Source organism: Theropithecus gelada, chromosome 19 (assembly GCF_003255815.1).
Source record: "Theropithecus gelada isolate Dixy chromosome 19, Tgel_1.0, whole genome shotgun sequence".
Lineage (NCBI taxonomy): Eukaryota > Metazoa > Chordata > Mammalia > Primates > Cercopithecidae > Theropithecus > Theropithecus gelada.
This window is the reverse complement of record NC_037687.1, coordinates 28,730,058-28,855,122: the sequence shown is the minus strand read 5'-3', so window position 1 is coordinate 28,855,122 and position 125,065 is coordinate 28,730,058. Positions and strand designations below refer to the sequence as shown.

Genomic DNA, 125,065 nt, shown 5'->3' with positions numbered 1-125,065 from the left:
GGCCCCTTTAAAAAAAAAAAAAAAAAAAAAAAAAAAGAGCACTATTGCCACCAGCATTTCTCACCTCCAGCCCTAAGGCAGTTTTCTCCTATCTCAGTAAATAGAACACACAATTGGGTTTTATACCAAGACATTCCATTGCCCAGCAACGAGCAGGAGACAGATGCCTTCCTCTTATCTCAATTGCAAACAGGGCTTCCTCTTTCACTCATCCTCCTCAGCCCAGACCCTTTATGGATGTTGGGCTGGGGGACGGTCAGGTCTTTCCCTTCCCACTAGGCCATATCTCAGGCTATCACATGGGGAGAAACCTTGGACAATACCTGGCTTTCCTGGACAGAGGTCCTTGTGGTCTTCCACAGTGTATTGTGTCCCTGGGTACTTGAGATGAGAGAATGGCATGAATTTTACCAAGCATACTGCCTTCAAGCACTTTTTTAACAAAGCACATCCTGCACAACCCTAAATCCATTAAACCCTGAGTCAACACAGCACATGTCTCTGCGAGCACAGGGTTGGGGCTAGGGTTACAGATTAACAGCATCTCAAGGCAGAAGAATTTCTCTTAGTACAGAACAAAATGGAGTTCCTTATGTCTACTTCTTTCTACATAGACACAGTAACAGTCTGATCTCTCTTTCTTTTCCCCACATGGGTGAATGGAGGATAATTGAATATACAATGACATAATATTATATTAGGACTTTACTTCTTCCACAATGTATTTTTTTTTAAAAAAACAACAACTATTTGGTATAAACACACAGCCTGTAGAGTGGAAATGAGCAGAAAAACTTTAGCATTTCTTCCATATCATCAAAAAGACATCACTTTATTAAACAGGACTGTTATTACAGGAATCCGTAACACTGGAGGATGTGGCTGTGGACTTCACCTGGGAGGAGTGGCAGCTCCTGGGCCCTGCTCAGAAGGACCTGTACCGGGACGTGATGTTGGAGAACTACAGCAACCTGGTGGCAGTCGGTGAGGACAGCTGCACTGTGTCACTCAGAGGGTGCCCAGTCAGTGGCCTTCCTTTCTCAGATGCTTACCTCTTTGGAATGCCTGCAGTACTATGAAGTGTTAGATTCTCAGATCCTTCTCTTGCTCCCACACAAGATGGTGTAATCTACCTTCTTGTGAGAGGAAAAACCTTGATGTTACAGATGAAACTAAACTTTCATAGTTTCAGATATGAAACTAAACTTTCCATATTTTAAGAAACTCAAGTTTCCTGAAGTGTAGCGTTCTTCCTCTTGACATTGCCAGCCCAATTTGATATGTCTAAGTCCTCTATCATTTCCCATGAACAGGGTATCAAGCCAGCAAACCGGATGTATTCTTCAAGTTGGAACAAGGAGAACCACCGTGGACAATAGAAGATGGAATCCACAGTGGAGCTTGTTCAGGTGAGAGAACCCACAAGGCAGAAGGCTGTGGAAGTCACATTCTAAGTCGGTCAGAGAAGGCAACACAGCTGTGAAGGCGGTTTGAGGATATGTAAACAGTTCCTCTGCTCATCTCTCTCCCAGTGTGAGACCTGTTTTTCTTTGTAGGAATTTAGAGTTTAAAAAAAAAAAATCCCTTTATCTCTTCAGAGATCTGATTCTTTATTTTATCTACATATTTTTTGTTTGCCTGCATAATTTTCTTCGTCCTCGGGTTTCAAGTATTTCCTTTCTTCATGTCCTTCCACCTGTCTTGTTATGAAATTCCACCTTCCAGGCCTCTCTCCAAAGAGGAAACTTCTCGAACTCCCGCCTCTTCATGCCCCTTGACTAATGCTGACCTCCCCTCCTAACACCTCCACTGTGTTGGATGTGACAGTGGCTTCCTCAGGGTAAACTGGGCTTTCACTGTGCGTTGGCTTCCTTGGCTTCTCTTTTTCCTTATTCTTAGGTTCTCCAAAGGCCCTGTTTTCCATTTTCTCATCTGTGCCCTTCACTCTTCAAAGTTTCCTTCATTCTAGTAAGTTAAGCGCCTTCCATTCCCTGGAGGAGAGTCCCAAACTGACATCTCCCGGTTGTTACCTAACACAGATTTTAGTTCTGTGTTTATTTGATGGCAATTCTCCCCTGAGTTCCTAGTAACTGCAAAGAACTAGAATCATCTTTCCTCCAAGAAAACCCCTGTTAAGTTTGTATTCTCGTTTGTTCCTGTACATCCTGAATCTTGGCCATCCAGGCATTACCTGTCCGAAGAGCTCTCTTCTTTAAAGGTATCTGCTAGTCATGATGAATCTCTAAGTAAAAAAGTCATTTTTAAAAACATCCTACATTCCCAAGGCCAGCTTAAACCAGGTCATAACTCCTGCCCTACTTCCATTTGATTCCTTTCTGTGTTTAATAATTTGCTTTTGTTTTTTTCCCCGTCATATTCTGATGCCACTAAGTCCCAGTAAACCATGTTACCCGTCAAAGTTCTCGTTTCAGTGATCTCTGTGATACAATACCATCCTGCTCACAAAGAGATTTCCATCTTCTTTCCTAAACCCTCCCTGGTGTGTTCCACACATATGATTACTTCCCTGACTCATTCCCTTAAAAATTACTTATTATTATTTATTTTTATTTATTTATTTTTTGAGACAGAGTCTCACTGTGTGCCCAGGCTGGAGTGCAATGGTGTGATCTTGGCTCATAGCAACCTCCGCCTCCTGGGTTCAAACGATTTTCATGCCTATCCCCAACACTAGCACCATACCTGGTACATGGTGATCATTCAGTAAGAGGTTGTGGAATGGATGGATCTGTTCTTTGGATGAAATGGCCCTCCAACCTCTGGTCTGTTGGTCACAGTGAATTGCTTGTATTTTTAAGGTCTTTGTTTTGCAGGGCACATTTAGAATGCAGCCAAATCTGTCTTTATTCATTATTAGTGATCTAACTTTGTTTTTATGCTAACTGCTTTCACCTTTTAGTTTGTCTATACTATTATTTTTTGCCCATGTGCAAGGAACATTAAACATGTAGTTTTATTTACACTCAGGTCATACTGTTATTACTAAAGAGACACCTCACATCAAGGCATTAAAAAAAAAATACTTTGGGGCCGGGTGCAGCAGCTCATACCTGTAATCCCAGCACTTTGGGAGACCAAAGCGGGCAGATCACCTGAGGTCGGGAGTTTGAGATCAACTTGGCTAACATGGTGAAACCCCGTCTCTACTGAATATACAAAATTAGCTGGGCGTGGTGGCACATGCCTATAATCCCAGCCACATGGAAGGCTGAGGCAGGAGAATCGCTTCCAAGGTTACGGTGAGCTGGGATTGTGCCACTACACTCCAGCCTGGGCAACAGAGTGAGACTCCATCTCCACCCTGCCCCCCGCAAAAAAAAAAAAAAAAGTACTTAGGCTGTGAGCCGGGATTGTGCCACTGCACTCCAGCCTGGGCGACAGAGTGAGACTCCATCTCCCCCGCAAAAAAAACAAAACAAAACAAGTTTGGTCATGAGCCGAAATCGTGCCACTGCACTCCAGCATGGGCAACAGAGTGAGACTCCATCTCCCCGACTCAAAAAAAAAAAAAAAAAAAATACTTTGTCCGGGCACAATGGCTCACGTGAGGTCAGGAGTTTGAGACCAGCCTGGCCGACATGGTGAAACCCCGTCTGTACTAAAACTACAAAAATTAGCCGGGCGTGGTAGCAGGCACCTGTAATCCCAGCTACTTGGGAGGCTAAGGCAGAACAGTCGCTTGAACCCGGGAAGTGGAAGTTGCAGTGAGCTGAGATTGCAGCATTGCACTCCATTCTGGGCAACAGAGTAAACTCCATCTAAAACAAAAAAACAAAAGAAAACCAAAAAAAAAAAAAACAGAACAGACTTTTACCTCAAATCAAAATGATGGAAATCTTTGTTCTTTTCTTTCTAGAAATCTGGAAAGTTGATGATCATGTGCTGAAGCGCTTGCATAGTGAAAGCCTAGTGAACAGAAGGAAACAATGTCATGAACATGATGCATTTGAAAATATCGTTCATTGCAGCAAAAGTCAGTTTCTGTTAGGGCAAAATCATGATATATTTGACTTACATGGAAAAAGTTTGAAATCAAATTTAACTTTAGTTAATAAGAGCAAAGGCTATGAAATAAAGAACTCTTGTGAGTTTACTGGAAATGGGGACTCCTTTCTTCATGCTAACCATGAACGACTTCATACTGCAATTAAATTCCCTGCAAGTCAAAAACTCATCAGCACTAAGTCCCAATTCATCAATCCCAAGCATCAGAAAACACGAAAATTGGAGAAGCATCATGTATGCAGTGAATGTGGGAAAGCCTTCATCAAGAAGTCTTGGCTAACTGATCACCAGGTAATGCATACAGGAGAGAAACCCCACAGGTGTAGTTTGTGTGAGAAAGCCTTCTCCAGAAAGTTCATGCTCACTGAACATCAGCGAACTCATACGGGAGAAAAACCTTATGAATGCCCTGAATGTGGCAAAGCCTTTCTCAAGAAATCACGGCTCAACATACATCAGAAAACACATACCGGAGAGAAACCCTATATATGCAGTGAATGTGGAAAAGGCTTCATCCAGAAAGGAAATCTCATTGTACACCAGCGAATTCATACAGGTGAGAAACCTTATATATGCAGTGAATGTGGAAAAGGCTTCATTCAGAAGACTTGCCTCATAGCACATCAGAGATTTCACACGGGAAAGACGCCCTTTGTGTGCAGTGAATGTGGAAAATCCTGTTCTCAGAAGTCAGGTCTCATTAAACATCAAAGAATTCACACAGGAGAGAAACCCTTTGAATGTAGTGAATGTGGGAAAGCCTTTAGCACAAAGCAAAAGCTCATTGTCCATCAAAGGACTCATACAGGAGAGAGACCCTATGGCTGCAACGAGTGTGGGAAAGCATTTGCGTATATGTCGTGCCTGGTTAAGCATAAGAGAATACACACGAGGGAGAAACAAGATGCAGTCAAGGTGGAAAATCCTCCTGCAGAGAGGCACAGCTTATTACACACCAGTGATGTCATGCAGGAGAAAAACTCCGCTAACGGGGTGACTACACAAGTGCCTTCCGTGGCCCCTCAGACATCACTAAACATCAGCGGCCTCCTCGCAAACAGGAACATAGTCCTTGTGGGACAGCCAGTGGTCAGATGTGCAGCCTCAGGAGATGATAGAGGATTTGCACAGGACAGAAACCTTGTGAATGCGGTGAATGTGGTTGTGCCTTCCGTGATCAATTATGTCTTATTTTATGTTACAGAAAACCCATAGGAAGAGAACTCAGATCTATGTGGAAAAAGGGTGGAGCAAAAATTTGTAGTTCATTATGTGGCTGAAAAGCATACACTGAGAGAAAATGTATAAGGCAGAGAAAGCCTGATAAACTCATCCTATTTAAATGTATGCTATGATGCACAGGCAAAATCTGATGTTAGCCTAAACACATACACAGCAATTGCTCTATTGTGTCAAATAAATGAGTAAAGGAAGCCCAAGTACTTTGAAGTGGAAGAAATGAAGTACTGTGAATTTTTAAAAGAGATGAAAGAATTGGTATCGGGGGTGTTGCAGTGACTGAAAAACCCCATAAGGGGCGGTTGGTGGGAAAGGGCTAGTACTGGAATGGTGGGATGTGGGACGCATTTGTGTCAATTCAGTTTCCTTAGACCAGTGTGAAGGATTAATTGAAAACCAGGACCATACTTTCAGAACTTTATATTTTGCAGAGGGATCTGTGAAACTAGTCATTTTGTTTCATTAAACAAATATTTTAAAATTATATCCTTTGTACCCTGTCCTGTTCCAGGAGCTGAGGTCAAAGAAGAAAAAGTTTGTGGTCTCCCGGAGAGTTTGTGGGGTTAATTTTAAGTAGTATCATTACACTCAGCTAATCTAGTCAGGGGATGCAAATATCTGCATTAGGTGAAATGGACATGGAGTAACTGTGTCCAGGGGACATGATAATTTGTTGTTCAAGGAGCAGCAGAAGGACTGCTGTTAATGGTACTTAAGCACCTGAGTACAAAAATGAGGTTTGGTTTGGTTTTGTTTTTTATGCCCAGGTCTCATCTCTCCAAAAGATTACAAATTCCCTGCTAATTTTTGTGGCTACTTAAATTTTAGAATTAAAGAAACTGAACACAAAATTTAAAAATTCAGTTCCCTCACTGCTCAAGAGCTGTACGTGAATAGCTGCTACCAAACTGGACAGCAGAGTGAACAGAACTTTGAGACAATGGGGACTCTCTGTCATCATTTCCAGCATCCCAGAAAGTTGTGCTGAAGAGGCTGCTTTGCATGATTTAATATTTCCCAACACATAGAAAATCAAAAACTATATTGATTTGGAGAGAGAATGATTTGGAAAGAGAAGAGTATTTTGTCATTGAAGGGAATGACAGTTGTAAAGAATGGAATTGTCACCCACAACTTTTGTGTGATTAGAGAGACTTAGTCAAATATAAAAGGGGCAGAGCAGAAAAGGAAAAGGACCCTTAGAATAAGTAGAACACAAAGGAGGAGGAAAATCTTAGTCTCTGAGAATGGATGAGACTGTAACAGATGGGGGGAGGTGGGTTTCTTTTGGGATGTCTTAGAGATGACCCTTTTATTTGTCCGTAAGACCTATCCCTTGCTAAAGTTACCATTTCAAAGATCCTGGCTTCTCTGTGACGTGCTGAACTGAGATGTGAATTTTTTTTTTTTTTTTTTTTTTTTGAGATCATGATTTATCTTCATCGTTCTCACTTTTCTGGGAGTAGATCTCTTGGCCTTCTTTATCCGGTTTTTTAACCTTCATCCCATATGGATACACTGTCCAAGTTACAGTAAGTGCTGCGCATAGGAAAAGAAATGAAAATTTGCCTTGTTGTGGCTAGCTCAGAATTCAACAGAAATCCTGGGTTACTAGGTAACTTTTGTTTTGTTTTTGTTTTTTTTTTGAGATGGAGCCTTGCTCTGTCGCCCAGGATGGAATGCAGTGGCACGATCTCAGCTCACTACAACCGTCGCTTGTAGTGGGGTGTGTTGTCCCTGAAAACCCTGAGGAACAAAGGGCTGAATTGGGAATGCCCCAGTTTGTTGTGGGGCCTGAAGTTGGCCCCTCTTCTTTCCCAACAACAGTAGCCCATTTTTATCAAATTTATTACAACATTGATTAGCCAGTGTTTTCCTTTTTTATATCTTGGGCATAGGCCAGGTGGCTCTTTCTTTTTTGTAGTAGCTTGAGTTGTTATATTTTGTTCATTTGAGACTGGGCAGTTCTGTTTTAGATGACCAATTGGACCACAATTATAACATTTCCCCCCAAATGTTCTAACTTGTCCTCCTAAAACAACTCCCATTATTGCTTGAGCTATAAGTTTAGCTTTATGCATAGCTCCTCCAATTGCATCACAGGCTTTTATGTACTCTGAGATTACATCTGATCCTGCTGGGACCTTTTCTTTTAATGGCTTAATGGCTGAGTGACACTCAGGATTGGCGTTTTCTTATGCCATCAACTCCACTATGACCTTACAGGCATTCTCATCCATAATTGACTTTTGAGCAGCATCTTGGAGCCTTGCCACAAAATCAGGGTAGGGCTCTTTAGAGCCTTGTCTCATTTTATTGAATGAGGGGCAGGTAGTTCCTGGGTCTTGGATTTTCTCCCAGGCCGTAAGGCAGATAGCTCTAACTTGCTCAATGACCTCATCTTGCATTATTGCTTGTTGATTAATAGTGCTCCAATTTTGACCTGTTCCTAATAGTTGATCTGCATCTATGTTAACTGGAGGATTGGCAGCCCTGTTTCTTCAGACTTGTTCTTGTGCCCCATCAATACACCAAGTCTTACATTGTAAAAATTGAGAGGGTGAGAGTGATGATTTCGCCAGAATCTCCCAATCATAAGGAATGAGTCTATGTCCATGAGCAATGGAATCTAATAATGTCCTCATATAAGGGGAGTTGAGTCCATATGCTTTACTCCCTCTTTCATATCTTTGAGCATTTTCATAGAAAATGACTCATGTGGCCTCAGCTAAGGGAGGCTCTCCCTTTTGGGCCCCTTCTCCAGGTTGTACCTAATATTACTCTAATATTACTGGGAACCTCAATATCTCCTTGTTTTCTCGCCTTGTCAATAATCTTACATAATGCATTACCCTGTCCACTAGGTGGTGATACAGGATTAAGTGTCATAGTGGGCAGCTGAGGCTGTAGAGCCCTGCCCTGTGGTGCTGGAAACATTCCTGGCTGTCCATACTGATTTTCTGGGGGCAGCCGATACTGAAGTTCAGCTGGCGGCCAGTATTGATAGGCTACTGGCAGTTGGGTCTTATTTTCTACCGACTGTTATTGTGGATACTGTATTTGGATTGGCATTGCCGTGACAGAGACTCTGTCTTTCTCTATTTGATATTCTCTTGGGGTTTGGACTTGTCTAACCTGCATTTGAGGTTGTAATGTTACAGGCATCTGAACTGCTGGAAGAGGAGTTGGTCTTCGTGGTTTAGACTCTGATGGACCCACTAATTCTGGACCTTTTTCTTCTAATTTTAATGTTTCAGGGTATATTACCTCCTGTAATTGATTGTAGTCAACATTTTGCGTTGACCGAGCCATTACAGACTCTGCTGCATATTTACAACGTAAACTTTCTGTTCCTTTCCAGGATTCTGTCCCTGCCTCTTCCTCACAATCTATTACACAGCTTTCAGGGGCATCAGAAACTGAAATGCTGTCTTCTCCTGTTTGAAACTATTCTTTTTTTTTTTTTTTTTTTTTTTTTTGAGACGGAGTCTCGCTCTGTCTCCCGGGCTGGAGTTGCAGTGGCCGGATCTCAGCTCACTGCAAGCTCCGCCTCCCGGGTTCACGCCATTCTCCTGCCTCAGCCTCCCGAGTAGCTGGGACTACAGGCGCCGCCACCTCGCCCGGCTAGTTTTTTGTATTTTTTAGTAGAGACGGGGTTTCACCATGTTCACCAGGATGGTCTCGATCTCCTGACCTCGTGATCCACCCGTCTCGGCCTCCCAAAGTGCTGGGATTACAGGCTTGAGCCACCGCGCCCGGCCTGTTTGAAACTATTCTAAAGGTACTTTAATAATGGCCCAATCATTCCATACTGTAAGTGCAACGATTTTACCCTCCCAACTTGCTTGTTTTAATTCTTTGCCAATTTTGTCCCAATCTTTTAGATCTAAAAACCATGGGCAGAATTGTTCTGTCATTTGAGATAGTGTGATTATATTTTCTGTAGAGACTCTACCTCCCCCTCTTCTTTTTAATTAAGCTGAGATAAGAGGCATATTTACTATCAGTTTGCTCTATTTTTACCCTGGGTTCTTCCGAGCGCACAAGCTTACCGCAAGGCTGACCATGGATGTACTTGGGAATCTCTTGTCGACTTGTCGTCAATGACCACGCTCTAGCGTATTTCACCCACGTTGGGCACCAGATGAAGGGGGCCAGCCCTTCCACACCTGTGGGTGTTTCTCATCAGGTGGGACGAGAGACTGAGAAAAGAAATAAGTCACAGAGACAAAGTATAGAGAAAGAAAAGTGGGTCCAGGGGACCGGCGCTCAGCATATAGAGGACCTGCGCCAGCACTGGTCTCTGAGTTCCCTCAGTATTAACTGATTACTCTCTACCATCTCAGAGAGGGGGTAGACTTTTACCAACCATACTGCCTTCAAACACATTTTTATCAAAGCACATCCTGCACAGCCCTAAATCCATTAAACCTTAAGTCAACAGAGCACATGTCTCTGCAAGCACAAGGCTGGGGTTAGGGTTACAGATTAACAGCATCTAAAGGCAGAAAATTTTCTGTAGTACAGAACAAAATGGAGTTTCTTATGTCTACTTCTTTCTACATAGACACAGTAACAGTCTGATCTCTCTTTCTTTTCCCCACAAGTGAGAGCAAATGGAAAAAAAAAAGCGTAATTCAACATTTTCAGAATACAGTGATTTTGCTAGTAATATGTAAGAAAAGAAACAGCCTCATTCACTACCCATGCCATTCAACAAACCAATACTAATGGATTGCTGATTGAAATTTACAACCAGATAATGCAATTTTGAGAATTACAAAATGAAATATTGGCTATGGTCTTAGAATCTGAGGATGTTTTATAAACAGTATGAAACACATTGATGATATGGGTGAAATGACAAATTAGAACATTAAATAAGAGTTGGCCGCCGGCCGGGCGCGGTGGCTCAAGCCTGTAATCCCAGCACTTTGGGAGGCCAAGACGGGCGGATCACGAGGTCAGGAGATCGAGACCATCCTGGCTAATACGGTGAAACCCCGTCTCTACTAAAAAAATACAAAAAACTAGCCGGGCGAGGTGGCGGGCGCCTGTAGTCCCAGCTACTCGGGAGGCTGAGGCAGGAGAATGACGGGAACCCGGGAGGCGGAGCTTGCAGTGAGCTGAGATCCGGCCACTGCACTCCAGCCTGGGCGACAGAGCGAGACTCCGTCTCAAAAAAAAAAAAAAAAGTTGGCCGCCATCACACACACACACACACACACACACGCATACACACAGCGGGGAGCATAGGTATGAAGAGTTGTATGTAGCATAAAGAACACATAACCCATAATATAATGAAGTATAGGGAAAACATTACATCAGAAACAAAAAAATGGAAATTGTCCAGTGAGTAGTAACTATGAGGAAAGTTTTGATGTCCTCAGTAATCATGAAACTTCAAATAACACCACCACCTGGTGCCATCATACGCCAACTAGAAGTCTAAAATTAAAATGGCAGGAAATACCAAGTTTTGGCAAACATGTGCCAGGAATTCCATGTGCTGCTGATGGGTGTTAAAATTGGCACAGGCATTTTGGAGAACTGTTTGGCAGTACCTACTTAAGTGGAACAGGTATCAACCTCTGTCTCGACAATTCCCCTCTTATAAGTATGCCCCAAATGAATTTCTAAATATATCATCAAAAGACAAATTCCAGAATTTGTATATCAGCACTAGTCATAACAGTCCCAAACCAGAAGACCAACCACTTGCTCCCTCAGAATAGAATGATTCAAATATTTGATATTAACAGAAGGAATGTTATGTATCAATGCTAATGGAAATCAATAGTACATTTGAAAAATCATAAAAATTTAAGAGCTAAATATAGACAGGTTCTTGCTGTATGATTTCATTTATATAAAAAACAAAACATACAAAAGCGATGTGACCTCTTAAATGTTGGAATAGATATAAACCTATGTCTCAACAATTCTGCTACTCAAATATACCCAACAGAACTATGCTCTTGGGGGTAGGAATTTAAGAATATGAAATCTTCTGCAATGTAAAAATTCAAGTAACAGAAAAACGTGTCATGAGCCTGAGACTGATGTTCATATGTTATTAAACCAGAAGAAATAACACAAGACATAATTGGTCCTGGCAATGTCATCTGATATCCATAATTAAAATATTACCTTTTCCTTTAATGAGTCCTTAACTTTAAGAGAAAATGCACTCTCCCATAATCATCAGAACATGGATACTTCATTATAGACACAGTTGTGACCTCCATTAACATAATAATAAACCTAGATTTATATAAAATATTTTTTATTCCAGAGATGAATTGACATCATGGTTTTTGTACAGGATTATGTAGTTCTTATAGTTCCATCCTAATCTTTCTTATAAACACATAGGCATTATAAATGTGACCGTAACAATAATTTTGAAAACGTAGTCTATAATTCAAGCAAGGCAATGTGAACAACCTGAATTATTTCATATTACAATTCTTAAGCATCTTCAAAATGAGATATGAGATTTTATCACTTGAATTATTCACTAACATCCTCAGTGAGAGTTTTATTAAATTATAATAGGAGCCATTGAGGACTGGCATATGGTCTAGGACGCCGGTCTTTTTACTAACCCGACTCAGAGCTAAGGTATTATTCCTCGTCCTTGACTGGCCTTGCCACTGAATCTGCTTCTACCCCAGAATACTCCCTTTGTAGACATGAGCATGTAGTAAGACTTCCTTTCCTTGCAGACTCTGCATCTCAGAGTGCAACAGAAAATACTCACTGGACTTCTTCCCTCTGCCAGGACAGTGAGCTCAGTGTGAAGGTTGTGACAGCCATTACATGAGGGAGGGAGGCAGCCACACCTCAAATAAAGGTTTGTGATTCTGTGACCTCACGTCCCCTCAGAACTGCAATTGTCACTTTACCTATAGGATAAATGACAGTGAAGGCCTGGGGAGCTGAGAACACTTCTGAAATTTTGTTTCCCAGTTGCTAATTACCAACACCAATGACAAGTCTCTTATGTGTGTCTTCAAACAGGCTGCTGCAGTGTTTGGGAAAAGCTCTTACTTTTTCGTGATCTCTAGAGGCACACAGGGTCTAATATGGAAGGAACAGGAAATACTGAGGTCTGACCCATGAGGGACCCGCAGAGAGATTTATGTGTCTCACTGGGTTCCAGGCTTCCCTGAGTTCTTCTACCCATTAGTTAGCTAGATTAGTTAACCCTTAATTTTCAGATGTCTGAGCTATACCACTTTTAAGTATTCAACAGATACACAGAATCGGAAAACGTTCCTGAGAAGGATGTCTCGTGAGGTAAGAGTAAAAGCAAGAACACAATGTCAGTAATTCACATTGGAGGTCACTGGACTTGTTTGTATAATTAAAGGCAAAATAACTTGAAAATGATTATATAGAAATATTCTAGAAAAATGTGCTCCACCAATATTGACCCCTGCAGAGATAAGAAATCGAGACAGAAATTTATCCCTAGAAGAAAGAGAGATGTATAGCATTCTCTCAAAGATGAAAGCACCAGTATCAGACAGTTTAACCAGAAGACTACATCATTCTTTTAATTGTTACATAAGCCAACTCTACGTCTCAATTCAACAGCATGGAATGGTTATGAAAATTGTCACACTTATTTTTGCCAAAAAGTAAGGAGCATTCATTGGTTATGTAATTAATGAAGACGTGTAAAATTTAATCATCAAAATCAATCCTTTGGATTTTGCAACAGACAAATCTACATTTGACAAGGTCCACTATCTATTCCCTTCATGAGGATTTGTAGGCAAGCAAACTGTAGAAGAAACTCAGTTTTCACACGGCCACCATTTCTTCTGACACCGTTTGTAAGATTTCAGGTCCCCCAATTCACCCTCAGTATTGGTAATTCTCTGAAGGACACACAGAACTCACTGAGAGCTATTTTACTCACTATTCTGGGGAAAGGATACAGATTAAAATCAGCAATGGGAAGAAACATAGAAGACAGACTCCAGGACTAGTACCCAAAACGCTGAGTTTTCAGTTGTCCTCTCTCCATGTGGTCATGATATGTTACTTTCTCAGCAGCAATATGAGATAATACTCATGAATGTTTTCATTCAGTAAATCTCTCCCAAGCCTTGGAGACCAGAGTTTTTTCTGAAGCTTCAGTGTATACTGCCTGCTTGGCTGCCCTTAAGTCTACCTCCTCCAGAGGCTAAGCTGTTACTGTGAGACCCAAAGCCCCCACCATAAGGCAAATTCTTAGACTGTCTGATGGTCAAGCCCATGGGAAAACAAAAATACTTTCGTCAGGCACGACATATGAAAAAAATGGGCATCACCTCCAGGTAGGTAAGGGTAAAGGCCACACTTCCTGTTGGGAATGGTAAATGTTTTGCTACACAGGCCACCTCCAGGTCTCTGCCCACGACTTGTCTTACAGCCAAATGAGCATATTTGTCTGGGTATCTATGTTTAGTATAGCATTTACAGGACAGACATAGCAACTGTGTCATGTGAGTATTTCCAGTATGTGGATCAGCCTGCATGGGATAGAGAGTGATTTAAAGAAACAACTAATCAAGTAGGAAGTGGAGAAAGATATTTGAATAAGAGCCTCCATCAGTCGTCCTCCCTGCAGGAATTGAGCAGCTATCCACACAAAAGAAGCAGCTTCATAAGAGCCAAAAATCAGGTGAGCAATTACAGTACCTGGTTTTTACTTCATATCACTGAAAGAGGCACTGAGTAGGGTAGAAAAAACAGTCTCGAATTGCCAACACCACCCCACCCCTTCCCCCAGCGGTGGCCGCCTGGTGCAAAGAGAGAACCTGTGCTCTTGGGTTGGGCAGAGAGAGTACAGTGATTGCGGGACTATGCATGTGAACTCAGTGCTGCTCTGTCACAGCAGCCAGCAACACTGAGCAGAACTTAGCTAGCACTCATGGATGAAGCATTTAGATCAGCCCTGGCTAGAATCTCCAGTTTTGTTCTTTTTACTTAGGATCATTTTGACTATTCTGGGTCTTTTGTGTTTCCATATGAAAAACATAGGAAAACATTAAAAAACACAAATCCCATTTATAACAGCTGCAAATGAAACAAAATACTAGGACATAACAAAACAAGTGAAAGATCTCTACAATCAAAAAGTATAAAACATTGATGCAAGATATTGAAAACACAAACAAATGTAAGATATTCCATGTTTAGGAATGAAAGAATTGACAGATTAAAATGTTCATACTACTTAAAGCAATCTACAGATTTAATGCAATTCCTCTCAAAATACCAATGACTTTCTCCACAGAAATAGGGAAGAAAAAACTAAAATTCATATGGGAACACAAAAGATCCAGAATAGCCAAAACCAACCTAAGCAAAAAGAACAAAACTGGAGGAATCACAACCTGACTTTAAATTAAACCAGAGAGCTATAGTAACCAAAACACCATGCTACTGGCATAAAATCAGACACACAGATCAGTGGAACAGAATAGAGAATCCAGAGATAAATACATACATCTACAGTGAGCACATTTTTGACAAAGGTGCCAAGAACATACCTTGAGGAAAAGACAGTTATCGTCAATAAGTGATGCTGGGAAAACTGGATATTTATATTCAAAAGAATAAAACTGGGTACCTATCTCTCACTGTATACAAAATGTCAAGTAATAGGATTAAATACTTAAATCTAAGACCTCAACCTATGAAACTGCTATAAGAAAGCATTGTGGAAACTCACCAGAACATTGGTCGGTGGAAGATTTCTTAAGTAATACCCTACAAGCACAGCAACCAAAGCAAAAATGGACAAATGAGATCATGTCGAGTTAAAAACTTTGGCACAGCAAAGGAAACAATTAACAAAATGAAGAGAAAACCCACAGAATGGGAAAAATATTTGCAAACTACCCATGTGATAAGGGATTAATAACTAGAATATATAAAGAGCCCAAACAACTCTAGAGGGGGAATATCTAATAATCTGATTAAAAATGGGCAAAAGATCTGAATAGACATTTCCCAAAAGAAGACATACAAATGGCAAAGGGGTATATGGGAAGGTGATCAACATCAGTGATCATCAGAGAAACGTAAATCCAAAGTACAATGAGGTATCATTTCTCGCCAGTTAAAATGACTTTTATCCAAATGTCAGGCAATAACAAAATCTGGAGAGGATATGGAGAAAAGCGACCCTCATACACTGTTGGTAATAATGTAAATTAGTACATCCACTATGGAGAACAGTTTGGACGTTCCTCAAAAATCTAAAAATAGAGGTACCATATGATCCAGCAATCCCACTGCTAGCTGTGTATCCAAAAGAAAGGAAGTCAGTATACTGAAGACTTATCTGTACTTTCATATTTATTGTAACAGTATTCACAATAGTCAAAATTTGGAAGGAACCTAAGTGTCCACCAACAGATGAATGGATAAAGGAAATGTGGTACTTATACACAATGCAGTACTATTCAGCTATAAAAAAAGAATGAGATTCTGTCATTTGCAACAACATGGATGGAACCGGAGGCCATTATGCTAAGTGAAATAAGCCAGGCACAGAAAGACAAACTTCACATCTTCACTTATTTGTGGGATCTAAAAATTTAAATAATTGAACTCATGGAGATAGAGAGTAGAATAATGGTTATCAGAGGCTGAAAAGGGTCGTAGTTTTGGGTGGGGGATGTAGAGATGGTTAATGGATATAAAAATAGTTGGAAATAATTAGGCCTAGTATATGCTAGCACAGCAGGGTGACTCATCAAAAATAATTTATTGTACATTCTAAAATAATTACAAGAGTATCATCAGATTGCTTGTAACATGAAGGATAAATACTTGAGGGGATAGATACCTCATTTACCCTCATGTGATTATTACACATCATAAGCCTGTATCAAAATATCTCATATAACCCATAAATATATATATATATATATATATATATATCTTCTATGTACCCACAAAAGTTAAAAATAAAATTTTTTTAAAAGAGGGTTGACTATTGCCTGTACAAGCCTATGTTAACTACAGTTCTTCCTGTGAGACAGCCAAACTATAAAGGGTGGAAATCTGTACAGGATCTCAGATCAATAACATATTAATAACATATGGGGATGGACAGTACTATATGTAGTTCCTCTACATTCAACACTGAATAACACTATATGTAGGTAGCTGCCATCTTAGCTAATGGTTACTTTTTTACTCTGATAGATTTATGTAGTGCTCTTCTTAGCATTTCTGTTGACAGAGATTTAGTTACTACTTGGCTTCACATGGAAAGACGAACAATGGACATAGATGGTTGTGCCTCAGGGATATACTCAGAGTCCAATTTATTTCTCAGAAATATTGAAACCAAATGTCTTGTATGCTGCATTTTTTGAAAACTACACTTTAATACAATATGTGGATGATTTCCTTCTTTTTTCAGAAGATGAGAAAGCTGCTATAAAAAGATGGGATTCACTTGTTACAAAAATTGCTTTCAAAGAGACATGGGGTCTCCAATAAAAAATCTTGAGTTCTGTCAACAATGAGTAAAATATTTAGAGTTATCTGTTATCCAAGAAAGGCCTTTTTATTGATCCAAATAGAATAAAACAAATATTTTCCTTGCTTACTCTAAAAACGAAGAAAACAACTAAGAGGATTTCTGGAACTGGAAAATTATTGCAGAAATTAGAGTCTGAATTTTTCATTAAAAGCTCATCTTTCTATACTCTTTTAAAATGAGACAAGCAGACTCTCTGGATTGGACAGAAAAAAATCAATTAATGTTAGAAACAATATAAAGGATCTCATAGATGCCCCAGCACTGGAAAATCCAAATTATAAATTTTGTTTACATTGTTTGTACATGAAAATCAAGAAAACACCCTAGGCATTCTGACTCAAAAACATGGGGCTCAAAATAGACCTACATAATACAATAGTCAGCAATTGGATTCAGTGGCTAGAGGACTACCAGCCTGCATGGGGTTAATACAGCAATCACCCTACTAGTAACCCTCCTGGGCTCAAGCAATCTTCCCACCTCAGCCTCCCACCTAGCTGGGACTTCAGGTGCATGCCACCATGCCTGGCTAATTTTTCAAATTTTTTTGTAGAGGCAGGGTAGTCTCCTTATATTGCCCAGGCAGGTCTCAAACTCCTGAGCTCAAGAGAGCCTCCTGCCTCAGCCTCCCAGTGTGCTGGGATTACAGGCATTAGCCACTACACCCAGCCTGGAAGCACTTTTAAATTCACTCCATGCTCAGAATTATTTAGTTAGCAGGCTGGTACCTTCAGAAGTCCTACTTCTTTCTGCACCTCATATGACACTGCCCCTAAATTTGAATGAAATGCCTCATGATTGCATATAAAATTTTTTTTTTTTTTTTTGAGACAGAGTCTTGCTCTTGTCGCCCAGGCTGGAGTGCAATGGCATGATCTCGGCTCACTGCAACTTCTGCCTCCTGGGTTCAAGTGATTCTCCTGCCTCAGCCTCCCGAGTATCTGGGATTAAGGTGCCTGACACCATGCCCGGCTAATTTTTGTATTTTTAGTAGAGACGGGGTTTCACCATGTTGGCCAGGCTAGCCTCAGACTCCTGACCTCGTGATCCACCCACCTCAGTCTTACACGTGTGAGCCACCGTGCCCAGCCTGAATTTTTGAGACATAAAATGTGACGTCATTGATCACTGAAGCCACTACCACACTCACTGCATTTATAAGTTTTTTCCTTTGGGCAAATTTTCTGCTCTCTCCTGAAGGCACATATGGAGCAAGAGACGGTTCCAAAAGAACCATGTTCCTATTTTCTAGGAGTCCATTGATATTTAATGATATCTGAGGAGTTAGAGGCATTTTAAAACAATCACTGCATTAACAGGGTTTTGCTTATGTGTTCACAGTTTCACTTGTAAGAAGCTGCAATTCTTTGTGCAGGGATTTTCCACCTTCACCGAATTGACATTTCTCCCTTGTATTTTCTCATGTTTAATAACGCAAGGCTTGTAGACAAAAGCTGTCCCATTTGTGATACATTCAAAAGTTCTCTCTCCTGTATGAATTTTTTGATGTACAATGAGCTGTGGCTTCCTATGAAAGCTTTCCCACATTCACTACATTCAGGAGTCATCTCTCCTTTATGAATTTTCTGGCGTGTAATGACACATGACTTCTGAGAACAGGATTTTCCACATTCACTACATACAAAGGGAGTCTTGTCAATATGAAATCTCTGATGTGAAATGAGACCCAACTTCTGGATAAAGCTTTATCCACATTTACTGCATATACAGGGATTCTCTAGAGTAAAAGTTTCCTGCTGTACAATGAAACTGTCCTTCTGGGTGAAGCCTTTTCTGCAATCATTGCATATGCAGGGTTTCTCTCCAGTATGGGTTTTCTGATGTAAAAGAAGATGTGATTTAATGAGGACGGCTTTCCACATTCAATGCATTGATGGGTTTTTCTTCTCTTTTGTTTCTTTTGTGCATAATACATTCTTTCTATAACATTCTTTGCCATATTCAGCACATTCATGGGATTTATCTCCTGTATGCATTCTGTCATGTTCAGTGAACCTGGACTTTGGTGGTATACAGTTTCCCACATTCACAGCATACATGAGGTTTCTCAATTTGGGGAGCTCTCCAATGCTTAATAAATTGAGACTTCATGCTAATGGATTTTCTACGTCCAGGGAAAGTGGTTTTGTATAAAATTTCTCATGCTTTGCATGGAGAAAGGATTTCCCATCTCCATTTCATTCATAAGAACTCTATTTCATGGCTTCCTGTTTTGTTTAAAATTTGAGTTTTTCCATGATTTTACCTTAAAGGAAAATGATTCTGGCCCAGATGAACCATATTTTCAAAGACATTATGTTCATAGCATTGTTCCTTCTCTTCAGACATTGTTGATTATCCAAATGTCCCTGAAAAAGATGACCAACATTTTTTATTTCTAGAAAAGGAAAAAACAATAAATGCAAAGGTTTGGATTGGCTCTTTACTGTCTACTACATGATCTCAGTATAATAATAATAATATTGTATAATATTTAATGATATTAGATTCCTTAACATAATAAAATACTTATATAACAATATATTAAGGAATCTAATATCATTAAATATTAGTATTGTAATTACTATTTTTTTTAGATGGAGTCTTGCCCCATTGCCCCGGCTGGAGTACAGTGGTGCGATCTTGGCTCACTGCAACCTCTGCGTCCCAAGTTCAAGCGATTCTCCTGCCTCAACCTCCCGAGTAGCTGGGATTACAGATGCATGCTACCACGCCCAGCTAATTTTTGTATTTTTAGTAGAGACAGAGTTTCACTATGTTGGCCAGGCTGGTCTTGAACTCCTGACCTCATGATCTGCCCGCCTTGGCCTCCCAAAGGCCATGAGCCACTGTACCCGGCCTATAAATACTATTTAATAATATTCCTTATCTATGGGCAACTTGTTAAAAAAAATTACACAAACCATGTGGCAAAAGCAGTAAGTATACAAGCAAGCTTAAATAACTCACAATGAATAAATATAGATTTGGCTACTTTCTAAATGTCATCTTGAAAAACATGCAGAGAGAGTATTAAAACAAACAAGAAAATCACCTTTAGATGAGAGAAATAGAGGTTGAAGGGAAACCTGATCCAAAATTACAAGGGCTACATTCAGTTATTCTACAAATCCTTATTAAATGCCCATCAAGTACTGGCCATGGTGCTGATGCTGGTGACACACAAACATATTCTTTATTCTCAGTGAGCTTACGTTCTGGTTGGGGAAAACAAAATAAAAACACAAGCAAACTAAAAAATGAGGTATCTGCAAATTATGAGAAGTGGTCTGAAGGAGCAAAGGAGACAGACAGAGGGGGAAGAAAGGAGGATATATAATGGAGGAAGATAAGGCTCACTGATGAGTTCAAAATGAGGGGATGAAGAAAGTGAGGAATTAAGGTTTGCTCCTAAGTGTTCTGCTTGAGTCAAGAGATAAGTGGAAACTGCCTTTGCGAGAGTGAATATTACTGAGGTTTGGAATGTAGGAGAAATAAGTATACTTTTAAAAACATTTACATATTTAGATTTTGATTAGATATTAAAGTACAAAGTACCCAACTGGATACCTAAATGTTGACAAAGGGCTTGAGAAGGGCAATGTGGAAAATATCAGGACATAAATATTTAAGGATAAAAGACTAGATGAGATCATGTTCAGAGAATGCCAAAACAATAAAAATTAGGGCAAAGAACCAAGATGTTAGTCATTTAAACATTTGGTTTGGAAAAGACCACTAAAGGGAACCACACACTCATCAGGGAAATAAGCAGACACACTTATTTTAAACAAATATCTTGGGAGAGTCAAGTCAGAATGTCAGATTTTGACTTCAATGTATCTGCGACACTCTTAGATGATCATCCTGTTTTTAACATGTATCCCTTTTCTTCATTCTGTATCATCAAACTAATTTTCCCAAAGCACCAATCTCACATTTAGAGTGAAACTTATTCTCAGTGTTCAACCTTTAGCTTCACTGTGGGCACATTCTCCTGTGCTTCTAAAGAAAGAGGGAAATATGAGAAACAATGATCATTTGGAAATTTTGCAACAGGCCAATGAACCATGTTGATCTCTCCAGAAGCAGATGTGCTTCTGAATAGGATAAAATGTGTTACTGAATGGGTGCTGCTGCTGATGCCCAGATGTGTTGTCTGTCACCTTCTTCAGTCACATTTGGCATGTGGTACCTACACAGATGTCACATCTGAATTTTTCCCATTTTATTGTCCCTAATACACTGATCCCTTGTCATATAACTAATAGCATCTTCTATAATTCTACAATTATGTCTTGGATGGTATCACACAAGGGGCCTAAGGGACCACCTTCTTCCTTTTAAACCAAGACTTATGCCACCTTTAAATATTTCTTAGAGGTCGGGCACGGTGGTTCATACCTGTAATCCCAGCACTTCGGGAGGCCAAGGCGGGTGGATCACCTGAGGTCTGGAGTTTGAGACCAACCTGGCCAACATGGTGAAACCCCATCTCTACTAAAAATACAAAAAATTAGCTGGGTGTGGTTATGGGCGCCTGTAATCCCAGCTACTAGGGAGGCTGAGGTGGAGAATCGCTTGAACCCAGGAGGCGGAGGTTGCAGTGAGCCAAGGTCACACCATTGCACCAGCCTGGGGACAAGAGCAAGACTCCATCTCAAAAGATATATGTAATATATTTTATACTTATATATGAAACTGGCTGTTCCTTATTATTGCATCATTACTGTCACTGCGTGAAAGATAAGACTACCCATAGGCTAGAAAAATACAAAAGAAACTTACCCCCTACCATGCTACCTCAATTACTAACACAAAATCCAGTCAGCCTGGCAATAAAAGTTAATGTTGCTATGATTACCCCACTTATCCACATTTCCATTCTACTACTTTCCCTATAGACACCTTCTAACATTGGCTTCCATATGGCTGGCTTCGGACCAAATCTGTTGGCAGTCTCCCCCATGGCCTGACAAATTTTCCATTTAATCTCTTCATTCTCTGCCCTTCATTATCTTTATTCAAAATTTAGATATGCCTTTTACATATCATGCCATTATTCCCTATGCTCTATATATCACTTTAACCTTTATTTCCTTTACATTTCTACCATATTCCCTATCTTTGCTAATCATTTTTTAAACTGGCCTGATTTCCCCACAGAACTGATGTTAACAGTCTTTTTGAATAAATATAGACATTGACCCTCCTAGTCTTAAAGCTTGAAACTTACATTTGTCTTATCTGAGTTCGTTTCTCCTGAAACCAACCATCAGGCCTCCCAGATAGTATCAAGGAACTGAAACTTACCAGATCACTGCATCTAGACAATGAGATGGCGGACCCGTCATCCATCATGATTGCCTAACCGACCACCTGATTCCTGTTAGCCAACTCCCCTTCCTTACCCTTCGCTAATTCCTGTTTTATATTCCTTACCTGTTATATAAGCCACCAATTTCAGTTAGTTGTGGGGAGACAGATTTGATATTTATCTTCCTCTCCCACCTGATGTTACCCAAAAAAGGCTTTCTTCTCTCACAATACTCATTATCTCAGTGATTGTCTTTCTGTGTGTGTGGCAAGGAACAGGACCTAGACCGAACCCTTGGCATTTCAGTAACATCTTGACATGTAACTTCACACAACCTAGAATTCTAACAATACCTTGTGTTCAAATCCTGTATTAAATATAGATGTTTCATATTTTTTCTACAAAAAATCATCACTATTAGAAGAAATTTTCTTGTTTCTCACAAAATTCCATCCATTTTAGCGTATATTAGGCTGTGGCTGTTACCAAGTATGTCACAATAGCATCCCCTAGAGAATTTTATCAACACTATCAGGGATTGTACTCCAAATCGAATCAACCCAGACTCTCAGAGGAATAGGCCTTAATACATGCATTAGGTAGGCATACTCCAGCAAATATTTGGATTTAAGAAATGCTTGACTAGGAGCAGTGGCTCATGCCTGTAATCCTAGCACTTTGGAGTCTGAGGCAGGTAATGCCTCAGGTGGATCGCTTGGGCTCAGGAGTTCAAGACCGGCCTCGGCAACATGGTGAAACTTAATTTCTACAAAAAATAAAAAAATTAGCTGACCATGGTGGCGAGTGCCTGTAGTCCCAGCTACTGAAGTGGGAGAATCCCTTGAGCTTGGGACGTGGAGGTTGCAGTGAGCCAAGATCATACCACTGCACTCTAGCCTGGGCAACAGTGTGAGACTCTGTCTCAATTTTTTAAAAAATGACTTCCTCTTCTAGAGGAATTATGAAAAAACAGTATAAGCTACTTAAGAATAAATGTAACCATAAGGTATAGGACATAAAAAAGTGAACCACAAATCTTGGGGTGGGAATGGAAGAACTTGGGTAATTAGAGAATGAGAAAGTTATATATAGAGAGAAAATATAGAAATAGAATTGAATATTTTATACTTGTCAATTCCATCCTAATTAAGGCAAACATTTAATGTGACTCCATTTACTAAGCCACTGGTACAACCTTCTGATATGATACAGCCATTGAAAAATTTTATATGTAGTCCCAGCTACTTGGGAGGCTGAGCCAGGAGGATCCCTTAAGCTTAGGAGCTGAAGGTTACAGTGAGCTGATGGCACCACTGTAGTCCAGCCTGGGAGACAGGGCAAGACTGATTCCCTCTGGATGGATGGATGGATGGATGGATAGATAGATAGATAGATAGATAGATAGATAGATAGACAGACAGATAGACAGATAGACAGATAGATAGATAGATACATAGATACATAGATATATAGAGAGATATATACTATATATACATACATACATGTATGTATGTGATGAGAATTTAAGTGATGAAATCAAATATTTACCCAAAGTATTGCAATTGTGAAAACTGTAGTAAGAAACAACAAAAAAAATGTTCCTCAATAAGAATCAGAAGTGTGGGTAATAGAGATTTTTTTCTTGTGTTGGAATAAATCTGAAAGAAAATATTTATGAAACGACACGGTAAAGTTGGGAACTAGAAAGAAAAAAAAGTCGACTTTAGTAGCAAACTCATAATCACCTCGTCCAGAAATTTGTAGACAGTGATATGAATATAGGAAGGGAAATGTTTTTCACTGTTATTTTTAAGACAGACTTAGACTTGAAGAACTGAACTGCATGTAGCTCCACTACGTAAATGTAGCTTTAATCACGACTGTAACCAGCAGTCAATTATTAAGCCTCAACCCACCCACTCTCCAGGGCCCTTGGGCCTGCAAAGCTCCAGCCTCCTCAGGCCCCTAAACCACAGACATGTACAGGCCTCCTGAAACATTGACTCCAAATTAAATCTGAAACCTCTTTCACTAAAACCTTCTCCAGCCCCAAGCTTCTCTATCACATTAAATTGCAAACCCAGACTGGACACCAAGGTCATTCATTGACACACACTTTCCTACTCCGCTTCTCAACCACTGATTCCCACGGCATTCCCTCAACGACCATAAACCTTGACAGTTGGGCTATCGATCGTTAATATCTTCCAGTCTCTTAATTACTGACCACCAGGAGCCCTATCACCAAAGCCAGTCTTCTCCAATGAGTAAACCCAGGGAGAACCCCAGGACGCAGGGTCCCACATGGTCTCAGAACAGGGGGCTCCCCTTCATTGACCCCCACAGGCCTTTCACTTAGAGCCACATCCAGACCCCAACCCATCTGATCCTGAGTCTCTCCGGACCCATCTGATCCCGAGTCTCTCCGGACTCCACCTAACGCTGGGACCAAACACTGAGCCTGCGTCCAAAACGACTTCCATCTCCCTCCGCAGCCGTTGCTAGGGACTTTGAGGGCCCTCGGCATCTGGTCGGGAAACCAGGCCTTCCCAGACGTCAGAGTTCCTCCCTCGGCCTCGCATTGTGACGTATCATGGCCACGCCCATCTCGGCGCCTCCCACCAGAGAACCCGGAAGGGCTGTTACCACGGCGTTGGAAGACCGTGAATAATTTCAGGGCACCTCAGTCACTGCGCAAACTGGAAAAATTATCAGAAAATTATAAAAACTTTTAACAGACGGAGCAAAAAAAATAAGATGGCCGCGCGCTCTACTCCATACTGAGCCGTAAGGAAGAAGCATCATGGCTGCAGTTCATTTTAGGAGGTGTCAGTTTCCATTCAACAGAAAATACAATCTGTTGGGAGTTTAGGCCGGAATCGTATTTCTGAGAGCCTCTTCAGGACCAACAAGGTGTGCCAAAGGCGAATTGGCTGAAGGGGAATAGGGGGACGGCGGTCACAGAGTGGACCAAATTTGTGGACATTGTGAATCTCCTTCAAGGGATGCAGAAAAGAATGGGCAAGGCTAGTCTAGCCGAGAATTGTCTTGAGGCCAAATACGGGGGCGATCTCTATGAGGATCAATGCCCAGGTGCAACTGCATACAGTGTGTGGTTACCTGTAATAAGGAAAAAGGAATGAGGCCTCAAATTTAATCAAATATTTCCCTAAAACACATGAAGATGGAAATGGAGCATATAAGAGCGTTAAATTACTAAAGAGGCCGGGTGCCATGGCTCAAACCTGTAATCCCAGCAATTTGGGAGGCTAAGTTGGGAGGATCACTTATGCCCAGGAGTTGAGACCAGCCTGGGGAATATAGCAAGACCCTGCCTTTACAAAAAAAAAATAATAATAATAATACAAAAATTAGCAGAATGTGGTGGCATGCACCTGTAGTCCCAGCCACTTTGGAGGCTGAGGTGGGAGGATGGCTTTAGGCCAGCAGGTCAAGGCTTCAGTAAGCCATGATCAGGCCACTGCACTCCAGCCTGGGCGACAGAGCACGACCCTGTCTCAAACAAAACAAAACAAAAACAAACAACTGTTTAAATTTTTTAAATTATTAAAATAATGCAGTCACCATTTGGCAAACAGCACGGTTAATAAATGTCGGCTACAATTTTTATGAAGGCGAGGGACGATATGCCTTTTGAAAGAGGCAACCTGGAATTGAGGATCCAGTTAAATTTATTTAGCTGGGATGCTAACTTCTGAAGTGAGTTCAACACCTGGTCCCAAGGACAGGCCTGGGCAGCCCAGTAGTGCACCCTGATTTATGTGTTCAGGGAGTAAGAAGATGCTACGACTGCTATGATAGGATGTGCTGATTCACAAGGCAAGAAGTAGAGAGAATCTGAAGTCCAGGTTGAAGAAGAGTTCATTTCTTATACTCTTAACTGCAGAGCATCTGTACTGAACCCCTCCTGTTACAGGCCACTACTTTATATTTTGTTCATCAGTGTATCCTGTGTGTACAAGTGTTTGCCACAGTGCAGATGCTCAAAAACTATTTGTTGTGATCACCCAATAACCCAGAGTCTGAGTTTCAATTGTGAGACAGCCACGTTAAGCGAATTTCCACTTTATTTTTCCTTGTGAGCAGGACTGTTTCTAACATGGATGGATCTTTATTAGATCAAAGGAAGGAACTCTGAGTACAGGAGAGGACAAGGGTCTTAACCCCAGGTGAGAAGGAATGATGAAGATAAATCATATGTTCCAATTCAGCATACCACAGAGGAGTCAGGATCTTTCAAACAGTAGCAACTCTCCAAGGTGAAAGATCTGTAGACAAATTTCAGGGTTCTTATCCAAGATATCCAAAAGGATCTCACCTTTACCCATCTTACATGCTGTCCTTTATTTTTAGAGAATGAAGTTATTTTGTTCTTTTAACTGGGGTTATTCTGTGAATCCTATTCCTTCTGTGTTCTGCTCCTCTTATGACAGAAATGAGTCTCTATTCAGGATTTTTTTTAGTTTTTTTAAAGAATAATACTAATCCTTAGAATTTTTTTGGGGTTGCTCCTTTCCTTCAATGGCAAAAGTAATTTTATCAATTGTCCACTGGGTTATTCATGCACCTTCATTCATCTTCCAAATCTACATATAATTAATTTATATTTTGGTATCTGCTGTGGTATACACAATTGCCTACAAACTATCAAAGAATTTATAATTTAGGCAGAGATAAGACAGGAACACTTTTTAGAAAAGTATTCGTATCCTGTTTTATGTAAGGAAAATTGAGTCCTTTCCCCTTCCCACTCCAAATATGTCCCCTGAACAAGAAATTATCAGGACAGTTTGATCTTTATATTGTATGTCTCTTTCAACTGATACAGGCATATGCATTTTTTAACTACAGCTGCTGGAGGGTAGAATAGCTATGTGCATATAATCCAGCTTTTAAAAAATGCTGGCTTGAAATTTTGCTTTGTTTCCCACTGCCATCATCCATGGTTCCTACATAAAGGAACAGTTTCAGGTAAAGAAAATAGATCATTCAAACTATTCTGAATGGTGTTTATGCCAACAATAAGACAAACCACAGGGTTAGGATGAGGACTACCTTCTAAATTAAGAGCATGGCCAATTGGTTATTCACAAGTTTTGAACTTCATTCCTCTGGGGTGATATTTATAAACAGATCCAAACTTGTGTTACATTATTAAATTAAATACATTTTTCCTTTTGAAGAGCTTCAGTAGTCTGAAATAACAAGTGAAGAAATTTGGAATCAAAGAAACACAAGAGCTAATCATATAATGATCTTGGTTGGGAATAGAAGACTCATATCAAAAAAGAGGGAAGAGGTACATTGCGTTATAAATTTAACCAATGATGTGTAACACTGACAACCCCTTTTAATTAGTCATTGACATATCAACTAGTGATTCAAGGTATATTGTCCTAAAATACACATCCTGTATATTATCTGCTGTATAATGATGTTAGATTTGTGATCGAAATCTCTAAAATATTCCTTTTCACAGGACTTATTTGCTCATGTGTTCTTTCATATTTTGCTGAAGATGTTCTAGTTACTATTTTCATAGTTTTATTTCTATGATCTACTCTGAATATAAGGCAGAATGTACCACTAGCAACCCTGCCACATTCACAGCCTTCAAAGATCTTCCAACAGTTTCTCTCCTGTGAAAACCCCCTGATACCTACTAGGGTATTATTTCTGAACAAGGACTTTTCCATGATCATTATATTTCTGCCAACTATAAGCTCACTGATGATGTGATCTATGGTCACTGATGAGAGGATCTATCTTCCCATAAAAGACTTTCCCAGTCTCTACTTCATACTATTTTTCTCTGAGTATATGCTTATCAGCCATAAGGTTTTACTCAAGGGTTTTCCACCTTGAATGTAGTCACACTTTGCTCCTGTGTGTTTTTTGTGACATAGATGTAATTGATCACTGAAAGCACTACCACATTCACTCCATTCATAAGGTTTTTATTCTGTGCAAATTCTACTATCTGCTGAGACTGAACTTCTAGCAACAGGCTGGCTCACAATGGCTACTTTGCTATCTGCGTGGAACTCACTGTTAGTTAACGAAGTCTGAGCTGCCACAGAAGGCATCTGCACAGTCACCATGTTAACAGAGTCTTTATCCTGTATGAGATCACTTGTATGTGATAAGCTCTGACTCTCTGAGAAAGGATTTTCCAATTTGACTGAACCTACACGTTTCTCTCTTGCATGCAGCATTCCCTTATGATAAACAAGGCATGACAAGTGGGAGAAAGCTTTCCCACAATCAGAGCATCCATAGGGTCTCTCCCCTGTATGAGTTCTCCGATGTCTGTTGAGACATGATTTATCTCTGAAAGCTTTCCCACAGTCACTGCATGTATAGGGTTTTTCTCCTGTGTGAATTCTCTGGTGGTTAATGAGACCCGACTTGTGTGAACAGGATTTTCCACACTCAGTACATACAAAGGGTGTCTTTCCTGTGTGAAATCTCTGATGCGATATTAAGCATGTCTTCTGGCTGAAGCCTTTCCCACATTCATTGCAAACATAGGGTTTCTCTCCAGTGTGAGTACGTCGATGAATAAGGAGATTACCCTTTTGGATGAAGCCTTTCCCACATTCATTGCATATATAGGGTTTTTCTCCAGTATGAATTCGCTGATGTACAATGAGATTTCCCTTCTGAATGAAGCCTTTTCCACAATCACTGCATATATATGACTTCTCTCCTGTGTGAGCTTTCTGATGCGCATTGAGCTGTGATTTCCAGCGGAATGCTTTGTCACATTCAGTGCATTCATAGGGTTTCTCTCCTGTATGAGTTCTCTGGTGTTCAGTGAGTCTGGACTTTTTGGAGAAGGCTTTCTCACACAGGCTGCATCCATGTGGTTTCTCTCCTGTATGAACTCTCTGATGATTAATGAGCCGAGACTTCTTGATGAAGCCTTTTCCACAATCACTGCATATATATGATTTCTCTCCTGTATGAATTTTCTGGTGCGCATTGAGCTGTGATTTCCAGCGGAATGCTTTGTCACATTCAGTGCATTCATAGGGTTTCTCTCCTGTGTGATTTCTCTGGTGTTCAGTGAGCCCAGACTTTCTGGAGAAGGCTTTCCCACATATACTGCATCCATGAGGTTTCTCTCCAGTGTGAACTCTCTGATGATAGATGAGGCGAGACTTCTTGAGGAAAGCCTTCCCGCACTCAGTGCATACATGGGGTTTATCTATTTTTTGAGTTTGCTGATGCTTAATGAATTGTGAATTTGTATTCGTAGAATTTCCACCTTTGGGGAAGTTCATTTCATTGTGAAACTGTTCATGCTTGGCATGAAGGAAGGATTTCCCATCTCCATTAACCCCCACAGACTTCTTGATTTCATACCTTTTGTTCTGGTTGATTAAATGTAAATTTGATTTCAGTATTTTCCCATGTAAGTCAAATGTATCATGATTTTGCCTTAAAGGAAAATCACTTTTCCTCTGATGAATGATGTTTCCAAATGCATTATGTTTATGGCATTGTTCCACTCTCTTCAGACATCTTTGGTTTTGTGAGTGCATCTGTAGATGATTGTCAACTTTCTTGATTTCTAGGAAAGAAGAGAACAATAAATCTTTGCATGAGCATGGAATAGAACTGTTTCACAAATAGCTTTGTACAGGCTAGCTCTACTGACCACACTATTTCCATGGTTTAAAAAACTCCAAGTAGATATGCCTATTGTCACTTGGATAAGAATAAACCATTATAATTTAAACAAAGAAAACAAAAAATAAAAGCAGTCAGTGTATAAACAAGGTAAATTTCTCAGGAAATGGCAAGTTAATTCCTGCTCACACTCATGCCAGAAACCTTACTATTATCTTTCATTTGTATGTTTGTCTCACACCCTTTGTCTACTTCAACAGAAAATTCCATATGTCCTCTTTTATAAATATATAGTAATCCCTCATCTATGGGCGATATGTTCCAAGACCCCGCCGACCACGGATGTCTGAAACTTTGAATCACACTAAACCCTATATCTGTTATGTTTTTTCCTATACAGTGCATATACACCTATAATAAAGTTTATAAACTAGGCACAGCAAGAGATTAACAATAACAAATCATGAAATAGAAGAATTATAACAATAGGCCAGCATCACACTCTTGAGCACTGGAGACATTATTAAGTAAAACAAGGGTTACTTAAACACAAGCACTGTGATACCTTGACAGTTGATCTGATAACCAAGATGGCTACTAAGCGACACAGGTGGGTAGGGTACACAGCATGGATATGCTGGACAAAAAAATGATTCCTGTTCTAGGATGGAGCAAGATGGTGCAAGATTTCATGCTCCTTGGAATGGTGAGCAATGTAATTAAGAATTGTTTATTTCTGGAATTTCCCATTTAACATTTCCAGGCCATAGTTGACTGCAGGTAACTGAAACTGTAGAAAGAGAAACTGCGGATAACAGGGGATTCCTGTATTCTGCAACTAACTAACACTCACCCCCTCTACCTAGGTGGAAGAGAATCACTCTGTCTGGTACTATAGCAATAGCCTCCCTAGTGGACTTCAGGTTTCAACCTCTGCCTTCTCCTGTATACTTTCTACAAAGTAGTCAAAGTGATCCTTTTAAATATAAATGACATCATGTCACTCTTCTACTCAAAACTCCCTCATGTTTCCTCATCTCATAATTTTTTTTTAAAAAGTCATGGCCGGATGTCGTGGCTCACGCCTGTAATCCCAGCACTTTGGGAGGCCAAGGCATGCAGATCAGAAGGTCAGGAGATCAAGACCATCCTGGCCAACATGGTGAAACCCCGTCTCTACTAAAAATACAAAAATTAGCTGGGCATGGTGGCATGCAACTGTAGTCCCAGCTACTCGGGAGGCTGAGGCAGGAGAATTGCTTGAATCAGGTTGAATCACGGAGGCAGAGGTTACAATGAGCCGAGATCGTGCCACTGCACTCCAGCCTGGCGACAGAGAGAGACTCTGTCTCAAAAAAAAAAAAAAAAGAAAAAAAAAAAAATCAAGTCATTAAAATGTCCTTGAAAGGTCATAGACCTGTCTACGTCAAACTCCAGATCCCATCACACTGTCCTTACCTCATATTATCTCCAACCACTGCCCCTCTTGTTCACTCCTTTGTATTCACACAGGCTTCCTTAAAAGTTCCTCAAACGCACACCTGCCTTGGGCCTTTGGACCTGCTATTTTGTCTACTTGGAAGGTAATTCACCTGAGGGATGTACTCACATCTCTCATACAGCTGCTCAAAGGCATCTCACCAAAGACCCATTCCCACTCCCAGCATCCCTCATTATGCTTTGTTATTGATCTTCCCAGCATTTTTCACCACAAGACATTTATCCATTTTGATTAATTTCGTGCCTCTTCCTTTTAGCATGTAATCTCCAAGAAGAATTCTGTTGTTGTTTTAGATGTTCACAGCTGTCAGGGCCTGTATGTAATAGGCTATCAAAAATATTTAAGGCAATGAAACAAGGAAAGTATGGGACACACTGGGGAGACTACTTCAAATGTAGTGCTTTAAATATAGTTGGCTTTGAATTTATGAAAAGGAAAAGGAGAGCAAACTCTGTGTAAGCAAGATGATAACATATCATGGAGATTCAACTAGAATATCACTTGACAGATGAGAAATTTCCATTTTATATGACTGCTATGATTCACTGGGACTCAATGCCATCAGACTATGGTAAGAACAGAAAAGCTTTAAGGGAATAAGCCCAGCAATATAATTTAAGAGAAACTAAATAATGGGCAGAATTAATGATTCCAAAAGGAAATTGAAGCAAAGCAGGCGTGAGGTTTAGTAATCTGGTTTGGGTTGGAAAGAGAATGAGAATTCTTCAAAAATCAATTGAAAGAACAAGGACTTTAAATACGGGAGCTGAGGAGGCAGGGAAGTTTCAAGGTAGCCCTATGGTGGCCAGGTCGACTCAAGGAGTTGACATGCAAGTGGGTAAAAAATATGGTACAAACATGTAAGTTAGGAAATATTAAGGGAGATGTCAATCTGAGAGTCTCCATAGAGAACGAGAACTTAAGTAATCAGAATGAAGGAAACTTTTAAAGGATATGAGAACAGAGCAAAATAAATGGAAAACAGCACCTCTGGAGGACCTCAGAGTGGGAGAAAAAAGAGAAGCTAAGGAAGCAAATACATGCAAAGCAACAGACCAGGTTACTAAGGGGGTCCAAGATAGTGTGGGAAGACCTTAGGAAAAAAAATCAACATTATCTAAAGGGGCAGAAAGGTATAGTGGCCAGGAGAGAGTGCTGATATTCAAGATCACTCTTTGGAGACAGACATGGAAGGAGGAATTTCACAGCAAGAGAAGTAGAATGAACAGGTAGAGATGCTCTGATGGGGGAACAAGAAATGATGAGATTTGAGAATCCTAAAAAGGAAGAAACCTTGAGAAAAACAAATCAAACCTAGATTAAATGAAGACTGATGAGGCCGGGCGTGGTGGCTCACACCTATAATCCCGGCACTTCGGGAGGCCGAAGCAGGTGGATCACCAGAGGTCAGGAGTTCGAGATCATCCTGGTCAACTTGGTGAAACCCCATCTCCACTGAAAATACAAAAAAACTTAGCTGGGTATAGTGGTGGGTGCCTGTGATCCCAGCTACTGGGGAGACTGAGACAGGAGAATTGCTTCAACTGGGAGGCAGAGGATGCAGTAAGCCAAGATTGCACCACTGGCCTCCAGCCTGGTGACAGAGTGAGACTCCATCTCAAAAAAATAAAATAAAATAAATAAAAAATAAACAGTGATGAAATCCAAGAGGAGATAAAGAGGTACATGTTCCTCTAAACACCTGAAGGAGAAAGAGCTTTTGTGTGGGGAGAGGGATACATGGAGGCCCTGTCCACACAGCCTCAGATGCCCTGACAGCTCAGACACTGCTGAACAACTATCATGTGACTTGCTAGCTACCCTCCTTGCTGGCTCTCACCCTGAACTCACCTGGACAGATTTGGCTGTGGATTTCATTTTCTACTGTCCATGGTTCTCCTTGTTCCAACTTGGAGAGTGCATCTGGCTTGCTGGCTTGATACCCTGTTCATAGGAAATGATAAGACAACTTAGGCTCACTGAATTAAGCTGTGGTCTATCAACATGGGACCATGTTCTGTTTTAGGAACTATGTAATTTATGTGTCTGCAAAGCAAAGGGATTTCCCCTCTGAAGGGCGCACATTATACTCTTTTATCTGGGGCTACGGAGAGGACAGATCTACCACTTGAGAGCAACACAGGCCCTCCACAGCTTTTGAAAGCTGAGAGAGCAAAGGCCTTTGACTGGGTACTCTCTGAGTGACACAGGGCAGCTGTCCTCACCCACTGACAGCAGGTTGCTATAGTTCTCCAACATCACGTCCCGGTACAGGTCCTTCTGAGCAGGGCCGAGGAGCTGCCACTCCTCCCAGGTGAACTCCACAGCCACATCCTCCAGGGTCAGTGATTCCTGTAATAAGAGAGTCCTGCTTAATATGAAGTATTTCTCTTATTTATATGGAAGCAATGTGAAGGACATTGTTCTGCTCATTTTCACCAAATAGTCTGCATCTATATATCTAGGTGCTGTGATTTTTTAAAAAATACATTGTCAGCCGGGCGCAGTGGCTTACGCCTGGAATCCCAGCACTTTGGGAGGCCGAGACGGGCAGATCACGAGGTCAGGAGATCGAGACCATCCTAGCTAACACGGTGAAACCCCGTCTCTACTAAAAAAATACAAAAATTAGCCGGGCGTGGTGGCGGGCGCCTGTAGTCCCAGCTACACGGGAGGCTGAGGCAGGAGAATGGCTTGAACCTGAGAGGCGGAGCTTGCAGTGAGTGGAGATCGCACCACTGCACTCCAACATGGGCGACAGAGCAAGACTCTGTCTCAAAAAAAAAAAAAACAAAACATTGTCATAGAGGCAAAAATCCATCTCCAAAGTCTATCTATATTCAAAATCTATCTCTAGCAAAATATTCTGTAATTGTATAATTATCTATCATTTAACAAATCAGAAGTTTCTATAAGAACCAATCATTTAATCTTCTTGCTAATCCTTTTTTTTTTTTAACACATATTTGCCAGACACTAAATATATTTTGGCAATATCAGGATGAATAAAGCATACTCCTTTATTCACCATGAATCTTCAATGAATCTTCATGTGCACTATCAGAATCAACCAGGAAGAAACCCCAAACACTACAAGATATTACATAATAAATAAGTGTATTTTTTATGTTAGGAGGAATAAAAGAATCTTTCCAAAACATGTCCAAAGAACAAGAGACAATTAAGTATTATTACCCCCTACTGCTAAATGTGACTGGCTTAAAAAATAAATAAATAGGCCAGGCATGGTGGCTCACGCCTGTAATCCCAGCACCTTGGGAGGCCTAGGTGGACGGATCACCTGAGGTCAGCAGTTCAAGACCAGCTCGCCCAAAATGGCAAAACCCCATCTTTTTTTTTTGAGACGGAGTCTCGCTCTGTCGCCCAGGCTGGAGTGCAGTGGCGCAATCTCGGCTAACTGCAAGCTCCACCTCCCGGGTTCATGCCATTCTCCTGCCTCAGCCTCCCGAGTAGCTGGGACTACAGGCGCCCACCACCACGCCCGGCTAATTTTTTGTATTTTTAGTAGAGACGGGGTTTCACCGTGTTAGCCAGGATGGTCTCGATCTCCTGACCTTGTGATCCGCCCGCCTCGGCCTCCCAAAGTGCTGGGATTACAGGCTTGAGCCACCGTGCCCGGCCCAAAACCCCATCTTTACTAAAAATACAAAAATTAGCCAGGCATGGTGGCACATGCCTGTAATCCCAGCTACTTGGGAGACTGAGGCAGGAGAATCACTTGAACCCAGGAGGCAAAGGTTGCAGTGAGCCGAGATCATGCCACTGTACTCCAGCCCGGGTGACAGAGTGAGACTCCATCTCAAAATAAATAAATAAATAAATAATAAAAAAATAAAAAATATTATTCAAAAACCATACACACACATATGGTTTGAAGTATTTATATTTACATTATCAGGCATGTAAGCAGCCTAACTGAAGAGATAGTCAATGAACTGGTAAGTAGATCTGAAAAAACTACCAAAAATGCAACAAAAGGGTAGAATGATGCAATACATAAAAGACAGATTAATAAATACAGAGGATAGGTAAGGTCTAGCATGTACCAATTTAGTGAAAGAGCAAATACAAGATTCAATTCTGACACCAACTCCTGGAAGACCCATAGGTTAAGGTTTCAGTCCCACAAGACCAACCTTACTTCAGACACCAGTCACAAGTGTGAGGTCCCCAGGTTACAAAGACTTTTGTCCCTTGGCTACAAATGTGGGGATTTCTGCAACCCACCTTGAGGTTCAATAATCTACTAGAACAACTCACAGAACTCAGGAAAGCACTTTACTGTTACTGGTTTATTTACAACCCAGGAACAACCCAATGGAAAAGCTGCACAGGGCACGGTATGGTGGTGTATGGGCATAAATTTCCACGCTCTCTCTGCATGCACAAACCTCCCAGCACCTCAATGTGTTCACCAACCCAGCTCTCCAAACCCCGCTGTTGAGGGGTTTTTATGTTACACAGGCATGGTTGAATAAATCATTGGCCACTGGTGACTGAACTCAATCTCCAGCCTCTCTCTACTCCCTGGAGATTAGGGGTAGGACTGAAAGTTCCAAGCTTCTAATCAAGGCTTGGTCTTTCTGGCAACCAGTCTCCACACTGAAGCTACCTAGGGGTCCACTGAGAGTAGTCTCACTAGAAGAAAAAGAGCACCAGGCATAGTGGCTCACAGCTGTAGTCCCAGAACTTTGGGAGGCCAAGGGAGACAGATTGCTTCAGCTCGGGAGTTAGAGACCAGTCTGTGCAACATGGTGAAACCCCATCTCTACAAAAAAAATACAAAAAATTAGCTGGGCCTGGTGGCACACAGTCCCAGCTAGTTGGGAGGCTGAGATGGGATGATTGCTTGAGCCCAGGAGGCAGAGGCTGCAGTGAGCCGAGAGTGCACCACTGCACTCCAGCTGGGTGACAAAGTGAGACCCTGTCTCAAAAAAAAAAAAAAAAAGACCCTTATCATTCAGGAAATTCCAAGGGTTTTAGGAGCTCTATGCCAGGAACTGCAGACAAAGACCAAATATCTTTCTATGATACCACATGTGAACAATATAGTCCCGATCCTACTTTGCCTAGATGTTGAAATTAAAATCTAAATTTACTGATGCACAAATCCTAGTTTACCAATTTATACTTTTTCACTTAATTCAATTGACTTTTAAAGCCTTCCAGAAATCAATCATGTGATGAAGGAAAGAATAAAACAAACCAAAAGTCACCTGGGACTTGATCATTTTCTTCTGTTACTGGGAAATAGCCAGTAAGTAGGATGCTGTGTCTGGAGTCTCTCCTTGAGCTGCCCTCAATTTCTGGCTAGAAATCTTGGTCTCTGGTGAATTATATCCCTGCAAAAGATGGGATCCAGGTCCTGGAACCTCCTCCTCACCTCACTTGAAGTGTCTCGCCCCTGGAGTCAGGAACTGCGGGCTGAAGAGTAAATTTATTTGAGTGTACATTCCCTGCAGGCCCAGGTGCTGTCACTGCTGCTGTGTACTCACCTTAATGCAAGGCCATCTCTAACTGTCCCTTTATTTGGGGCCCCAGAAGTTTTTACCCACCCTGGGGCAACAACAAATCCTGGGGCAACAAAATATAACATTCTATATGTATGACCAATACATTTACAAACTGTCTTTCTTCTGTGAAATGGAAGTGGGGTGACTGTGAGAGGAGAGTTGGGAAAGGAGAACCAGCACCAACATGATGCTGCAACACGAAGAGACTTCTTAGATCAAGTTTTAGAAAAAGGACAGAGAAGGTGAGGATTTGGATATTTATTTCTTTAAAACCACATGTCCACATGCCTGGTCAAAAGTCATCATACACCTCACATGTAGGCATGCCTCAGTTTGAAGACAAATGTACTAAGCCAAGCAGAGGCACTGTCTTATTTCTCATTACTACCTACTGCGTTATATCCTTATAAGGTATCAATCATTATTTTCCATTCCAACATTGACCTAAGGCTTACAGATTTAACTATATTGTCCAAATGCAGAAGTAAAATCTGAACCGACATGGCCTGTCTCCAAGAACATGACCTTAGCCACTCTGAATTCCTTTGGACCGCATACCGTCATCATACATCTTAGCTCTCTTTGCTACTACCTTGAGGGAGTTTCATTCATCATGGAAGATGGCCAGTGTCACAGACATATAATGTGACCTTCTGAAATCAGCACTGCCAACAGTGACACAGGCACAAAGACAAATGGAAAAGCTGCACGCTACACCCCTGGCCTGAAAGCAGCAGGTCAGAGAGTGGCAGCCCCAGAAGCTTTCTTTAGGCCCAATTCTAAAACTCAAGTAAGAGACTCACATGGGCCGGGCGCGGTGGCTCAAGCCTGTAATCCCAGCACTTTGGGAGGCCGAGACGGGCGGATCACGAGGTCAGCAGATCGAGACCATCCTGGCTAACACGGTGAAACCCCGTCTCTACTAAAAAAATACAAAAAAACTAGCCGGGCGAGGTGGCGGGCGCCTGTAGTCCCAGCTACTCCGGAGGCTGAGGCAGGAGAATGGCGTGAACCCGGGAGGCGGAGCTTGCAGTGAGCTGAGATCCGGCCACAGCACTCCAGCCTGGGTGACAGAGCAAGACTCCGTCTCAAAAAAAAAAAAAAAAAAAAAAAAAAAAAGAGACTCACATGGTGAGAGCATCAACTGGATGGAGTCACCCTGAGCTTTCCTTCTACCTGGATGGAATCACTGTAACAAGCTCCCGGTGGCCCTCCTGCATGCTCCAAACCCACAGGGCCTGCACTGACTCATCCTCTAACCCACAGCTACAAATGCTCCCCTTCCGTCCGCAGTCTCAGAAGCACATAATTGTGGCAAGAGATGTTTCACACTTTTCTTCTCAGAATGCCACCAGTGGAAAGGTGCGGAACCCAAATGATCTAATATTCCTGGGCAGGAGGCGGTGGATGCAACATTTCAGTGACATCCAGGGTATGCATTTCAAATGGCAAGGCTTCCTTTCCCATGAGCTTCCACAGCCCCTTTCCCAGGAATAGCTGAAGAGCTTCTACTTCATTTTTGACCGGTACGAGCTTTCTGGAGAATGTAATCACACTTGTTTGCTCCAGTGGCTAGGTCCTTTCCCTGGAGGAGTACATTTCCTGAAAACTCATGTATGTATAGGAAGCCATAAAGAAAATTTCCATAAATTCTAAAGCATCATTACCAAACAGGACATGTTCACAAATCATCATCATATGAAAGAAACAACAAAGAAAAGTATATTTAAAAAAATAAAAAACATAAAACAAGACTATGTATTAATTTTGGATATGTACACATTTAATAAAACATGTATTATATGAAATTAGTTCAAGAGAATAGTTATCCCTAGGGATGGAGAAGAGGAAAGGGGGTGGATTAGAGGATATCACTGAAGGTGCACTTGCATCAGCTTATTTCTTTTTTAAAAGTACCAACAACAGAAAAAACAAAATCAAGTATACTGTGGAGGAAAATCTCATTGAGTAAAAATGGCAGAGTAGGTAGGTCCAAGGGTCCGTCCCTCTACATAAAAATCAAAAACTCAAGTAAAAAAACTATCCAAAAATCAAGTAAAAACAATAAAAAATGAAACAAAAACTTGGTCAGGACTCTGAAAAATAGTCAAAGGTTCACAACAACAGAGCAAATGTTGACTCAAAACAAAAAGCAACTGGCCAGGCACGGTGGCTCATGCCTGCGTATAATCCCAGCACTTTGGGAGGCGGAGGCAGGAGGATCACTTGAGGCCAAGAGTTCAAGACCAGCCTGGCCAAAATAGTGAAACCCCATCTCTACTAAAAATATAAAAAGTGGCCAGGTGTGGTGGCACATGTCTGTAGTCCCAGCTACTCAAGAGGCTGAGGCAGGAGAATCATTTGAACCTGGCAGGTGGAGGTTGCAGTGAGCTGAGATCACGCCACTGCACTCCAGTTTGGGCAACAGAGCTAGATTCCATCTCAAAGAAACAAAACAAACAACAACAACAAAATGGTGACTTAAAAATAGTAGGAAAGTTCTGTGCCATTTTTACTTGTCTTTGCTCCACCCCCTCCCCAGCTCAGTGATGGTCTTAAACATTGTGGCCGACATCCCCAATGTGGGATCCTGGATTCAGGCCCTGGAGGGAACAGAATAGACTTTATTCACAAATAATTTTGTTTAGCTGGGTGGAGTGGCTCACGCCTGTAATCCCAGCACTTTGGGAGGTTGAGGTGGGAGGATCACTTGAGCCCAGGAGTTTGAGTCTGCGGTGAGCCATGATCTCGTCACTGTACTCCACCCTGGGTGACAGAGTGAGACCCTGTCTCAAAAATAAAAATAAAAAATTGATTGTTGTCTTTTCTAACTACCTGAAGGACCTACGCAACAGGCCCCTTCCTGTTTTGGAACTCACTCAGGGAGGAAAAGTAACGGGCATTTCTCAAAAACTTTGTGAAGCAGAACAACAACCTTCAGCTGCCTGGGGCAAAAGATTACACTTGAGCCATAGAGGAAAGGAGAGAAAAAGCTAGGAGGAAAGTGTCTTGGGGAAATCATGCCATTCAAAAGCACTCGTATAGACTGAGGACTTTATAAAGCCACATGCATGCACAGGGGAGGATGTTGGCTGAGAAAAGACCTGAGAAGACTCTGAACGTTCCTTCTAGTTGATGTCTACAGGTTCAGTGCAAGCAGGAAGTGAAGGGTAAGGCAGGTTTATAGATGCCCTGGCTAATCATTAAAGGAGTAGCCCAACACACAATCCACAACCACAAAAACATTATACTAAGTGAAAATGTCAGACACTCAGGTGCAGGAGCTCACACCTGTAATCCCAGCACTTTGGGAGGCCAAGGTGGGCAGATTGCTTTGAGCTCAAGAGTTCAAGACCAGCCTGGGCAACATGAAGAAACTCCATCTCTATAAAAAGTTAAAAAATTAGCCAGGAGGCCGGGCGCGGTGGCTCAAGCCTGTAATCCCAGCACTTTGGGAGGCCGAGACGGGTGGATCACGAGGTCAGGAGATCGAGACCATCCTGGCTAACCCGGTGAAACCCCGTCTCTACTAAAAAATACAAAAAACTAGCCGGGCGAGGTGGCGGCGCCTGTAGTCCCAGCTACTCGGGAGGCTGAGGCAGGAGAATGGCGGGGGGAACCCGGGAGGCGGAGCTTGCAGTGAGCTGAGATCCGGCCACTGCACTCCAGCCTGGGTGACAGAGCGAGACTCCGTCTCAAAAAAAAAAAAAAAAAAAAAAAAAAAAAAAAAAAATTAGCCAGGCATGGTGGTGTGCGCCTATAATCCCAGCTATTAGGGTGGCTGAGGCACGAGAATTGCTTGAGCCTAGGAGGCAGAGGTTGCAGTGAGCCAAGAGTACACCACTGCACTCCAGCCTGGGCAACAGAGTGAGACCCTGTCTCAAAAAAAAAAGAAAATATCAGACACTAAATGTCACGTTATATGATTTCATTTATATAAAATACCCAGATTAGGTAAATGCATAGAGACAGAAAGCACACTGGCCGGGTGCGGTGGCTCATGCCTGTAATCCCAGGACTTTGGAAGGCCGAGGCGGGCAGATCATCTGAGATCAGGAGTTCGAGACCAGCCCGACCAACATAGAGAAACCCAGTCTCTACTAAAAATACAAAATTAGCCGGGTGTGGTGGCGCATGCCTGTAATCCTAGCTGAGGCAGGAGAATTGCTTCAACCCGGGAGGCAGAGGCTGCGGTGAGGTGAGATCAAGCCATTGCACTTCAGCCAGGGAAACAAGAGTGAAACTCTGTCTCAAAAAAAAAAAAAATGTTGGGAGCTGAAAAGGCCAAAGGGATGGTGATCAACTCAGCATTCCACTGGAGGCTACATGATCAAACAGCAAACTGTTTATCATAAGTACAGAATGTGGGCAAACTTGCTTCTGTACCTGTCCCAGAAAGTTTGCTGAGGGCCATCACTCCCTGGCGCCAGGCTCCTTGAGGCCATCTACGGGGACATCTAGAGCCTATTGTTAAAGGAATGCAGTCTCACAAGCCTGCTGTGAACCAAAGGGCCCGACTGACAATTACTCAACAATCACCTGCCTCCCCCCCAACCCCCCACCTTCTCTCTATCTCTTTTGGCTAATAAATACAGAGGGCTGCGTAAAGCTCAGGGCCCTTGTCCACTAAAGGCAAGGTGCCCCCACCCCTTCTTCCAAATATACTATTTTATCTTTGTCTTTTATTCTAGCGTTTGCCCCGCTTTGCTTAGTCCACCAGGGATTGTGGTCGGTTACAAGTGACGCCCGGAACAGCAACAGAATCAGGCACTCTACAAAAAGAGACAGAAAGCACATGGGTGGTTGCCAGGGTCTACTGGAGGGGAGAATGTGAAGTGACTGCAAGTAGTGGTTGTACAACAAAAGGGTATGGGGCTTCTTTTTAAGTGATGAAAATGTTCTAAAATTGACTTTGGTGATGACTGCACATAGTAAAAGTCACTGAATTATACAGTATGTGACTAATAGACCTGTAATTAGGAAAAGCTGTCAGTAGAACTTAATTACTTAATTATGATAAACCTACTAAAATATTTAGGGGCAAATGTATGAATGTCTGCAACTTGCTTTGAAATGCCCCCAAAAAACAAAGCAATATTTTACAAGATGGATAAATGTGACCGGGTGAGGTGGCTCACACCTGGAATCCCAGCACTTTAGGAGGCGAAGGAGAGAGGATCACTTGAGGTCAGGAGTTCAAGATCAGTCTGGACAACATAGTGAGATGCCATCTCTACAAAAAGAAAAAAAGATGGATTAATGATGAGTAGAAGGATGATATACAGATAGATATGTAATAAAAGAAACAATAAAATGATGACAAAATCCAGGTGGTAGGCATACAGGTATTCAATTGTAAAGTTCTTTAAATCGTGTTATATGTTTGAAAAGTTTTGTAACCTGGAGAACAGGGAAGCTTGTTCAGTAAGGTGACCAAAAACAATGTAAATATTTTATAAACTAATTGCTCTTCTATGTAAGAGTAAATTGGAAGAGAACAGAAAGGTCAAAAATAAAAATACACCATTTACAATTGCAAAAAAATTAAAAACCAAGGTGCTGATGAAGGTCAGGGAGAAACATGTTTGGGTAAACACAGAATCATAACCAGTTCTTAAAAGTGATAAGTGAACATTTTAAGTCTTAAAATTCTATCTAAATATATCCATATACTTAGTGATTCAAGTCGCAATGGTGCAGTTTTGCCTCTTGATGGTATACTATTACAGAAATCTTAAAAAAAGTTTTTAAACAAAAACATGTATGTTTAGTATAAGAATGTTATAATATAAAATTAAATAAGGCAAATTATACCAATGTTTCAGTAGTTTATCTGAATTGTGAAAAATCAAGCATAGAAAACTGAAATTAAAATATACGAAAATCTTATCAAAAGTCATTACTGGGGAACACATTTTGGGATAAGAGAGATGTTGTTTTACTTGTGTCAGAACCTGAAAGAAAATATTTATGTGTGTGTATACATACATTCACACAGTAAACTTGAGGAAGAAAGATGAAAATCTTTAATAGAAACCTTATCATTTTCTGTTTTTGCTTTTTTCCTTTCCTCTCTCTCTCTCTTTCTTTCTTTCTTTTTTTCTGTTGAGACAGGGCCTCACTCTGTTGCCCAAGCTGGGGTGCAGTGGCTCAATCATAGTTCACTGCAGCCTAGACCATCCAAGGGTCAGGTGATCCTCCCACCTCAGCCTCGCGAGTAGCTGGGATTACAGGCATGTGTCACCACACCCAGTTAATTTTTGTCTTTTTTTGGAGAGACAGGCTGTGTGTTGTTCAGGCTGGTCTGCAACTCCCAGGTTCAAGCAATCCGCCCACCTTGGCCTCCCAAATGCTGGGAATACAGGTGTGAACCACCGCGCCAGATTTGATTAATCTTTGATCTTCCCCAAGGTTTCCTATTTACCAGGATGAGAGGAAGGAGAGATGTGAGAAGTCAAATGAGGTCTGTAAACCAGTCCTTGCAGAGAAACTTAAAAGGGACTGAGAGGGAATTACCATTGGACTTCAACACACACACGAATCAGCATGCCTCGGCTGCCAAGGCTTCAGCCTTCACAAGCGTCTCCACGACTCTCACATCTAGACCTCCCTAACACTGGTCACACCCCCTAAGATTAATCCCAAAACCTGGACCACACACCCAGGTTCACATGAACCCAGGCTCCTCCTGACTGAGTCACATATTAAATCCTGATTACAGCCTGGAGCGAAGGCTCACGCCCGTAATCCCAGCACTTTGGGAGGCCAAGGTGAGAGGATCGTTTGAGGCCAGGAGTTGGAGACCAGCCTGGGCAACATAGTGAGACCCCCATCTCTGCAATAAGTAGATAGATAGATAGATAGATAGATAGATAGATAGATAGATAGATAGATCTCTGCAATAAGTAGATAGATAGATAGATAGATAGATAGATAGATCTCTGCAATAAGTAGATAGATAGATAGATAGATAGATAGATAGATAGATAGATAGATAGATAAGATAGATAATTAGATAGATAGGCGTGGTGGCGCTCACCTGTAGTCCAAGCTACTCGGGAAAGCTGAGGTGGGAAGATCACCTGAGCCCCGGGAGATGGAGGCTGCAGTGAGCCACGATCGCGCCACTGCACTCAAGCCTGTGTGACAGAGCGAGACCCTGTCTCAAAAATAAAAAAGTAAAATCCCGAATCCGCGGCAGACACCGTTTTCCTTGACAAAAACCACTCCTCACTCCAGTCCTCAACCACCGAGCCCTACAGAGTGACCCGTAAAGGCACCAAACCCTGATCACGGACTTCCAAGCGTTGCGCTCGACAGACTGACCACTGACCACTGGGATCCCTCAGGGCTGAATCCGGAGACGCCCCAACCCCAGTATCCCGACTCCCACTTGCTCCAGCTTCCCCCACAAACTCCACGACTCCGCACTAAACGGACGCTCACAGACACCCTCCTCCCCTCATCCTGACAGACGGACCCACACACAGACCCGATTTTCCGGGGAACCCACCAACACTTCCCTGAGCCTGCACTTTTCCTGAATTCTTCCACTTCTGGGCCCTCCCACAGCCTCCAAGCCGGCCTACGGCGGCCGACGAAGGTCTGAAGTTGCAGGTGTACGGAGCACGGACGACTGGGCGGTAGTAAGTTCGCGTCCTCTCGTCACGGATACTGAAGGCGGCCATCTTTGAGTCCTGCACGTACGGAAGGTAAAGTGGATCTTTTCTGCCCAAGTATGCAGGGATGGCTCGGGACCGTGAAGAACCCCATATTTTGGCACCTACATCCTGCGCTCAAGTTTCATTTATTTTCAGAGGCTCGAGCTTAGCCAAGACAAACACGGGATGGGCTACGTGCACCTTAGCGGGCTGGGGGGAAAAGTCATCCGCTTTGCACAAAGAATGACGGGAATGACACAATGGGTGCGGCCATCTTAGAAGTTAGGTGTCCGTACAAGTGAAAACGCTGTCTCCGCTGAGGAAAAAGAACAATCGCACCCTGAGTCATATACCGCGAAAACGCTTCTAGCTACATGGGCAAGAGGAAGATTTTTTAGGACAAAAAGGGTGTGGAGAAGCAATTGAGGTACGAGGATATTGTTCACCCCGTCAACGGAAAGTGAAAAAACAGCGACCAGCTGGAACCTTATTTACGTTTGAGGGACATGGTCACCGCCCAGTGCAGGTAAGGAGAGCAGCCAGGAGCCAACAGGAAAAGGGAATCCAATGTGGGAGGCTGGAATTTTTCTTAAGAGAGGAGAAGGGCTTCCCTCTGCTGGAGGTGGAGTCAATCTTAAGGTCGGGGCTTTCCGAGAACCAAGTGCCTAAAATTCTATAAGGAATAAATAAGACGACTCTGGGAGAATGAAAAGTTGTGCAAGCCCGGGCGCGATGGCGCGCACGTGTAGTCCCAGCTACTGGGGAAACCGAGGCAGGAAGATCGCTTGAGCCCAGTAGTTCCAGGCTGCAGTGAGCTATGATCGCACCTATCAATAGCCACTGCACCACGCAGCCTTGGCAACCCCTTCTTGAGGAAAAAAAGAAAAAAGAAAAAAAAAAAAAAAGAGTTGTGCAAGAAAAGAAATCATAGGATACTACCTGACTGACCTATAAATATTATTTACATAGTCATCATAATGTAAATTCTAATCCTGATCCAACCTAAATTAAGACAATTCCATTGGAAGAATGAGAAGGAAATTCCTGCGTGTAGTGGAGTGTTTATATTTCTAACAGAGTTTTCACGTGTCCTTCATGATAAATCTATAGAACATGCCCCAAAATGCAAACTCCATTTCAGAAACATACCATGTTACTTAAAATATCGAATCTGTGAAGAGTAAAAAGCTTTACAGAACTATATGACTCCTTAGGAGAATTGCAAAATAAAAGCAAGAATTTTATGACTCAGGAATTTCACTCCTAAATATTTATTCAACAGTAATGAAACTATATGTCCTCACAAAGTCTCACAAGAATGTTCTTGGTCCTTTTATGCATAATACCCTGAACAGGAAACAGTCCAGGTGTCCATCAGTAGATGAATGTATAAGCAAATTGTAATGTAATCATACCCTGGAATACTACTCAACAATAATAAAAGAACAAATCACAGAGGTACGCACCATTATAGATAAATGTCAACAACCTTATGAAGGGGGCCAGCCCCTCCACACCTATGGGTATTTCTTGTCAGGTGGGACGAGAGACTGAGAAAAGAAATAGGACACAGAGAAAGTATAAAGAAAGAACAGGGGGCCCAGGGGACTGGCACTCAGCATATGTATTTCTCGTCAGGTGGGATGAGAGACTGAGAAAAGAAATAGGACACAGAGAAAGTATAAAGAAAGAACAGTGGGCGCAGGGGGTGCAGGGGACTGGCACTCAGCATATGGAGGACCCGCGCCCTCAGAATTTATTGATCACTATCTTTACCATCTCAGTGAAGGGGATGTGGCAGGACTATAGGGTAATGGTGGGGAGAGGGTCAGCAGGAAAACATGTGAGCAAAGGACTCTGTGTCATAAATAAGCTTAAGGAAAGGTGCTGTGCCTTGGTATGTACGTACGCCAGACTTATGTTTGACTTTACACAAAGAGCAGTAAAGAGCAGTATTGTCACCAGCATGTCTCATCTCCAGCCATAAGGCGGTTTTCTCCTTTCTCAGTAAATAGAATGTATGATCCAGTTTTACACCAGGACATTCTATTCCATTCCATTCCTCCCAGACGAGCAGGAGACAGATGCCTTCCTCTTATCTCAGCTGCAAAGAGGCCTTCCTCTTTCACTAATCCTTCTCAGCACAGACCCTTTATGGGTGTCGGGCTGGGGGATGATCGGGTCTTTCCCTTCCCATGAGGCCATATCTCAGGCTGTCTCAGTTGGGAGAAACCTTGGACAATACCCAGGCTTTCTTGGGCAGAGGTCCTTTCGGCCTTCCGCAGTGCATTGTGTCCCTGAGTACTCAACACTGGAGAATGGCGATGACTTTTAGCAAGCATACTGCCTGCAAACACATTTTTAACAAAGCACATCCTGCACAGCCCTAAATCCATTAAACTTTGAGTCAACACAGCGCATTTCTGCGAGCACAGGGTTGCGGCTAGGGTTACAGATTAACAGCATCTCAAGGCAGAAGAATTTTTCTTTGTACAGAACAAAATGGAGTTTCTTATGTCTACTTCTTTCTACATAGACACAGTAACAATCTGATCTCTCTTTCTTTCCCCCACACCTTATTCTGAGAGAAAGAAGCCAGGCAGAAAGAGAGAAGAGAGAACATGTTATATGATTCCATTTACACGGAATAACAAGTGTAGTGAGGATATAGAAGAACTGGAACCTTCACATACTGCTGGTGGAAATGTAAAATGGTGCAGCCGCTTTGGAAAATAATCTCGCAGTTCCTCAAATGGTTAAACATACTGACCATATGATCTGACAGTTTCACTCCTGGGTTTATATCCAAGAGAAATAAAAACATGTCCATACAAAAATTTGTGCATGAATGTTTATAGCAGCATTATTTATAATAGCCTGAAGTGAAAACAACTCAATTATCCATCATCTGATGAAGGGGAAAATAAAATGTAGTATTGTGGGGAAAAGAAAGAGGGATCAGACTGTTACTGGGTCTATGTAGAAAGAAGTAGACATAAGAGACTTCATTTTGTTCTGTACTATAGAAACTCTTGTGCCTTGAGATGCTGTTAATCTGTAACCCTACCCCCAACTCTCTGCTTGCAGAGACGTGTGCTGTGTTTACTCAAGGTTTAATGGATTTAGGGCTATGAAGGATGTCCTTTGTTAAAAAAGTGCTTGAAGGCAGTATGCTTGGTAAAAGGCCATTCGCTAATCTCTAGTACCCAGGGACACAAAACACTGCGGAAGGCCACAGGGACTTCTGTCTAGGAAAGCCAGGTATTGTCCAAGGTTTCTCCCCATGTGCTAGTCTGAAATATGGCCTCGTGGGAAGGGAAAGACCTGACCGTACCCTAGCCCGACACCCATAAAGGGTTTGTGCTGAGGAGGATTAGTAAAAGAGGAAGGCCTCTTTGCAGTTGAGCTAGAGGAAGGCATATGTCTCCTGCTCGTCCCTGGGCAATGAGAAACCTGTGTAAAACCTGATTGTATGTTCTATTTACTGAGATAGGAGAAAACCGCCCTAGGGCTGGAGGTGAGATGTGGTAGTGGCAATGCTGCCGTTTAATGCATAGAAATGTTTGTGGAGATGTTTGTTTACATGCACATCAAGGCACAGCACCTTTCCTTAAACTTATTTATGACACAGAGATCTTTGTTCACATGTTTTCCTGCTAACCCTCTCCCCACTATTACTCTATTGTCCTGCCACATCCCCCTCTCTGAGATGGTAAAGATAATGATCAATAAATACTGAAGGAACTCAGAGACCTGTGCCCACATGGGTCCTCCATATGCTGAACACTGGTCCCCCGGGCCCACTTTCCTTTCTCTGTACTTTGTCTCCGTGTCTCTTTCTTTTCTCGAGTCTCTCGTTCTACCTGACAAAAAAATGCCCACAGGTGTGGAGGGGCAGGCCACCCCTTCAACTATAGCCATACATTAGAATATTATGCAGGTATAAAAAGGAATGAAGTGCTGAAACATGCTAAAACATAAATGAACCTTGAAAACGTCCTAAAGGAAGAAGCCAGTCACAAAAGACTTAAGATTATATGATTGCATTTATATGAAAAGTCCATATAGACAAATCTAGAGGTGGGGGGAATGGCAGAATTAACAGGTGTTAATATTCACAGTATGAATAAGAAAAAGATAACCAATATAAAGTTGAAAAAAATACTGAAGTAAATAAGCAACTTATAAAATATGAAATAAAACTAAGGTAAGATTTTTATTCATGAAAGGGCCAGCCCCTCCACACCTGTGGGTATTTCTTGTCAGGTGGGATGAGAGACTGAGAAAAGAAATAAGACACAGAGACAAAGTGTAGAGAAAAGAAAAGTGGGCCGAGGGGACCTGCGCTCAGCATATGGAGGACCCACGCTGCCGGCACTGGTCTCTGAGTTCCCTCAGTATTTATTGATCACTATTTCTACCATCTCGGAGAGGGGGATATGGCAGGACTATAGGGTAATGGTGGGGAGAGGGTCAGCAGGAAAACATGTGAGCAAAGGTCTCTGTGTCATAAATAAGTTTAAGGAGAGGTGCTGTGCCTCGATGTGTACATAGGCGAGATTTATGTTTTACTTTACACAAACATCGCAATGCAGTAAAGAGCGGTATTGTCGCCAGCATGTCTCACCTCCAGCCCTAAGGCAGTTCTCTCCTATCTCAGTAAATTGAACTTACCATCAGGAGGAGCAGGAGACAGATGCTTTCCTCTTATCTCAACTGCAAAGAGGCCTTCCCCTTTCACTAATCCTCCTCAGCACAGACCCTTTACAGGTGTCGGGCTGGGGGACACTCAGGTCTTTCCCTTTCCAAGAGGCCATATCTCAGGCTGTCTCAGTAGGGGAAACCTTGGACAATACCCAGGCTTTCTTGGGCAGAGGTCCCTGCAGCCTTCTGCAGTATATTGTGTCCCTGGGTACTCGAGACTGGAGAATGGCGATGACTTTTACCAAGCATACTGCCTGCAAACACATTTTTAACAAAGCACATCCTGCACAGCCCTAAATCCATTAAACCTTGAGTCAACACAGCACATGTTTCTGCGAGCACAAGGTTGCAGCTAGGGTTACAGATTAACAGCATCTCAAGGCAGAAGAATTTTTCTTAGTACAGATCAAGATGGAGTTTTTTATATCTTCCTTTCTCTACAGTCTGATCTCTCTTTCTTTCCCCTGCAATTCACCCTTAAGATCGACAAAGATTAAACGGCCAATGTTGTGAGGAAATATGTATTGCAATAGACCTAGCCTTTCTAAGCGTTTTTTTTGTTTGTTTGTTTTTTTGAGATGGAGTCTAGATCTGTAGCCCAGGCTGGAGTGCCTTGGCTCACTGCAACCTCCACCTCCTGGGTCCTGGTTCAAACAGTTTTCCTACCTCAGCCTCCTGAGTAGCTGGAATTACAGGTGTGCGCCACCATGCCCAGCTAATTTTTGTATTTTTAGTAGAGACAGGGTTTCATCATGTTGGCCATGCTGGTCTTGAATTCCTGACCTGGTGATCTTCCCGCCTTGGCCTCCCAAAGTGCTGGGATTACAGGGGTGAGCCACCATACCCAGCCCCTAAGCCTTTTTAAATATGCAGAATGAAGGTAATATTTATGTCTACCATCTACAGCTTTTATAGTATTATGTCAGATAATGCAAATATTATGCTTGACATAGGTACCTATTCAAAAAAAGTGTATACACTTACTAAAATATTAACTAGTAGTTTTCAGTGGAGTTCTTGGGAACAATGGATAGCAGCTAGTATAGTATATACACTAATAGAACATTTTTTGGACAACAATCTGGAATTATTTACTCAATCAAAATTTTTCATTTTCTTTGGATCAGCAATTCCAAAACTTAGTAGAAATTATTGATTTGACATGCAGCTTGCACAAAAATTTCTACCAATCCTTTCTGGGCTCCAACTTGGTCAACAGAAAAGCCCCGCCCTCACTATTAGCTCCGCCCCCTACTGTCCCTTTACCTTCATCTTTCACCCTGGAGATGTCACCCAATACCCACCACTAACCCTGGGTGAGGGAGATCTTTTCATTCAGCTGGCTCTGATTACCCTGTGCCCACAGTGATCTCCAAACCCTATACTGTTCCCCATAAGCATTCCTGGAGGTCGTTTCACCTGCTCCCCTAAGGGACGTCGCTGTTTTCTGTACGGATATGTACACCTTCTCCAAGATGGCCGCGCATGCTGTAACGTGGAGCTGCTTCCTACTTACAAGCAGCAAAAACATAGGCCATGCTAAGCTTGGTGCGCCTTGCCGGGCAGGATTGGACCTGTGTTGCACAGCGATGGGATGGCACATGCGCATTGTCGTTGGGGACCCCCACGATGGACTCAACGCGGACCAATAAAATTATCGTGGTCGGGAGAGATTGTGTAGGGAGAATCTTTCAAGATGGCGGCCCTGATATGTATCAGTTATGAGCCCGCCGCCATACTCTCAGCCTCTGTGTCTTAAAAGACCCGGAAGCTGAATCTAATGGGCCCAAGGTGATGACTGGAAGACTGCAGACTTGGCGGCTCTAGAGATTAAACTTGACCAGTGAGGTGGAGCAGCCAGGCTTGTGAGTCTGTAGCAAAAGTGATGGACCGGGGCGCTTGGGACCCAGCTGGTGCGCCCAGGATCTTTTAAGGGGGCTCAGTTTCACGTTCACGGAGCGGAATCAGGAGTTGGGTTTGTGGAGATTTGAGATTTATGGTAGGGGAGCCTGGGGCGTCCATGAGGGGAGCTAGCCAGTGTGGGGAAAAGGGATGGTAGGGAAAGCTGCCAGCTTTCCCTGAGATTGGTATTGGGGTGGGCTGGAGGGATTGGGGTGGGCTAGAGGACGTTAGTGCTTGAGGTTAAGCTTTGTCTAACCCCAAGGTCGCGGACTAGGGCGACCTTGGAGGCAGATCAGTGATGGGAGTGATCCACAGAGTGATTCAGCAATTGTAATTTTTCCCAGGATGTGATTGACGTGTTATTGAAGGAAATTGCCTATCTTTTGGGGGTGTATCAGTACCTTAGGCCTTCTGGGGGAAGTTCAGTTCTTGGGACAGCGTTGAAGGGCACGATGTCAACAGTTGAGACATCCTTGGGGATAAGTCAGTGATTATCCCCAAGGATAATGACCCCCGTTCATCTCAGGGTCACTAATTGGAGTGTCCAACAGGTGAGGTCAGTGGCTGAAATATCCCTGAGTTAGATTAGTATTGGGGCATCTTTGGAGGTGGTCAGTGAATGGGGTGGCCTTGTAGGGAGGTCATTGTTGGGGCTGAAGTTTTTCTTGCCTTTGAGGGTCTTCAGTGGTTACTGAGAGTTACGAGGGTCTGAGTGTTTGTGTCTCGATAGACCAGTGATAGTTTCCCTGTAGGAATCAACTAGGATGATCTGGGGTGGCCTTGTGCTGGTATTTTAAGTATGACGTAGGCAGGCATGGGTACCCAAGAAATTCGTAGGGGGGTTGGAGCTTCGGAAGTCTTTGGGTTTTGCAAGGCGTTGGGATTTTTAAAGTCCCACTGACTTTTCATAAGTTGAAGGGTGCCATCCCCTTCACACCTGTGGGTGTTTCTCATCAGGCGGGACAAGAGACTGAGAAAAGAAATAAGAGATAGAGACAAAATATAGAGAAAGAACAGTGGGCCCAGGGGACCAGCGCTCAGCATACGGAACACATGCGCCAGCTCTGGTCTCTGAATTCCCTCAGTATTTATTGATCACTATCTCTACCATCTCAGAGAGGGGGTTGAAGCAGGACAATAGGGTAATAGTCAGAAGAGGGTCAGCAGGAAAACATGTGAACAAAGGGCTCTGTGTCATAAATAAGTTTAAGGAAAGGTGCTGTGCCTTGATGTGCACGTACACAAACACCTTGGTGCATTGAAGAGCAGTATTGTTGCCAGCATGGCTCACCTCCAGCCATAAGGCAGTTTTCTCCTATCTCAGTAAATAGAACATACAATCGGGTTTTACACCAAGACATTCCATTCCCAGGGACAGGAGGAGACAGATGCCTTCCTCTTATCTCAACTGCAAAGAGGCCTTCCTCTTTCACTAATCCTCCTCAGCACAGACCGTTTATGGGTGTCGGGCTGGGCAACAGTCAGGTCTTTCCCTTCCCAGGAGGCCATATCTCAGACTGTCACATGGGGAGAAACCTTGGACAATACCTGGCTTTCCTAGGCAGAGGTCCCTCGGCCTTCTGCAGTGTATTATTGTTTCCCTGAGTATTTGAGATTAGAGAATGGTGATGACTTTTACCAAGCATACTGCCTTCAAGCACTTGTTTAACAAAGCACATCCTGCATAGCCCTAAATCCATTAAACCTTGAGTAAACACAGCACATGTCTCTGCAAACATAGGGCTGGGGCTAGGGTTACAGATTAACAGCATCTCAAGGCAGAAGAATTTCTCTTAGTACAGAACAAAATGGAGTCTCTTATGTCTACTTCTTTCTACATAGACACAGTAACAGTCTGATCTCTCTTTTCCTCACACCTGAGCACCAGTTTAAGTAAAACTTTAAGCAACTGTACATAGTATTTTTCTTCAATAGACAAATTCTGCCCCATGTTACCCTGATTCAGAAAACTTCCCATTCCCAGTACTTCTTTAAAGCAGTGCTCACAGTGCCTCTTTAGGTACTGACCTCATATCTGCTGCCAGCCAACTCGTCCCGGGGTCCCCATTCATCTTGTCAATTTCAGTTCCTCTGCTCCAGCAGACCTTCTTCATTCATGTCCTTGTGTCCCTGTGTTCGGATGTGACCATGTCATCCGATTCTGTCGCTGTTCATTGAGCAACTATGCCGCGGACCCTGTTGGACTGAACAAAGGAGGGCGAATGAGGGAATAAAGACAAAAGGCAAAAGAGTGTATTTGGAAGAAGTGGTCGGGGGCACCTTGCTCTTAGTGAACAAGGGCCCTAAACTTTGAGCTGTCTTAGGATTTATTGGTAGCGAGAAGGGGGGTGGTTGTCAGTCCAGAGCGGGTCTGCAAGACTGCATTCCTCAAACAATAAGCTCTAGATGTCCTAGTACATAACCTCAAGAATCCCAGTGCCAGGGAGTGATGGCCCTCAGCAAACCTTCTGGGGCCGGGACAGAAGCGAGTTTGCCCACATTCTGCATTCATGATAAGCAATGTGCTGTTTGATCATATAGCCTCAGTGGAAGGCTGACTTGGTCACAATTCCCCAGCCTCTGGCTCTCTACAATTACTAATGTGTTTTATTACTATTATTTAATAATAAATAATATGTTTTATTATTTAGTAATAATATGCATTATTACTAATATGTTTTATTAATATATTACTAATATGTTAAAGTATAGGTTTTCTAGGGAAGCAGTCAGAACATCTACAGGTAAGTTTGACTCAGCAAAGCATACAGACTTCGGATTTGAGCAGACCTAGGTTTTTATCTGTATGCTGCATTTATACTGTGAGAATATGGGCGGGTTTTTTAACTTCTCTGAGATTCTTTTTTTATTTGTATAAAAACAAAATCATTAATAACTACTCATATAGTAAAAATACATAGCACATAGTAGGTACCCAAGATGGATTAACAAACAATATTCCACTTCTTCTATCTGTTTCTCTGGATTTTTTTTGGCTTTTAAAATTTTCTCCTTTGATTTTTCTCCCCCTTTCTCTTTATAACTGTTTTTTTCCAAATGAAGACCTTTGGGTATAGTTTTTGGCAGGATTTCATAATTTAATGAAGATGACTTTGTTGGTGTTTGCTATATAAAATAATTGTGTTTCTTGTAAAACCAACCATCTGGTACTGTATGTTACTTTTTTTTCCTTTAAATTATTAGATTAACCTATCACCTGAAGAAAACACAGTTAACAGTTAAATAATTGTGTATATGTGTGTATCTAAGGCACACATATACACAACTCAAACAACTCAAAACATCTGTTATAATCATAGTTTACTAAGGCAGTGAATTCCTTTAATCCTCAGGTCCTGGCTTCCTGGGAAAAAATATTTCCTATAAGGGAAGGAAGTGAAGGTATTAAGATCAATACATCATCCTTGACCAGTGACCAGCTTCAGAGAAGAGCCAGAGTCAACAATAGAACAAATATTCCCGTTGCTGGCTGTATCTAAGGGCACCAGAAAATGTCCAAGTCCCAAGTGAGTTTTACATGTATATTTTGACTTCCTACTTGGTTTTCCAGTGGATTTGAAGAGGTTTCATAATGCTCATAATTAAAAGGATATTATGAGCCTGGGCACAGTGGCCTCACACCTGTAATTTCAGCACGTTGGTAGGCGGAGGTGGGAGGATCACTTGATCTCAGGAGTTCGGGACCAGCCTGGGCAACATAGTGAGACCTCATATTTGAAAAAAAGGAAAAAAAAGATATTATGTTTGTTCAATATTTATGAGGTGAAGGGGGCCAGCCCCTCCACACCTGTTAGTATTTCTCTTCAAGTGGGACAAGAGACAGAAAAGAAATAAGACACAGAGACAAAGTATAGAGAAAGAAAAATGGGCCCAGGGGACCAGCACTCAGCATAGAGAGGACCCGCACCAGCACTGGTCTCTGAGTTCTCTCAGTATTTATTGATCGCTATCTCTACCATCTCAGTGAGGGGGATGTGGCAGGAAACAGAGAAAGGTGTGTAGGACATGTTTTGGGAGATTCTGTGCAGAAGCTTCGAGTTTTCCTCACCCCATGGAGTTACACGGACAATGTTTGATTGTCCTAGCCATGATGTGTGACAACAGGCATGACATATTGCCAGTCCAGGAAGCCCACTTGAGCCTGGGTGTCCAGGGTTTTTATTTGGCTTTAGTTATTATGGGCAAGGCTGATCACATGAGTGGCTGACCTTATTCTTCAGCCCCTTCAGAGGCCACTATACTACAGTGTGGCCCAAGGCTCCCATCATACATTGTTAGCATACATGATCTTGTGTGACCCAAGGCTCCCAGCAAACAAAGACACTCATCAGACAGTATACTCCAATGGCTTAGAGTAGGAGTGTCCAGTCTTTTGGCTTCCCTGGGCCACACTGGAAGAAGAATTGTCTTGGGTCACACATAAAATATACTAACACTACCAACAGCTGATGAGCTTAAAGAAAAAAGAAAAAAGAAAAACTAAAATATCTCATAATGTTTTAAGAAAGTTTACAAATTTGTTTTGCATTCAAAGCCCTCCTGGAGGCCAGGCACAGTGGCTTATTCCTGTAATCCCAGCACTTTGGGAGGCCAAAGTGGGCAGACCACTTGAGGTGAGGAGTTTGAGACCAGCCTTGCCAATATGGTGAAACCCCATCTCTACTAAAAATACAAAAAATTAGCTGGGCATGGTGATGCATGCCTGTAATCTCAACTACTTGGGAGGTTGAAGTGGGAGAATTGCTTGAATGTGGGAGAATCGCTTGAACTTGGGAGTTGGAGGTTGCAGTGAGCTGAGATTGTGCCCCTGCACTCCAGCCTGGGCGAGAGAGTGAAACTCTGTCTCAAACAACAACAACAACAACAACAACAAACGAAACAAAGCCCTCCTGGGCCACGTGCACCCCATGGTCCACAGGTTGGAAAAGTTTGATTTAGAAGTTACCTCCCAGGGACAGGCAAAGGCTGAGCCTTTCTTTGGAATGTTCAGTTTATGGGTAACCCAGACTCACTCTGTTAATCCTTTACTGCACAGCTTATCTTCACACCATGATGTCTTGAATCTCAGCTGGAAGACTCAGAAGGTTAGGGACTAGAATCATCTGAAGGCTTCTTCCTCTCTGTTTCTATGTGCCAGGCTGAGAGTACTTGAAAACTAGGCTCAGCTGAGGCTGCTAGCCAGAGCACCTGTGTGTGACCTTCTCATGTGGCGTGGATGGGCTTCTCACAGCATGGTGCTGGCTCTGAGACAGCCAAGATGAGGCTACAGGACCTTTTCTGCCTTAGCCTCAGAAGTTATGTTGTGTCACCTCTGTTGCATTCTGCGGCTAGCTCACCTGGTAGAGCATGAGATTCTTAATCTCAGGGTCGTGGGTTTGTGCCCCACCTTGGGCGCCAGATGAAGGAAGCCTGCTCCTCCACACCTGTGGGTATTTCTCGCAAGGTGGAAATGAGAGACTGAGAAAAGAAATAAGACACAGAGACAAAATATAGAGGAAGAAAAGTGGGCCCAGGGAACTGGCATATGGAGGACCCACACCGGCACTGGTCGCTGAGTTCCTTCAGTATTTATTGATTACTATCTCTACTATTCTCAGTGAGGGGGACGTGACAGGCCTATAGGGTAATGCTGGGGAGAGGGTCAGCAGGAAAACATGTGAACAAAGGACTCTGTGTCATAAATAAGTTTAAGGAAAGGTGCTGTGCCTTGATGTGTACATAGGCGAGATTTATGTTTGACTTTACACAAAAATCTCAGTGCAGTAAAGAGCAGTATTCCCACAAGCATGTCTCACCTCCAGCCATAAGGCGGTTTTCTCCTATCTCAGTAAATAGAATGTATGATTGGGTTTTACACCGAGACATTCCATTCCCAGGGACGAGCAGGAGACAGATGCCTTCCTCTTATCTCAACTGCAAAGAGACCTTCCTCTTTCACTATTCCTCCTCAGCACAGACCCTTTATGGGTGTTGGGCTGGGAGATGGTCAGGTCTTTCACTTCCCATGAGGCCATATATCAAGCGGTCTCAGTGGGGAGAAAACTTGGACAATACTCAGGCTTTCTTGGGCAGAGATCCCTGCAGCTTCTGTAGTGCATTGCGTCCCTGGGTACTCGAGACTGGAGAATGGCAATGACTTTTACCAAGCATGCTACCTGCAAACACATTTTCACCAAGGCACATCCTGCACAGCCCTAAGTCCATTAAACCTTGAGTCAATACAGCTCATGTCTCTGCGAGCACAGGGTTGGGACTAGGGTTACAGATTAAGAGCATCTCAAGGCAGAAGAATTTTTCTTTGTACAGAACAAGATGGAGTTTCTTATGTCTTCCTTTTTCTACATAGACACAGTAACAGTCTGATCTCTCTTTCTTCCCCTACACTTTTCTGTCTTAGCCTCAGAAGTTATGTTGTGTCACCTCTGTTGCATTCTGTGGGTACAAGCAAATCACCAAGACAAGCCAGATTCGAGGGGGAAGGGAATAGGCTCCATCTCTTTGTGTGGGAGTGGCAAGGTTTTGCAGAAGGTTTTCTTTGGAATGTGAGATATTATTGTGGTCATCTTTGGGAAATGCAGTCTACCACATGGACACAGTAAGAAATTGTTTCCTTCTCCTGAGGATAAAGCTCCTCTAGAAAAGTAAATATTTCATGTCACTTAAATAAGAAGAAATTTATTTGATGGGTCATCACATAGATCATATAGAAGTTAGTGCCCTCCACAGAGAAGCCAGTGGTGTAATACCAAAACCAAACTCAGTGATCAGAGTGCTTCAGGGCTCCAAAACATTGTAGCCAAAGTTCACAGCCTCCTGATGGACTGGGTTTTTTTTCAGGGATAAAATGTAGAGATTTTTAAGATGGATGGATTCTATGACCATTGTATGGTCTTCCACAAGGAGTCCTCAATATTCTGGTTTTTTTTGTTTTTTTTTTTTTTCTCAGTGGTTTCCATTTTCAGACAGTTTTGACCCTAGGTGACATTTGGCAATGTCTGGAGACATTTTTGATTGTCACACCTGGGAAAGGAGGGTGTGCTAATCGCAGCTAGTGGATAGAGGCTAAGAATGCTGCTAAGCATCCTGTGATGACACTACCGGGCCTTAAAATAAAGAATTCTCCAACCCAAAATGTCAGTGCATGTCGCAGTCTGTTCCTACATGATTGAATGAAGGGGGACGAATGTAGAAGTGAAGACAAAGACAAAAAGATACATCTTAAAATAAGGGGTCAGAGGGCTCCTTGCTTCTAGTGAGCAAAGGCAGCCCTGAGCTTCTACAGCCCTTCATATTTATTAGGTGGAATCAATAGTGAGAGAGAGGTAATGGTTGGTCAGCTGCTTTGACTCATCACAGGTACACATAATTACTTTCTTTATACAACAGTCTTCGGATATTCCTATAGGTGACCAATGTGAAGCACCCGATTCTGTCACTGTTCCGGGGTTGGGAGGGCACTATGTAACCTGCCACAATCCCTGGTGGACTGAACAAAGAGGGGCAAATGTGGAAATACAAGACAAGAGACAAAAGAATATATTTGGAAGAAGGGGTCAGGGAGCACCTTGCCTCTAGTGGCAAGGGCCCTGAGCTTTACACAGCCCTCCATATTTATTAGGCAAAAGAGATAGTGAGAAGCGGGGTGGAAGAAGGGGTCAGCTGGTTGGTCCAGAGTAGGCTTGCAAGACTGCATTCCATGAACAACAGGCTCTAGATGTCGCAGTAGATAACCTCAGTGCCAGGGAGTGATAGCCTCCAGCAAACTTTCTGTCGGCAGGCACAGTCATGAGTTTGCTCTTATCCTGCATTCATGAAAAACAGTTTGCTGTTTGATCATATAGCTTCCAGTGGAATTCTGAGTTGATCATGTCCCATGGGCTTTTGGCTGCCTACAAACCACAAGGAACACTGTGCCTGGGGTATGACTGCCCGTGGCACTCCTTCTGGAGGCAATGCAAATTGTCAGTTTTCCAACATCCTACTTTCATGAGAACAGTTTTCTGTTTGCTCATATAGCCTCCAGTGGTATACTGAATTGGTCACGACCCCATTTTCTTGGCCTCCAACAAATGCAGATTGAGCATCCCTTATCAGAAATGCTTGAAACTGGAAGTGTTTCAGATTTTAGATCTTTTTTTTTTTTCAGAATGCTTGCATTATACTTACTAGTTGAGCATCCCTAATCTGAAAATCCAAAATTTGAAATGTCCTGGTCTTTGAGTGTGACCTTTGTGCATCATGTCAGTCCTCAAAAGAATTTCAGAATTTGGAGCATTATAGGTTTCAGAATTTTGAATCAGGGATGCTCAACCTGTAGTGCTGAGGTAGAGAAACTCCTATTTACATTGATTAGTAAACAGTTCCAAGTTATGTTGACAGAGTCTTAGATTTTTCCTTTATAATCTCTTCATACCCGAGAATGCAGTGTCAGCTCTCTGTTCAAAGCCAATACTTACCTACTTCTTTTTTTTTTTTTTTAAATTCCAATTATATTAAGCTCAAAATATTCACAATGTCAGCTGGGCAGTGGTGGCTCACCCTTGTAATCCCAGCACTTTAGGAGGCTGAGTTGGGAAGATCAGTTGAGCCCAGGACTTTGAAACCAGCTGGACAACATAGTGAGACCCCATCTCTACAAAAAAATATGAAAGTTAGCTGGGCATGGTGACACACACCTGTAGTTCCAGCTGCTCAGGAGGCTGAGGTGGGAGGATCGCTTGAGCTTAGGAGGTCAAGGCTGCAGTAAGCTGTGATCATGCCACTGCCTTCCAGCCTGGGTAACAGCAATACTCTGTCTCTAAACAAAATCATCATCTTTATAATACTTCTCCAACTTGAATGAATTTCAAAAAAGAAAATATTCACAGTATCAAACTTTCAAACAATGTAGAAGTTTATAGTGCAAAACCTGAAAGTTCCCCCTTAATCCTTTTTCACCATCTTTAAAATAATCTCAAAACATTTTTGTGTATTCTTATGGTTTCCTGTATCAGCATTGGCATATCTAAATGTGAATTTGAGTGAATTTTTGCTGAGTGTCTCTTGCTCACCCTCAGGCTGAATGATTCTCTAGAACAGGGGTTCCCAACCCCTGCTACTGGTCCATGGCCTGTGAGGAAGTGGGCCAGGCCAGTGAGCAAATTTTATCTGTATTTACAGCCAATCCCTATCATGTGTATAACCGTCTGAGCTCCCCTTCCTGTCAGATCAGAGACAGCATTAGATACTTCTAGGAGCTCAAACCCTGTTATGAACTGTACGTGCGAGGGATCTAGGTTGCACACTCCTTATGAGAATCTAATGCCTGATGATCTGTCACTGTCTCCCATCACTCCCAGCTGGAACCATCTAGTTGCAGGAAAACAAGCTCAGGGCTCCCACTGATTCTACATTATGGTGAGTTGTATAATTATTTCATTATATGTTACAATGTAATAATAATAGAAATAAAGTACACAGTTAATGTAATGCACTTGAATCATTCCAAAACCATCCCCTTGCTCTGATATGTGGAAAAATTGTCTTCCACAAAACCAATCCGTGGTGCCAAAAAAGTTGGGGACTGCAGATTAAATACTTTATTAAAGGATGTAAGGAGGTTCTGTTTCTCTTTTGTGAATGAATGATTAAATATGTGAATCAGTGAATGAATGGAAGTACCAAAATAGGATATTTTAACTGAAACATTTTTTCCTATATATTATAATGCAAAACTAGTTACATGGAAGGCAGCCAAATAACTTACTCTGGGAAAATGCATTATAAGAAATTATCATTTATATTAATAGCATTACACAATGGTAATTCTTTAGAATTTGAGTAGGAATGTTCTATTACAGAGCTCACTGTCATTCAAGGATGTAGCTGTGCGTTTCACAGAAGACATCTGTTCAGAAGAATCTGTACCAAGATGTGATGCTGGAAAATTATAGCAACCTGGTATCACTGGGTAAGCATAGTTTTTCTGGGTAGTGTAGGCAATCAATTGCCCTTCCTTTCTGAGTAATTAAAAAGGGTCGGGCCTCACAAATACTTTACTTTTTTTAGACTTCAGTTTAATACATCATAGATTTTTAGTACTTTTCTGGCCTCTAACAGAGTGTTTTTCTCTCATTTCCAAAGGACGTTGAAGGCCTTTACTTGGCCCAGATACAAATTATTTAACTCCTTAAATGTCATCTTTGGCTGGGCGTGGTGACTGACGCCTATAATCCCAGCACTTTGGGAGGCCAAGGGGGGCGGATCATGAGGTCAAGAGATCGAGACCATGCTGGCCAACATGGTGAAATCCCATCTGTACTAAAAATAGAAATATTAGCTGGGTGTCATAGCACACAGCTGTAGTCCCAGCTACTTGGGAGGCTGAGGCAGGAGAATCACTTGAACCAAGGAGGCAGAGGTTGCAGTGAGTTAAGATCACACCACTTCACTCCAGCCTAGAGACAGAGTGAGACTCCAGCTGAAAATAAAAAAGTACATAATTTTTCAGATGTCTCGTAGCCCTAGTATTTGCTATCATGTGTCCTTTGAGTTTCCTTGATGCTTTTCTAGGGTATCAAGTTGCCAAAGCAGATGCATTATTCTGGTTGGACCAAGGAAAACCATGGATACTAGAGGAAGAAATCCAGAGTCAGGTTTGTCCAGGTAAGTGAAAAACCAGTCCTGTAGGGGAACTTGAAGTAATACCCCAGTTAAACAGAAATAGGGGGGCACCTCTGAAATGCTGTTTGGAGAAATGTTTTTGAAGTTCTTAAAGCTGTGAATGTGACTAAGAACAGCTGACGTAAGCTCCTCACATACCTTAATACTGCCTCCACTTTTTAATCTCTCCATATTAGAACTCTTTTGCTTGACTTTTAAAAGAATCCATGTTCTTCTTTTAGGTACTCTGATCAAATCCCTCCCTGGCTCATCTCAGAACTTGCTTTCCTGGTTAATCTTTCTCCCTGGCATGTTTAGTTTACTTGCTTTTCCCTGTCTCCATCCCCCTAATCCATAGTCATAGCCCCGTTTTCAAGTATTCCTAAATTTTCCTCCCTTATCTTCATTTTATGTGTGTTTCATACCTCTCATAGTTTCTTCTGTTTTTTTCTTCTTCCATTTACAAATGTCTCAGATTTTCATTCTCTACCCAGTTTCACTTCCTCTTCTCTCCTTGGCCCTTGCTGTGAACATCTACCCCTTTTATTACATGATCAAGTGGATTAATTGGTCTCCTTTCTAGAAGATGTCTGGCAATTCAATGATCACACAGAATGGCACCAAGAAAATCAAAGCAGCCTTGAAACTATGGAGAGGCACCACAAATATCATACATTTGGCAAAATAATATCTCATCTGAGCTCAAACCTTCATACCCCTTTTGTACTTGGGAAACACCTGAATCCTAATCTAGAGTACTTTATTCAAAATAGAAGCTATGCAAGAAATGAAGATGAATGTAATGGGTATGACGAAGTTTTTCTTTATCCTAAGCATGAGAAAATTCATGCTGAAGAGAAATACAATGAATATAATGAATGTGTAAAGGCTTTCAGTCATAAGTCACAGCTCATAAAACACTGGAAACCTCAAAAATAAGAGAAACAGTATGACTGCAGTGACTGTGGGAAAGCCTTTTCCCAGAAGTCGGACCTCATTAAGCATCAAAAAACACACACAGGAGAGAAGCCCTGTGGATGCAGTAGGTGTCAGACAGCCTTCAGCAGGAAGTCCTGTCTCATTTTACACCAGAGAACCCATACAGGAGAGAAACCTTATGAGTGCAATAAATGTCGGAAAGCTTTTACTGATAAGTCATGCCTTAATAAACATCAAATAACTCACACAGGAGAGAAATGCTTTGAGTGTCGTATATGTCAGAAAGGTTTTAGTGATAAGTCAAAACTCACTTTACATCAAATAACTCATACCGGAGAGAAACCCTATGGATGCAGCAAATGTCAGAAAAGCTTCAGCAATAAGTCACAGCTCATGAGCCATCAGAGAGCTCACACAGGAGATAAACCCTATGGTTGTGATGAGTGTGGAAAAACATTCCCCCTTAAGTTTAGTCTCATTTTACATTAAAAAAACCCATACCGGGGAAAAACTGTATGGGTGTAATGAATGTGGGAAAACCTTCATCCAGAGATCTGAGCTCAGTAGACATCAGAGAACTCACACAGGAGAGAAACCGTATCACTGCAGTGAATGTGGAAAAGGCTTTAGTGTAAAGTCATTCCTCAATACTTACTGGAGAACTCATACGGGAGAAAAACCCTATGGATGCAATGAATGTGGGAAAATGTTCTCCATCAAGTTTAGTCTCATCCTACACCAAAGAACTCATACAGGGGAAAAACCCTATGAGTGCAGTCAGTGTCAGAAGGCTTTCAGCCAAAAGTCACTCCTGAATATTCATCAGCAGTCTCACACTGGAGAGAAACCTTACGAATGTGGAGAATGTCACAAAGCCTTCAGCCGGAAGTCCTATCTCCTGATCCATCAGAGAATTCACTCGGGAGAGAAACCTTATGAATGCCTTGAGTGTGGGAAGACTTTCTCTCGTAAGTTTAGTCTCACTACTCATCAAAGAATCCATACAGGAGAGAAACCCTATGGATGTAGTGAATGTGGGAAAACTTTCCCCATCAAGTTTAGCCTGGTTTTACATCAGAAAGCACATACAGGAGAGAAACCCCACGAATGCAGCAAATGTCAGAAATCTTTTGCCCAGAAGTCACATCTTATTATACATCAAAGAACGCATATAGGTGAGAAATCTTATGAATGCACTGAGTGTTGGAAAACCTTCTCCCACAAATTCAGCCTCATTCTACATCAGAAAACACACAAAGGAGAGAAATAATAAATGAAGTGAACATCTGAAAGTTTGCAGTGAGAAGAGCTAGCTCATTATACCACAAGGTTAATATAGGAGTGAAACCTCGAGGCTGCAGAAAACGTGAACAAACTTTAATTTCAAGCTTACACATCATTTCTTATCAGAGAAGAAATGATCAGAGAATAGTGCCAGTCAGGAAGTAATACCTTTTCCAATAAATGTCAATTGAATATAAGCCAGTGGGAACAAACAGGAAGGAACATCTATGTATTATTGATTGTGGGGATGCTGTTGGCATAAAATGCAGTTACATCAGTTTCAGATAATTGACACTAAGGGAGAATTTCTGTACTTTAGGTGAGATGCAGTGACTCACACTTGTAATCTCAGCACTTTGGAAGGCCAAAGTGGAAGGATCGTTTGAGTTCAGGAGTTCAAGACCAGTGTTTTCAACATGGTGAAACCCCGTCTCTACAAAAAATACAAAAATTTTCTGGACATGGTGGTGCACATGTGTAGTCCCAGCTACTAAGGAGGCTGAGGCAGGAGAATTACTTGAGCCAAGAGGTGGAGGTTTCAGTGAACCAAGATTTCACCAGCCTGGGTGATAGCCTGTCTCAAAGAAAGAAAATAAAAGAAAAAATAAATTTGTATGTTAATGAATCTGGGAAATCGTGCTTTTTCATAATTTTTTTTCTGCTCTCATATAATCAGCATTATAGAAAGTATTAAATATGTAAATAAATATGCTTGTCAGAAAACAAAGCAAAAAATATCAGAACAATACCAAATATTTAAGTGTTTTGTACCTATTTTTATTATAAAAAATGATTGTTCATATTTGGGAACTGCATGTGTTAGCATCACAATTGTGAATTTGTAGTATGTATGCTTAAATGTGCATAAAGCCTTCCCATAGAATATCTGCATTGAATCTTTGTATAATGCTATGTAAATTATAATTGAACTGTGCCATAGACCCTACTGGACTGAACAAAGGAGGATGAATGCGGGAATAAAGATAAACACAAAAGAATATGTTTGGGAGAAGGGGTCAGGGGCTCCTTGCTTCTAGTGAACAAGGGCTCTGAGCTTCTACAGCACTTCCTATTTACTGAGTAAAGAAAATGAGGAGGGGGTGGTTGTCAGTCAGCTGCTTGATTTAGTACAGGCCTGCATGACTGCATTCTTTGAACAGTAGGCTCCAGATGTCCCAATAGATAATCTCAAGGAGCACAGCACCAGGGAGTGATTGCCCTCAGCATACCTTCTGGCGGCAGGTGCAGATATGAGTTTGCTCACATTCTGCATTCATGGTAAACAGTTTGCTGTTTGATCATAAAGCCTCCAGTGGAATGCTGAGCCAGTCATGACCCTCAGGCTTTCGGGTCCCCACAGAACTGCAGTGGTTCATTGTTTTAGTAAAAAACTCATTACAATACTATATATCTTTATGCCCCTAGTGTTTGCTAGTATTTGTAAATGGGTCTGGAAGATGTTGTGCTGCTCTTGGGTAAAACTTTGTCTCATGAATTCTAAGGTAGACATTTTTCCAACATATTACCACTGCTAAAATAATGTGGCATACAATTGATGGCTTAACGTATTTAAATGGAGAACTTGGCGTATAAAATTGTGGTGTGCCGTACAACCAAAGGTATCTCAGATTGGATGAAATATAGTAGAAGCCATCATCTTTATACAGGGTTTTGTTTCTTGTAAACCAACGAAATATTTGGGGATTGAGGAAAATGAGTCTTCCAGGTTTCATGCCCCTTCTGAATTCTAAATAGTTTGAGAAATAGTCCCTGATATCAGAGAGATGGAAATTAAATAATTGTTGCAGTCCTGGTTCTATTGCATGAATGGATAATGTGGCTTGATCCTATAGTCAAATAAAATAAGCTTCTCTTTCCTTCATAGCCACAAGGTGTGCAAGATGTGTTTCCCTTTGAAACATCATAAGCCAAACGTAAGACATGTTTTTATTAATCCCTCTCTAGAATGTAGCAGGAAAGTCTCCTAAACTGTTTTCTTAAATTGAGAATAAATTCTAAAATACATTGAACTTGATTTTAATTTTACAAAAATGTTTCCTTTTCAAGCACGATGTTTTTCCTTAAAATAGGTGACTGCAATTATAGCAGTTACTCAGGGTAAGATGTTGAACCGTCTCACATGACTCCACAAGTTATATTTACATAAGACTCCAAGAAAGGCAAAGGTTACAGTATAGCATGAAAAATAAAATCCAATGAAATAAAATACAGGTAAATATGACGGTGTTCTGAGACATACAGGCACAGATTCCAGGGATCTTTTTCAGTCACACAGGATACTATTTGTCTCCAGATAACCAACAGCCAAATATAGGTGAGGTATCTGTTTCAGGGGAACCAAGGCACAAGATTGCTGAGAGGTCTTTTATATACACAGTTGCAGCCAAAATCAGACTTTTTAAACAGAGATCATCTATCTATTTTCAAAACACAGGCCAGGTACAGTGGCTCACACCTGTAATCCCAGCACTGTTGGAGGCTGAGGCGAGTGGATCACCTGAGGTCAGGAGTTTGAGACCAGCCTGGCCAACATGGTGAAACCCTGTCTCTAATAAAAATACAAAACTTAGCTGGGTGTGGTGATGCACACCTGTAATCCCAGCTACTTGGGAGGCTGAGGCAGGAGAATCACTTGAACCCAGGAGGCAGAGGTTGCCGTGAGCTGAGATCTAACCACTACACTCCAGCCTAGGTGACAGCAAGACTGTCTCAAAAAAAAAAAAAAAAAAAAAAAAGATAGTGTAAGCAAACTGGTAAATGCACCTCAAGGGGAGTTTTGGGATTTTTTTTTTTTTTCGCTTTTTTGAGTCGGAATCTCACTTTGTTGCTCAGGCTGGAGTGCGGTGGTGCAATCTCCACTCACTGCAACCTCTATCTCCCAGGTTCAAGCAATTCTCTTGCCTCAGCCTCCCCAGTGGCTGGGATTACAAGTGCCACTTCATATCCTACATAAATCAGTATTTCCTGTATTAGACTATAAAAGTCAGCAGACTATTTTGGAGCAAGACCAGATAGTAAGTATTTCAGGCTTTGCGGGCTACATATGATCTCTGTTGTATATTCTATTTATTTTACTCTTTAAAAATATTAAAATCCAATCTTAGCTCAAGGGCAAAGCAGGCTGTGGACTGGATATGGCTCATGAGCAGCAGTTTGCTAACCCCTGGAAACCTGAATTGAACAGCAAAACTCTAAAAGTGTTAGAAGAAAATATAAGATAATGTTTCTATGATCTTAATGTGGGGAAGGATTTCTTTAAAAAGAGTTAACATAAACGATAATAGAAAATATTAAGGCCAAGCGTAGTGGGTCACGAGATTGCAGTAGCCAAGATCATGCCATTGCACTCCAGGTGACAAGAGTGAGAGAGACTCCCCATCTCGGGGCGGGGGGGAAGGGAAAAATGGGGAGTTGTCTGTTTTGAATTCCCAACATGTACAGAGCACCCTTGACATTGACATAACTAACTCCATTTTTACATAACTAACTCCATTTCATCTTACGTTTCTTTTTTTTTTTTTTTTTGAGACGGAGTCTCGCTCTGTCACCCAGGCTGGAGTGCGGCGGCCGGATCTTGGCTCACGGCAAGCTCCGCCTCCCGGGTTACGCCATTCTCCTGCCTCAGCCTCCCGAGTAACTGGGACTACAGGCATGTGCCACCACAGCTGTCTAATTTTTGTATTTTTTTATATACTTTAAGTTCTAGGGTACATGTTCACAACGTGCAGGTTTGTTACATAGGTATGCATGTGCCATGTTGGTTTGCTGCACCCATCAACTCGTCATTTACATTAGGTATTTCTCCCAATGCTATCCCTCCCCCCCAGTCTGCCACCCCCTGACAGGCCCCAGTGTGTGATGTTCCCCTCCCTGCGTCCATATGTTCTCATTGTTAAACTCCCACTTATGAGTGAGAACATGTAGTGTTTGGTTTTCTATCCTTGTGATACTTTGCTGAGAATGATGGTCTTCAGCCTAATTTTTGTATTTTTAGTAGAGACAGTGTTTCACCATATTGGCCAGGCTGGTCTCAAACTCCTGACCTCGTGATCCGCCTGCCTTGGCCTCCCAAAGTGCTGGGATTACAGGTGTGAGCCACTGCACCCGGCCTTTGATAGCAACTTTTATTGAAGTGGCAATGCACAACAGCAGCAGAGGTACTGCTCCTTGTGGAGCAGTATGCCCAGAGTAGCAGCTCAGAGCCAGCCCTTCAGTCATATTTCTACCCACTTTTATTTATATGCAAAGTAAGTGGTGGATTATGCAGAAATTTCTAGGAAAAGGTGGTAACTTTCAGGTCATCAGCTTGTCATGGAAAGCAGCAATAACTCCCAGGTGTTACCGTGGAAATGGTAAACATGACATGGCATACTAGTAGGTATGTCTTATGAAAAGCTGCTTCTGCCCTGTTGCTGTTTTAGCTAGTCCTCTATTTGGTCTAGTGTTGGAGCCTGGCCTCTTGAGTCAAGTCCCACCCCCTGCCTTGATAGTGGCTTTTGTATCCAGTTTTTTCATAGAACACAATTTCAAATTTCTATGCTTGGTGTTTTCCAAACAGCCTGAAGCAAAAAGCAATCTTTAATATGAATATATATATCGATCCTCACTCACAACTTTAAAGTCAGTAACTGAGATGCAGGGACTTGTCATGAGCCTTGACTACTCAAGCTAAGTGGCCTATTTTTCCCCCCTTTCTCAAGGCATGTTCTCTGCTGTAGGGACACCTGAAATTCCCCTAAGATGGCCATGCTCAGTGGGCTGCCTCTTGACAGTTTCCTAGTAGTCAGTCAATAAAGGGTGCAGTTACCTCTCCCCAGCTCACTGAGGTAGACATAGTTGGTACTGTGCTGACCTTGGTTCCATTTGAGCCTCTGAATATCTGTGTGGCTTGTGCGGTGTTGTTGGTGCTCTAATCTCACAGTGCAGGGGTTGAGATGTCAGGAGAGGGAACACATCAGTGCCATTTCACTGTCTCCTGTGTCAAAGCAAAATTAAAATGCAGACCAGACTTGAAAAACTCCTGAGAAAACAAAACCTGGTAGACCTTAAAAACAGCCTTAACCTTGCTTAACCTGTAAACATAAGCAACAATTAACTTGAGTCATTTCTGGTAAATGCTTGTGTTAGGGAAAGACAAAACTCAATCTCAACCGATCAAAAGCGGCCAATTCACATACTATTATGTCATTAGGGACTTTTCAAGGCAAATTAAAAAATCCATTTTTATAATTGTAACTGATCAAATAATTTCTTTGTTTTACTTCTTCATTCACCCTATGAATACTTGCGTCTAATGCTTTAAGCATAGGACCACGAGACTTCTTCTGGTTTGATGCTTCCCAATTCATGAACTGCTGTTTGTTCAGTAAACTCTAGAAAATGTTTACTGCGCTTCAGATTTTTGTTTTCAGGAGAGCCATCCCCGTTAATGATACAAGAACAACTGTTTCCCTTCTGTACGTCAGCTCTACCAAGATGGCCGCGCCCAGAGAGCCGTGGCACAGGGTGCGGACATGTTACGTCCCTGAAGAGAAGCCTAAATCCGATCGTCCTAGCGCAGCAGAATCGACTCTCGCCCTCGTCGGCCGCCGTAGGCCGGTGCCAATGCCGGGGTTTAAGGGCCAGAAAAGGAAGCAATCACGGAATTTAGGTGTAGCCAGGAGAAAATCAGGTGAGCGTTTGGGTCTCTCCGTGGAGTAGGTTCAAGTGGCAGGGAGCTTCTGAGGAGCCTGTGGGGAGAGCTGGCGGCCTGGGCGGTGGAGCCTTTGGGTTGGGGTGCCTTTGCGGTCCGGCATGGGAGAGTTCTGGTTGTCGGGCGTTAACGGTCTGTCGAGTTCAGCCACTGAGATTCGGCGTCAGAGTTTGGGGTCTCTCAGGGTCACTCTGTTAGTAGGGGGACGCTGCCCAGCACACCGGCTTCATCACCGACCCCATTATTATCACTTCAAACGCCGCAGTTTAAAGTCGGTGATGAAGCCGGGGTGCTGGGCAGCCTACGAGGGTGTCTGGTGTAGGTTTTAGGGTGAATCAGGGATGTGTGTTAAGTGTTTAGGGAAGGCCCAGGCATATGGGGCTCAGAGTCTTGTAAAATCTGATATTTTACAAGCCCAGGCCCCTGGCTGGTGGTTGAGTTGTGAAACTATAACCGCCCACCCTTGCCGGCTGCCTAGACAGAACCGATTTGTCAAGATAGGGAAATTGCAATGGAGAAAGAGCAATTCATGCAGAGCCGGCTGTGCGGGGAGACCGAAGTTTCATTATTACTCAAATCAGTGATGAAAGAAAATTTTCAGCCGAATTAAATTTAAAGGAGTTTAAATGAGCAATGAACGATTCGCGAATTGGGCAGCCCCCAGAATCACAATAGATTAACAGAGACTCCAGGGGTGCCTCGTGGTCAGAACAAATTTATAGACAAAAAAGTGACATACAGGAATCGGAAGCGAGGTCCAGAAACAGTGAGATTGGTTACCACTCGGCGTTTGCCTTATTTGAACGCCGTTGGAACATTCAGCATTCTATCACTATGGCCGCTGGGATTGGCAACGCTCAGCTATTGTTACAGGTGCATACGATTAAGTTCGGTTTTCAATTTTGTCTGCAGTTTATCCACAAGGACTCAAATATAGAAGTATGGAGCCCTTCTCAGGCAATATTTAGTTTGCTTAAGCATCAGTCTCCTTGAGTATTTGAGGATCAAAGTTTCCCCCCATCCCCCAGACGGAATCTAGCTCTGTTGTCCAGGCTGGAGTGCAGTGATGAGATCTCAGCTCACTGCAACCTCCGCCTCCTGGCTTCGAGCGATTCTTCTGCCTCAGCCTCCCGAGCGGCTGGGATTACAGGCCCGCACCATCATGCCCGGCTGATTTTTGTATTTTTAGTAGAGACAGGATTTCACCATTTTGGCCAGGCTGGTCTTGAACTCCTGACCTCAGGTGATCCGCCCGCCTCAGCCTCCCAAAGTGTTGGGATTACAGGCGTGAGCCACCGCACCCAGCTATGATTGTTATGATTTATAAGAAATGTGTGCTTGATCTTTGTCCCGTTTCCTGGCACATGTCTCCTAAAACCCTTGGAACCTCTTCAGGGATAAGTGTCTTCGTGTGGCATTGAGATGGCAGGTGACTGGGTGCTTCTGGCTGACCTTAGGATGGGGGAGGCTGGTTGCCAGGGCAACTAACTGTGTGATTTGAGGGTTGGAAATTTTAGCTCTGCCTGGCAACAGGGAGGTTGAAGGTTGAGTTGATCACCAGTGGTTAGTGTTTTAATCAAGTATGCCCATATAATGAAACTGGCATAAAAACTCAAAAGGATTGGTGAACTTCTGGGGAACTTACAGATTCTTGAGCAGGTGGAGGTGCCTGAGGGGTGGTGCACTGAATCTCTAATAAGCTGCCTTGGAGGGCATGGAAGTCCAACGCCCCTTGCTACAAACTTTGCCCTGTGCTATCCCTTCCATCTGGCTCTTCATCTGTATCCTTTGTAATATCCTTTATTCCTTTTCCCATTTGCCCTGAGAATATTCACCCTCGATGCTTGCAGCTGGAGCATTTACCCCGAGATAACTTTGTCATGAACGGTCTCGCTTTTATTATTTTCACATTGTTCTAGTAGATGGACTTTGGAAATAAAAGACATCATTCTATTTATAGCATTCTGTTTTTAGTAGTGGTATTTCCATTTACAAAATGTGGTAGTTCTTGATCACTGAAAATGTCAAATCCTAAAAAACATAGCATTCCTACACGTGATGTTAACATCATTCTCAAGCAGTTCTTGGCTGAAGACTCGCTAGATGGAGCCGATTTTTCCAAATAGACAATTCTGATGATTCAGATGATTCTGATGTTAGTTCTGATTAGAAATAACTCCTAGAACAGCTTTTATATTTTATTTCCACATTGAAAATCAGATTTACTACAGCCTCAAAGAGCATATTTATGACAAATTAAATAAGCGCTGGCAGCAAGCTGCACTTCGTTTTTCTAGACAGGAAAAGGGTTAAAATAAACCAGTAAATGTTAAGTGTTTTCCTGAGTTCTGTGAGCAATCCAGCAAATTAATCAAACCTGAGGAGGAGGCCGTGTGAATCCTGATTTATAGCTGGTCTATCAGAGATACAGGTGACAACCTGCTGCTTGCAACTTGCATCTGAAGTTGGGGGCAGGCTTGAACTGAGCACTTAATCTGTGGTATCTGACACTATGTCCAGATACATAGTCTCAGAATTGAATTAAATTGTAGGATGCTGTCTTAGTCTTGTTGGTGCTGCTATAACAAGATAGCTGAGACTGGATAATTTATAAACAACAGAAATTTATTTGTTATAGTTCTGGAGACAGGGAAATCTAAGATCAAAGCACCAGCAGGTTTGGTGTCTGGCGAGGGCCCAATTTCTGCTTTCAATATAGTGTTTTGTCGCTATTTCTCTGGAGGTGAATAATGCTGTGCCCTTATGTGGCAGAAGGCGGAAGAGCAAAAAGGGCCGATCTGTGTGTGAAGCCTCTTTTATTTTTATTATTACTATTATTCTTTCTTTAGGTTTTTTTTTTTTGGATACAGAGTCTCACTTTGTCACCCAGCCTGGAGTGCAGTGGCACCATCATAGCTCACTGCAGTCTCAACCTCTCAACTCTCAACCTCCCAGGCTCAAGCAATCCTGCCTTGGCTACCTGAGTAGCTGGGAATATAGGCATATGCCACCACGCTTGGATAATTTTTGTATTTTTTGTAGAAATAGGGTTTCACCATGTTGCCAAGTCCTGAGCTCAAGTGATCTGCCCACTTTTGCCTCCCAGAGTACTGGAATTACAGGTGTGAGCCACCACACCTGGCCTTTTTTTTTTTTTTTTTTTTTTGAAGAGACAGGGTCTTGCTGTGTTGCCCAGGCTAGAGTGCAGTGGTGCAATCACAACTCACTGCAGCCTCAAACTCCTGGCCTCAAGCGATCCTCCCACCTCAGCCTTCCAAAGTGCCGGGATTACGTGCATGAGCCACTGCGCCTGGCCAAAGCCTCTTGTGTAAGGGCCTTAATGCCACTCACAAGGGAGGAGCTCTCATGACTTAATCACTTCCTAAAAGCCCATCTCTTGATACCACTGCATTGGAGAGTAAGTTTCAACATGAATTTTGGAGGGCACAAACATTCAAACCATAGCATCTGGCGTTTGGGAGCTTAGATTTTTGGAGGCCGTCTCACCGTTTCCTAATAAGAGTGGCTCACTGTGCCTAAGTTGTTTTTTCAAACAATGTGGTTTATCCTGAACACCTGCTTTCCTCTAGGATTCTGGAGTTTTGGTGTATGTTAGCCAGTAAGCACCTTCATGATCAGCCCCCAATAAAAACCATGGGCACACAATCTCTCTCTAATAAACTTCCTTGGTCTATAGGGTTTCACGTGTGTTGTCACAACTTGTGGCTGGAGGAATCAAGTGTATCCTGTGTGACTCCAAAGAGACTGAACTTGAAACTTGTGTCAGGCTTCCTCCAGACTTTGCCACATGTACCTTTTCCCTTTGCTGGTTTTGCTCTGTATGTTTTCACAGTAATCAGTGGTTGCCATGAATATGATTACAAACTGAGTGTTGTGAGTTCACCTAGTGAATCACTGCATCTGGGAGTGGTCTTGAGGGACCCCTGGCACAGCTGTCTGCATTCATTCACCTGTCTCCCGTTTTCCAACAGACTCTCAGGTGTCCTTGACTTGTGGCAGCATCACTCCAGTCTCTGCCTCCATCTTCACATGGCCTTGTCTTTTCCCTGTGTTTTTCTTCTCTGTGTGTCTCAAGATTGTTGGGAAAAAGGCTTGTAGGGTGCCGGTATAAACTGGTCATAAAAGTATGGGACAATAAATTGTGGAAAGCCTCAGGAGGCCTCTGAGGAGGAAAGCCGCCTTATTGCCATCACGTTGACCTGCTCTTTTGTCTATAAACACTGTGCTTAAGGAGAAAGACACTCCTTTGAAGCACTGGAATGTGGTCAGATATGCCGGCTGCTAGTTAAGCCCACTCCCATATGACTCTCCACATTCAGAGTGTTGTTTTATTGCCCTGGGATGTAAAGACGTGGAGACACCTGACAAAGGGATGCTTAGATGTATTGCTTGGCCTTGACTTCAGGAGAGTTTAAGCAGCAGAGACAGCATCTGGGCCCGGAGGGAATGTGTCACCAAATGAACTTGATTTTTACTCCACAGATCCTGGCTCCCCAGAAGCAAGAGACTTCAAGTGAAGGAAGGAGGAGGTTCCTGGATGTGGATGTCATCATTTCTGGGAACACTCTTAAATGGAAACTCAGATTTCTTAGCCAAAATTTAGGGAGGATCCAGAAGAAACCAAAGATGAAGCATCCCAGTTCTTGGGTATTTCCTGAAACAGAAGAAGATGACAGAGGCCCAGGTGACTTTTGGTTTGTTTTATTCTTAACTCGATTCCCTGATGGATTTGTGGAAGTCTGAAGAAATCAGTTCCTTTACATTAAAAGTATAAATTGGAAAAAATGAGCTCTGGGGAGAAACAGACTTAGACTGTACCTTTCAACCAGGACAAAGTGGGATCATGAATACATTGTTCACATAGCCCACATGTGACCAGTGTTGGAATATAATGTGTGACTCTGCCGGACCCTGTTGGTTACATTAAGTGTCAACTTCTGTCCAAAATCTTTGGCCACCATCACACCCAGAGAATCATGGTAAGTTACATGATGTGCACTGATTCTGAGGAGAATGCGGGTCCCTTCCTCAGGGGATGTCAGTATTTCATGGCACTTAAATCTTGGAAAATTCGTTTGATGCTTTTTGCTAGAGGTGACAAGATAGACTTTTTGTCCTTAACAGCTTTCTTCCAAAAGATACACAAGCAAGTTTTGTGTGGCTGTTTCTACATGATTATTCTGAGTCGTCTCTGGGACTATACCAAGCAGAATTTAATGAACACAGTATTTCAGGAGCCCCCAGCACCGCGGCCTATATACCCAACCTTGTTGCAGTCTGTTTATCTGTGAATAAACCTAATTGCCTAAACAATGCAAGGTTTGCTTTCAAAGGTGCTCCTTGAACAGGTCACTAAACTGGCGTTTAAGTACAGATTTGACCATAGGGAGTTGAAAGTTCCCTTTGGCAATGGCTTGAGTTGTTGAGATCCACAGGGTTTGCTTTAGAATGTCATGTTGTCTCAGAAAATACAGAGCCCTTCCCTGTTTTCAAATCCAGTTGTTAACCTCTCACCTCTTTTAATGCCTTAACTTGAAAAAATTATGCAAATGATTCATTATAGTTTTAAATGTGTATATATTTGGTCTCTATCTCTGATTCCTGGCACAGAGCTCCTAAAACCTTTAGAATTTCCTGAGTGATAGGAATGTATTTTGTTCTTCATAACCAGCCCCTTTCAACCATACCTGAGTTTATGGTAATGAGGTGACTCAGGGTGGGCTCCTAGACAACCTCAGGATGGGGCTGGTTGCCAGAAAGACCAAGCCTTGATTACAGAGTTGGGACTTTCAGTCCCACCCCTGACCTCCAGATTCTGTCACCAATGGTTGATTATTTCTTTTTTTTTTTTTTTTTGAGACAGAGTCTTGCTCTGTCACCAGGCTGGAGTGCAGTGGCACAATCTCGGCTCACTGCATCCGCCACCTCCTGGGTTCAAGCAATTCTCCTGCCTCAGCCTCCTGAGTAGCTGGGACTACAGGTGCGCACCACCACACCCAGCTACCTTTTTTTTTTTTTTTTTTTTTTGAGACGGAGTCTCGCTCTGCCGCCCAGGCTGGAGTGCAGTGGCCGGATCTCTGCTCACTGCAAGCTCCGCCTCCCGGGTTCACGCCATTCTCCTGCCTCAGCCTTCCGAGTAGCTGGGACTACAGGCGCCCGCCACCGCGCCCGGCTAGTTTTTTTTTGTATTTTTTAGTAGAGACGGGGTTTCACCATGTTAGCCAGGATGGTCTCGATCTCCTGACCTCGTGATCCGCCCGTCTCGGCCTCCCAAAGTGCTGGGATTACAGGCTTGAGCCACCGCGCCCGGCCTTTTTTTTTTTTAAGTAGAGACAGGGTTTCACTATGTTGGCCAGGATGGTCTCGATCTCTTGACCTCATGATCCGCCTGCCTCGGCCTCCCGAAGTGTTGGGATTACAGGCATGAGCCACCATGCCCAGCCATGGTTGATGATTTAATCATGCCCACATGGTAGAATCTCCATAAAAACCCCCATGGGGTTTGGAGATCACATGTGGAAGTAGGGGGGTGGGGGAAGGGTGCGCTGCAATTCCACAGGAACAGACGCTTCTGTGCTTGGCACCCTTTGGACCTTGACTTCTGTACCTCTTCACCTGGCTGTCATTTGTATCCTAGATAATAAACTGTAATTGTGTGACATTTTTCCTGAGTTCTGTGAGTCATTCTAGCAAATTATCAAACCTGAGCAGAAAGGTTGTGGCAGCCCCCAATTGTGGTCAAGTTGGACAGAAGTGCGATAATGTGGGGGCCCCAGAGCGGCACATGATGTGAGGGCAGTCTTGTGGGACCGAGCCCTTAAACTTGCAGAGTCTGATGATAACCCTTAGTGGTTAGTGTTAGCAGAGGATCGAACTCTAGGATACCCAGCTGGCATCAGAGAATCAAAGGGTTGGAGAAGTGTTGCTGGAAAAGACACTGTGTATTTGGTATCAGAAAGAACCACAGATTCATGGATAGTTTTATTTGTTTGTTTGTTTGAGATACAGTCTTACTTTGTAGGGTTGGAGAAGTGTTGCTGGAAAAGACACTGTGTATTTGGTATCAGAAAGAACCACAGATTCATGGATAGTTTTATTTGTTTGTTTGTTTGAGATACAGTCTTACTTTGTTGCCCAGGCTGGAGTGCAGTGGCGTGATCTCCACTCACTGCAACTTCTGCCTCCTGGGTTCAAGCGATTCTCTTGCTTCATCTAGGCACCACCATGCCCAACTAATTTTAGTATTTTTAGTTGAGACCAGGTTTCGCCATGTTGACTAGGCTGGTCTCTGATTCCTGACCTCAGGTGATCCACCCACCTTCACCTCCCAAAGTGCTGGGTTTACAGGCATGAGATACCATGCCTGACCTCATGGATAGATTTTTCAATGTGAAAGACTCAAGTTAAATAGTACACATAGTGAGAAAACAAAGTTCCCCCTCTGTATACTTTTTTTCCTAATTCCCTAGTATGTCATTAACAAATGCTTGTCTTCCTGTTCTAGGGATTTACCTGTGAGGACATCTATGTCTGCATGTGTGTGTGTGTGTACATACACATGCATTTGTATACATATACATGTATCTATGCATGTCAATGCTTACATGTATGATGGCTTATTTTTTACAGCCACTGCATAGTTTATTTGTTGTTTTGCTAAACATCATGGTATAGTTCACATGAAGGGAATCATGCTAGATTATTCCGCTCATGCTATATGACTATAGCATATAGTTCAGGGTTGCAAGTAGGTGCTGAAAAACACTGCAGATGTTCTTATGTTAGCAAGAGGATTTAATGGCTGCATATTACAGAAACTTACGATTTGTTGGATTAATGGATGGCTGCATGGTTATTATAAAATATAGAATATTTTACTATGACTTTGCTTCTGTCACAGTATATTGAAAGAACTAGGAATACAGTTTGTTTGTGAACATGCTGAGTTTGTACTGCAAGGGTCCACTTATATCCAAGCTTGAATCAAAAATATAATATTCTCAGGATGTGCAACTCACTTATACAGAGTGCCATAAGCAGATTCCACCAGGCCAACTGTGGGTCATGAGTATGCACAGTTTCAGTATATGCGGGGCATCCTGAAACCATTCCATTGGGTATACCAAGGGACAACTGTACAGGTGCAACTTATATGGTGAAAATGGGCAGAACAACTTCATATTTCTTCCATGCCAATAAAAGAGAAACACTTCATATTAAGCAGGACTGTGTTATTACAGGAATCACTGACCCTGAGGGATGTGGCTGTGGAGTTCACCTGGGAGGAGTGGCAGCTCCTGGGCCCTGCTCAGAAGCATCTGTACCAGGATGTGATGTTGGAGAACTACAGCAACCTTGTGTCAGTGGGTGAGGACAGCTGCCCTGTGTCACTCAGAGGGTGCCCAGTCAGTGGCCTTTGCTTCCTTAGCTTCTGGAAGCTTTGGTGTGTCTGCTATGCTCCCAAATGGCAGATCCTCAGGCCCCTCTCTGGTCCCAGAGGAAGAGGCACTATCTTCCTTCATCTTAGAAAAAAATGCTTTAATTTGCTAACATGCAAATTATGCAGTCCCTAACATGTACCTTTCTCCTATCATCAGAGCCATGTAGTGCAATTCAGTGAGCCTAAGTCTTCTCCCATTTCCCACAAACAGGGTTTCAAGCTAGCAAACCTGATGCCCTCACCAAGTTGGAACAAGGAGAACCGCTATGGGCATTAGAAGATGAAATCCACAGTCCAACTCATCCAGGTAAGTGAGAGAGAACCAGCAAGAGAGGAAGGCAGTGAAAGTCACATTCTGGTCGTTTAGAGAAGGCATGACAGTTGTGAAAGTGTTTAGGGAGACAGAAACAGCTGCCACATATCCTTCTCCCCATATGATACAAGAGCTCTTTTTCTTATAGGAATTCAGAGAAACATACATACCCCTTTATCCCTTCTTGGAACTGAACTGATCCCTATTCATTTCTTCTTAGATGTTGTTTCCCGTAAGTTCTTCTTGCTTGGATTTTCACATCTTCCCATTCGTCTTCGTCACTTGTCAGAGGATCATTTTGTGTTTCTGAGGCAAAAACAACAAACTGGTTTTTTTTTTGTCTCACATAGTCACTCAACCCAGCATTTATGCCACTGGATATATAGGGGTTGTTTTCTCACACCTCAGACAATTCTCCAGCAGACATCAGCTGGGTGTCCTCTATTTCAAATTAGCTCTGACACTATCTACCTGATGCGGCATCAGATCCCACAGGTTAAGGGATCAGTCCAAGACTGTCTCCCACTTCAAATGCCAGTGGCAAGTCCCAGGTTGTCACCTCAGCTTCTGATCAACCAGCTGAAAAGTAGAGGTTCCCAAGACCCTCTCCTCAAGTTTGATTAATTTGCTAGAACAGCACTTATATGTATATGCATGTGTGTGTATATATATGTGTATGTGTCTGTATATGTGTATATACATTTATATATATACTTTATATCTATATATACATTTATATAAGAGAGAGAGAATGCCATAAGCATTGTCTAGAGTTGCTGATTCATCAAATGAGATAAGAACTGAGGCACAGGAGGCCAGGCATGGTGGCTGTAATCCCAGCAGTTTGGGAGGCCGAGGCAGGCATATCATGAGGTCAAGAGTTTGAGACCAGCTTGGCCAACATGGTAAAACCCCGTTTCTACTAAAAATACAAAAATTATCCGGGCGTGGTGACATATGCCTGTAGTCCCAGCTATTTGGGAGGCTGAGGCAGGAGAATCACTTGAACCCAGGAGGTGGAGGTTGCAGTGAGCAGAGATCACGCCATTGCACTCCAGCCTGGGTGACAGAGTAAGACTCCATCTCAAAACAAAAAACAGAAAAACAAAAAAACCTGAGGCATAGGTATGTGACTATGGTTTGTTTTTTGCATTCTGACAGTATGTATTTTTCACCTTGAATTTTCTTTTCATGACATGGTTTATAATACACTACAATATAATAATATCTTCCATCTCTAGATTCCCATTCTACTTTGCACCCCAATCACACACAAGCCACTCCCATAGATATCATATCAGTGGGATTTGGTGGTGCTTGAGGTTCCTTTGCTACTCTGGAGTCAAGGGCCTGATTTTCATTCTTCCTTGTATAAGACTGAAATACATCTTGGTCATTCATGCATTTCTTTATCGAAGGACAGATTAGCCAGGCTGAAGAGAGATCATACTTTTCTATCTATTAAGCATTTCTTAAAGGCAAGATCTTTATTAAAGGAGTTTTCATGACACTGTCCATCCCAAGGCCTCTTGCTCTGCGAGTCTGGTTTCGTTAGAATTGGGTTGGGGGCCTGGGCTTGTCTCTCGGGGGCTGTTTCCATGAGTTGATGAACTGTAGCCATAATACACAGTAGAAGAGACTGAATTTACTGAGAAACAGAAATGTCTTTCTTGAGCAAAGATTTTATTAGCAAAAATAGGGCAAATTTTTATGTAATATTTACAAATTAAACTTTTGAACATATGAAATGTTTTTGTTACAATTCAGGGCTATACAAAGATAAAGTGAATAGTAAATACAGAAAGAATTGTAGGACTTTAGAAGAAATGTAACCTACAGTGGTCTAGACAAGATGGAGAATGACAGACTGATAAAATACCTTATGCAAGAGACATAGCTAGCTATTGAATTAAGATGAAGAACTATGACAAGACAAGAAGTTGTAGAGCTGGAAATGCAAGGCCATGTGGGGACTGTCAGAAGATTAGCCTGAAGGCCAGGTGCGGTGGCTCATTCCGGTAATCCCAGCACTTTGGGAGGCCGAGGTGGGCAGATCACCCGAGGGTCAGGAGTTTGAGACCAGTCTGGCCAACGTGGTGAAACCCTGCCTCTACTTAAAATACAAAAAATTAGCCAGGTGTGGTGGCACACGCCTGTGATCCCAGCTGCTCAGGAGGCTGAGGCAGAATTGCTTGAACCTGGGAGGCAGAGGTTGAAGTGAGCTGAGATCGTGCCACTGTACTCCAGCCTGGGTGACAGAGCAAGACTCCATCTCAAAAAAAAAAAAAGAGATTAGCCTGAAACTGGTCACATGGAGGCCAGTGTTAGAAGATATTTGCTGGGAAACGGTCAAGTGGGAACTTAAAGTGGATGTGTCTGGTGATGGTAAAACTTTTATTGTTCAGCTCCTGCTGTGAGTTTTCGGTGCCAGTAATTTAGGATGGTGGTGGAGGTAAAGTTGTGTATTTTTCTAGCTCTATGTAGAGGTTACCTTTCACTTGGTGGCAGTACTGTAGCAATAATACTGTGTAGTTGATGTTCTAAGAAAAACTAAAAGTAAAGCTGCCTCCAGTCTTGATTCAGAAGTAGGAAGGTGTTCCTTAAGGGCTCCCTTCACCGATGCCAACAGAGACATAAGTACAAAATTCAGGAAGTAGAGGCTGTTAGTGGCAAGGTGAGGGATTAGTATATTAGGGACAGTAAAGTGGACAAAAAAAATTCTAATATGACATCTATGCAAGTAGGGCATGATGAAGAAGGTGACAGTTTCCACATGTGGTGCAGTGGCAGAGCTGTGCGGAGAGGACTGCGTGTTCCGCTTGCATGTTCTGAAAGTCCATAGGGATCGCTGTGTTTCTCTTTCTGTTGGAACATAAGAGAATGTGTCATAGCCAGGTAGATACAAGGTGTTAATTGAAAAATCGAGGAGACAAAGAGAAACTTTATATTCTAACAAAAGATGATTCTCAAATCTGAGTAATGTGACCTTGGGGAAGTGAAAGAAACACACATCACTGAAGAGAGGGGAAACTCTTTTTTTTTTTTTTTTTTTTTGCCTTGCAGGAGGCTTTTTGCCTTGCAGAATTTGCTTTGCATACCTGTTCAGTGAGAGATGGGGGAGTCTTATGAATATCTTTATGAGAATCAGCAAATGTGTGCATAGCAAGCAAACATATATGTAACATATCCATGTTCATTTTGGAATGGAATTTTAACATTAAAATGAGGTGGAATTTGACTCTATGCTAGGAGGTCTTTTACAGGATATAAGAAAAGTCTGCACAGACTCCAGCAACTGACCAAAACAGCCTCACTGATGTTTCTCAGGAGAAAGATATTGAGATCAGTCTCCTGTCCAATCATAGCTGCAGTTAGGAATGCTGTTGGGGGTGAGGGGCATCAGTTAGTCAGCGTCTGGTGGTCGGGGAGCTGCAATTGTTTCAATATTGCTTGTCCCAAGGTCAGTGTTTGTTTAGCTGCTACAGAAAAAGAAAAAAACAGAACAAAAAAAGTCATGGCAGTTAGAACATAGTTTATTCTTTAAATGTAGGGGGTGTACGACTTAACCGTTGCCTGTGTTTCCTTAGGCCTAGTTTATAATTTGGTATCTTATTGCCACAAAGAGTCTGTTCCATCAGTCTGTGATCTCTATTTTAACAAAGGTTAGAGTACTGACTGCAATTTTCCTTCACATGTGAGATTGGCGCTCTAGGAAAGTTAGTGTGATGATGGTCTACAGAATGGAGAAGGGCATATTTTAGCACCCAACAGTCTAATAGAATTAGGATGAAGTCAAATGCTGTGTATCTAACATTCTAACGTGACTTTCTATTTATTCTAATCCCTATGTCTGCTGTTTCCCTACTCAGGATTATTCTTTTTCAAATTAAAAAAAAATGTTTCTGTAGAGACAGGGTCTCCCTATGTAGCCCAGGCTGGTCTCAAACTCCTGGGCTCAAGCGATCCTCCCACCTCAGCCTCCCAAAGTGTTGAGATTAGAGGCATGAGCCACTGTGCCTGGCTGGCAAATTTTTTGTTTTTTTTTTTAGATGGAGTCTCGCTCTGTTGGCAGGCTGGAGTGCAGAGGCACAATCTCGGCTCACTGCAACCTCCTTCTCCCAGGTTCAAGCGATTCTTCTGCCTCAACCTCCTGAGTTGCTGGGACTACAGGCGTGTGCCATCACGCCCAGCCAATTTTTTGTATTTTTAGTAAAGACGGGGTTTCACCATCTTGACCAGGATGGTCTCGATCTCTTGACCTCATGATCCACCTGCCTTGGCCTCCCAAAGTGCTGGGATTACAGGCATAAGCCACCGTGCCTGGCTGGCAAATTTTATCTTATGTGTATTTAACTGCAATTCTTAAAAGTTTTTTAACAGATAGGGAACGTTTATACTTGGAATTCCTTCCATGTTGGTATCACAGGGTTTCCAGTAAAAAGCCAGCCAACCCCGAGGCATCTTTGAAGCAGTTTTATTCCATGTGATGATCATGGAAGGATTTATTGTTCTGTCTCTTAGAAATTGAGAAAGCTGATGATCATCCGCAGCAGCACTTGCAAAACCAAAGAATACTGAAGAGGATGGGACAACACTATGAACATGGAAAAACTCTGAAATCATATTTAGGTTTAACCAACCAGAGCAGAAGATACAACAGAAAGGAGCCTGCTGAGTTTAATGGAGATGGAGCTTTTCTCCTTGATAATCATGAACAAATGCCTATGGAAATTGAATTCCATGAAAGTAGAAAACCCATCAGCACTAAGTCACGATTCCTTAAACATCAGCAAACACGCAATATAGAGAAAGCCCATGAATGCACTGACTGTGGGAAAGCTTTCCTCAAGAAGTCTCAGCTCACTGAGCATAAGAGAATTCATACAGGAAAGAGACCCCATGGGTGTAGCTTGTGTGGGAAAACCTTCTACAAGAAGTACAGGCTCACTGAACACGAGAGAGCTCACAAAGGAGAGAAACCGCATGGGTGTAGTGAATGTGGGAAAGCCTTCCCCAGGAAATCTCAGCTTACTGAACATCAAAGGATTCACACGGGAAATAAGCCGCATCAATGCAGCGAATGTGGGAAAGCTTTCTCCAGAAAATCACTACTCATTGTACATCAGCGAACTCATACAGGAGAGAAGCCTTATACATGCGGTGAATGTGGAAAAGGCTTCATTCAGAAGGGCAATCTCATTATACATCAACGAACTCACACTGGAGAGAAACCTTATGGTTGCATTGACTGTGGTAAGGCCTTCAGCCAGAAGTCTTGCCTTGTAGCACATCAGAGATATCATACAGGAAAGACTCCCTTTGTATGTCCTGAATGTGGACAACCCTGTTCACAGAAGTCAGGACTCATTAGACATCAGAGAATTCACTCAGGAGAGAAACCCTATAAATGCAGTGACTGTGGGAAAGCCTTCATTACAAAGACAATGCTCATTGTACATCACAGAACTCACACGGGAGAGAGACCCTATGGCTGTGATGAGTGTGAGAAAGCCTACTTCTATATGTCTTGCCTTGTTAAACATAAGAGAATACACACAAGGGAGAAACAGGGGGATTCAGTGAAGGTGGACAGTCCTTCCACAGTAAGTCATAGCTTAAGTCCTAGTGAACACATGCAGGGGAAAAGCCCTGTTAATATGGTGACTCTGCAGATACCTTCTGTGAACCCGCAGATGCCATTTAACACCAGCGGGCTCCTAGCAGATAGGAACGTAGTCCTTGTGGGACAGCCACTTGCCAGATGTGCACCCTCGGGAGATAATAGAAGCTTTGCACAGGACAGAAGCCTTACAAATGCAGTCAACGTGGTCGTGCCTTCAGTCATCAATTACATCTTCTTTTATGTTACAAACACGTAATTGAAAACTGTATATTAAATGCGGAAAAGCCTTGACCAAAAGTATCTAGTTGATTACCTGGTTAAGTCCTCCATAAGATTTCAAGCTTATGTTTCAATACAAAGCTTGAAATCCTGTGAATGCAGAAAGTAGGAAAGCCTCTTTTGGAAGAGGGACCCTATCATTGGTGATCACCATGGCAACAGTGAGCTCATAGTGGGTAGAAATACAGTGATGGTGGGAGAGCCTTTGTCCTTAAGAGGTGTCAGTACACACTGGAGAAAAACTCCTGGAAGGTAGTTAATGTGACAGCATTTTCAGTGGTACATTCTGCCACATCCTTTAGCAGGTGAAATATAGAAATAAAACACTGTGAACCCACTACTGTGAAGTGCCTTTATCAAAATATTAAAGTACTCTTGAAACAAAGAAGCCCTGTGGAAATGAGGATTGTTTGAGAGCTTTCTGTTCCATTCCTGACTTCATCATATGTCAGATAGTATAACTGATGTCTCTTTTTAGACAGAATATCTTGAACTATTACTATTTACTGCGTTAATTATTCCAAAAGTTAAAGGAGATAGTGTCTGCCCCACATCACCGGTTAAGGTTATCACATTGAGGGAGGAAAAAAGGAAAAATTAATTGGGCAGACAGCTAAAGCTGGCCTTTGGCAAAATTCTTTTAAACAGAAAGCCTGAAAAATCAAGCACAGGCACGAAAAGAGCAGAGTGGGGGAAAACTCAGGCAGCAGCTACTCTGATAAGAAAGTAAGGCCCAGCATAGAAGCCTTTTGTTCTTTGTGTGATTAGTGGGCTCCCAGGAAGAAGTTTCCTCCCCTTTTCAGGCATGTACATGGTGAACTCCATGGGAGCTTGCAGGGGGAGTGAGGAGTCTTACTTAAAACAGACCCACAGTTACACAAACAGGAGAAGCTATGCTTTGTGCTTGCCTAAAGACAGCTACACAGATAAGGGGAGTTGCACAGACAGCTTCACAGATAAGTTATACAAATAGCTACAGAGATGAGTTTCATAGAAAAGCTTTTGAATTCAGTTGTAAAAATGGCAACCCATTCAGGCTCCCTTTCTGCTGTGGAGAGCTTTCTTTTTTCACTTATTAAACTTTCACTCCAACCTCTCCCTTTGCGTCCATACTCCTTAATTTTCTTGGTTGTGAGACAAAGAAGTCTGGATGATACCTCACAACCAGGGACTGCTACATTGTGATGCATCGGTGAGACTGTAACGACATTATATTCACTTCTCCCATTTGTGGGTTCCTTTTTTTAATTGTCTATCTTCAGTGCCCAACCAAGATCATGTGATGATTAGCTGTTAAATTTCTGACCCTAAAGTTAATTCAATATTATTTCAGAAAATGAGTCCTTCAAAAAGAAAGGGTAAGGGACAGGACCAAGCAATACTACAGTGCTAGGTTCCCTCTAGTGGGGCCAGAGACAGCTGATCTTTCTAGTTAAGTGTGCAACATATCAGATGTCAAGTTTATATGGGATGTGACCTCCCTTCCTGGACTAGGCAACTGAAGCTGAAAGGTTTGGGTCAATCAACAGGGACTGGTATAAACAGACTGGGTTCCTACCCCAACTCAGCTCAACCCCTATCCAATAGGTAGGGAACATCTGAGGCCCCAGGAGAGTTAGGGGGAGGGCACTAATCTATCAATATGCTTTTTTCACAATGACAAGGCAGCAGAGACCTGGAAACGTAAAGCTTTCCTTATGCTCTCCCAAGCTCTGGCCACCAAGGGTAACCTGATGAAGCCCTGCTGGATCTGCCATCCTGGCCCACCTGTCACCACCTAGAGTGACCCTCTCATCCTACCAGTGATAAACTACACCAGTATACCTAACATGACAGCATATACCAGCAGAACTCGAGTGGCTTACTGGCTTACCGAACATGGAAAGGAAGCAGAGGTGCCCTGTTTTAACGTAATCAACTATGACAAAATGCCACAGCCACAACTAACAAAACCTTGGTGGGCTGGCACTTTGATGCACCACACTTTTGATTACATGAAGAGTGTCCCACTGGTGATGATGAAAAGAAAGACTGGAGTGTTGTTAGCCATTTGTGCAGGGGCTTCATGAACAACATTGTGTGGGAGAAACTAAGTTCCTGTAACAGGTTTGAGACTTGGATGGCAAACACAAATGCCTCCACACCCATGAATGGGCCACTGAACAAGAAAATGGAGAAGGGGTGTTGTGTGCACCTGAGAGCTACACCTACATTTTTTTCTGTGGGTGGTCTGGGGTTTATATAAATATAGGACAGGCAATGTCATGCCTGATCCAAATTGTTGTTTTCAGAATCCTGGGAATATGAACTTGTAAACTCCTAGATAACTGACCAGCTGCAACCTTCCTTGTGGAATGGAACAGACCCAACATTCTTCCTGGCATCTACCCTCATTTCCTTTCACTGCAGAAGTACTCTCAGGTAAGTATCCTTGTGTCTTATGAAAAGAGATCTTTAAAAGAGAATCAACTATGTCCTGGTATCTCATGTTCCACAGAGAGCTGAAGAGGCTGAACAGGATTGGGGGAAGACAAAGAGGTTCTGGAAGAGCTGAATCTAGTTGTAAACTGGAATACTGCAGGCCTTTGTCCAATCTGGATGATATTTTCAGAAGCTGATAGATATAATAATTGAACTGTGGTCAGTGGTAATGTCAATAGTTGCTGGCACAAAACTGATGCTAGCTTAAGGCTGAGGTCAAGTCTATTACTGGAAAAGTGATATTTGAGGAAGGGCTTGAGGTCTTATCACTTAGGCCTGTCAGTAGGTAAACTGTCTTAATTAGGGCAAGTTTAAAAAAAAAATCAGTGTATTGTGGAGAAAAGAAAGAGAGATCAGATTGTTACTGTGCCTATGTAGAAAGAAGTAGACATAAAGAACTCCATTTTGTTCTGTACTAAGAGAAATTCTTCTACCTTGAGATGCTGTCAATCTATAACACTAGCCCCAACCCTGTGCTCGCAGAGATATGTGCTGTATAGACTCAAGGTTTAATGGATTTAGGGCTGTGCAGGATGCGCTTTGTTAAAAAAGTGCTCGAAGGCAGTATGCTTGGTAAAAGTCATCGCTATTCTCTAATCTCAAGTACCTAGGGACATGATACATTGTGGAAGGCCACAGGGACCTCTGCCTAGGAAAGCCAGGTATTGTCCAAGGTTTCTCTCCATGTGATTGCCTGAGATATGGCCTCGTGGGAAGGGAAAGACCTGACCATCCCCCAGCCCGACACCCGTAAAGGGTCTGTGCTGAGGAGGATTAGTGAAAGAGGAAGGCCTCTTTGCAGCTGAGATCAGAGGAAGGCATCTGTCTCCTCGTCCCTGGGAATGGAATGTCTTGGTGTAAAACTGGATCGTACGTTCTATTTACTGAGATAGGAGAAAACCGCCTTATGGCTGGAGGTGAGACATGCTGGTGACAATACTGCTCTTTAATGCACGGAGATGTTTGTGTAAAGTCAAACGTAAATCTGGCCTATGTGCACATCGAGGCACAGCACCTTTCCTTAAATTTATTGATGACACAGAGATCTTTGCTCACATGTTTTCCTGCTGACCCTCTCCCCACCATTACCCTACAGTCCTGCCACATCCTCCTTTCCGAGATGGTAGAGATAGTGATTAATAAATACTGAGGGAACTCAGAGACCAGTGCCGGGCAGGTCCCCTGGGACGACTTTTCTTTCTCTATACTTTGTCTCTGTGTCTTATTTCTTTTCTCAGTCTCTCGACCCACCTGACGAGAAATGCCCACAGGTGTGGAGGGGCAGGCCACCCCTTCAACCTCCAGCCTTAAGGTGGTTTTCTTGTATATCTCAGTAAATAAAAAATACAATCGGGTTTTACACTGAGACATTCCATTGCTCTTTAATGCACTGAGATGTTTATGTATGTGCACATCAAATCACAGCACCTTTTCTTAACCTTGTTTATGACACAGAGACATTTGTTCACATGTTTTCCTGCTGACCCTCTCCCCACCATTACCCTATTGTCCTGTCACATCCCCCTCTCTGAGATGGTAGAGATAATGATCAATAAATACAGAGGGAACTCAGAGACTGGTGCAGGCGTGGGTCCTCCTCCGTATGCTGAGCGCTGGTCCTCTGGGCCCACTTTTCTTTCCCTATACTTTGTCTCTGTCTCTTATTTCTTTTTTTTTTTTTTTTTTTTTTTTTTTTTTTTTTTGAGACGGAGTCTCGCTCTGCCGCCCAGGCTGGAGTGCAGTGGCCGGATCTCAGCTCACTGCAAGCTCCGCCTCCCGGGTTCACGCCATTCTCCTGCCTCAGCCTCCCGAGTAGTTAGGACTACAGGCGCCCGCCACCGCGCCCGGCTAGTTTTTTGTATTTTTTTAGTAGAGACGGGGTTTCACCGTGTTAGCCAGGATGGTCTCGATCTCCTGACCTCGTGATCCGCCCGTCTCGGCCTCCCAAAGTGCTGGGATTACAGGCTTGAGCCACCGCGCCCGGCCTCTGTCTCTTATTTCTTTTCTCAGTCTCTGGTCCCATCTGACGAGAAACACCCACCGGTTGTTGAGGAGCTGGCCCCCTTCAGTTCCCCACTTTGGTCGGCCCGCTGATCAACCCTGTTCTCCATTCTCCACGCCAGTTATAACCTAAGCTTTGCCTTCGTTTCACCCATTCTTTGACTGACTCCTTTCTCTGAGGCTACATCTGATGTAGATGTAAAGATACTTCTCAGGCAGTTCTCAAAGGCAGCTTTCTCCATAAGGTCCCTCCAGCCAGAAGTATCCTCAGGATAATAGCCCCTCCGATTGTTGCTCAGGTCCCTCCCTCTTGAAATTCCTCTCAGATTGCCGAGCCCACATGGTTTCTTTCCATTCTTCTTAGGATTAAAGTGCCTAAATGTCTGTGACCATCTCTACCCAGCCTGCAGACAGATCAGGGCAGGCTTAAGCCTTTGAGAAACTAAGCAGTTTATGTAGCGCCCCTAGCGAATATTGCAAAGCCAAAGTCCAGCAGTTCACGTGGAATGGAAAAAGGGTGGGTCGTTTTCAATCGCTTTTCATTGTCAGAGCCTACCTGTCTTAAGGCGCGAAAAGGGGAACTCCGCCTGCTGTACGGCAGTAGGGTTGAAAATGGCTGCTCCCAGCAAGCATCCCTTGGGCTCAGACATATTGCATCATGAAGTGACGGCATTTGCCGGATTCCGCGTCTCTGAAAAGAAGCTGTGTGGCCCTCGCCGGCCGCCATCCCCGAAACTTGCGAGTGTCGCGTCCGCAGCTTGCGAGGTTCGCGGGTCGGCGGGCAGAGGCGAGTGTTTAGGGATTTAGGGTCCGTGACTCGCCTCCAGCAGTGGAGACAGAGGGTCATCGATCTGGTCTACGTGGGCTTCTGGGAATGTTTCAGAGCCAGGGAGAGCGCGTTGAGGTTTTTTTTGGTTGTTCGCTAGCGCGTGGGGTCCGTGTTGCGGGGAGCTCGTGGGGAGTCCTCGCTGGGGGTTCGTTTTGCAGAGTCGTGTTGCAGTTCCCAGAGTCTGGGAGCTCATGGGCTCCGCATTAGAACAAGCGCTTGGGAGGTCTTCGTTGCACAGTAGCACTAGGGCGTCGTGGCGGGGAAGCGAATCGTGTCGGTGTTGGAGACAGCTCTGGGCAGTTCGTGTTCATTGCTTATCACATGCGTGCTTTGAAAGGGGTCTGCTGGTCCCCTTGCTTCCCTGCTCCTGTATATTCTGTAGAAAATTTGCTTTCAGGATCATTGCGAGCCAAGTAATAACATCCCCATCCTTTTAAATACTCCTCCAGAAAATAACTCTGGTTTAGTGTATTTCATGTTCAGCGTTGGGATCAGATGTCTAGGTATTGGTATAATTTTACTCGTATTTTGGGTTCAGGTGTCTACGTATTGGTATAATTCTATTCGTAGTTCATCTAACATCTTGTCAACTACATATTCCCATATTACATTCTCTTTGAGAGTTTTCTTTTTTAAACTGCTGCGGTTCCGTCAGGTGGTTGCTTTAATTTGGGTAGAACTGATGTAGATCTAGATACAACACTTTCAGGAACATGCGATGGATTTCCATTAACCCAAGGTTTTTAGTTCTTCAACTAGCTGTAGTGTTTTCCATACGTGTCTGGGACATTTCTGGTTATGCTTATTTCTACATAGTTAATACTTTTTGATGTAAATCGTGACTCTTTTTTTTCGCATAAGGCCCCTCCCTCTTTACTTTTTTCCTTTCTAATTTTACTTAGTGGACAAGAACAGAAGTCAAAAATATATACGTTTATTCTGTCACTTCATTCTACTCATGTCATTACACATAACTTATAAATTGATGTCTTTCTTTTTTCTAGTTGAGCTTTTTTGTCATCTGCTAATAGTTTTAGCCAGGTGGCAAGTGGATGGACTGTGGAGTAAGAAGTACCTGCCTCTGCCTCTGACTTGGGTATGTTAATCTCTGAGTCAGTTTCCTTATTTGTGGTAAAAAAGCTGTCCTAGTTTCTTTTTCATGGAATCGTTATGAAGATTAAGTGAGCAAATGTTCTTTAAGTATGTTCAAAGTGTAGTACTAGGTACACAGTATGGTCTGAATAAATAATGATTGTGATTTATCAAGTTTTTATATCTCTTTTCTAAGGGCTTTTGACCTTTACAATTATTTTCATTTATATTTTTTTCTCTTTAAAATTTTCTTTATGTTGCTCTATTTCCCAATTTCATATATTCCTGAGGAAAAAACCATACTTGTCAATAATGGTTTGTTCTTTTAATATGAGACTGGATTTTATTTGCTAATATTTTATTTAATATTTTTGCATCAAGAAATGAAAAGAGATCTTGGATGAGCTTGGGAATAATCCATAATCCATTGGTGGAGAGGGACTGAATGGTGGTATAGATAAAACAAAATTAGGTGTGAGTTCATCATTCTTTAAGTCACGTGATGAATATGTGGAATTTGAGCATACTGTTCTTTTGCTTGAAATTTTTCACAGTAGAAAATTTAAAAAAATTTTTTTGCCTATACATTTATAACAGAAATTGGTCTGTAGTTTTCTTAAGTTTTTTTTCCAAGTGATTATACTTGAAAAATCACCAGGTTAACAAAATAGAATAATGTAGCATCCCAGAAGCCCTCATCTTCTCTGTTCTCTCCAGAGGTAACTGTTATCCTAAAAACATCATAGATGTGCTTGGTTGTCACCTTTATGTAAATGAAATCCTAAGGTACACATTCTTTTGTGGCTGGCTTCTTTTGCTCAGTCTTTTTGTTGTGAAATTCATCTACATTGCTGCATGTAGCAGTAGCTCATTTCTTCTTCGTTGCTATGTAGTATTCCATTGATAATTATACCCCATATTATTTATCCATTCCAGTATCAAGAGACGTTGTTTTGGTTTATGGGAGTTAGGAGAATTGTTGATATGAATGTTTTTCTACATGTCTTTTGGTGCATAAAAGTTCTATTGAGGGCTGAGCGTGAGAGCTCATGCCTGTAATCCCAGCACTTTGGGAGGCTGAGGCGGGTAGATCACCTGAGATCAAGAGTTTGAGACCAGTCTGGCCAACATGATGAAACCCCGTCTCTACTGAAAATACAAAAATTACGCCGGGCGCGGTGGCTCAAGCCTGTAATCCCAGCACTTTGGGAGGCTGAGACGGGCGGATCACAAGGTCAGGAGATCGAGACCATCCTGGCTAACACGGTGAAACCCCGTCTCTACTAAAAAATACAAAAAACTAGCCGGGCGAGGTGGCGGGCGCCTGTGGTCCCAGCTACTCCGGAGGCTGAGGCAGGAGAATGGCGTGAACCCGGGAGGCGGAGCTTGCAGTGAGCTGAGATCCGGCCACTGCACTCCAGCCTGGGCGACAGAGCCAGACTCAGTCTCAAAAAAAAAAAAAAAAAAAAAAAAAAAAAAAAAGAAAATACAAAAATTAGCCTGGCGTGGTAGCGGGTGTCTGTAATCCCAGCTACTCAGGAGGGATGAGGCAGGAAAATCACTTGAACCCAGGAGACAGAAGTTGCAGTGAGCTGGGATCATGACCTTTCACTCCAGCCTAGGCAACAAGAGTGAAACTCTGTCTCAAAAAAAAAAAAAAAAAAAAGTTCAATTGAGCATATACTTAGTGTGTTAAGTATAGAGGAGAGGAGTATGCTAGACACAAGGAGGAACCACAAATGCCCAATCATAATGGGAAATTCTTAACATACCTCTCTCAGTAACTTAGAGAACAGGCAGACAAAAAGCTAAAAGGGTATAGATTAACCAGTGCTGGCAAACTTTCTGTAAAGGTGCAGACAGGTGATAAATATTTTAGTCTCTGCCGGCTAAATGGTCTCGTCTGCATCTACTAGGTTCTGCAATTATAGAATGAAAGTAGCTATACAGAATGTATAAACAAATGGGTGTGGCTGTGTTCTGATAAAACATTATTTACAAAAACAGGCAGCTAACCCACAATAGTCCTAACCCCAGAAAGGTTAGAATGACATAAATAATTAACAGACTTGACCAATCTAAAACACTGCACTCAGTAATTTTCCTCAGATGCACATAGAATATTTATAAAAAGTCACCATATGGTTAGCCATCAGGCAAGTCTAAGTAAATTTCAAAGGATTAAAACCATACGGAATTTTTTCTCTACAGTGGAATTAAGCTATAAATCAATATCAAAATGATTTATTTGCCGTAGAATAGTCATGTGACTTTTTGGAACTATCAATTCAGAATGTGTTTTTTTCTTGTCAGAATGATTGGCAGTTATGCCATACACTTCTAAATAATCTGAGTTCAAAAAAAAAAATCACAGTGGAAATATTTTCAATTGCATTTTAATAAGAATTCTACATGTAAACCCTTGTTGAATTTAACCTAAGCAGTCAGTGGAGGAAATTTATAACCTTGAATGCAAGTATTAGAAAAGAAGGAAGGATGAAAATGAATGAATAAGCACCTATCTCTATAATTCTTTTTTTTTCTATTCTGTTGATTGGTGTTTGGAAATGCTGGTTTTATATAATTGTTAGAGAGGATTCACTTTTTCTGTGATTTGTGAATGTTACATAATGTTGGAGTCATCTATACTGTAAAGATTAGATGAACTCATCAGGCTCCAATGATTCTTTTTAACTTTTTTTCATGGAAATTGAGAGTATAGTATAATATTTGCCCATAACTTAGCTTCAACAGTTATCAATTCATATTCATCTGTCATATCAGTCATATTTATCTGTGCCTCCACTTTTGTTTTACTCTGGAGAATTTCATAGCAAATCCAAGGCTTCATGACTTGAAACTTGTAAGTATCCCAGTATGAATCTCTAACTGGTATGGTCATTAAAAAAATTTATAACCACTAGACCATTTTCTTTTTGTTTTTTCTTTTAGAGACGGGATCTTGCTGTATTGCTCAGGCTGGTCTTGAGCTCCTGGGCTCAAGCAGTCCTCCTGCCTTGACTTCCCAAAGTGCTAGGATTACAGGTGTGAGCCACTTCACCCATCCTAGACCATTTTCAGTGTATCCAAGTTAATAATAATTTCCTTCCTTATCTTTTTGGGCAGACGGACTTTCGCTTTGTCACCAAGGCTGGAGTATAGTGGCCTGATCTTTTCTCACTGCAATTCCCGCCTCCCGGGTTGAAGCAGTTCTCCTGCCTCAGCCTCCTGAGTAGCTGGGCTTACAGGCATCTGCCACCACACCAGGCTAATTTTTATATTTTTTGTAGAGATGGGATTTCGTCCTGTTGGCCAGGCTGGTCTTGAACTCTTGACCTCAAGTGATCTGCCCATGTTGGCCTCCCACAGTGCTGGGGTTACAGGCATGAGCCACTGTGCGTAGCCTATTTCTTTAGTTCATTGAATAGCTAGTCTATATTCAGTTTTTTTCTGATAATTTCATCATTGTCTTTTAACATTGGATTGTTTGAATCATGATCCAAATGACGTGGGTGCGTTCGAGTTGCTTGTATCTCTTAGATCTCTTTAATTCTATAACAACTCCCCTTTCTTTTTTTATTTTTCTTTGTTTTTTTTTTGTTCTCATGCCTCTTCATGTGTTGCAGTAGGAAGTATACAGCACCATCCACGAAGGATTCTTACCTAAAAAAATTGAACATGGGACTAATCAAACCTCTAAGTTGAACTACTCACTTAATTAAAAGGAAAAATTGGGAGTTGGGTAGGCAGAGAACAACAAGTTAAACTATACCATGAGGCTGGGAGCAGTCACTCATGCCTGTAATCCTAGCACGTTGGGAGGCTGAGGCGGGAGGATTGCTTGAGGCCAAGAGTTGAAGACCAACATGGCCAACATAGCAAGACCCTGTCTCTATTTAAAAAAAAAAAATTTAGCCAGGTACAGTGGCTCACGCCTGTAATCTCAGCACTTTGGGAGGCTAAGGCAGGTGGATCATGAGGTCAGGAGTTCAAGACCAGCCTGGCCAAGATGGAGAAACCTTGTCTTTACTAAAAATACAAAAATTAGCCGGGCGTGGTGGTGGGCACCTGTAATCCCAGCTACTCAGGAGGCTGAGGCAGAGAATTGCTTGAACCCGGGAGGCGGAGTTTGCAATGAGCTGAGATCGCACTACTGCACTCCAGCCTGGCGACAGATCGAGACTCCTTCTCAAAAAAAAAAAAAAAGTTTTCAAAAACCCATACAAAATGATACCCTGATACAGCAGTCAGACAAATCTAAAGGTAGGCCATCATATGAGAGAAATTACCTGTTTCCTTCCTTTCTGCTTCATTCCTCCCAAAAGCAGATAAGGCTGAGGGCTTGTAATGGTTTGGAAGCATCCCAACTTTTATTTGAAGTGGAGGGCTTTTTTTTTTTGCCTTTTTTTTTTTTTTTCCGAGGCAGGATCTTGCTGTGTTGTGCAGGTTGGAGTGCAGTGATGCGATCATAAACTCAGTTCAGCCTGGAACTCCTGGGCTTAAGCGATCCTCCTTCCTCACCGTCCTAAGTACCTGGGACTACATGCATGCACCACCATGCCTGGCTAAGTTTTAAATTTTTCTGTAGAGACATGGTCTTGGTATGTTACCCAGGCTGGTCTCAAATTCCTGGCCTCGAGGAATTCTCCTGCCTTCACCTGCAGAATTGCTGCAATTACAGGCCTGAGCCAACACAGCAGGCCCTAGTTTTTTTTTTTTTTATTGGATACTGTTGGCTGACAATCTGACATCCAAGCCCCCTTGGTTAAGCAAATTCCTCTTTAATTTAGGTAGCTGTCCCTCTGGACATTTGACCTGAACCTCAGTTCAGTAGGAAATCCAGATTATTCTTACCAATCAGGGTGATATATCATTGCCATTCTTGGTTACATTGCCATGTTCTCCGTGTGAGTATCTGGTGCAGTTCTGATGTATTACATATGATGGAAGTCTGCCATGAGCTTCTGGGAAATGGCTGGATCCTGGATTTTTCAACCCTGGAGATCTCAGCTCCAACCCATTCATGCATAACTGCCTTTTCTACCTCTTAGCCATCCATACGGATTTCTACATTTGGGTTGGGTACCACTGTTTTTGGACTGGCCCTGTAGGGAGGCTAGACTGAAGGGCTGGGGCTGGGATGAAGCAGTCTCAGGATTGAAGGTAGAGGAGGTTTGCATTTTGACCAGTGTGTTTACCGGTGGGTCAGAAAATGGCTTGGAGATGAGCTCTGTGGGTGTAAAGGATACAGGCTTGCTAGAGAGTCTTGAGAATGACTTGCTGGGGTGACAGCAAAATCCAAGTTGGTCTCACAGTGTGGGTATTCTCAGAGTGTGAGTTTCTAGAGCGGCTCTTGGGGAGACTGATCCCTGAACTGCTGCTTCTGGGGCAAGGATGGGACCCCCTTTGCTTTCCTGCCTGTGTGGAAGGAGCAGGCTGAGCATGCACACTGAATATTGCATTAGGAGATCGCAGGCTCTTGTTTGTGTAGCTGTGACTGTGTGGCCACCCCGCAGTGTAAAGCGCTGGGAAGCAGAGTTCTAAAAGTGAGAGGGAAAGAGAACAAATTTGTACTGTGAGGCTGTTGTAGGAGGGAAGTGTCACAAGGGAGAGAGCCAGATGTAGATTCAAGTTCCCACGCTTCTAATTAGGAAGAATGTTAACCTGCACAACACACTTCGTCTCAGCAAGCCTCAGCTTACTCATGTTTAAAATGGAAATAATAACGAGTACCTTATACAGTAGTATTGAGGGTTTAGTAAGACAGTGCATATGGTTTGTTTGATTAGTAAGACAGTGCAATAAACAAAAAATTTAGGAGCATGTGGCTGCTGGTGAATTTAAGTCAGTTTCCTGAGCCACCACTTCTTTTATGTTTTTATTTTTAGAGACAGTCTTGCCATGTTGTCCAGGCTGGTCTTGAACTCTAGAGCTCAGGTGAGATCCACCCATCTCAGCCTCTACAATAGCTGGGATGCTAGGGCCCATGCCACCATGCCTGGCTTTACCACTTCCTTCATTGTCTTACCTAAAACATATATGTGAGAACTTGGCAGTAGACAAGACCATAAAGTGGTTTTAGTTTACTATCTCCTGTTTCACATCCGTTCTATTTCTGACGTAACCAAAAAAAAAAAAAAAAAAGGCATTCCTCTTGCTCATTCCATATCTTCCTATGGACCAGTGCCCCACGATTCCAGGGTGTTAAGGAGACCGATGAAATATTGGAACCTGATGTTAATGTGAGTCCAGATGGCAATTGGAGACTTGTGGTCCTAGGAGCATGTTTCTTATCATTGAATTTGGTCTTGAATCCCCAGGTTCTAGCCTATAGGAACAAGACATTTTCAGTAATGGAAGAAAGAGCTTCCAGGCTGGGAAAGATCATCATTTCCAGTGGTAGCTTGACCTGAGATGATACCTGACCACAACTTCTGGGAAGGCCCAGAATAGATAGAAGAGAGAGAACACCCTAGAGTTGCTAGCCGCTAAGAGTTGAAGAAAATGGCCAAGGCCCAGGTGAGGTTTGTTTTACCTATTTTGTCTTTTGTTTCCCAGTGGATCTGTGGAAGCTTGTAAAAGGCAGTCTGGTTAAATGAGATAGTGTATTCTGATAAAAATCAGGATCTGTCAGAAAATAAGTTTAAGTTGGAATCTTAAAATCCTGGCAAATTAAGAAACGAGATATGGCCGGGCGCGGTGGCTCAAGCCTGTAATCCCAGCACTTTGGGAGGCCGAGACGGGCGGATCACGAGGTCAGGAGATCGAGACCATCCTGGCTAACATGGTGAAACCCCGTCTCTACTAAAAATACAAAAAACTAGCCGGGCGTGGTGGCGGGCGCCTGTAGTCCCAGCTACTCGGAGGCTGAGGCAGGAGAATGGCGTGAACCTGGGAGGCGGAGCTTGCAGTGAGCCGAGATCGCGCCACTGCACTCCAGCCTGGGTGACACAGCGCGAGACTCCGTCTCAAAAAAAAAAAAAAAAAAAAAAAAAAAGAAACGAGATATATAGATCGGGGGGTTTGTGCCAAGTTCTTAATGTCGGAACATAGCTAAGTGACTGTTAAGACCCTGTGGGTTTTCTCTGCTTTAAACTGTGTCTCCTTTTTTTTGGCAGCTGAAATAACAGGAAACACATGAAAAATGCCACGATTGTAATGTCTGTGAGGAGAGAGCAAGGCAGTTCTTCAGGGGAGGTAAATGTGTCACTGCTGTTAGATCTTGAGAAATTTCTTTCCTTCAGAGAGCTTTTGTGGTTGACAGTATCCTCAAAGTCACCCTTGTAATAAAGGCATGGGATGTTTTCTTTGGCTTTTTCCTATTATTTAGGGAGGTAAGCTAAGGAGTAATGCCAAAGGAAAACTGGATTGGACAAAATTCTTTGAAAATAGGGTGCTTTGAAAATAGACGCTTCTGGTCATCGGACTTTGCCCAGGAGTAAAGCCTGGAGCATCCAATAGAATGAATGGGCTGCCTGACCTTTGATCCTCCATGAAGCAGAATTCTTTCAGCCAGATTTTTGTTATTGATACAGCAGGAGACAACTAGCAGCTCCATTCTTTGGTAACAGCTTGGAATGCAGATACTGACAATGCTTCTTTCTTACCTTCTTAACTCCAGGTTCAAAAAACAAAGCACCAGTTCTGCTTGTTTTGCTTTTACTATGTTTAATTACTGAAATGATACATGGCTACATTTGCCTGCAAGAGATTCAAGCAAATAGAAGCATTTGTATCAAAAGACAGTATCTCCTTTCACCCTTTTTCTGCCCAAACTTCAACCCAAAGGGTAATAAATAAGTGTTCATAGTTTGGGTCTCTATCTAGTTCCTCCCTGTGATTGACATCTGATAGAATATATTTATATTTAGGTACATTTCTGTATACATACGTGTGTACTTATATAATTGTATATATTATTACTTTTTTTTTTCCCCCCAAGATAGAGTCTTGCTCTGTTGCCCAGGCTGGAGTGCAATGGCACAATCTTGGCTCACTGCAACCTCCGCCTCCTGGGCTCAAGCAATTCTCCTGCCTCAGCCTCCTGAGTAGCTGGGATTACAGGTGCGTGCCACCATACCCCACTAGTTTTTGTATTTTTAGTAGAGATGGGGTTTCACCATGTTGGCCAGGCTGGTCTTGAACTACTGACCTCATGAGCCCCCCGCCTCAGCCTCCCAAAGTGCTGGGATTTCAGGCGTTAGCCACCGTGCCCAGCCATATTATTGCTTTTTTTTTTTTTTTTTGGAAACGGAGTCTTGCTCTGTTGCCCAGGCTGGAGTGCAGTGGCACGATCTTGGCTCACTGTAAGGTTCGCCTCCTGGGTTCACGCCATTCTCCTGCCTCAGCCTCCCGAGTAGCTGGGACTGCAGATGCCCGCCACTATGCCCAGCTAATTTTTTGTATTTTTAGTGGAGACGGGGTTTCACCGTGTTAGCTAAGATGGTCTTAATCTCCTGACTTCGTGATCTGCCCTCCTTGGCCTTCCAAAGTGCTGAGATTACAGGTGTGAGCCACCATGCCCAGCCATATTATTACATTTTTTAAAATATGTCTTAGATCATATATTATTTGGGAGCTTAATTTTTTGCGTTTAATAGAATGCCTTGAAGATCATTGATAATCACGTGGTTATGTATACATCTACCTCATTGATTTTAACATTTTTATAGTATATTATAGCATGGAGGTGCTGTAATTTAACCCTGTCTGCTTTTGATAGACATTTAGATTATTGATAAGTTTTTCATTATCAGAAACAAAGGAATAATGAACATTCTTATTACACGTTGTTTCATATCTATGTGAATACTGCCTTAGTGCTTTTTTAGGGTAGGAGGTATTGCTGGAATTCCATGGTCCTTTGGTATGTGAAATAGTCATGGTGTGCATAATTTGTCATGGAGAGAAGGATCAAGACGCGTCCCTGTGCCTCTTTTCTGCATCATCTATTGTTATCCACCTCAGATTGCATTGGAATTGCTCTTACAGGGATCATTGTCATTCGAAGATGTGGCTGTGGACTTCACCAGGGAGGAGTGGCAGTTTTTGGACTGGTCTCAGAAGGTCTTGTACAAGGAAGTAATGTTGGAAAACTACAGCAACCTAGTATCAGTAGGTAAGGACAGCATCACAGTCACTTACCTTTTCTTTCTTATTTGGTGACCTCTGTATGGTCCTGTAAATATTTAATGGTTTGTATGTCATAGATTTTTTTGTTGGGGTGGTAAAATGTATAACATAAAATTTACCATCTTAATCATAAGTGTGCAGTTCATTGGGATTCACTCATAGTGTTATGCACCCACCACCACTACCTTCTGTCTTCTAAAACTGAAACTCTGTACTCACAAAACAACTACCCATTCCCCCACTTCTCCCCAGCCCCTTGCAACCACCATTCACTTTCTGTCTTTAGGATTTTGACTTCTCTAAGTACCTCATATAAGTGGCATCATATAGTGTCTGTCTTTTTGTGTCTGGCTTATTTCACTTAGTATGATGTTCTCAAGGTTTATCCGTGTTGTCACGTGTGCCAGAATTTCCTTTTTAAGGCTGAATGATATTCTTTTGTATGTATATACCACCTTTTGCTTATCCACTTATCTGTTAAGGAACACTGGGTTCCTTCCACGTTTGAGGGCTTGTGAATCATGTTGCTATGAAATGAGTGTACAAATATCTGAGACCCTGCTTTCTATTCTTTGGGGTATATACCCAGAGGTGGAATTGCTGGGTGATATGGTCATTCCATTGTTAATTTTTTGAGGAAGTTTTCCACAATATCAGTACCGTTTTACATTCCCACCAAGAGTGCACAGGTCCCAGTTTCTCCACTTTGTTGCCAACAATTGTTATTTTCTGCTTTTTTTTTTTTTTTTTTTTTTTGATAGTAGCCATCCTAATGGGTATGAGTGTGTCCTAGACTTGTATTTTCCTCCCTGGCACAAAGTGATTGTGCTCTTTTACTGAGTGAAAGGCTTTTACTTTATCAAAGTGCACATGCTGTGGTGCCTGAGACGTAACTCTATCTTCATCCATTCCCCAAGCACACGCGCCAAGTGTTCAGTGATCTCCTGTTTACAGGGTATCAAGGCACCAAGCCAGATTCACTCTTCAAGTTGGAGCAAGGAGAACCCCCATGGATAGTAGAAGGAGCAGCCCCCAGTCAAACCTGTCCAGGTAAGTGAGTGAAAACTCAGAAAACGGGGAGAAATGGCACGAAAATCCCAGCTGGGTCGGAGAAGGGTTGATGCTTTTAAAATGTTCTTTAGAGGACTTTGCAGTAGTTGGTGGCCCAGAAACCTAATCAGCCTTTCTGCATCTGTGTCCATCCCTAATAGAACTGTCCCTTCCTGGCTCTCAAAGGATAATGTCTTCCTTTCTTCTATTTTCTGGATCTAATTTCAGTCCATATCATTGAAGACCTTGAATTCTTAGCTGGTTCCATTCTTCCCAGCCTGCTCCCAGCTTTTGTCCCTTCCTGCTCCCTACCTTACTTGCTTTGAAACTCTCCTTGTAACCCATCTGGATTGTCTTGCCTTTATTTATTTATTTATTTTTTTATTTTTTTTTTGAGATGGAGTCTTGCACTGTTGGCTGGGCTGGAGTGCAGTGGTGCAATCTTGGCTCACTGCAACCTCCACCTCCCAGATTCAAGTGATTCTCATGCCTCAGCCTCCTGAGTAGCTGGGATTACAGGTGCCGGCCATGAGGCCGGCTAATTTTTTGTATTTTTAGTAGAGATGGGGTTTCACTACATTGGCCAGGCTGGTCTCGAACTCCTGACCTCATGATCCACCCACCTTGGCCTCCCAAAGTGCTGAGATTTCAGGCATGAGCCACTGCACCTGGCCGGATTGTGTTACTTTTAGCACTTCTGTCGCTTAAAAGCGTACCCCGGCCCCTTTGTAAAGGGCCGATTTCCTTTACTGAAAATCACCTCACCTTAGCTCATGTCAAAGCACCCACACCTTGTCTCTCGGGGCATCTGTGTTGACTTACTCACCCACTGCTCCCACCTTTCCAGCTTCTGTTTTCTTTTTATCTTCTGCTGATTCTCCTGGTAGAAGTTTAATTCACCCTCAAGGCCTAAGCTCTCTGGCCCCTGCTGGAGACTCGCAAATAGACATCTCTGCTACTAATGTCTCATCTGCACTCTAACCCTCTGTGTGTCGCCAGCCGCCAGGACAGCTCTCCAAATATTTCCTTATTCCAGTATGTGAAACTGGAATCCTCCTTTCTCCCAGATGTTTCTACCATCATATAGTATACTCATATATACTAAAGATTTCAGTTCTGTCTTCTGACAAATAGTTTCATGCAGATATCTCCTTTTCTGTAATCTCACCTGCCTTCTTATTCTATATTTTGCCAGCACCCAGGACGAGTGTTCTGTGAAATTCTTCTTCCCTCGGCTTTAGGGTTAGAAGCTGGGATTCTCTTTCCTCCTGGAAAATCCTTTCCCTCCCTGTGCATTATATTTAGGTTCTGCTGTATTGCTCACCACTCCGGTTCCTGCTCACCTTGGCGCTGCTTTGAGTCTTCTCGGTTTACTCTGTTGTATGTCTGAACGTCTCGACTGCTCCTGTTAATTTTTATTGTTTTGAATACTCCACTCTCAAGCCCCACCTCACAGTAGGCCATGGTAATAGAGGTTCGCATCACCTCCATTGCTGCATGTTTGACTGACTTCCGTTTTTCTGTGAGTTCCATTTGATGTGATGGCTTCATTCCCCTCTGGGCAGGGGCCGTCAAGGCACTGGAACTTGATGAGAAGACGTGAGGAGTGAGTGTTGCTCACTCCTCATGTGGAAGAAACAAGAGGTCCACATATATTCAGAGATTCAGAAGAGAAGAACCCAGCCACATAGGAAAAGTATTAGGGTTGCGGTAGGAAAATCAGAAGATGTCCATGAAATAAGTGACAAAATTATTCCAAGGAGGAGGAAGGCATATGTTTTATTGAATGCTACAGATAATGTCAAATAACGTGAGGACTGACATCTGTGCATTTGATCATGTTGCATTTTTACATCCAGATACTGCTCTCTTTCACTGTCAGCTCTTGTTTTACTTCCAAGAAGTAGTTTTTGACTATTGCAGGGTACATTTGGAGCTCCCTCTTTTTTTGTTTTTGTTTTTTGAGACAGAGTTTTGCTCTTGTTGCCCAGTCTGGAGTGCAGTAGCCCAATCTTGGCTCACTGCAACCTCTGCCTGCCAGGTTCAAGGGATTCTCCTGCCTCAGCCTCCCAAGTAGCTGAGATTATAGGTGCCCACCACCATGCCCGGCCAATTTTTTTTTTTTTTTTTTTAATATTTGTAGTAGAGACAAGGTTTCACCATGTTGGCCAGGCTGGTCTCAAACTCCTCCCACCTGCCTTGACCTCCCAAAATGTTGGAATTACAGACGTGAGCCACTGCGCCTGGCCACTCTCTTTTCTGACTTTTATCTCCTTTGTGTCTATGCTGCACTAACTTAGTAATGGTCCTGTATTGTTTTGTGCGTGTATTTTACTGGTTGGTATGAGGCTTCTTTTACCCTCATTTTATTAAATGGCACCAGCACCTACATAGGTGTTTAAGCCACATATTGAGCAATTATCCTCAATTCTTCTCTTTTCTACCGGCAATATTTGTTCTAAGAGTGAATCCTGTCTTTCCCTCCTCCATACTTATGTCGTTTTTTCCCATTTCTCCATCTCCATTGTAATTATTCCTAATCAAGCCACCTGAATTCTGCCATAGCCTCTGGGGTATTCTCTTCTATAATTTCATCTCTCCAATTCATTCTCCATAGAACAGTCATGTTTTGGAACTGTCAATTCAGAGCATGTTTTCTTGGTAAAAAATGTTTTGTGGCTTACTGCTGTTGTTCTTAGCATAAATTCCAATTTCTAACAAAGTCTTCCTCCAAAATCTCTATGTTGTTAATTCTGCCAGCCTTGCCAAACTTTTGTATTTCTACTTCACTCAAGCTCAGGATATTCCAGGTAAACCAGCTTCTCTTACATTTTTTTTTTTTTATCACACCTAAGTTTTTTCTGCCTCTGGGTTTTCACACTGGCTGTTCCCTTTTCTTGGAATGTTCTTTATTTTGTTCTTTGCATAACATTGCTCATTCTTACCCTATGATGTCAGCCACTTCCTTTGTACTGTTCTTCACATTCTGTAATTTTCTTACTTCTTTGCATACCTGTTGATTCTCTATCTTTACCTGAATGACAGGTTCATGGAGAGAGAGAATATATTATTAGTCACTGTAGTATCCCAAATACCAGTCCATTCAGTGTTTGTTGGGTGAATATATCCATCCCCTCCATCTATTTTTGATTTATTCCGGTTGCAATGTGTTTCTGTTTCTACTCTGTCTCCATTTGCAAGGTCCAATTTGGGAGGCAGCCCAAGTTGTATTGATTCATTATAGAGTATCCATTGTTGTTGCTAAAGTTGCTATATTTTCCTTTTGCTGTTTTATAGTATCATCCTTTTTCACAGAGGGTGAGGTACACTACTCTGAGACTGAGATCTTATAAAAGCCAGCCAAAACCATGGCATCTTTGTACCTTCTGCTACCTCCACAAAAAATTATCATGGATGTTCTTATTGTTCTTTTTCCTAGAAGAAATTTGGGGGGATTGACCATATGCAGTGGTACCCAGAAAACCAAAATGAGCTTAAACATTTCAAAAGATGTCAGTAAAGTTATGCCCTTGGAAATAAGTTTGATTTATTTAAGAGCATTGTTCCTTTAATATAAAGACACAATAAGTTTGGCTCACATTGTAAAAGTCTGAAATCTCATTTAGGGTTTGTTATCCAGAATAGAAGATACACAGGAAAAGATTCTGATGCATTTGGTGGATATGGGAAATCATGCCTCCATATCAAGCGTGACAAAACTCTTACTGAAGTTAAATACCATAGATGTGTTAAACCCACCAGCCCTAAATCACAGCTCAATGACCATCAAAAAATTTGTGTAGGAGAGAAACCACATGAATGCAGTGTGTGCGGGAGAGCCTTCTCCAGGAAAGCACAGCTTATTCAACATCAGAGAACTGAAAGAGGAGAGAAACCCCATGGATGTGGTGAATGTGGGAAAACATTCATGAGGAAGATTCAGCTCACTGAGCATCAGAGAACTCACACGGGAGAGAAGCCCCATGAATGTAGTGAATGCGGAAAAGCCTTCTCCAGAAAGTCACAGCTCATGGTCCATCAGAGAACCCATACAGGAGAGAAACCCTACAGATGCAGTGAATGCGGAAAAGCCTTCAGCCGGAAGTGCCGGCTCAATAGACATCAGCGATCCCATACTGGAGAGAAACTCTATGGGTGCAGTGTGTGTGGGAAAGCCTTTTCTCAGAAGGCATACCTCATTGCACACCAGAGACTTCACACAGGAGAGAAGCCTTATAAATGCAGTGATTGTGGGAGAACCTTCTATTTTAAGTCAGACCTGACCAGACATCAGAGAATTCATACAGGAGAGAAACCTTATGAATGTCATGAGTGTGAAAAAGCCTTTAGAAGCAAGTCAAAGCTCATTCAGCATCAGCGTACTCACACTGGAGAGAGGCCATATTCATGCAGCGAATGTGGCAAAGCCTTTGCCCACATGTCAGTCCTCATTAAACATAAGAAAACTCACATAAGAGAGAAAGCCATACATTCACTGAAGGTGGAGAAACCTTCAAGGAGTCATACCTCCTTATACATGAGTGAACACATAAAAGAGCAAAAGACTGTACCTATAGAAATGCCTGCCTCAGGAACCCCGGCATTGTTAAACAAGAGTGAGTGCCTAGTGGGTAGAAATGTGGTGATTGTAGAACAACCTTTTCCAAGAAATCAAGCCTTTGTAGTTAATCAGGAATTTGAACAGGGAATAAGCCTCGCAAATGAAGTGAATGTGGCCCCATCAGTAATAAATTATATCTTGTATGTTACAGATATTGTATAAGAATAAATCTGATACCAGAAAGGTGGGAAAATCTTTAGTAGGAATCCTGCAGCCACTATATGCTGGAGAGCTCATTTAGGGCTGAAACACTGGAGGCAGTGGTTGTAGAGGACATTTCTGTGAGAAATCAAACCTGTTAAATGCCATTGAAATCATGTTGGGCAGAAATGCATCTGTTATGAGGAAGCCTTTACCTGGATATGATATCTCAATTGGTATCAAAAGAATTCTTACAGGAATGTTTGTGAAAGATTGTGATGGTGCTTTTAGCACTAAATTGTGCCTTGTGTGCCAAAGAAACAAAGACAACTGTAGAGGCAATGGATATGGAAAACATTTTTAGTAAAATATGGGAGAAGTTATAGAAAAGAAAAACTCTTGAAAGTAAGACATGATGGAAACTCACCAAATTAACTCCTGTATCACAGTTTTATGTCTTGAGAGTCTTGGAGGGACATGTCTAATAAATGAAATCTTGAACCCGAGGAATGGTATTATGTAATGAAAACCTATGAATATAACAAATATGGAAGTAAAATTATGTTAGTTTGTTATGAGTGCTGCACCAAACTAATACAGATTTAATGGTTTAGAACAACACAAAATCATTATCTTAGCGTTCTGGAGGTCTGAAGTCCAAATGCATCTCACGGGGCTACATCAAGCTGTAGACAGGGCTGCTTTTCTTTTTGGAGGCTCTAGGGGAGCATCTTTCCTTGCCCTTCCAGCTCCTAGAAGTTGCCCAGATTCTGTGGTTTGGGGCTTCTTTCAAAACTAGCAATGGCCAATCAGTCTGACATCACTCAAACACTTGAGTGTTCTATCTCCCTCTTCCATGTTTGAGGGCCCTTGTGATTACACTGGGAAAACCCAGATAAGCCAGGATAATCTCCCTATCTGATTATGATCCAAGTATATTAACATTTTACTCTATAACCACAGAATCTTACGCTATGATTGTTATATGTGAACATTGTAGATGCTCTTGAAATGTTAAAATCGCATCAGCATGGAAAATAACTCCTAAATGTCCAGAAAGAACATGAGATTTATGATGCTTGAAATGTTGCTAAACGTAAATTTGTATCTATTCCGAAATTACATAAATTAACATACCCGGCCAGGCATGGTGGCTCACACCTGTAATCTCAGCACTTTGGGAGGCCAAGGCAGGATGATCACTTGAGCCCAGGAATTTGAGACCACCCTGGGCAACATAGTGAGACTCTATCTCTACAAAAAAATAAAAATAAATAATAGCTGGACATGGTGGTATGTGCCCATAGTTCCAGCTACTTGGGAGGCTGAGGCAAGAGGATTGCTTGAGCCCAGGAGTTCTAGGCTGCAGTGAGCTATGATCGTGCCACTGCACTCCAGCCTGAGTGACAAGACTTTGTTTCTAAAAAAAGGTTGGGGGGAGGGGGGTGGAACTAACATGCCTTATGAGTATGGAATGCATATGACATAATGCACCTGGATATTGACTAATCTTTTTCATAGCCAACTCCAACAGCCCCTTTTTCTTTTTTTCTTTTTTTTTTTTTTTTTTTGAGACGGAGTCTCACTGTGTCTCCCAGGCTGGAGTGCAGTGGCCGGATCTCAGCTCACTGCAAGCTCCGCCCCCCGGGTTCACGCCATTCTCCCGCCTCAGCCTCCCAAGTAGCTGGGACTACAGGCGCCCGCTACCGCGCCCGGCTAGTTTTTTTGTATTTTTAGTAGAGACGGGGTTTCACCATGTTAGCCAGGATAGTCTCGATCTCCTGACCTTGTGATCCACCCGCCTCGGCCTCCCAAAGTGCTGGGATTACAGGCTTGAGCCACCGCGCCCGGCCCAACAGTCCCTTTTTCTTTTACAGTAAATGTCTAATGTATATAATCTCCTGCCTTAAATGTCTAAAAAAGATACACAAAATGTATGAATGAACTTCATCAGACATTGGAAAGTGAAGGGCTCAGGATGGCTTTCCATGAGAGAAAGGAAACAATGAAATGAGCCTTATGATTGCCCCAGCTTAGTGCCTGGAGAAAGTTTCCAGTCTGCAGGAATGAGAGGAGAAAGCCAAGCAGATCCCAGCCATCTTTCTGAATTGAGACAGAGTTTAGGGTTTGAGGAATTCAAGGTGACCCAAATTCATGAGTTGGATTACTGGAGAAGAGCTGCACTCAGGAATTGAGAGTTCTATCGAGTTTCCCCCACGAGCCTTTGAGTCGTAATCAGCACATGTATGTGAGGAAAACCCTCCTAGGCTGGAGGAAGAACAGGAAGAAATGAACATGCAGAAAAATCCTTGGATTATACACAAGGTTGGGAGTAATTGGCATTTCCACCAGCTGGAATGGAAACGCCTCTTAACATTTGGAGAATCACAGTGGACCTTAAGTAAGAAGTATTGCCTCTGTGGGTGGCTCAGATTCGCTGCACAGTAAAGGCTGACTGGAACCCTCCTTAGAAAGCATACATGCAATCCACGAAAAGGCCGAACTTTGCAAGTAATTTAGCAGTTTTCCAGACAGAGACTAATAAAGAAATAGAAAGCAGTCTATCAGTCAGTAATTGGCCATGTCTGGCATCCAATCAAAACTTACCCAGGTGTGCAAAGAAGCAGGAAAGTATAACCCCATACCATGAAGAAAAGTCAGTAGAGACCCAGAAGTGACACACTGATAGCAGAAAAGGATGTTAGAAACAGCTGCTATAAATGTCCCATATGAATCAAGTGGATTGTAAAAATTATAATTTACTGATGGGTTCCCCCCACCTGAACAAGAGGCAGATGAAGCTCAGTGTAGGCACAGGAGCCAATGCCCCTAGGATGTTCATCGTCCCAGGGAGGCACCAGAAGGAAGCAGTTGCCAGCAGTCGAAAGCAGGTTCCCTGGGAGGCAGAAGCAAGCTCAGCTGAATTTGTGGAGTGTAGTCTACCCAGTGTTTTGCCCCTGTTTGCCTTTTCTGGGAACTGAGGCTTCTGAGCAGGGCTGCTGAGCTTCCTAGGAAGTGTAGTTTGGCCATGGGCAGTGCCTGAGACACCTGTGCTGGGCTGTTGAGGTTTCTGGGAAGTATAGTTAGGAGGCCTAACAACTGTTACTCTAGGTAGCGGCTGGTGTGTCCTGACTGTTTAGCCCCTGTAGGGGTTTCTGTCACACATCTGCCTTTGGCCATTTTTCTCCACATGAGTGAATTCTATCTGGGTTTCAAGGCAGTTGAAGAGGGTAACAGTCAGAACCTTAGCCAGTGCTTGCTGGGGCAGCATTATGAGGGAATTGGCCTTGGGCATATTAAGTCTGAGCTCATCTGGCAGTTCTGCTTTGGCCGGGACAGACTTTGGTGGGTCAGACCCAGTCAGTTCATGGTGAGTCTGCCCTGCTGTGTGGCTGAGGTGGGAAGCAGCCCTACAGAATCCCGTTGTTGTGTGGGACATGTTTGCCCTTGTTCTTCCTGCCATCATGGGCCAGATGGATCCCATGTTGGAGGCTGGGGAGGGCACTCAGGGCATGGGTCTTACTTAACCTTACTCTGCTGACTTTCTCCTTTTACACGCCAGATGAAACTTTTTTAGGTGTGTAGGTGTCTGTGTGTCTTATGGGGTGTCCAGAACTGGCCTATTAAATGCATCACTGTTAACAGAAAGCTTCTAGAACAGTGTCTACAGTGCAGTGCTTTGAGGACTAAGTCAGCAACTTTTAAATAGAACTTTTGTTACAAGTGGGAAGATGATTTATGTATAAAGAAATTTGACACACTTAAAAACTTACAACTCCTGGTGCACAGATTTATAGATTCCATCCACTTTGTCTTGATTCCCAGTTTAGAACTTGGGTCTGTAGATTCTAGAACCTGTCAGACCTCAGAGTAGAAGTTCAGTGTCAGCTCTCCCACCAGAACTTGCATGACTGTGATCCCATGCAAGGGAGAAGACAGTCCAGGTTCTCATTGCCTTGCTCTGTATCTGTATTTAGGGGTGGGGGTAGAGAACTGGAAATTCCTCATTGGTGCTGATTAGTCTGCCCTCTGAAGGCTTTTTCCAACCCTAGCTTTGTTTTTTTTGTTGGTTTTTGTTTTTGTTTTTCGTTTTTTTGAGACGGAGTTTTGCTCTTTTGTCCAGGCTGGAGTGCAGTGGCATGATCGTGGCTCACCGCAACCTCTGCCTTCCAGTTTCAAGTGATTCTCCTGCCTCAGTGTCCTGAATAGCTGGGATTACAGGTGCCCACCACCACACCTGGCTGATTTTTTTTTTTTTTGTATTTTAATAGAGATGGGGTTTCACCATGTTGGCCAGTCTGGTGTCAAACTCCTGACCTTGTGATCCGCCCACCTCAGCCTCCCATAGTGCTGGGATTACAGGTGTGAGCCACCACACCTGGCCAGCTTTGTATTTTTAAAAAGTTGTCCTTCATTAAGGGAGGGAAATTGAGTAATTGTCACAATTCTAAAAGCTGGGCCTCTCTCTGAAATGTCTCCTTTACTCTTGATAAGAGATCTTTTGTCAGATGTTCAGAATCAGAAAAGACAACAGCTAGATCATACCTTAGAAATGATAGCCTTTTCCTAAGAACCGAAGAAAACCATAAAAGCCCTGGTGAGGTTTTGTTTCTTACTTTTGCCTTTCTTTCCAATGGCTTTGCGAGGCTTCAGACAAATAACTATTAAATGGAAATACATTTCTAATTTAAAAATTTTAGAAACCATCAAATCAAGGTTCAGGCAAAGATAGAGTGAGGAAATGTAGCTTCATACAGAGTGCCTTAAGTTTGAATACAGGTGAATAAATATGTAAGAATGTATGATGTACTTAAGTTTCTGGTTTTGTTTGTTTTGTTTTTTTGAGACAGAGTCTTACTCTGTCGCTCAGGTTGGAATTCAGTGGCACGGTCTTGGCTCACTGCAACCTCTGCCTCTTGGGTTTGAGTGATTATCTTGCCCCAGCCTCCTGAATAGCTGGGATTAAGGTGTGCCACCACGCCTGGCTAATTTTTGTATTTTTGGTAGAGATGGGATTTCACCATGTTGGCCAGGTTGGTCTCAAACTCGACCTCAAATGATTTGCCCACCTCAGCCTCCCAAAGTCCTGGAATTGTAGGCATGAGCCACCACAACTGGTCTGTTTCTGATGTTTCTGGTGTCAATAATGTATTAATTTTCTGTTGATGCCAAAACAGATTCTCACAAACATTTAGCAGCTTGAAACAACACAAATTTGTTATCTCCCAGTTCTTTAGGTCAGAAGTCTGGATTGGCTTGCTTGGTTTCTTTGATCTGGATTTCAAAGACTGAAGTCAAGGTGTGGGCCAACAGGGCTCTTACTGGAAGACTCTGGGAGGAATCAATTTTCAAGCTTATTCAGGGTGTTGGCAGACTAATTCTGAGATTTGTTTCTTTGCTGGCTGTCAGCTGGGGGTTGTTCTCTTATTTATTTATTTTACTTTTTTTTTTTTTTTTTTACTTTTAATTTTTTTTTGAGACAGCGTCTTGCTCTGTCACCCAGGTTGGAGTGCAATGGTGCAATCTCGGCTCACTGCAGCCTCTGCCATAGTAGATGTTGAATCTGCCGAGCTGGAAGTGTGTCAGTTCCAGAAACATTTCTGTGCTGTTCATAGACACCTCCCATCAAGCCCAATTATAAGTGTTCAAGTCTGTCATTTCCCATAAACAGGCTCTCAAGCTACCAAACCAGATATCTTTAATTTTTTTTCTTTTTTTTTGTTTTGTGTTTTGAGATGGAGTCTTGCTCTGTCACCAGGCTGGAGTGCAGTGGCACCATCCTGGCTCACTGCAGTCTCTGCCTCCCGGGTTTAAGCAATTCTCCTGCGTCAGCTTCCTGAGGAGCTGGGATTACAGGCGTGTGCCACCACACCCAGCTAATTTTTGTATTTTTAGTAGAGCTGGGGTTTCACCGTGTTGGCCAGGATGGTCCTGATCTCCTGACCTCATGATCTGCCCGCCTCAGCCTCCCAAAGTGCTGGGATTACAGGCATGAGCCACCGCACCCAGCCAGTGATATTTAATTTCAAACATGGAGAAGAGTCATGGAGAATAGAGGGTAAAATGCGAGGTCAGTGCATTTCAGGTGAGTGAGAACCAACAAGATGGGAGACCTGGAAAGTAAAGTAACTGGTCATGAGGGGTGGACCCCTTCCAAATGTGTTTAACAGGGCTAAGACTTGGAAGGTGACTACAGATACCTAGCTCGTTGATGAGGCTCTCTTGTTTGGTGTTTCAAAGAAAATGTGCCTTTTTTCCTCTTTATATTGACTCAGGTTCTCACAATTGCCACATCATCACAGCACTACCTTTTTTCCTGGGGTAAGGGTATTTGGCCTGATTTTTGTATTTCCTAGAGACCTCAGTGAGTCATATGAGAATGTATCAAAGCAACGTAGAAGGTGGGAGTGCTCACCACAGTGGTGTTCCTGTAAATATGGTGTTAGAAGTCTTTGGGAAGGCCGGTCTTGGTGGCTCACACATGTAATCCCAGCACTTTAGGAGGCCAAGGTGGGTGGATCACCTGAGGTCAGAAGTTCGAGACCAACCTGGCCAACATGGCGAAACCCTGTCTCTACTAAAAATACAAAAATTAGCTGGGCATGGTGGCGAGTGCCCTGTAATCCCAGCTACTCCAGAGACTGAGGCTGGAGAATTGCTTGAACCTGGGAGGTGAAGGTTGCAGTGAGCCAAGATTGCGCCATTGCACTCCAGCCTGGGTGACAAGAGCGAAACTCCGTCTCAAAAAAAGAAAAGAAAAAAAAGAAAAAAGAAATCTGTGGGAAAGTTCATTGACTGTTGCATTTAGAATTAAAGAAGAATGAATCAGTGAAACAGGATGACTGCGCTTAGCTTTATGTGAAGAGCTGAGAAGACTTCATTCTATCTTGCTTCCGACAGATGTTGGTTCCTAAGACTTAAGTTGGCCTCTTTTCTTGGTACTCATTGTTTGAACCTGATGGATGGACTTTTTCCATTCTCTGGGCATCTCCTTCTCCTAAAGCCTTCAGAGTCAGACAGCATAAGGGTAGTTCATCGTTGGTAGTTTCCTTTCTTTGTTCCCAGTGTGATCTCTTCGATTTCATGGACTTAACAATACTATTTATATGCTGATGACTCTCAGATTTCTCTCTACAGGCTAGATATTTCCTTATCCTCCTACATTTGCCTGGGAATTTCTTGGAGATCTAATAGCTGACTCAAACTTCAAGTCATCCTTGCTTCACCATTTCACTCATCCCACAAATGCAGTCCATTTAGCAAGTTTGGTCTTTCTCCTTATATCCCAAGGTCCTCTACTCCTTTCTCTAACAGTTATTTTCACTCAAGCTTCGATGTCCATTATCTCTTGCCAAAATTATGATAGTTTTCTCTAATAGACTCTCAGTCCTTTACTCTTGTTTCTATTCTCCACATAATACCCTTAAGGAATTTATTTTACTATTTCTATTTATAAAAATGAATATGGGAGTCAGGGGCAGGAGTCAATGTTTCTAGCTCCTCACCTCCAAAATCCCTAAACATTAAGATAAACATCAGAAACATCTTGGTTCTTAAAGACTTCAGGTTTTGACAAAAGCGTGGAAGGTAATTAAAGCTTCATATAAGAAGGTAAATCTTAGTTGGAAGATGGAAATATCTAAATTGTGGTCTAAAAATGTATGATATAGCAAATCTATACTCATTCACAGGGCACAAGCCTAAAAATATTTATGCTGTAATATTTAAGACATGGTCAGTGTTAGTTACTGAAAAACATACACACAGGATGTTGCTTTTAAATTGGAAATCAGGACATGTCATCCTGCTCCCACTATCATTGGGAATGGCATCCTGTTACTGTTAGCACAAGATCCAAATTCTTTTCAGGATCCTCCTACAAGGGAGCATGCCATGATTTCTGCCTAGATGTTTTTGTTTACTTATTAATGAAAAATGTTGGCCGGGCGCGGTGGCTCAAGCCTGTAATCCCAGCACTTTGGGAGGCCGAGACGGGCGGATCACGAGGTCAGGAGATCGAGACCATCCTGGCGAACACGGTGAAACCCCGTCTCTACTAAAAAATACAAAAAACTAGCCGGGCGAGGCGGCGGGCGCCTGTAGTCCCAGCTACTCGGGAGGCTGAGGCAGGAAAATGGCGTAAACCCGGGGGGCGGAGCTTGCAGTGAGCTGAGATCCGGCCACTGCACTCCAGCCCGGGCGACAGAGCCAGACTCCGTCTCAAAAAAACAAAAAAAAAAAAAGAAAAATGTTTTGGTATAACATACATATAATGTAATTCTACAGCTAGGTAACTTTCTAGTCAGCACACTGTGCAACCAGCATCTAGATCAAGAATCAGAGTTCTGTGCAGAATGGCATTGGGTGAATATTACACTGTTTATCTGTTTTACATTCAGGCTATTATACTTAGTGTCCCTATGTATGTTTTTTATGAGTATCTTTATGTATTTTTTCTTTTCTGCTTTTGAAAATGGTCTAGACTTAATGAGAAGTTCCAAAATAATATACAAATTTCTTGCACATTCTTTTTGCAAGTTTCTCAAAATATGATATTTTACCAATTTGCTTTATTTTATCTATACACACACACCACACACAGGTATGGTTTTTCTGAACTCTTTACCCTATAACTCAAGTGTGTATTTCATAGAAAGAAGGGCATTCTTTTGTATAATCAGAATACTGTGATCAAGATCAAAATATTGACATTGATACAGTATTATTGTCTAAACTACAGAGCTTACCAAATTTAACCATCTTACTCATATTTTTTTTTTTTTTTTTGAGACGGAGTCTCGCTCTGTCACCCAGGCTGGAGTGCAGTGGCCGGATCTCAGCTCACTGCAAGCTCCGCCTCCCGGGTTCACGCCATTCTCCTGCCTCAGCCTCCCGAGTAACTGGGACTACAGGCGCCCGCCACCTCGCCCGGCTAGTGTTTTGTAATTTTTAGTAGAGCCAGGGTTTCACCATGTTAGCCAGGATGGTCTCGATCTCCTGACCTCGTGATCCACCCGTCTCGGCCTCCCAAAGTGCTGGGATTACAGGCTTGAGCCACCGCGCCCGGCCCTTACTAATATTTTTTATAGTAAATGGGAAAAGAAGCCCTTTTCTGGACCTCTTCTTGTTATCTCACTTACTCTGTTGCGCATACACTAGCTTTCATAACATCCGGAAGTCAGAGCTTGCTAATTATAACCAATTCCTTTGGAAAGAAATCATATGGATGCAATGAATGTGCAGTAAATACTTGTAAACTACTCATGACTACACCTGAGAGAACTCATGCGGGAAAGAAATCCCAGGAATATCATGATTTTAGGAGAGCCCTTCCTAGTGAGTTAAAGCTCATTGCTCATCAGCAAACTCAAACAGGAGTGAGACCCTACTGATGTAATCAATGTCATAAAGCCTTCATTGCAAATTCAGGTCTTGTGTATCATCAGAAAACTCATCATAGAGAAGGGAAAGTCTGTACATGCAGTAAATGTGGAGAAGTTTTCCCTTGGAAGTCAAAACTCATTTTACATCAAAGAAATCATTCAGGAGAGAGACCATTCATTTGCAAAGTATGTGATAAAGGCTTCGTGGTTAGGACACATCTCACTGTATATCAGAGAGCTCACACAGGAGAGAAACCATATGCTTGCTCAGATTGTGAGAAAGCCATCTCAAAAAAGGCTTTACTCATGATTCATCAGTGAATCCACACAGGAGAGATACCCTATTAATGTGTTCAATGTCAAACAGCTTTGAAGACCAGATCTGAGCTCAGTTATCATCAGAAAGTTTTTCATAGAAAAGGAAAATTCTAGGGATGCAGTAAATGTGGGAAAGCTTTTCCTTGGAAGTCAAACCTCATTTTGCATCTCAGAACTCATTCAGGAGAGAGACCTTTCAGGTGCAAAGTCTGTCATAAAGCCTTCATTGTTAGAACACAGCTAACTATGCATCAGAGAACTCACACAGGACAGAAACCATATGCTTGCTTGGATTATGAGAAAGCCTTCTTGAAAAAGGCTCAGCTTATGAAGCATCAGTGAATTCACACAGGAGAAAGACCCTATAGATGCAGTGAATGTCAAGAAGCTGTCATCTGGAAGTTGGATCTCAACAATCATAAGAAAACTCATCATGCAGTAAGGAAATCCCATGAATGCAGTGAATGTGGGAAGGTTTTATCCTCCCCCAAAAAACTTTGTTATACATCAGAGAACCCATACAGGTGAGAAACCCTTCAAATGCAATGTATGTGATAAAGCCTTCACATTAAAGGGAAATATCATTGTATATCAGAGAACTCATACAAGAAATAAATAATATGAATGCTCAGACTGTGATAGGGCCTTCTCCAGTAAGGTATATCTCATGAATCATCAGCCAGTTCACACAGGAGAGAGACCCTATCAACGCAATGAAAGTCAACAAGCTTTCACCCAAAAGACAGGTCTCACTAAGCATCATAAAACTTGCCATTCAAGAATGAAATCTTATGGATGCAGTGAATGTGGGAAGGTTTTGTCCTGTAAGTTAACTCTCATTATATAACAGAGAACCTATACAGGTGAGAAACTCTCCATATGTAGCGTGTGTGATAAAGCCATCATAGTTAAATCCTGTCTCACTGTACATCAGAGAATTCATATAGGAGAGAAACCACATAAATGCTGTGATTGTAAGACAGCATTCGCTACTTTGTCAACTCTCATTGGTCACCAGAGAACTCACACAGGAAAGAGGCCCTATAGATGCAGTGAATGTCAAAAAGCTTCACTCAGAAATCGGCTCTTATTAATCATCAGAAGACCCAGCATAAAGGAAGAAAGTCCTTCATGCAGTGACTTGGAATATGAGAAAGCTTTTTTGATTAGTCACATCAGCTCAGACATAATAGAAGTTCCATAAATACTATGATTGTAATGGGCCCTTTTGGAACTCTTGTGGGAGAGAAACCTTACAGATGCAATGAATATTTTAAGCCTTCTTTTTTGAAGATCTCTCTCATTTACCATAGAGATCTCATCAAGAAGAATGATTGGCCAGGCGCAGTGGCTCATGCCTGTAATCTCAGCAATTTGGGAGGCTGAGGCAGGCGGATCACTTGAGGTTGGGAGTTCGAGACCAGCCTGGCCAACATGATGAAACCCTGTCCCCACTAAAAATACAAAAAAAAATTAGCCAGGTGTGGTGGTGCACACCTGTAATCCTAACTACTCGGGAGGCTGAGGCAGGAGAATCTCTTGAACTTAGGAGGTGGAGGTTGCAGTGAGCTGAGATTGCACCAGTGCACTCCAGCCTGGGTGACAGAGTGAGACTCTGTCTCAAAAAAAAAAAAAAAAAAAAGGGCGGGGGAGAGAGTCATTATGAGTGCAGTTATTGTCAAAGGAGCTTATTAGAAGATGAGAGGCTTTGCATTTAGTAGGCAGCACCTGTGGATGTAATGAAAATGATAAGTCATTTTCAAATTATATTTGTTACACATTAGGGTATTCATTCAGGAGAAGGACCCTACAGATCGAGTGAATGCGGGAAAGCTAAGAAGAATCACACCTCATTGCAGGTAAAAATTAAAATCTCATGAACGTTTTTATAATGAGAACCTTCTCCAGAAAGTCAAAACTCTTTGAATATCTTGTTTAAGAGAGAAATCTCATAGATACAGTGAATGTGATTGTGATAAAGTCTTCCCAGTTAATGTTTATCTTCCTTATTGTAGCAAACTCATACAAGAGGAAACCCCTATTAATGCAGTAAATGTGGTAAAACCTTCATGTAGATACCAAAGGTCACTAATTATATCAGCAAACCCATGTAGTAGATAGGTCATTCTGAAACGGAATGTGGAAAGCTTTTGAAAGTGACGTATACATCAGGTACTTAAATCAGAAGGGAAAATTGGATAGAGTTAAACTTGGCCATCGGCCACAAAACCCATTGCATAGCAGGAAAGAATTGCAGTGATTGTCTAAAACTCTTATTTAAAATTCAGAGCTCCTGAATTTCCCCCTAACTCACTTATCAGAGAGATCCTATTCTCAAAGAAGGCAATAATATTTAGGTTCAATGCAGGTATAAAATCCTAATGGAGCCATATCTATTCTGCTTCAGCAGATTCATACATTTACCTAAAAGCTATGGTTATAGTCACAGGAAATAGTTTCTGTGGAGGATTAGATAGCATTAAGCATCATAAGTTTTTAAATATAGGGGCAGAATTTGCTCCATACAGAGATTTTATGAACGCAGTGAAAGTGGTAAAAGCATCAGTGATAAGTTATTTTTTATTTCATGGATTCAATTCTTCACATCCTACCATGTCTTTTTTTTTTTTTTTTTTTTTTTTTTGAGACGGAGTCTTGCTCTGTCGCCCAGGCTGCAGTGCAGTGGCGCGATCTCGGCTCACTGCAAGCTCCGCTTCCTGGGTTCATGCCATTCTCCCACCTCAGCCTCCTGAGCAGCTGGGATTACAGGCGCCCACCACACGCCCGGCTAGTTTTTTGTATTTTTAGTAGAGACGGGGTTTCACCATGTTAGCCAGGATGGTCTCGATCTCCTGACCTCGTGATCCGCCGGCCTCGGCCTCCCAAAGTGCTGGGATTACAGGCGTGAGCCACCGCGCCCGGCCCCTACCATGTCTTCAATTGTGAAGCATCTTGTGATCTGGAATGTCGTAGTAATTGTCAGGGCTTTTTAAATGTGTGATGGCAGTTTAGATTTGAGTAATTACACTTGCCTGTATATATAATCTTACAATGGTTTTGCGTTATTATAGAAAGGATTCCAGAAAATATTCTATAAATATTAGACATTTCATTGTCAAATATTCCTTTTTAATATATGAAAAATAAGAATATAATAAGGATTAGTCAAATAGTGACAAAGGATTTTAGGAGTTATGTTGTGGACTGTACTATGTAACATGGACTTTATATCTTTATAAACTTTGTTGTTTATTTGGAATTACATGAAGAAACCATTTTCAGGGTTAAAGAAATTCTCAACATAAGACAAAATGTTGAATAATACAATGTAGTGCAAATAAAATGTTTTTTTCTTACGAATCAAAATGTCTTGTAATACATAATTTGACTCATTATTAAGGAGTTTAAAGGATTATGCCACTTAAGTGTGAATTCCTTATTTTTACTGTCATTTGTAGTATTTTTGCCAACTGTGATGATCCATCACAAGTAAAAGTTTACATTTTTCTAAAGCCTTATGACTCTGAAACATCCAAAGATTATAAAAGATTTACCTAAAATTTTTAAAATCCAGCAACACATAAGAGTAATGGAAGAAAAAAGTGTGAGGTTATATGAGGTGAGTTTATGGCTGTATATTTCAAGTTTGTGTGGGTCACACAGAAACTTTTGATTTGTTATGATAATATGCCATTGCTTTGGTGGTTCCTCAAAAAGTTAAATCCAGAATTACCATATAACCCAGGAATTCCATTCCTAAGTCAAATACCCATGAGAATTGAAAACAGGTACTCAACCAAATATTTGTCCATGAATGTTTATAGCACTGTTCACAATAGCCAAAATAGCATTTGGTTGAAAAATCTCAAATGGTTATTGAAGGATGAATAAATGAAATATGCTACATGCCTGTACACATGAATACATAAATGAATATTCAGCTATACAAATGAATGAAGTACTGATGACATGTTGCATGAATGAGCCCCAAAAACATTATACTAAGTGAAAGAAGCCAAAGGCAAATTCCACATTTTATACTTTCATTTATATCAAATCCTCTGAATAGGTAAATCCATAGAGAAATAAAGCAAATTAGTGGTTACTGGGCACTAGAGGGGAAGGGAGAATGGAAACCATCTGTGTAGTATGTATGGGGTTTTCTTTTAGAATGATGAAAATGTTTTTGAACTAGTTAGAGATGGTGGTTGCATAATATTGTAAATGTACTAAACTTCACTGAATTGTACACTCTGCAATGGTTAATATTTGATTTGTATATGAAGAAAAATATATTTAAGAAGAAAAATATTGCATGAACTCTGGCACTTCAAATATGGACTTTTTTTTTTTAACAAAATGAGACTTACTTGATTGAATCTTCTATAAAACTTCTAGCGAGTATTCTAGTTATTAAAAATCAAGGTTTTTATTACCTCCATGTAAAATAACTGACCTATTTTGGTTATCAGTGAAACCTATTGTTTTGCAAGGAATTCTGTAAAAATGTACCAGCAAAATCTTGCTTATTTTTTTCTCCAGATTTTTGCCCCTTCTCCACTTTGTTTGACAGTTGTCAAGAAACCTTTTCTTCACCATTTTATTATGAAAATCTTCAGACATAAAGATATTTAAGGAATACCAAAGTAAACACAAATCTGGATTTGACCATTGCAACATTTTTCTGTGTGTGTTTGTGTGTGTCATATATTCTGACAACGTCCTATTCACCCTGGTGGGTGAGGGAGGGATCCCCTACCCTAAATGGTATGGCATGGCTGAACACAACACCTGACACTGGCTAGTTGAAATTGACAGCAGTTTATTAGTCACAGATACTCACAGCCTGAGAGGGATGGTCATTGCATATAGGTATTGCACTCAGGAATAGAGTGAACAGGCACTTAGATTATGGGAAGTAGGCTTTATAGTAATGGAGAGGGTAATGTGCCCATGGTTTCCGTGGAAGAATGCAATTGCTTTGTATAATTCCATGGGCTGAATATTGATTGAGGACCATGTTGGGTGCAGCTTGTTCACCTGATTGGGGAGTTAGCTAGGTGGGAGCCTTTCCTGTGCAGTGGAAGCCTATCTGGTGAGAGTAAGGGAATTCAACGATAGGCCTTCAGGGCTCTGTAAAGCTCAAAGACTAAAAGCAGGCCAGACACAATGGCCTGCACCTGTAATCCCAGCACTTTGGGAGGCCAAGGTCGGAGGGTCCCTTGAGCCCCGGAGTTTGAGACCAGCCTGGGCAACACAGCAAGACTCCATCTCTATAAAATATTTAAAAATAATAATTTTAGGAAGATTTAAAAGCAGCATATGAGACAATAGGTTCTTAGAGTTCAGTGTGTGTGCCTGTGTGTGTGTGTGTGTGTGTACAGGTATATATGTATCTCGTGTGTGTGTGTGCAGATATATATGTATCTATGTATTTCTGATGAGCAGCCTGAAAGCTACGGTCACTTGCCACTTGAGCAGTTGTCCGGCAGTCACCCACCTGAGAGCTGGTGGATGGATGAAGTTCAAAGACAGCTTTGAAGAACATTGGTTTCTCCTGTTTTCTGTATTGGTTCACCAACCTACTAATAAAAATCTTTGTTCTTATACATGTGGAGGCCCTTCAGCATATCCCCAATTCTGTCAAGATACGAAATTGTGGTCTATGGTCTTCTAAAAATCCTGAAACATCTACTACAAAATACATATTTATTCTCTTTTCTTCTTCTTTTTTTTTTTTTTTTTGGAGATGGAGTCTCACTCTGTTGCCAGGCTGGAGTGCAGTGGCATGATCTTGGTTCACTGCAGCCTCCGGCTCCCAGGTTCAAGCAGTTCTCCTGCCTCAGCTTCTTGAATAGCTGGGACTACAGGCATGTGCCACCACACCCAGCTAATTTTTGTATTTTTAGAGAGGTGGGGTTTCACCATGTTGGCCAGGATGGTCTTGATCTCTTGACCTCGTGTTCTGCCTGTCTCGGCCTTCCAAAGTGCTGAGATTACACAAAATACACATTTCTGTTGACTTTCCCAGATGTTGTGTTCATGGGACTCATGGTTGGAGCTAGTATCTACATGGTATTCCTCCTACATAGACACCACTGGAGAGTGAGGCATATTCACACCCTCAGCAACTCCTACAGATTCTCCCCAGAGGCAAAAGCCATTCAAATCATGCTGCTTCTAGGAAGTACTTTCATTTTGTTTTACTTCTTCAATTTTGTCCTGCTCATTTATAATGCTGTTCTTTTCCAATCAAGCCTCTGGCTGCAACATACTACCACCTTTCAGGCAGCATGCTGTCCCTCCCTTAGCCCCCTGATCTTGATGCTTCGAGGTCCCTGAGCACCAAGTTTCTGGTCTTAAATGGTGAAAAAAAAAATCCAATATTACTGATGGTCCTGTTCACAACAGTGTCTTCTTCAAAGAATCTGGTTATTGACTTAATAAAGCAAGGATTTGTGAAGGGGGCCAGCCTCTCCACACCTGTGGGTGTTTCTCGTCAGGTGGGATGAGAGACTGCGAAGAGAAATAAGACACAGAGACAAAGTATAGAGAAAGAACAGTGGGCCCAGGGGACCAACGCTAAGCATACGGAGGACCCGCGCCAGCACTGGTCTCTGAGTTCCCTCAGTATTTATTGATCACTATCTCTACCATCTCGGAGAGGGGGATGTGGCAGGACTATAGGGTAATAGTGGGGAGAGGGTCAGCAGGAAAACGTGTGAGCAAAGGTCTCTGTGTCATAAATAAGTTTAAGGAAAGGTGCTGTGCTTTGATGTGCACATACACAAACATCTCAGTGCATTAAAGAGCAGTATTGCCACCAGCATGTCTCACCTCCAGCCCTAAGGCGGTTTTCTCCTATCTCAGTAAAAAGAACATACAATCGGGTTTTACACCGAGACATTCCATTCCCAGGGATGTGCAGGAGACAGATGCCTTCCTCTTATCTCAGCTGCAAAGAGGCCGTCCTCTTTCACTAATCCTCCTCACACAGACCCTTAACGGGTGTCGGGCTGGGGGACGGTCAGGTCTTTCTCTTCCCACGAGGCCATATCTCAGGCTATCACATGGGGAGAAACCTTGGATAATACCTGGCTTTCCTAGGCAGAGGACTGTGTGGCCTTCCGCAGTGTATTGTGTCCCTGGGTACTCGAGATAGAGAATGTCGATGACTTTTACCAAGCATACGACTTTCAAGCACTTTTTAAACAAAGCACATCCTGCACAGCCCTAAATCCATTAAACCTTGAGTCAACATAGCATATGTCTCTGCAAGCACAGGGTTGGGGCTAGGGTTACAGATTAACAGCATCTCAAGGCAGAAGAATTTCTCTTAGTACAGAACAAAATGGGGTTTCTTATGTCTACTTCTTTCTACATAGACAGTAACAGTCTGATCTTTCTTTTCCCCACAGATGTGTGGATGTCTAGAATATGACAGACGTACACCTAAGATACAGATAATTAAAGGATTTGCATGACATTGACTTAGTGACTAGAGGCTTTACTCAGAAGGCAGGCATACAACCAAATCAACACAAAACTGTGTGTTAGCATTATCCTGATGCTGTCTGTATTTTTCCTTTGAGATACTTGATGGAAGCATGGAGGTGAGGTTGGGTAGAAATAATCTGGGGATATATTCAAATTTTTAAGGGTTCATTAGCACAATTATTAAATTGGTGCAGTATTAGGTATTGATAAACAGTAATGGCTTTGTGCATCAACTGTATAACCCATGGTAAACCATTTAATCATTAGAAGACTTAGGGTATTTACTTGTAAAAGTAATAAATTTTATCCTAGAGATTACTGTGCAAAAAATAAATTACGTGATAAGGCATGATGTCCAGAATAGCAGAGGCAAGGCCTCTGTATATCCATTCTTTCATTAAATCAACATAAATATCATCACAGTCAATTTTGGAAAATAACCAAAGGCTTACAATATTTTGAACAGCATTTTTTTTTTTTTGAAGAAAAACATTTTGAACTTCATTAAAAATACTGGGGTATGTGGAATTTTGGCCTACTTCCATATCCCTTTCCCCAGATCTGCATTACCTTGGGAAAACAGCAGCCTCAGAACCACAGTAGCCATGAAAACCATCAGCCTTGCAACTACCACCCTTACATCAGAGGAGACAAATAAGCTTGGAAATCCTCAAAAAGCCTCATACTCAGAGCAATGTCATTATGTATCTTATCTTACAGCTCCATGATGCAGTTCCATTCTTTGTCCTAAGTCATTCTTTCACCTGACTCAAAGCTGACTTTGAAGGAAAAGTGAGATACTAGGGCACTGGTAAAAAAAAAAAATCAGCTTCAATTGTTTAACGTTGTAGTAGCCTAAGCCTGCAGTACCGTTAGGGAGCAAACAAGAGCTCTGAAAAATTGTTAAAGGGACATCTGAAGAACAAGATGTTAATAGGGAGCTCTTGAATACTCTGACATATTCCTGAGGATCTAGAAGACCCAACACATACACAGGGATGTGTGCATGCCGTTGAGATACCTGCGGGTACCAGTAGTTCACTTCTGGCTGATCTTGAAGCCCTTGAGAAGAAGGAAGAGAAGGCTAAAGTAGACTTATAAACTGCTTGAGCATTGAAGTAGACACACACACACACACACACACACAGTGCCCTCAGCAAAGAGTGGAAAACTTACTGGCTCAAAGAAATGAAGGAAATCTTGATTAATCATTAGCTAACCAAGAAGAGACTTCAAGTGACTGCACACTGCAGGGAATACATGAATTACTCCAGGAATGCCACTAAACAAACTGCAGCAACAACAGGAACAATAAACCCTGGGCAGAGAGGGAATCTGATTTCCAAAGAAACAACTTTATATGATCTAAAGTTTCTGTATTCAACAAAAATTTGTGACACACAAAGAATCAGAAAAGTGTAGTCCATATTCAGGTAATGAGGTTGTCAACTGAAACTATCCCTGAGGAGGCTCATATGTCAGACTTTATATGCAAAGATTAAAAGTCAGCTGTGTTAAATATGTTCAAGGAACTGAAATAAACCATGTATAAAGACCTATGAAGTAGCAACAAAGAGAACAGGTCTCAACAACAGATTCGAGCTGGCAGAAGAGAGAATAAGCAAACATGAAGCTGGGTCAATGGAAGTTATCCAGTCTGTGGAACATGAAGAAGTGAAACAGAAAAATAGTGAAAAACATAAAGAGAACGGACCCTCAGAAACATATGGTATACCTTCCAGCATACCAACATATATGTAATGTAAGTCTCAGAGCATGATAAAGGGAATAAGGAACAGAATATTTGAAGAAATAATGGCCAAACTTTCCCAAATTTGATGAAAATTATTCTGTCCATCTAAGAAGGTCAATAAATTTCAAATAGGCTGGGCACAGTGGCTCTCACCTGTGAACCCAGTACTTTGGGAAGCCGAGATTGGAGGATTGCTTGAGTCCAGGAGTTCAAGAGAAGCATGGGTAACATAGCGAGACCTCATCTCTTAAAAAAAAAAATGGCTGGGCATGGTGGTGCATGCCTGTAGTCCCAGCTACTCAGGAGACTGAGGCAGGAGGATTGCCTGAGCTCAGGAGGTCAAGACTGCAGTGAGCTATGATCGTGCCACTGCACCCCATCTGGAGTGAGATC

General features: G+C 42.3%; 4 protein-coding genes and 1 long non-coding RNA gene across 14 annotated transcripts in view; 3 read left to right on the top strand and 2 right to left on the bottom strand.

Annotated features, from left to right (window-relative positions):
- ZNF350 (zinc finger protein 350) overlaps nt 1–5,749 on the top strand; it is a 20,690-nt gene extending 14,941 nt beyond the window's left edge. The window contains exons 3-5 of one of the 2 annotated variants that reach the window (XM_025367263.1): nt 858–984; nt 1,314–1,409; nt 3,878–5,749. In XM_025367263.1, the coding sequence (XP_025223048.1) occupies nt 858–984; nt 1,314–1,409; nt 3,878–5,241 (1,587 nt within the window). In that variant the 3' untranslated portion in view covers nt 5,242–5,749. Of the gene's footprint in view, nt 1–843; nt 985–1,313; nt 1,410–3,877 lie in introns of both variants that reach the window. The other variant, XM_025367264.1, reaches the window with a different exon arrangement.
- Nucleotides 5,750–28,099: 22,350 nt separating this feature from the next.
- Nucleotides 28,100–44,721, bottom strand: ZNF613 (zinc finger protein 613). Of its 5 annotated transcripts, none has more exons than XM_025367647.1 (6): nt 44,326–44,721; nt 41,974–42,066; nt 36,537–36,744; nt 33,525–33,651; nt 33,151–33,243; nt 28,100–29,739 (listed from the first exon to the last, which is right to left on the bottom strand). In XM_025367647.1, the coding sequence occupies exons 3-6, from the start codon at nt 36,549–36,551 to the stop codon at nt 28,121–28,123; spliced, it is 1,854 nt and encodes a 617-aa protein (XP_025223432.1). In that variant the 5' UTR covers nt 36,552–36,744; nt 41,974–42,066; nt 44,326–44,721; the 3' UTR covers nt 28,100–28,120. The 5 variants fall into 5 exon arrangements, with proteins under 5 accessions (XP_025223432.1, XP_025223433.1, XP_025223431.1 ...); XM_025367648.1 differs by lacking the exon at nt 36,537–36,744 and adding an exon at nt 43,873–43,972 and having other exon boundaries at nt 41,901–42,066; nt 44,326–44,431; XM_025367646.1 differs by having other exon boundaries at nt 41,901–42,066; nt 44,326–44,391.
- A 24,811-nt stretch (nt 44,722–69,532) lies between these two features.
- On the top strand, nt 69,533–84,571 carry ZNF649 (zinc finger protein 649). Of its 2 annotated transcripts, none has more exons than XM_025368592.1 (5): nt 69,533–69,677; nt 74,202–74,403; nt 77,960–78,086; nt 78,371–78,466; nt 82,994–84,571. In XM_025368592.1, exons 2-5 carry the CDS (start codon nt 74,389–74,391, stop codon nt 84,349–84,351), a joined length of 1,596 nt encoding a protein of 531 aa, XP_025224377.1. In that variant the 5' UTR covers nt 69,533–69,677; nt 74,202–74,388; the 3' UTR covers nt 84,352–84,571. The 2 variants fall into 2 exon arrangements, with proteins under 2 accessions (XP_025224377.1, XP_025224378.1); XM_025368593.1 differs by having other exon boundaries at nt 69,568–69,677; nt 77,960–78,078.
- On the bottom strand, nt 74,034–89,514 carry LOC112613252. The gene is made up of 3 exons (XR_003116934.1): nt 89,413–89,514; nt 78,643–78,778; nt 74,034–74,373 (listed from the first exon to the last, which is right to left on the bottom strand). It is a non-coding gene; the product is annotated as an uncharacterized LOC112613252 (long non-coding RNA).
- A 49-nt stretch (nt 89,515–89,563) lies between these two features.
- ZNF577 (zinc finger protein 577) lies at nt 89,564–123,644 on the top strand. 4 transcript variants are annotated; one of them, XR_003116933.1, is made up of 8 exons: nt 89,603–89,710; nt 90,690–90,781; nt 97,098–97,296; nt 97,896–97,974; nt 99,769–99,895; nt 100,864–100,959; nt 117,207–117,281; nt 123,479–123,644. XR_003116933.1 is itself a non-coding variant. In XM_025368596.1 (7 exons), exons 4-7 carry the CDS (start codon nt 97,915–97,917, stop codon nt 105,740–105,742), a joined length of 1,440 nt encoding a protein of 479 aa, XP_025224381.1. In that variant the 5' UTR covers nt 89,602–89,643; nt 90,690–90,781; nt 97,098–97,296; nt 97,896–97,914; the 3' UTR covers nt 105,743–106,280. The 4 variants fall into 4 exon arrangements, 3 of the variants coding, with proteins under 3 accessions (XP_025224379.1, XP_025224381.1, XP_025224380.1); XM_025368596.1 differs by lacking the exons at nt 117,207–117,281; nt 123,479–123,644 and adding an exon at nt 104,586–106,280 and having other exon boundaries at nt 89,602–89,643; XM_025368595.1 differs by lacking the exons at nt 117,207–117,281; nt 123,479–123,644 and adding an exon at nt 104,586–106,280 and having other exon boundaries at nt 89,604–89,958.
- The last annotated feature ends 1,421 nt before the right edge of the window (nt 123,645–125,065 follow it).

Bases quoted from the DNA above. Each gene is read 5' to 3' on its own strand.
- ZNF613 (XM_025367647.1), bottom strand. The intron at 33,244-33,524 runs GTGAGGACAGCT...TCCTATGAACAG, and splicing joins TAGCAACCTGCTGTCAGTGG to GGTATCAAGCCAGCAAGCCA. The intron at 29,740-33,150 runs GTGAGTTCAGGG...CTTCTTTCCTAG, and splicing joins CCACAGCCAAATCTGTCCAG to AAATCAAGAAAGTTGACAAT.
- ZNF577 (XM_025368594.1), top strand. From the start codon at position 97,915: ATGAAAAATGCCACGATTGTAATGTCTGTGAGGAGAGAGCAAGGCAGT. The intron at 97,975-99,768 runs GTAAATGTGTCA...TTGCTCTTACAG, and splicing joins AAGGCAGTTCTTCAGGGGAG to GGATCATTGTCATTCGAAGA. The intron at 99,896-100,863 runs GTAAGGACAGCA...TCCTGTTTACAG, and splicing joins CAGCAACCTAGTATCAGTAG to GGTATCAAGGCACCAAGCCA.
- ZNF649 (XM_025368592.1), top strand. The intron at 78,087-78,370 runs GTGAGGACAGCT...TCCCACAAACAG, and splicing joins CAGCAACCTTGTGTCAGTGG to GGTTTCAAGCTAGCAAACCT. The intron at 78,467-82,993 runs GTAAGTGAGAGA...TCTGTCTCTTAG, and splicing joins CCACAGTCCAACTCATCCAG to AAATTGAGAAAGCTGATGAT.